Below are 144,179 nucleotides of genomic sequence, written 5' to 3'. Positions count from 1 at the left end.
CTCATTGAGATGTATGAGAGTGGGGTATGCTGCCGTACGGGGGCGGGGGAGGGAAAGTGTTTCCCTGAATGACAATGGATGGTATATACAGAGCTCTGAACATAATTCAGGAAGTGCATGGTGGAGGGAGGAGGAGGCCTGACACAGGCTCATGAGCAGTCAGGCAACCTTGGGGCCCGTGCGCAATGCCTTGTTGAAGTTCGAGTCACCATGTTAGGTGGGAAAAAGCGGGGTTGGGATGGGAGGGTTGGGGACCTGCAAGGCCAAGTTGGGGAGGGTCTGCTGTGGGAGGGGTAGAGGGTCAGGGGACTGTTTATGGAACAATGTTGTGCTTAATGCCTGCTCACACTGCCTATGCTAGCCCTGGGCTTCCTGTTGTCCTACATAGACCAGTTTCATTGATACGATGTCCACAACAATCAGGGGACCCATGAAGGGGGAGAGGGGGACGCTTAAAGCAATGACGTGGAATGTGAGGGGTCTGAACGATCACCGCAAAATTAGGAAGGTTATTAACTACTTACAGCGCCATGATGTGGACCTAGCACTCATCCAAGAAACACGCCTACCGCTCACCAGTAAAATGCTCCACAGCTGGGGGGCTAGAGGGTAACATCACGGTGGCTGGATTCACAACACATTCTAGAGGGGTGCTGACATGGGTAAACCCAAAAGCCAAATTGACATTGTCGTTGTTGAGAGCAGACCCAGATGGCAGATATCAAATATCTAGATGCACGGGGAAGGGATACGATTTCATCGTGGTGAATGTTTATGGTCCTAATTATGATTCCCTGGACTTTTACGACACTCTGTCACAACACTGCCGTGCATACACCGACGCACAGATGCTCTGGGTAGGAGATCTCAACTTAGTACTAAATCCAGAACTGGACAGGTCATCAGGCCCGCCTCGTAGGATTTCGGCCTCAGCACTGAAGTTCAGTCGGAACTCATCACACTAGACCTGGTAGACATACATACCAGAATTGATTACTGGCTTATAACTTCCTCAGTGGCTAGATGCGTTGGCTCCTGCACGGTACTGGCGCGTACTCTCTCGGACCACTCGCCACTTCTCTTGACCCTAGAGACACCAGCGAAAAGAATCCCACCCTTCACATGGTGCTTCCCGCCGTACTCTCTTCTGGACGATCAGTTTAGGGGGGAGATGGCTGAAGAAATAGAGAGGTATTTTGACACCAACATAGGGTCGGTTGATAGCTTCCACACAGTCTGGGAGGCATAGCGATGTCGAAGCATTCGAGTGTACTCAAGTCCATTCGCCAGAGATTAAAAGACTTAGAAGAGCAACTAGCAGAGCTGGAAAGGCAACAGCTGAGCGATGCCTGCGCCAGCGTGGCGGCAGACATTAAGTCTCTCATAGCAGAATACAACGAAGAAGCAGACAGGGAGGTGCGGCACATGGGGAAATATGCCACGGCCCATTCATACGGTGAGGGGCACCGCCCAGGTTCCCTCTTGACCCGGATCTTGAAAAACACCAGACGACCACAGGTGATATCCGAACTGGAATCGGCGGACGGAACACTCCTTACGGAAGAGGCTGAGATAGTTGATGAGTTTAAAACATACTACTCGGGGCTATATACTTCCAAAGCCGGGAATATGGAAGACGATATTGATGATTATCTGAGCCACATACAGCTACCCTTTCTGAAGGATTCCCATCGGGAATTCCTGATGCAACCAATACACAAGGATGAAATTGTGGAGGCGCTGACGAGCATGTGCTCGGGCAGTGCACCAGGGGCTGACAGGCTCACGGTAGGTTTTTATAAAGCATTCAAGGATATTCTCCTTCCACACCTGTCTGAGTTGTTTGCTGAAGTGTGTGTCGAGGGCAATATGCCGCGATCAATGAGAGAAGCACTGATTGTAACTATCCTCAAACCTGGCAAACCTTATTAAATGTGGATGCTAAGATTTACGCCAAATTGTTGACGACAAGATGGCACTACTAGCTCCGGAATTGGTAGCGCCGGAGCAGGCAGGGTTTGTACCTGACAGGAATCTCACCTACAATATTAGGATGGTACTGGGCACTATGCAGCATGTCCGACAGAACACAAAGGCTATAGCCATCTTCCTCGACATGGAAAAGGCCTTCGACTCAGTAGAATGGCCCTTCATGGTACGGGTATTGCAGAGACTAGGACTGGGTGAGCCATTCTTGCAAATGATTGGGGCACTGTACCACCACCCTACGGCTCGACTTTGCATAGGAGATCGTGTGTCTGACTCCTTTTCGATCAGCAGAGGCACCAGACAAGGCTGCCCGCTATCGCCGCTACCATATGCGCTGGTGGCAGAACCACTGGCTTGCGCCTTCAGGGAGTATCACAGTCACGAGGGGATAAGTTTCCCGACGTACAAGATAATCATATCAACGTACGCGGATGATACATTACTATACGTTCGAAACCCGGAGACGAATCTCCCGTCGGTGCTGAGAGAAATGGTGCGCTTCGGGGCCCTCTCAGGTCTCAAGATAAATTGGGCAAAGTCAGTGGCGTTTCCACTGACTCCGAGCACGACACAATTTGACATGGAATACCCATTACATTGGACGACTGAACCAGTCAGATATCTGGGTGTTATGCTCCACACTGACTCGGAAACTCTTATACGCGAAAACTATGGTGTCTTGTACAGCAAGCTGGAAGATGAAGTGGAGGTATGGTGTAAACTGACGTTATCCTTGATGGGTAGAGTAGCCATCATGAAAATGGTGATACTCCCTAGATTGCTATTCCTATTTAACAACCTGTCAATAGTGCTCTCGAAGTCGTTTTTTAACAGCCTAACGCAACTGATGATTAGACTGGCCTGGGGTGGCAAACAGCCCAGGGTGAAGTGGACGACTCTCATGCTCCCTTACGACCTAGGGGGACTTGGCGCCCCAGACATGGAACGATATTACAGAGTGGCTCAGGCCGCGCACCTACACACGTGGATTCATGGGCAAGAGACAATACCTCATGTCAGAATGGAACGATTGTTCGCAGACCCCCTACCGCTACCTGCTGTGATCTTCCAACCGGTGGACCGCAGAGTTGGCATATGGGACTCGATTACAACCACCACTATTGCGGGATCGAGACGGAGCATTGCTGTATTCGCCCCTAATGCCTATTGAGTGGAGAATGTGGCTGTCTCCCATAGCGGAGAAGAGAGTGGTGCGAGCACCCCACGAGATGGGCATACACACTGCTGGCGCCTTGTTTCTTGAGGGCACAGTGAAAACTTGTACCCAAGCAGTGTCGGCCCTGGAAAGGACCTCACTTCTGCTACGCTTCCAATATCACAGAGTCCGCAGTGCTTTGCTGGACCTCTTAGGCCTGGACTTAGCGGAGCCACAGGAGATTCTGGAGCTCACCTATGTTATTAAAATGTCTTCCCCCAGGAGACTGGTGGCGAATCTATATAGTATGGATAGAGTGAAAGGGGAGCAGTCGCTCTCGAAGGCGAGAATGGAATGGCAGAGTGATCTGCAGATCACAATAGATGATGGTATGTGGGCATACTGCTGTTCCAGCACCAGGAAAATATCACTAAACGGCAGACACAGGCTGATCCATTTTAAATATCTACAACGAGTGTATTATACAGCGGAGAGGCTCCATAGATACGGCCTTAGACAGTCGGCTGTTTGCGATAGGTGCCGCGCACCGCTCGCAAACTTTATGCATCTCGTTTGGTGGTGCCCCGGAATCCGCAAGTTTTGGGACGGTGTGTTTGCCGAAATGAGTCTGGTCCTGGCTACTGACTTGTCGCCTGATCCAGCTTTGGCACTACTGGGCCACTCCAGGGGCCTACCGAAGGCCCTGCGTCGCCTGACAGATATGGGCATGCTGATGGCCAAACGCGTAATTGCAATGTGTTGGATGAGAGGGCCAGAGCGTCTTGGGCCTGAAACCCCAGCTTCTGGTTGATATCTAACTCAGGGGGATGACTTTATCATCCCAGGAAGGATGAAGGGCTGAGCGGTCGCGCTGGGATCTGAACCTTGAGCCTCGATGTGAAACACAGAGCTCTGCAGGGGGTGCATTAGTCCACTGAGATACCAGGCGCCCACACCTGTTAGATTCCGAGTAAAGTGCTTTTGAAATGAGGCAGTGGGGGGGGGAGGCTCTTCTGGGTGGAGGTATGCTCAGACGTGAGTCCCAGGCTCTCCACGCCACTGGAGTCAAGCTATCCAGGCTGAATGAAGGCTGATAGCCAGAAACCGGTCCTTGGATGCTTGATTCCGGTCTGGGAAAGACAGGGCTTGGCAGTTCGGACTGGACTGTTCCCATGAGGCACAGGGTCAGAGCTGATTTGCATATAGCCAGTGTCTAACCCAGGGTGGTGTGGAGTGCAAAAAAACGATGGATTTAGGCCCAGATCCTTGTACTGGGGTGAATGTATGACATTGTTCTACATTCTGTACATCAACTGTGTTTTTTGTGCTTGTCTGCCAGCAGCTGCCATCTGCCCAGTGCCAACTGGGATCATGATACCGCCTGTGCACTGTTTCCCGCTCCCTGCCTTCCTATCAGCGGCTCCATAACGGTGTCTTGGGTGGGCGAGTCATCCTGTTAACTATCCCCCCCCCCCCTGGAATGGAGGCAAAGTTCATCAAAGCAGAGAGAGAAAGGAGGACAGACAGACAGAAAGACAGACAGAGAGAACAGCAACATCTGCCCGACGCCTCCAGCGCCTAGACGCCCTGGGCCATTGTTTGCGCTTTACAAATAGTGGATGGAGGGAGGGAGGGATGGATGATATACAATAAATGATAAATTTATATAATAATAATAAATAAAAATAAATAAAATAATAAATCAATGTATATAAAACCGATTTGCTTTTACTAATAAAGATAGAAAGCTGAAACACAAATTAAAAAATCTTAAATAATTATAAGCTAAGTAATTATTACTATAAATGTTTATAAACCCAAAACAAAGGAAACAAATACACGTATTTGAAATAAATCCAATATAATTAGTTTTTTAGCTGACATAACCAGCACATTTTCTAACTCACCAAGCACTTTAAATGCCCACATTATTTCTGAGTGATATTTTTACACGGTGAACCAGTAAGTATAATTTCAGATAAAAGTTTGTTTCTAGATTTTGAACCCAAGGGGGTGAAAGTTTGAAGATTAATAGAACTGACGAGACACCCCCTGGTGGGAGAGGCCGGGTGTCGTCAGAGAGAGCAGAACATTTGCAGAACTTGACATGAACTTGTTGAAAGCCTGCGAGTGATCAATGCTGGATCAATAACCAACACACACCTTGAACCTGCGGGCACCTGGGTTCAGCAACGGATGTATGACGTTACAACGCAGGCTATTACAACGCCTGCCTTTACAACGCGGTTTTTACATTGCAAACCTTTACAACGCATAGCGCTTAGAGGTGCTGGATAGTGATAAGTTTAATTTTCTATTCCAACTCCAGTCCCCGTGGATAGTAGGGGAGGTTATTGGATAGTAAATTAACCTATTCCCTATCCTAGAGCGCCCCCCAGCGCAATGCGTTGTAATGGTTTGCGTTGTAATGACCGCATTGTAATGGTAGTGCGTTGTAAAAGTTTTGTTGTAAAGGTTGTTCACCTTCAGCAACACGGCACCTGCTGCCCTCCCCACGAGCAGCACCGATGAAGAAAGGCCCCGCCCATGTATGCGACCATAAAATGCACACACTAGCATCCGTCACAAGAGCTATCTGCACATTTTTATTGCTGCCTGGAAGCTGGACTCACAAGGAACTCTGCAGCAGGAGCTTTTAAATCTGAAGTTATTGCTAAACAGAGCGCCCCCTCTGCCAGGGTGACCAACTGGCATGGGGGCAAATTCAGACGGTGAGGGTCAAAATTCAGGACAGTGAGTGTCAAAATTCAGGACGGTGAGTGTCAAAATTCAGGACAGTGAGTGCCAAATTCAGGACAGTGAGTGTCAAAATTCAGGACAGTGAGTGTCAAAATTCAGGACAGTGAGTGTCAAAATTCAGGACGGTGAGTGTCAAAATTCAGGACGGTGAGTGTTAAAATTCAGGACAGCGAGTGTCAAAATTCAGGACAGTGAGTGTAAAAATTCAGGACGGTGAGTGTCAAAATTCAGGACGGTGAGTGTCAAAATTCAGGACGGTCAGTGTTAAAATTCAGGACAGTGAGTGTCAAAATTCAGGAAGGTGAGTGTCAAAATTCAGGACGGTGAGGGTCAAAATTCAGGACGGTGAGTGTTAAAATTCAGGACAGCGAGTGTCAAAATTCAGGACGGTGAGTGTCAAAATTCAGGACAGTGAGTGTCAAAATTCAGGACGGTGAATGTCAAAATTCAGGACGGTGAGTGTTAAAATTCAGGACTGTGAGTGTTAAAATTCAGGACGGTGAGTGTCAAAATTCAGGACAGTGAGTGTCAAAATTCAGGACGGTGAGTGTCAAAATTCAGGACGGTGAGTGTTAAAATTCAGGACGGTGAGTGTCAAAATTCAGGACGGTGAGTGTCAAAATTCAGGACGGTGAGTCTTAAAATTCAGGACAGCGAGTGTCAAAATTCAGGACGGTGAGTGTCAAAATTCAGGACGGTGAGTGTCAAAATTCAGGACGGTGAGTGTCAAAATTCAGGACGGTGAGTGTTAAAATTCAGGACAGGGAGTGTCAAAATTCAGGACGGTGAGTGTCAAAATTCAGGACGGTGAGTGTCAAAATTCAGGACGGTGAGTCTTAAAATTCAGGACAGCGAGTGTCAAAATTCAGGACGGTGAGTGTCAAAATTCAGGACGGTGAGTGTTAAAATTCAGGACAGCGAGTGTCAAAATTCAGGACGGTGAGTGTCAAAATTCAGGACGGTGAGTGTTAAAATTCAGGACGGTGAGTGTTAAAATTCAGGACAGCGAGTGTCAAAATTCAGGACGGTGAGTGTTAAAATTCAGGACGGTGAGTGTCAAAATTCAGGACGGTGAGTGTCAAAATTCAGGACGGTGAGTCTTAAAATTCAGGACAGTGAGTGTCAAAATTCAGGACGGTGAGTGTCAAAATTCAGGACGGTGAGTGTCAAAATTCAGGACGGTGAGTGTCAAAATTTAGGACGGTGAGTGTCAAAATTCAGGACAAAGGATTAAAATTCAGGACAAAAATTCAGGACAGGAGGTCAAAATTCAGGACGGTGAGTGTCAAAATTCAGGACAGCGAGTGTCAAAATTCAGGACAGTGAGCGTCAAAATTCAGGACGGTGAGTGTCAAAATTCAGGACGGTGAGTGTCAAAATTCAGGACAAAGGATTAAAATTCAGGACAAAAATTCAGGACAAAAGGTCAAAATTCAGGACAAAAATTCAGGGCAAACATAAGTTTTACAGACACATCAGAGAAGGTTGCGCAATAGTATATAAGTAAGTAAATAGACAACCACTAAACTACAAGTGGAAATAAGTTTGTATGAGGTTGGGACAATTGTGCACTTCATGGTTTGTCAGTATACGTGCAGCTTTAAGCAAATGTGCAGGTATTCTTGTGGTAACAAAACTGCCCCCACCTTTCCAGATCCCCGAGAAAACACCTGATGCCCGGTCCGGCCGGTCTGGCCTCGATACCACCCTCCAATGGCGCCCCTCATCTTCACAGAGACCCTCTCTCATGTGTACTTAATTTCTTCTATAGTGCTACTCATCCCAAGTATGTGGGGCAGAGTGTTGGAGTGCGTTACAACACACACATATCATATAGAGACAATCGCTCATATAAATGTGAAAGTCAATGTACAGGAAATGTTGCTTAAGATAAGGGGGCTTACAATGTGTAATCATACTTTCATCCATCATTCAGTCTTTCACCATTCATTCTGTCCTTCCATCTGTGTGCCCATTTACATCCAAACATATTCAACCATTGGCAAACTTATCCATCATGTATCCTTCCAGCCATCATTTCACTCATCCATCCCTCCAGCCACCCTTTCACCCTATCCATCTGTACACTCATCCATCTGCTCTTCCACCCATTCATCCATCCATTCACTCATCCATCCAGCCATTTACCTATCCAGCCATCCTTTCACTTACTCGTTCATCCATCCAATCACTAATCCTTCTACTCATTCACCTGTTTGGTCATCCATTTACCCATCCCCCTTTCCCTTTCAATTTCCCTTTCACTTAGCCAGCCATCCATCCATCCATCCTTCCATCCACCCACCCATCCATCTACTCATCCATTCATGACTCCATCCGTTGAACCTATCATTCATCCATCCTTTCACTCATCTATCCATCCTTTTGTCCATCTACACCCCTTTCACTCACTCATCCAGCCTTACATCCACCCTTTCATTCATCCGTCCATCCATTCACCCTTTCACTTATCAATTCATCAATTCATCCACCATTTCACTCATCCATCCACCCATTCTCTCGCCTGTCATCCACCCTTTCACTCATCCATCCATCCATCCATCATTTCACTCATCTATCCAGCCATCCACCCATTCATTCACTTACTCACTCACTCACCTTTTCACATTAATTCTGAGACCCATCAGGAACTCCACCCTCGCTTTGTCAATGGTTGTTAATTGCATAGAATAAAAAATCAGCAACCATGGCTGCTATACTATAACTATAATCCCTTCCTTTGAACTTCTTTCACTGCCTTCCTTCGATTAACTGGATCCTCACCTATCAGCAGCATGGGCGTGTTTGCACTTCCATGTGACCGAAAGCCCTGCCCTGGACTGGAGGAGGTCACCACATGCTGTGCCAGCCCAGACCGACCACTTGTCATTCTGCATGTGGCATCAGCCCCACACAGAGTGACAGTGGGCGGGCGGGGCTGCTCTTGTGCTCAGAGGAGTGCGAGGCGGCCCCATCAGGGGCTAAGGCCTCTCACGGGGGAACAGCTCTGTCCCCTGAAATGCCTAAAATTACGGACAAAAGGCGTCCGTAAAAAGGATCCTCACGGACAACGGACGTGAGGTCCAATTTACGGACTGTATGTGAAATTTATGGACGGTTGGTCACCCTACCCTCTGCAGGTCAGCACCCAGTTCGGCCGCACCGGTCGCACCTCCCTTTCGCTAGCTCTGCTCAGACGTGAGAGCTACATGCTCTGTCACTGAGGGCCTGCTGAAGCGGCCTTGTCTGAGGAGCCGGGGGACCCCGGATGCGCACCCCACCTGGGCGCACATGGGTTCAGCAACACGCCATCTGCTGGCCTACTCGCAGGCAGCACTGCTGAAGAAAGGCCCCGCCCATGGATGCGACCATAAAATACACACATAGCGTTCATCACAATCTACGTTATGAGATGAAGGAAAGAAAGAGGACTAGTGAATGGCGAGAATGTGACCGCGCGCCGGTACTTACACTGCAAACTTTAAGTAAAGTTGTAAAATAATTTTCCCCAATGGTCGCATGGACCTTTGGTGGCGTTCTTGAAGGGCTGCGAGGGAGAAGACACCAGGGGTGCATTTCTGACTTGTGAAGCCAATGAGACGCCACAATAAGGACCACGAGTCACTGCATGAGGATAAATGGATTTATTTTATAATACTAATCAATAGAGTATATAAGCAGAACTGACATATGATCAATAAATACAGCAATACAGCTGGTAAGCTGAAATATCTCAGAAGGTGACGCCATAAGAAGATGAGATACAGGATAGTAACAGCCACAACAATAGTAATAGTAACAGTAAATTGATAGTAACAGTAATAGCCACAATTATAGTAATAGTAACAGCCAGAAACAAAGTATAGTAAATAGGTGTTTGTAAGACCTGGGGCCACCAGCTCTCAAGGGGGTAGCATGGCTCGAGCAGGAAGGCAGCCAGGGGCTTGTGTGTAAAGCAGCTACTTGACGCACACATCCAATGAAACACACAGTGGCGCAATAATGGAGACCACACCAGTAGTTGTATTTGAAAGAAATCAAGATCTTTTATATAGGCTTTCAAATAGAGCGATGCATTATTAATTCATTAGCATTTCAGGTAAGCATTTCATTAAGACATTTCATGAATCACGTTCAGGTTACATTTCCTATGAATGGGGGAACATTTCATTAGAATAATAACCAGCTCATCTAGCAGTGAAACACTAGCTAACCCCGCCTGTCGTATCTAACTCTCTGACAGGCAACGGGGGAACTGTATTAACCTGGAGGATCCTACAAGAAGCGACAATAGTAATGCGTTTAAGTAACACATCAAACCTCTCATGGACGCTTTTCCTTAAAGGTAATAAAACATATCAGCAAGTACTTATCAGTCTAACAAGGAACTCCAAAGAACACAGCCTCTAGTCATTAGTGACAAGCCTTTCTTCTTGTAAATACATGTCGGCTTGCGACCTAGATCAGATCATCAGAATACCATGGAAGCCCACCTCTGAAAGAAAATTCAGTACAGTGAAGTGAATCTCCCTCTCATTTCAGGCTTGTAAATATGGTGCACGATGAACATTTCAGGCTTGTAAATATGGTGCACTATGAACATTTCAGGCTGGTACATATGGTGCACTATGAACATTTCAGGCTTGTAAATATGGTGCACTATGAACATTTCAGGCTGGTACATATGGTGCACTATGAACATTTCAGGCTTGTAAATATGGTGCACTATGAACATTTCAGGCTTGTAAATATGGTGCACTATGAACATTTCAGGCTGGTACATATGGTGCACTATGAACATTTCAGGCTGGTACATATGGTGCACTATGAACATTTCAGGCTTGTAAATATGGTGCACTAGGGAAAGTAGTTAATCCTCCAACCTCCAAACTCTTGAGGCACATTAGAAGGGGGCCAACAGGGCCCAGTCTCAGTTAACCCCGGGGGAGGGGCGACCTCGGGCCTCTCCCGGCCTACCGCCCTCCTCCCCAGGGGGTTACCTCACTTCTTCGGCCCTCCGGGGCCCTTGCGTTGATTTCACGGGAGGAGAGGGGGTTCTGACCCTCTCGAGGCCTCACTCGACCCAGCGCGGTGCAGGCGCAGCTTCAGGGCACCGGCGCAGGGGACGAGGCAGGGGCTGCATGCGGCACAGAACGGAGGGGGGCTTCCTGGCTCCACGGCCCCCTCCGCAACGAGATGGGGCTTCCCCGGGTGCCGGGGCTCGGCAAGGAAGGCCCGGGCAGGCAGCTAATGACTGCGCGGCTGTGGCGGGGGCGCGGCCGGTGACGCGGCGGCGCTCCCGTCACGTAACACAGGCCTCAGAGGCTTCAGGCCTAGCGCGGCCTATCGTGCGCGATGCGGCGGCCCTTTTCTGGCATACGAGGGCCGCCGAGGGTGACAAGACAAGGCAGTGCTCCACCCAGGTGCCGGGGCTCCAGGCAGAGGGTGATTTCCGGCCCAGCGCGGCCTATCGCCGAGGGGGGTTCCATGCGACCTCGGAGGAGATTCCTCGACGCCTCAGGAGGGCGCAGATGGCTCCGGGTCGTGGCGGTGAGTCAACCGGGGCAGCGCTCTTGTCTCCCTGAGTGCTACGGGGGCAAACACGCAGACACTGAAGCGTGTGGGACAGCACCGCGCCGAGAGCGCTCGAGGCACTCGATGTGGGGGTTACTCCCCGGGGCACTGCAGGGCTCAGGGCAATAGCGGCTTCCAGTCTGGGCAGTCTCTGAAACAGCGCTGGGCAGGGGGGAGCAGGCTTTAGCGTTTCTCACACATAGTTCAGTCAGGGGGAGACCGATAGGGCCAGAAGAGCCCACTGCAGACAGGGGGGGTGCGCAGGGCAGCACAATCCAGTACCTGGTCGATCCCCCTAGCAGTCCCTGGTCACAGGAAAACAGTTTTCTCGGCGCTTGGATGGTTCTGCGCCCTTAATTGTTGGTTTCTTGAAGTTGAAGAGGGGGGGGGGGGGTTGAGTTGAAGGCTTGATGAGTCTTTTCCTCAGTCACTGCAGATGGACCCTGGGGTTCCCTACCACTGGGCCAGATCAGGGGGCTAGCTTAGGACACCTCACCCAGCTTAAGAGGCAGCACCTAAATCCTGTCACTCCCAGTAGCATAGGTTCCTAACTAGGCCCTCCCGCCTAAAACTCCTGCGTGGGTTCCCCAGGTCAGTGATGCCCCAACTGACTAGAAAGTTTCCCTCCCTTTCTTTATATAGTGTCAGTTGGCAGTTGGCAGTGGCAGTTGGTGTCACCTCCCCTGTTCTGGAAGGTTCCAGGAGCTTCCCTCATTCTAGCTATGGGCAGGCTGGCAGGCTGGTATGGCAACATTATAAGTAACACATAAAACAAATGGGTTTGCTTAGTTTGAACCGCACATCACAAAGTTAAGCCAATTGTAATACGAGCATAAGTAAATGACAAAAAGCAACTATGGCTGGGGTGCTCCTAAGGTATATGACACCTACCCACCAAAGTGTCATTCAGTCCTAGGATTCAAATGAACCCAGGTCAAACATATATATGTACAACACCTGAGCACACCATATCATTATTTCAAATTAAAATAGTATAAGTATTTTTCTACAACAGTCAATGAAGTCTCAGCGTCCTGCATGTTCTAAATCCAAAAAGTCTCAAAGGAAAAATAGAGAGTCCGAACAAATCTTCTTAGGTTGGGATCTGGTTTTAATTTCCACAGTTCACAAGAGGAAAGACAGCAGCCGACGCGCGTTTCGCCCACAGGGCTTTTTCAAGGCTGCAAGCAAGATGTTTGTACATGTCCATCAGATTGTGATTACTGTCAATCTGATTGAAACATTGCAATTGTCAGTTGGGCATGCAAAATCCCTCGTGACTTAAGATAATCAACCTAGTTTTAAACAAAGCACTTTTGAACCAAAATAGAGTGATTATAAGCAGACAGAAACACCCTTGTGGATCAAGTCTCCCAGAGACCATAAGTTTATACTGGTGGAAAGGTGAACAAGGATATTGGCCATCTAAAGACTTAGAGGACCAAGGGAACACACAGCATAGTGCAAGATGCAAATAGTTATGTTTGGGTGACTTTGTCTGAAGTATTTACACCATTTAAGATCATGCCCATCACCAGGTGCAAAGAACATGCACCTGTTAATATAAGGATTCTCACCTCTTTATTCGTTATTCCCAGCGTCTATAGTTTGTCAATATTCTCCTTCTTGGATGGATGGATCGAGTCCCCAAAGATAGTAGCGATAAATGACGCTTAATGTTAAGGTTTGGAGTTCCTATTCTCACTCTGTGAAAATGACATCAATGTTAATAATATTCCTTACCAGGCAAGAAAACGTCATATGCCAGTTAGGAATTCTTATTCCTGATGAACCAGTGCATCATGTAGTCATATACTTGCAACAGGGTATATGACATCTAAGAAAAAAGGGGGCTACAGTAGGCCAATGTCTAATATGCTAAACTGTCTGCTTGATTATCTATCAGGGATTCTGTTTAGGGAGCTTGGAAGGTGTCAGCATAGTATAGACCGCTGTCGAAGTCTAAGGAGAAGGAATACGTGTTTAGCATAAAGGTTCACACTCACAAGAAAAGCAGAGAGGTCTGTTCATCTACGTCGAGAAAGAATCTGAACAACTAACTGTAGGAACACTAATTAAAGCAACAGGGGTTTGAGATACATCCTCACCCTTTCTCACACCGCCAAGGACCACCCAAATCATCGATTGAGAGAAGCGTCCTCTTTTAACATAACACAACATACCATCGGCACCCTCCCTTGGTTCCCATCGCAACAGAACTGAGCCTGTAGACCCCAGCCTTGCACATCCTATCGTCCTGGTACACGATGAACAGGAGGCTTCTTTTAACCATCCTTTCTTCACGGTAACAGCCAAGTTCCCCTTCGGGCCTCACTATCAGCAGTTTAATACAAACAATAAGCCTTTCTCTAGCTATTGCGAAACATGATAACGCACCCGAAAAAGAGAAAAACACACCAGCAAGGCAAAGCACATTTCAACTGAGGTCTGTGGTCAGGCTAAGTTAATTCAGCAGTTAGCATAAACGTTGACTACACAATCATACGTGCGCACGTGCAACTTTCAGGATACATGCAAAAACGTGAATAAATGTAAGCACGATTGCATGTTTATATTGAACGTTCGTGCACTAACGTATAAGTCCTTAATCTTGGCAGTGATTACATTTCATTTGTACACTTAAAAGCTTCACACATGTAAATGAAATCAAACACACAGTGAGTATAATGTCGTATGTGAGCACACGATTATGACGAATAACGAGTGGAGCCGAAATGACGCTGCTCGAATGTCCTTATGCAGTCTTTTGTGGGTGTTTTGTTGTCACTGTCGCACTGTAATGTCGTTTTGTCTACATGTAACAGGACTTTTCTATAATGTGTGCTGTGAACTGAGCCACGTCTATGATTAGGGTATGGATGAGTGTTCACAACACGACTGAGACCTTTGGGACTGAGGCTGAAGGCAGTAAAATTCTCTAAAAACACTACTAAAAACGTGGGGGCATATTACCGAGGGGGGCGGTACGCAATTATTGCCAATTTAGCAGCCGTTTTCGGACGCTAAGCAGCGATATTTCTATCGCCCTATTAGCAAGCTGTCGCTAACAGCAGTTAGCGACAGATTGTAGGCGATAGAGAGCGGTTTGGGGCCCACTTTGCATGTCAGCGATATTTATTGCTAATGACATGCAAAGTGGGCGTACCCAACCTGTTAGCGACTGAAAGCAGTTGCTAACGTCGCTATCGCCTATTAGCAAGGCAGGTGCAACAATGGAAATATTCGTGCTAAGCGCGAATATCTCCAAAAGCTAACACCTGCCCCTGTGCAGTTCTTAGCCATGTTATCCAATGGGAGGTGGATAACATGGCTAAGAGCATTTCGTTGATAATGTGTGAATATCGCTGTATTCTCAGGGATATTCACGCATTTTGCCGCTATCGCAGGAGCATTTATCGCTTTGGAGATAAACGTTGCTAATAGCAAGCTATCTCAGCGATAAATTCCGGCGCTGCTCAGCGATAAAAAAAATCGTCGCTAAGCCTATTTAGCGATAAATATCGCTACTTGTTGGTAATATGCCCCGTGGTAACACGTATTTGTGGTATTTGAAAGGCCCTTCGCAAAGGTTAACTGGATATCTTTCAGGTGCTTATTTGCATATTTGGTTGTTAAAATGGAACTAATGAGGTGAAATCTTTGCCCAGACAGTACCATGTGTACAAATTACAGAAATAATTAATAATACTGTGAAAAGTCTTGCATAATTTATCTTTTCTCGTTGCATAATTTAGTAAACCCTTCTGCATCATTTGGTAATCTACTGCCACATAATTCCAGTGACCCTGATTATTATTCTGTGGGGAAGTGCGTAAAGGAGGTCAACAGCTGTTGAAACATTGCACCACCAAAGGGAAAGAAAACACTGCTTTTGAGGTGTATATGTGGGTTTGTTTGTCTAAGCAAGGAGTGCTTAATTTGTGGTGGTGGTGGAAAAAATTGGGCTGGCTTGTTTTAGGTGTATAAATTCCTTTTTTGCAATTGCTGTATGTTGTGTGATCCTCAGCACATCCTGTGGCCATCTCGACCTGCCCACTGCGGTCACACTCTGGTGTCAAGAGCTGCTTCGGCTTATGCCTAGTTCCCATGGCTACATCCAGTTTCCTGGCGCGTCCGGCTTCCTTGGGCCCACCAGCTCAGCACATGATGCTGGCATCCCACAATCCTCTGAGGAGCTCGTCTTAAGTCTTAGAAGCCAAGGTGTCTTCTACACTTTGCCTGGACTCTACATGTCCTGAGATTTTTTTAGAATGCTATATTTTGCACCATTAATTTAACATACAGAAGCATGCCGACTCACTTTTGGTTGACGGCTCAAACATTTGTTGTACATTTTACAAGGAGTTCTGTGACACAGCATATTTTAAAAGAAAGAGTCTCTTAAATTGTGGCCACCAGTACTAAATTCTATCATTTGTGTCAAAAATCAAGCACCACAAGTTTACCATTTTGATAATGACTTTCATGGGAGTGCCCTGGGGGAACGGCAGAGAACCACTTTAAAAAAATGTTTTAGAGTTTTATATAGCGCAAACTAGACCCGAGACATTGGGTATCAGAGCGCTTTACATGAGCACCAGTTTTGTTACAGATGGACACATTCATTGTTTGATAGAAACGGGGAGATTAAGTGATCTACCCAGAATCACAGGATGTTGAGGGTCGTTGCCGAAACTTGAACCCGGTTCCCCAGCTTCGAGATCGCTATACATCCTTCAGGTTATGTAAGCGATCTATGCATCCTAATGTACCAGGGTTTACTTATTACTCAGCCCCTCATAGACTCTGTTCCCGAATTGATCTAGTATGGGCCACGGATAGAATTATGGAAGGATGTAATATAGAATTGTGCCCTAGGATAACATCTGATCACAACCCTATACTCCTGGAATTTAATATTTATAATACAAAACGAGAGGTGCGACAATTTACATTTCCTAGATCACTGATGTCTGACCAAACATTTATCTTACAGCTTAGAGAACATATAAGGGAATTTATAGACATCAATCTAAATTCAGCCACAATAATAACTGTCTGGGATACTTGCAAAGCAAGTATAAGGGGCTTTTCCCAACAATATGTATTTAAAAGAAATGCAGAGGCTAGGAATGAAATTAAACTTATGACTTCTAATATTTTAGCTCTGGAGCGGAATTTGGCAGCAGCCTTGATGGATGGGAAGTTTAATACTGACAAGTTAAGAATGGACTTGGTGAAACTACAATCAGATACTAAGAAGACTTTGAGGGAGAAAAGCAGTTTTAAACTTCATAAGTATCATTTGACACAGTACGAGAGCGGAGACAGAATTGGAAAGGTCCTTGCCTATAAAGTGGCCTATAAGAAAGCCAGGACTAATATTAAAACAATTAAAGGCAGCGATATGGTCACTTATAACAAACCAGATCAGATACTAGAACAGTTTGTTAACTATTATTGTAAATTGTACACTCCAGAAACCCTTACTACCAAGGATGATATACTACTATATCTCAGCTCTTATATGAAGGTACAACAAGACAAGGATGCTGTTGGACTGCTAAACTCAGAGATTACATCTGATGAGATTAAGACTGCATTTTTATCTCTCCCCCTCGGGCAAGGCAACTGGAGAAGACCTGCTCCCTATGGAGCTATATAAAACATCATTACAGGAATGACTCCCCTTATTTAAAATGGTCGTAGATTCAATTGGCGAAACTGGGAGGGCTCCCTCTTCTTGGAGAACAGCTAAAATAGTATTCTTTTAAAAAAACAAAAGCCTGCAGATGAGTGCGGGTCGTATAGACCGATATCTCTGATAAACGCAGACGCCAAGGCTTTTGCTAAAATACTGGCAAATCGACTCGCACCTCTCATGCCCGAATTGGTCAACACTCAACAACATGGATTTGTCACAGGACGTGATACTAACATGGCTATCACAGCTTTTGATGTAGCATCGATTAATCCCACCTCACTCGGAATGGTCATGTTAGATGCTGAAAAAGCCTTTGATCGAGTGAGGTGGGATTTTTTGTGGGCTGTCCTGGAGGCCTTCGGCATTGGGGGAAGATACCTTGGAGTTTCCAATTGGAAGTGGAACCCGGCAGGGGTGCCCTCTTTCACCCCTGCTGTTCGCATTATCACTGTAACCATTCCTTAATGCATTATTAGCACAGGATGATATTAGTCCATTCCAGCATATGGGGAATAGCTTAAAAATTACAGCATACGCGGACGATCTCGCGATCTTTACTACTGCTGTACTTAAGGCTATACCTGCAGTAATAGAACAGGCAAAACAATTCGGAAATGTATCTGGATACAAATTAAATATAAATAAAACCCAGGTTATTACTAACCGTAATCCATCAGGGCTGGTACCAGGTTTGTGCTTCGATGCAGTGTATCTGGGTGTTAAAATATCTGCAAAGATTGAAGAAATATTAGCCCTTAACTATGATCCACTTTTGAAGGAAGTGGCTAAATCTTTGGCATAAGATACCGTTAAGTCTGGTTGGGCGTATAAACTTAATAAAGATGAAAATAGCACCCAAATGTCTCTATTTATTTAGATCGATTCCGTTACGCCCCAATAACCTTTTTTTTTTAAAAACTCGATGGAGTCAGTGGCAGCTATATATGGGGCTACAAAAAAGCTCGGAGAGCAATAAATCTTTTAAAGCTCCCAATTGAAAAAGGGGGATTAACGTTCCCCGACTTTAGATTATATTTTTTGCTTCTTTTTTTCTTCGAATACGTAGCCTACTGAGAAATGAAACCTTATTTTTTCATCATTTCATGTTAGGGCATGATAGTAAACAATTTTTGGCCCGAACAAATGACCCAAACTATTACAAACGAGTCAAGTTTAAGACTGCTAAGCATATCGTACAAATTTGGAAACAAATTATGATTCTTGATAAGACGTCCTTTTTTAATGCTGAACTAAGGTTATGGGGGAACCCAGGACTTCCTGAAATATTCTCAGGTGGGGAAGGGACAGCTTGGTCTAGCCACGGCATTAAAACTTTGGGAGACCTTTATGGACCTGATGGTTTATTAGGGTTTTCATCACTTAAATTAATATATAATTTGAATGATAGGATGTATTTTAAATACATGCAAATTCAAGACTTTCTAGTTCGGAGAATGAATATTAAAGAAGTCCGACACTCGGATATTCTACAATGCTTATATTCAGATAGGACTAAGTCACTTATCAGTAAAAGCTATTGTTTTTTGAACCAGGCAAAAGGAGATGATTGTGTTAAGTTAGCATCCAAATGGTCCGACCGGCTAGGATTAAGTATCACTCCCAAGCAGATATCTGCTTCCTTTACCCAACTCAACCGAGTAGTACAGTCTTCTAGTATGAGATTGCAGTCTTACAGAACCATTTGCCAACTATATTACATGTCTCAAAGAATCTCAAGTTGGGTACTAGATAATCGTTCAAATGAACGTACAAGTTGCCCCAAATGTAAATTAGAAGCTGCCGATATTGTCCATATGCTTTTCTCATGTCCAGTGTTATCGGAGTTCTGGAAGGGCGTCGTAGGAGTACTAGATAGAAAACATATTATATCACCACCCCTTTCAGCTCATCTGATTTTATTTGATCTGCAGGAATCAAATAGTCCAAACAAAGATTTGAACTCTATCTTATATGCCTGCGCAAGATTAACTATAGCTAGGGCATGGGTATCTCCAGATCCACCGCACGTTATGGAGTGGTGGGCTCTGGTAAATGAAATACACACTATGGAGATAGCACTAGCAAGACTAAGGGGCCCTAACCCTCTGAGGAAAAAAGAGGGAGTATGGGACATTCTATTCGGGGGAGATTAATTTTACAAGATCGTACCTGGCCTTAGATACTAAATTAAGGCTCATTCAGATGTAGATCTGCCATTGCTTATTCTTTCTACCTCTGTGTTTATATTTCTGTTTGTATTTATTATGCTTATGTATATTTTTGTCTTCTTTTGTATAATTACGTTATGAATTGTAAAAGTATTTACTTTACTCTGCCTCTTGTGATATCAATAATAAAAAGGTATTTTAAAAAAAGAGAATATCCCCCAATATTTTAGCTTTAAAACAGTTGGGTATTTTCTGCCAAAAGTAAATAATCGCACTTTGTGACGGAGGTCCTCATCCTCAGCTCCAACCTTTCAGCCTGGAACGACTCCTGGTGGTCGATGGCACTGGGGGCAGACCCGACACCCACCGACCACGCACGCAACCTGAGAATCATCCTCGACTCAACGCTCTCAATGACAAAGCAAGTCAACACCGTCTCCACCTCCTGCTTCAACACCCTCCGCATGCTCCGCAAGATCTACAGATGGATCCCGACAGATACAAGACAGACAGTCACCCAGGCCCTCGTCAGCAGCAGACTCCACTACGGAAACGCCCTCTACACGGGAGCCCGACCAAGCTCATCAAACTACTACAACGCATCCAAAACACCTCGGCACGACTGATCCTCGATGTACCACGACACGGCCACACCACCCCCCACCTGAGAAACCTGCACTGGCTCCCCGTCAACAAGAGGATATCCTTCAAGCTCCTCACCCACGCACACAAGGCACTCCACAAGACCGGCCCAGCCTACCTCAACAGAAGGCTCTCCTTCTACACCCCCAACCGCCAGCTTCGCTCTGCCGACCTCTCACTCGCCACCGTCCCGCGCATCCGAAGAACAACCACAGGTGGGAGATCCTTCTCCCACCTCGCCGCAAAGACATGGAACACCCTCCCACTCAGCATACGACAGGCGCAAGACCTGCTGACCTTCAGGAGGATGCTCAAGACCTGGCTGTTCGATCAGTAGCTGTCCCCCCAGCGCCTTGAGACCCTTGTGGGTATGTGGTGCGCTTTACAAATGATTGATTGATTGAGTGTATATTCCCTTTCATTTCTCAGTGTGGCGTGGACAATGAGTAAAACTTGATTCAAACGTAAAAATGGGAGCTTGGATCAAGAATTCAAAATGAGAACCGGGTGATCTACTCTAAGGAGGGCAAAACATGCATGTGATTGTTGACCATTTAGTACACGTTCTGGTACATACAACACCAAATAAGATTGTGATTGTTCATAATCTTTGAGACATGTCTGTCTTTGACCACTTCACTAGATGAGCTTTTGCTGGAACAATTAACCCATCGTTTGCCTTTTTGGTGCCCTGGAGTCGCCATGGTGAAGTACGGTGCTTTATGACAGTCGTAAATAAATATAGAAACCTGAAATAAGGGCATTCTTCGCTTTAAAAAAATACTAAGACAGCTTCTTTGTCGGTGTTTTTTGGTGGCTCACCTCAATAACCGCATCGCTGCGGCGGCTTTTCCCGCTGTGCGCGGCAGTTTGCAGAATCCCGCTATTCATGACGAGCTCAGCTCGTCATGAGCGCACGGCAGGTAAGCCTCATGACGAGCTGAGCTCGTCATCAGCGCGGATGGGGTTAAAGTGCTGGTCTTGTCAGTCGAGATGTCAGGGAGAATGACCCCTTCATTTGCTCAACAGCGGATGTTTTGTCTATTTTCTGCATTCAACACATTGATAACATTGTCTGCTCTTAGCCAGACCTAATCAACTTCCAAGCAAATCACTTCTGTCGCGACCTGGCCACATATCATAGCTATGCCTGTGATGGCTGAACCTCTTTGAGGGAATGCTGGCTTCGGCTGACAAGTTCAAGCCTGGAGTAGCGTTGCCTTTTGCTTATGGCTTGTTAACCCTCTTTTACTTGGAGTTCTTGAAAACGCCCCCTCCCACTCCAAATATGCATCCTGGTACTTTCCTCCCAGCAGGCATTCCGAGGTGACACCTGCGTCCGCGGGATGCAAGTGTGTGGCCTGGTGTGATTGCGCCTGCCGTTATTATGACTTTGCTTTTCTTCAGTTTTTTTGCCTATTGCCATTGTGTTGAATTGGTGTGCCAGTGAACCCGGCACTCCAGCGACACAATTATTATTATTTATTTATTTATTTATTATTATTTTTTTGCAGAGTTTTATATAGCGCAAACTAGACCCGAACCGAATCGGGTATCAGAGCGCTTTACATATTTTCCAGTTACGTTACATGAGGACACACTTTCATTTTAGGCACGGGGAGATTAAGTGATTTGCCCAGAATCACAGGAGGTTTTGGCGTCGTTACCGAGACTCGAACCCAGATCCCCAGGTCCGAGGTCGAGTGCCCTAGCCCTCATCCCTTATCAGAAATCCTCATTTCTGCAGTCTGCCCGCACTCATCATGGGGTCGGATCTCGGGGCGCCTGCTCAGGCCGTAGCTCCCTTCCCTTACACTGTCACAGGAAGAGTGTGGGGGTCCAAGCAGTATTGTAAACAGAGCAGAAAGGCATCTTTGTGTGGGATAACAAATCCCCGTCAGCCTCTACAGCCACTAGTGGTCAGGCCAGCTCCGGGGTTCAAGTGCATGGTCTGACTTCTAAGCGCTGCCCCAATGATGATAGGGGGTGGCTTCCCCAGCAGCATGGCAGAATCTATCCAGATAATCAGACCTTCAGAATTTATAAAAGGTGGGGCGTTTCACCCCTCAGGGTCTCATTTGAGCATCCTGGCCTCTCCCTGCTAGCTTCAGCTACTCCAGCTCTCCACTCCTCCTTCTGTTCATAGCCCCCACCTTCTGCTGCACATTCAGTCCCATGGATTTGAGCCCCCGTCCACTGTTGCCTTCCCCTCGTCACCAAAGTCTGCTTCAGTCTCTGAACAGAACTGAAATATTGGTGTATACATATCCAGGTACTAATCATCTCAAGACTGGAATATGGCTACTCTACCCTCTCGGGTTTACCCAAGATCTCCCTGGCACCTTTAAAAGCCTGCCTCAAGGCGGCCACCAGGCTACTAACAGGCTCAAGGAAGTTCGACCACATTTCACCACATCTGAAAGCTCTGAACTGTCTTCCTCTACAGGCCAGTATCCAACTCAAAATGGCATGTATCATGCACATGGCATTATACTCAAACTCCCCTGCATATCTTGCCAAGAAACTCGTGATATCCGGAGGAACCAGAAACGTGCGGTCCTCCAGAGACCTCACACTCAGATCTCACACTCCAACCTTCACGTTTTCTGAAAAAGAAAACTTACAATCGGGCTTTCTCTGGGGCTGCACCAAGAATATGGAACTCACTCCCGCCTGCCATCAGTAGAATACTTCTCTGGCTTGCTTCAAGAAGGATGCGAAAACCTTCCTAATGGGCAAATTCCTCACCTAAATTTTGCCGCTATTTCACAGAGACCTTGCTCTATTTCCTTTCTATTGCATCCCCTGGAGTAGACAGACACTATCCTCCCGGCACCTTCGGGCATCCCTACATGGACCTTGGGACCTTCGTTTCTCGTTAAATGTAAATGTAGATTGTATTCTGTCCCTTTTATCCCTTTGTATCCAGTCAGTACCCCCTCCACCCCTCCAAGTCCTTAGTATACTACTGCTGGATTCCTGTAAAGCGCTCTGATACCCTAACGGGTCAAGTTTGCGTTCTATAAGACTCAAAAATACATACCGTATTTTCTTGCGTATAAGACGACTTTTTAACCCTTGAAAATATTTTCAAAAGTTGGGGGTTGTCTTATACGCCGATGTCATTTAATAAGCAAGCGAATATAGCCCAAACCCTATATTTTAAAAGTCAAAGTAGGGGGTCGTCTTATACGCCCAGTCGTCTTATACGCCAGAAAATACGGTATGCAAATATATGCAAATGCCCTAAATGCAAACGTATGCCAGGCCATTCATAATTTACTTTGTCATTTGCTGCTTCATATTGTGTGAAATGTAATTGCACAGCTTAAGTTGTCACCAGTGCTTGTTTATACTTGAAAGTGAGCCGTTTATAAAAGTGACCTTATTTTTTAATTTAACAGTTATAGCCTAACCAAACAAGCATTTGCAATGCAACAGGTCTCGCATTTTGTAAACTTTATCCTATTGGCATTGTAAAATGTAAATGTAAATGTAAATGTAAATGTTGGATACTTGTAAAGCGCACTGTTACTCTACCCGAGTGTCCTGGCGCTGTAGACCGCTGGGGAACCCGTCCTGGTTTTCCCTGTGAGATGGTCCCTTTCTGGGTATCTCCAGGGTGAAACCAGGCATCCCCGGCGTCTGTGGGGGGCCGGTGTAGAGATGAGGCAAGCTTAATGCCCAGAGTTACCGAGTGTGTTCCCTGGTTAGAGTAGGCACTGAGGCGAGAATTATCGAGTCCGTTGACCCTGGTCCAAGACCCTGCCGCGTCGGGAATTGAACCCTGGTCCCGGGCCATTCTCTGCTTACAGGTCTGCTGCCTCTAACCAGTGAGCCACACCTCTCCACCATTTTGTAAAAGACAATAGTTATTATTTATGTGCACTTTGTACTTTTAGTCGTTGCTTGCAGGTTTTAGAAACACATAAATAAAAGATATTTCCATTTACAATACCAATAGCTCAAAATCTCGCAAATGCAAGACCTATTGCATTGCAAATGCTTGTTAAACCTGGTAACACAGTCTGGGCATTAGTTGCACCTCATTAGTACCAGTTTAATACCCAAGTTATTTATTTATTTATTTATGCGATTTTATCTAGCGCGAACTTTACCCGAAGGCGTCAGAGCGCTTTACATAGGACCCAGTTTCAAACATAAGGACTGACGGTACAAAAAGAATTTGCAAATTTTTGACTTGCATAAGAACCAGTTGAAAACGTACGGACTTAGGTTTACATGCGTTACAAAAAGGTACAAACAGAAAAAATTTCAAATGTACAAGAGATAAAGTCACACAAGGAGGAGATACAAATCGATAAACTCTAGGCATATACTAGTGAAATCTCTATCTACTTAGGGAAGGGATACACATGGATATACTCTAAGAGTCACATAGGCATGGTAGAGAGCAAAGTTTAGCGATAAGCATCAGAAAGGTGACCCTTGCAGCTTTGCTGAGGGCCTTACACTGCGCGAAACACGTGTCACAGCACTTTCAGTAACTTTTGAAACGTTTGAGTTAGAAACAAAAACATTTTTGTTACAATCTGCAGATTATGCAGCAGGTGATGGTTTATGTACAAATTTACAATGATGTGAACAAACACCTCATTCCAGTGGCCCTGATATATATATGAATATGATTCCCTGGGATCCACTAATTGATTTAAGAGGTGCAGATACACATTATTAATAAAAAGCGTCAGTGACAGTGGAGAGCCGGAGGGAGGGGACATAGGAAAGGGTTTAGACTGAAAAGGAAGGAAAGGCCACTGCCTGCAGCCTCCCCTGCCATGGGATTCATGTCAAGCAATGCGCCTGCGCGTGTATGGGATAACTATAGCTCTGAGCATGCGCAATGCTAGTAGGACGTGTCTGACTTTTTACGCATGTGCGTTTTACCACTCTGCGCATGCGCAATGATAGAAGGGCGTGTCCAGTGTTTTGCGCATGTGGACTGCATGTTTGACAATCCGACCAGGAAAAGGGGAGATTTAAAAGAGAAATAGTAGCGCTTTTCTTTCATGATTTACTGTATTGAAAGGGAGGCACTTTTTAGCGTGATAACGGCCAAATAAAATATTTGGTTTGGAGAATATGGAGTCTCACGTCTGCCCCGGTGAGTTCTGTTTGACTGTTCAATTGTGGGGAGTAGGCAAGTAGTGTCTCGTTTCCGCGCATGCGCGGCAGACCTCACTGGTCGGAGAGTCCGTGGTGCTGTCTCATGTTATGCGCATGCGCAGGGCACATCAGACTACATGCGCAGGGCACATCAGACTACACTATAAGGAGAGTCGTTGGTCTGTGTCTCATGTTCTGCGCGTGCGCAGTGAACGGCGGGCGTCATGGTTGAAGAGTCGGTGGTCAGTGTCTCATGTTCTGCGCGTGCGCAGTGAACGGCGGACGTCATGGTTGAAGAGTCGGTGGTCGGTGTCTCATGTTCTGCGCATGCGCGGTGCGGCGCAGGGATCCAGCGCCTCCTCCTCTCGGTGCATCCATGGTTTCCAGGCGCTCCTGGTTCTGGCATCACCGGGGACAGAAGCGTCCAGGGGCTGGGAGGAAGGATCCAGAAGGAGCCGAGGCGGTGAGTGCGGCCCGGGGGTGGGGGTATGTTCCTGGGACAGGCCTGACAGCTCAACACACTTTGCTACATGCCGTTTTACCATTTATTATTTTTAATTAAAATTAAATAAATTTAAATTTAAATCACAAATTGTGACCTACCTCATTAATCTTCATGAGCTAGGTCATTTGCGACCACCGAGGTATCGCAGAAAGTGTTCAACACACATGCCGTTTTGCGATTTCCTAATTCCGAATCGTAAGGATTCCTAATTAGGGAATCACAAAATGGTTACTTAATACATCTGGCCCATAGGATGTATCTGGTAGTGCATTTTGGAGCTCACTGTTGGCGATAAAGCAGACAGCAGATTTGCCATTGAAATGGGCACCAAGTATGCACAGACATATTTAGTTTTATTAATAAAACTTAATAGCACACAAATGAGAAAATCTGATTTTAGTGAGTATTTATAATTTGCACATTACCAAGTTAGTGTCTCGATTTGTTTCGAGCCGATTAAAATGTCCGTTTTCATCACTAATCAGAATGACAAATATTGTGCTTCATTTTTGCTTTCCGAACTGCAGATCTAATTCTAAAATATAGGTGCCATTCTATTACAGGTAATAAAAATTGACATCCTAAACCTTTCTCTAAACATTACTGTACCTGAGCAAGATTATTGCATAATTAACTTAAAAAACTTCTTTCACTTTGCAGTTATAGAAAGAAAAATAAATACCATTCCCCATGTTAAAGGAATAAGCAGGAATTTGTCAGAATATATAGCATGACCCTTGACCTCCGTCTGTAAAGCACAGCAAATGTGGTGAGATAAATACAAAATGTAGATGCATCTTTATTTATGGCTCTTTTGCGACCCAACAGATATCAGCTGGCGACCCACATTTTGGATATCACTGGTTTAGTGGGTCATCCACTCGAGGCTGGTCTCTCTGATATTGTTTAATGAAGAACACCCATGACGGGTTTCCATGTCAATCCCTGGATCGCTGATGTGAGTGTAAGATCCTAGCAGTCTGTAGACATTGGGGAGATCCAGCTGATTCCAAAGACACTGTTAAATGGAAGCCCAGTGGAAGCGGCACCCACTTAACAAGCAGAGTAAATGTCTTTTGTCTTCCTTGGCTCAGCCTTGGTATCCCGGTCAAGTAATAGGGTCTAGGGGCCAACGGGTATATAAGACCAACACAACAGTCCATACATTGAGGCAATACCTTCTAGGCTGTAAAACAGCTTTCATCCTGTTTTAAAAACATACAGGTAGAAAATAAATCATTTGAGAAATACGTTAAAGAAGTTCAACCGTCTTGCAAATATGAACTTCAATAGGTCAGATTCAATGATCGATTAGCAGAATAGGATAAAAGGGGAGCATTTTTAAGCTAAAAATGTATTTCTAATGCTATGGAATCAAAGCTCACTATTTTAAGAACCATTTATTTCAGTTGAGTGTGGTCAATAAAAAACCTGTACACTCACTGAACAAAACATCACTTTTACCAACTATTAAGATAAAACACACAAGACTTTTTTAACCCCTTCACTGCTGTGCAAATTCCGCTACGGTGCTGGGGAATTAATGAGTGGGCGTCCTCCGCACACACCCACTGTGCCGTCGGAGGGCCGGGGGCCGGCCGGCGCACCCAACGGGTTAAAGTACTCAATTAAAAAGAGGAAAAATAAAGGGATGAGGTTATGTGTGTGCCAAGGTATGAAATTCGCAAAATAATGCACTAAAGTTGTTAAAAGCACATTAAACCTGAAAAGCTTTACTTACTTCAGCAAATATATGGCAGCGTCTCGGGGCCCGCTGTCTGGGAAGTCTAAAGATGGGGGCGGGACCCTGTTGAGTGGCATGTGCAGAGACTTTGCTTGTTCTTCTGCAACAGTGTCAGACTGGACTCAAGTCCATCCTAATAAATGCTCAAGTTAGATTTTCTAGGCGCCGCCCCAGCCTTCAAAAATGCGCACAAAAGGCAAATAAAAGCCCAAAAACAGGCACCCACCAATTGAGTATTTTCTTGCACCAGTGGGAAAAATATCGCCCACTTGTGTGGGAAATAGCTAATTCTGGCAACACTGCCGGTGCTGAGCACCCGATGCTCCTCGTGCCCGGATATATTGTGGATTGAGCGTCAGGAAGACCATCGCAAGACCCTCACGCTTCAGAGTACAGTCGCTCCCAGAATGCCCTTCACATGACATCATATGCTGGTCAATGACACTACATTTAAGGATAAGAAATTGTTCTTTTTCTCTCTGTGCTTCATTGCGGTTCGGATGAAGCGACAATTTACAACCTAAGGAGGGAACACACCTAAGGTATTTTATTTCTTTTGGGCAGTATTGGTATTCCACAAGGAACTGGTTACGTTCTAGGAGCTGCAAAATCCAGACAATTCTTAGCTTGTCAATGGAATAATTTTTTTTTGTTTTGTTCAGGATTCATTCCATTGATTTAAAGTTACAATGTATGCACAAACATGTTCCCTGACACTGCTCAACCGTTCTTGGTATCTCCCGGTGAACCCCTGATGAAATGGCCCCAGTGTAAAGCTTATTTCCTTAATTACATATCTACAACTGAGGATCATTCTGAGGAGAATTTTCACCTAGAAGAAAAACGAAGATTTTATTACGCACGTTAGGGCCGTAAGAACAAAGAATTTATGATCAGATTTAAAAACAAGGTCTGTGGACGACAATTGTGTGTGTGCTCTACAAGATTTACACAGCTCCTTCAAACCATCTGTGTGTATTTTAGTACACATCCCTTTTTTTTCCAAAGGCATCAGGGTGCTCAGGAATCTTTAGATGACTTTGTAGCAGATTTAAAAAGATTGGCAATTCCCTTAAAATTCTGAAAGTTTCAAGATGAGTTGATAAGGGATCCAATTTTCATGCACGCTAACGAATCCAACGTACAAGAACGTTTGTGAGCCAATCAATCAATCAATCATTTGTAAAGCGCACTACATACCCGTGAGGGTCTCAAGGCACTGGGGGGAGGGGGGTGCGCTACTGATCGAGCAGCCAGGTCTTGAGTATCCTCCTGAAGGTCAGCAGGTCTTGGGTCTGTCGTAGGCTCAGTGGGAGGGTGTTCCATGTCTTGGCGGCGACGTGGGAGAAGGATCTCCCACAGGTGTTTGTTCTTCGGATGCGCGGGACGGTGGCGAGTGAGAAGTCGGCGTAGCGTAGCTGGCGGTTGGGGATGTAGAAGGAGAGCCGTCTGTTGAGGTACGCTGGGCTGGTCTTGTGGAGTGCCTTGTGTGCGTGGGTGAGGAGCTTGAAGGATATCCTCTTGTTGGTGAAACCACCTTGAAGGAAGCTATTGAGATTGCTAAAAAGCAGAGCTATCTAAACGATGTGCCAAAGCAGCACTGAAGAGTACAATGAAAGAGGATTCCGTATGCACTGTTAAGTCACCTTTTGTTTCCTTTAATGATCTCAAGAAAAATACAAGGAAATCTACAGGGAATAGAGAATAAATGGGAGGAGAAAATGTCATCTACTAAGTTGTGTTATAGATGTGTGAGTAAAGACCATCTAGCGTACTTTAACCCCTTGCATGCGGGGCTGATTCCCCTGCTGTGCTGGGGGGAGGGGAAGCGCGCACTGCGCCCCCGTGCTCATGACGAGCTCAGCTCGTCATGAGCCACGGTGGTCGTGTGCTCATGACGAGCTGAGTTCGTCATGACCACACCCGCTCCTGTAGAACGCTCGCACAGCAGGGGAATTAGCCCAGCGTGCGAGCTGAGCTCGTCATGAGCGTCGATGAGGTTAAACATTGTGTGAAATTATTTCTCGGATGTCAGATTTTGTTTATTGATAAATATTTAGACTTTATTGGTCCTTCGCCCACTGCCAGCACATATTTTGTCGATCGGGTGTCTTGCCCTACGACTTCATCAGGGCTAAAGCAAAAACAAAATCCTCTATTTTACATAGGTCAAACATATGTTCTCAGCGTGAAAAGATAATCACTCTGTGATATAATATGCATTCTCCTTATGTCCGGATCAGAATTGAAGCATAGTGGAAACCCAAGCACCAGTGAAATTCAGAGATTAGTAAGCAGGAAATGGTCTACACATACATGGACCCTCAGTCCATAAATTATCTAGAAGAACATGAGACTGTAACACTCCGCAATCAGTTCCCTCGGGGTCAGTTCGCTGCACAATAGATGCCACCTCTCGATAGCCTCGATTCTGATTGCTATCACTGCACTGAAGTTTAAGGAGATGAGGCGAGGGAAGGAGGGGAAGGGAACAGCAGGCAAGGAGACCTGCATTAATAAAAACTTATAACAAAACATGATTATTTATATACATATATTCCCTGTGACCTTGCGTTTACCTGTAACAAAAGCAATCTGTACTTCAAGGGACCAGGATAGACAATGTATTGATTCTGTTTTTTGCATCCATATGCTTCTTTAGCATTTATGCCGTAATAGAAAATGAGTATTAATATATACTCCCGCACTCATTACCACCATATTCCTGATATGAGGAGCATACAAATACCCACTCCACTTAGTATGATTCTGTGACTCCCAGGGGAAAAAACAACTTCAAGGACTCTATGAAGCCCCTGTTAACCGCTTCCGTGCGGCGCCGATTCCGCCCCTGTGCTGGACATTCCAGAACAGGGTGCGGTCGTGACGGAACCATTCCGTCATCAGCACAGCTCAGCCGTGACTGATGACGGAATGGTTCCGTCACAAGCATCGAAGGGGTTAAGAAATGGCAAATAATAGAAACCAAAATGAATATCACCAAAAATTTTTGCATATTCCACTCATAGCACTCCATGTGATATAAATATTTTGTGAGATGTAGATAGCGTTATTGTGAATCATAATCCACTGTTTTGCTTCATGAAATTGTCCCCACTGTTTAGGTCGAGCCTAGCGTTGCAGCGCATGCGCTGCTCGCTGTGCGAGGCATGCAGTATTCAGAATAGTGTGGAAGCTTCATGGAAGGATTTTTTCTTGAGGCGTCTGCAGGTGCGCCTGGCAAGTTGGAGTTCGGTTGTGAACCAGGTGGCCTTCAGGGGGCGTTGTTTGGCAGGGGGGCACATCTGGAGATCCATCGGTGAAGTTCTTTGGCTGCGGAGTTGACGTCGGTCATGGTGGTGGTGATGGGGGGGGTCTAGGAGGAGGGTGGTGTTCAGGTGTACCTCTGTGATTTTGCTCCAGTTAATTCGAGGTGGGCGGGGGTGTGGTTTAATGGACTCAGTGGTGGTTGGTCCAGGGGGCTGGGTGGTGTGGCTGAAGTGAACGTTTGACCCTTCTGCGAAGATGGGGTTGAGGGTGTGTCCAGCTCTGTGCGTGACAGTGTTGACAAGCTGCTTCAGTCTGAGGTTGGAGAGATAGTCGAGGAGGGTGGTAGAGTCTGGGTTGCTGCGGTTGTTGAAGTGGAAGTCCTGAGAACTGAGGTCCTGGACTCTTCTATGGACTTTGCTGGTTTCTTTAACCTCTAGCGCTTGGGAGCGCTCTACCTTCATTTATAGCGCTGGGAGCACTGTATTCCTGTCCTAGCGCTTGGGAGCGCTGGTTCTCGACCTGTAGCGCTTGGGAGCGCTCTATTCCCCCTATAGCGCTGGGAGCGCTGTATTTCCGTCCTAGCGCCTGGGAGCGCTGTTTATCCAAGCCGGTGCCCACCCGGCATTTGCCCTGTTTCACGTAGGTTTTATAACCCCAGCGAGTGCCTACCTCGCTATTGTCCCTTCCTTCTCGAGGGAGCCTGGCCCTCGTCATTTCCTTCGTGTTCGCCGGCCCGGGACCCCTCCGTGAAGCCCTCCTCCGGGCCGCGCTGAGATTGGCTGCCGGCCCGGGCTTGATTGGCCGGCGGCCCGAGGAGTTGGAGAGGAGGCTGGCGAGAGAGACGAGAAGGCAGGGGCGGCGGGAGCCGACTCCGCGCCCCCTGCTCCCCTCAGGAAGATGGCCGCTTCCCCCCCGGGGCTCCCAGGAGCGAGAGGGAGCCCCGGAGAGCGAGGAGAGACCGGCGCGTCAGACCGGTGAGTGCAGCGAAGGGGAGGGGGCGTCGGGGCACATTGCCGGTGCCCGCCCCTCCCCTCCAGAGATCCTTCGGTTGTGTTGCCGAGGCCCGTGGGGCCCCCAGTGATGCCGGGTGCCCCGAGGGGGGACCCCGCCTGCCCACATCTTGTCTCTCGAGCCCCGAGAGGCTCTACTAGTGGTCACTTCATTGCCAGAGCCCGAGAGGCTCCACCGATGCCCTTGTCCTTCCGAGCCGGCGAGGCTCGTCCCCCACATCATTAATCTCGAGCCCTGAGAGGCTCCACCTGGGGACATTGTCCGAGCCTGCAGGGCTCAGCCCCAACACCTTTGTCCTTGAGCCCGAGAAGGCTCCAACGTGGCCGGTTGTTTCTCGAGCCCAGGGAGGCTCCCCCATTTGGCGCGCATTCCTCCCGGGCCTGCGAGGCTCCACCCCTGCCCCTTTGTTCCGAGCCTGCGAGGCTCCAACGGGTTGCCCTCATCAGCTACAGCTGCCCAGCACTTCGTGGGCAGCTGCCACATGTAGGTTTGTCCCTGGCTACCTGCAGCCTGTCCTGACAGTGAGACATTGGGGGGTCCTAGCCCCAGAACGGCCAGCTGACCTGTTGAAAATTATTGGTGAATGTTTATGTGATCCCTGAGAGTATTCTGTGTTGCACCTCTTAACGTGATCCTGATGTGTTATGTGCCTTGTCATTCCTTCCCTCCTAAGTATCCTAGGTCTCACGTATGTGGCTTCTGGTTAGAGGGAGTTCTACTGCTAGTTCTATTAAGCTCCGGGTTGTCATGTGTTCTAATGCTAGCTCCGGGTTGTCATGTGTTCTAGTACTAGTTCGAGGAAGCTCCCAGATGTGATGGGTCCTAGATGCCAGTTCCATCATGTGCATAGTCCTAGCAGTGGTCCCCCGACCCTGCCCTGTATATACTCCCTTGTAAACCCTGCCCGTGCCCCTGGCACCTTGTAAATTGTGTATTTATCCCTAAGTATGTCTTTCAATACAAAGTCTATTTTTCATATATATCTTGTGTGGAGTTCCTTTTGTGGGGGGCCCGGGAGGTTGTTGCTGGGGGTGCGTGCGCAAATGCTTTACACATGACCTCCGAGATAGGCCTGGCTGCTCGTGCCAAGCTACCAAGGGGGTGAGCAGGGGTTGTCTTGACGGGTGACTTCCATACCCTAACTGGAAATGGTGATTTCTGCCTTGCCTTGGCGCAAGCCTTGGCCAGCCAGGGATCCCATTTCTAACAGTAATCTTGGTTTTTTTTCCCACTTAAACTTGTGCTCTCTGGTGTGTCCGTTCACAATTGCGGTCCTTCTCCGTTTTTAAAATAGACCTTTCCAGTTTTGGAGTCTGGCATAGTCCTTACTCCGCAGGTTCAGAAGTTTACTTTGATTTCAGATGGCTTGCCCTCCTCGGTATTAGATAGATGGAGTTGCATTAACATGCCACCTAACCAACTCGATTAGGTTTCTTAAGCCGGTCCACCACTGCCCTCTACTGTTTTGTTGAGGAATTGAAGTATCCCGTTTCTTTGCAGTAGACTCTTCCTTTTCATAATATTTTAGTCAATTTAAAATGTAATATAAACGTATATCCTATTTACGATATACATGCACAGTAATTCCGATGAATTAATCACTAGGCAAAAAGAACACTCGGTCTCAATAACAAACTATCCCAATATCTCACACTTACTAAATAACTCACTCTATCTCACTCACTAGATATATAACTCATCAACTCACTCTCACTAATTAACTTTCTCACCCACTATCACTAACTGTCCCACTCGGTCAAATTCTCTAACTCGAACACTCTCTATCACTTTACTCTTGTGACTGACCTTTCAAAATCTCAGTGGCTATCTTTTTTCCCCTTTTTAGGGCTCGACCTCTGCCAATGCGCCTGCCAACCCACCATACAGCTCCACCGATGCACCCACCACACAGCTCCGCCAATGCACCCACCACACAGCTCCGCCGAGGCACCCACCCCACAGCTCCACCGATGCACCCACCACACAGCTCCACCGATGCTCCAACTAAGCTCCACCAATGCACCCACCACACAGCTCCACCAATGCACCCACTAAGCTCTACCGATGCTCCCACCACACATCTTCACCAATGCACCCACCACACAGCTCCACCGATGCACCCACCACAAGGCTCCACCAATGCATCCACCACACAGCTCCACCGATGCACCCACCACACAGCTCCACCTACACAGCTCCACCGATGCACCCACCACACAGCTCCACCGATGCACCCACCACACAGCTCCACCGAGGAACCCACCACACAGCTCCACCGAGGCACCCACCACACAGCTCCACCGATGCACTCACCACACAGCTCCACCGATGCAGCAACCACACAGCTCCACCAATGCAGCCACCACAAAGCTCTACCGACACAGCTCCACCGATGCACCCACCACACAGCTCCACCGATGCACCCACCACACAGCTCCACCGAGGCACCCACCATACAGCTCCACCGATGCACCCACCACACAGCTCCACCAATGCAGCCACCACACAGCTCCACCGACACAGCTCCACCGATGCACCCACCACACAGCTCCACCGATGCACCCACCACACAGCTCCACCGAGGCACCCACCATACAGATCCACCGATGCACCCACCACACAGTTCCACCGATGCACCCACCACACAGCTCCACAAATGCACCCACCACACAGCTCCACAGATGCACCCACCACACAGCTCCACAGATGCACCCACCACACAGCTCCACAGATGCACCCACCACCCAGCTCCACCGATGCACCCACCACCCAGCTCCACTGATGCACCCACCACACAGCCCCACCGACACAGCTCCACCGATGCACCCACCACCCAGCTCCACTGATGCAACCACCACACAGCTCCACCGACACAGCTCCACCAATGCACCCACCACACAGCTCCACTGATGCACCCACCACAGAGCTCCACCGATGCACCCACCACAGAGCATCACCGATGCACCCACCACAGAGCTCCACCTATGCCCCCACCACAGAGCTCCACCGATGCACCCACCACAGAGCTCCACAGATGCCCCCACCACACAGCTCCACCAATGCACCCACCACACAGCTCCACCGAGGCACCCACCACACAGCTCCACCGAGGCACCCACCACACAGCTCCACCGAGGCACCTACCACACAGCTCCACCGATGCACCCACCACACAGCTCCACCTATGCACCCACCACACAGCTCCACCAAAGCACCCACCACACAGCTCAACAGATGAACCCACCACACAGCTCCACAGAGGCACCCACCACACAGCTCCACAGATGCACCCACCACATAGCTCCACTGAAGCACCCACCACACAGCTCCACTGATACACCCACCACGCAGCTTTACCGATACACCCACCACACAGCTCCACCGAGGCACCCACCACACAGCTCTACCGATGCACCCACCACACAGCTCCACCGATGCACCCACCACACAGCTCAACCGATGCACCCACCACACAGCTCTACCGATGCACCCACCACACAGCTCCACCAACACAGCTCCACCGATGATCCCACCAGACAGCTCCACTGATGCACCCACCACACAGCTCCACCGATGCACCCATCACACAGCTCCACCGATGCTCCAACTAAGCTCCACCAATGCACCCACCACTCAGCTCCACCAATGCACCCACTAAGCTCCACGGATGCACCCACCACACAGCTCCACCAATGCACCCACCACACAGCTCCACCAATGCACCCACCACACAGCTCCACCGATGCACCCACCACACAGCTCCACCTACACAGCTCCACCGATGCACCCACCACACAGCTCCACTGATGCACCCACCACACAGCTCCACCGAGGCACCCACCACACTGCTCCACCGATGCAGCCACCACACAGCTCCACCGACACAGCTCTACCGATGCACCCACCACCCAGCTCCACCGATGCACCCACCACACAGCTCCACCGACACAGCTCCACCGATCCACCCACCACACAGCTCCACCAATGCACCCACCATACAGCTCCACCAAGGCACCCACCACAGAGCTCCACCGATGCACCCACCACACAGCTCCACCGAGGCACCCACCACACATCTCTACCGATGCACCCACCACACAGCTCCACCGATGCACCCACCACACAGCTCCACCGATGCACCCACCACACAGCTCCGCCGAGGCACCCACAACACAGCTCCACAGATGCACCCACCACACAGCTCCACCGATGCACCCACCACACAGCTCTGCCGATGCACCCACCACACAGCTCCGCCGAGGCACCCACCACACAGCTCTACCGATGCCCCCACCACACAGCTCCACCGATGCTCCAACTAAGCTCCACCAATGCACCCACCACACAGCTCCACCAATGCCCCCACTAAGCTCCACCGATGCACACACCACTCAGCGCAACCACAGCACCACTCAGCGCAACCACAGCATCACTCAGCACCACCACAGCATCACTCAGCGCAACCACAGCATCACTCAACGCAACCACTGCATCACTGGTTCAAATATGTTCTTTCAATGTTTCAAGCTGTTTTCAAGCTTTCACGCTTTGGTACAAATCACAAAAAGATGTTAATATTTCACTTCTGTTCTTGGATTTTCGTCACAATAAAAAACACTGAACATAATCTTCACAAAAGTTATTTACAAAAGTTTAAGCTATTGCCATTACAAATTAAATAAATTATTTAAGTATTAATTATTTAAAAAAATTAAAAGCCATTGTTATTTGTAATATCAATACATCTAAGTCACGTAAATACAAAACATGTTGCATTACAAAAAGTTATAACTATTTGCATTGTAAATGACAAAGCTATTAATTTAGCTATTTTAAAAAACAACACATAAATAAAACAAATTCATTTATAAGACCAATAGCTCAAACTTTCCTAATGCGAGCCCTATTGCATTTCCAATGCTTGTTAGTATTCTGCTGCTGTATTATTTTGTTTCCACTGTTGTATTCCTTTTCTTTGTATTCTGTGCTTCTGCCTGTTTCTCGCTCTGTAGCCCTCCAGCACGCCAGCCTTCCTCTCCCCTTCCTGCCGCTGTGTCCCTTGGGGCCCCGCTCGCCCATTCTTCCTGCTCCCTCCTCCCAGCTGCTCTTCCCTCCCACCTCCCCTTCTTATGGCGGCCTCTGCGCTGTGAAAAGAGTGCGACCCTTGACCCTGATCCAGGCAGGTCGCTCCCCACGCTGCACAGCTCTACCTGCCCATGTCCCTGCTCCCTGATCTCGCTGCTGCCGCAGGTTCATGGTCCTCCTCCACCCGCAGGCTCCCTCCTGCGCCTCATCCCTGGTGGCCCAGGGGTGAGCCGTAAGTATCTGTGTGCTCACTCTGTTCCTTTTTGCCTGTTATTTGTCTGCTGTTGTATTACTTTTTGCGGTATTGTTACCCACTGTTGTATTACCTTTTTAGGTCTCGCCTTTTCCATTCCTGCGGAATGGAAAATGGAGAGAATTCTAGTGGTCAAAATACTCGTGAAACCAAGGGTTTTTCGGTGCGGTTTTCTTCGAGTTCACGTGAAATCACGTGACCACAAGCAGGCGCATTTCCCCACCTCAAAGCCATCAGCGTCCCTCCCACAGGCTTACCCAGCGTGCGCTGGCTTCCCTTCTTCCTCCCCCTAATTGCTTGTTTCCACGGCCGCGCTACATCAAAGGGCTCGGCTCCCCGCCCCCTGCTTCACGGACGCTTCTCAGGCCATCTGTTTTTCTCCTCTGAGCAGGCTCGCTCCCCGCCCCCTGCTTCACGGACGGACTTGTTTAAATATATGATGCTTAATGCTCGTATCTTCCTTCTGCCCTCCCTTTCATACCACTTCTCTATTTAACTCACCTCCATTTGCCTCATGTCCGGTGAGCAGGGAATTCCGTGTGTTTTTAAAATATGTCTTACTTTATCTCGGTTCTATCTCCATTATTTCCGCCTTCCTACCCCCACTCGTATCTTCCCTCTGCCCTCACTTTCATACCACCGCTCTATTTAACTCTCCTCCATTTGCCTCACGGTCTCCCGCTCTCTACATCTCCCTCCCTTGCCAGTTTGTTCTGTTATGCTCTGTCCTTTCATCTCGCTATTTTCCCTAATATATTGCATTTATCTTTCTTTTGTCACCTTTACATTGTTTTCTCAGTCTTTTTTTATTTCTCTCTCTATCTCTCCTCTTGTTCTGTTTCTCCGTCTGTGAGCTTCTGCTTTGTTTCCTCTGTTTTCTCCCTCGTCTTTCTTCTATTTCTCTCGCTATCTCCATCTCTCGCCTTATATCCCTTCCTCCTCCTCTCACCCTTTCTCTCTTTCTTTGTCTCATCCCCCACCTCTTTCACTATGCCCACGCCTCGCTCTCTCCCGCACTTACAGTTCCCAGACAAACCTGACTGACTGTCCGCCTCCAAGAGCCCAGGAACCCTCAGGTTCTCGAGAGCTTAGGGGCCAGCTGTAGTTATTTTTTGCAAAGTCTATGCTGAGAATCTGATTGCAGTTTATGGCCCCTGCTAACATTCCAACATAACACTTGGGAGAACGAAAAAGTAATTATCAACTGCAGATGTAACTTACTAATGCGAAAAATCTGCCTTACCAATGGACTATCTGCAGTACTTTGTTAATCTAGGAGTAATTAAAATGCACAGAACAACTGAAAACTCGCTCCTTTAAAGGTTATTCTCATTTTCACAGTATTTAGTTAAAAAAACAAGCATTGGCATAGCCAATAGGTCTCGCCTTTGGGACCTTATAAGTGTTTAGCCAAGCACAAGTTGATGTTGTTGCACCAAGGATATTGTGCTGCATAACTAAACACTTATAAGGTCCCAAAAGCGAGACCTATTGGCTATGCCAATGCTTGTTATATTCTGCTGCTGTATTATTTTGTGCCCACTGTTGTATTCCTTTTCTTTGTATTCTGTGCTTCTGCCCCAGTTTTTCGCTCTGTAGCTCTCCAGCATTTCAGCCTTCCTCTCCCCTTCCCGCCGATGCGTCCCCTGCTTCTCCCTCCCACCTCTCCTTCTAATGGCGACCGTACCGAAAGCACGCCAAATGCAAACCTGCCTGCACTCGTCCGGGCCTGGACCGCACCCAGCGCCAGACCACCTGGCCACCCCGAGCGCCACTACAACGCCAGCACCCTCCACGCACTCAACACCGGCCGATTATACACCTCCTTCTTGGCCACTCCAAAGCGCACCCAAGGATCCTTCTCCTGCCTGAACTGCAGCTTCACCAGCCTCCAAGACGCCACCACCGCAGATGCATACTACTCAACACGCGCTCTGCACGGAAGCACGCCATCAAACTCTGGGACCTACCCGACTCATCCTCTCCGGACGACACCTTCCTGACGGAGACCTGGATGAACCCCTCCCCTGCACCTGACATCGCCATAGCCATCCCAGACGGCTGCAAGATCACCCGCAGGGACCGTACCAACAGAGCAGGAGGAGGAATCACCATAATCCACAGGAACACCCTCAGAATCTCGACCAGCACCGACAACACTCTCAGCGCAGCCGAACACCAGCACTTCCAGATCCACATCGACCTCAATACCACCCTCAGAGGAACCCTCGTCTACAGACCCCCCAGCCACAGTGCAGCGACTCCATCCCTGACTTCGTCAGCACGCACACCCTTGCATCCACGGACTACATCTGCCTCGGAGACCTGAACTTCCACCTCAACAGGAACTCTACCACCCTGGTCGACAACCTCGAACTCAAACAGCTAGTCACGACTCCCACCCACTCTGCCGGCCACATGCTCAACAGCATCTTCTCCGCCAGCAACTATGTCACCTTCAACCACACCAGAAAACTCCACTGGACTGACCACCGCTGCATCCACTTCACCTTCAAGAAACCCACCATGCACCACCGCACACAACGGACCCCCCGTTGGATCTGGAGCAAAAGTCACTAAAGACCAGCTAATCGCCACCTTTGCCCGAAACCCACCAACTGACACCACCGACACCAATACTGACACCGGCAACCTCAGGCAATGGATTGACGACTGTGCCAACACTCTCACCCCGATCAAGAAACCCTCAAAAAGATGCACCAACAGAAAAGCCATCTGGTTCACCGCCGACCTCCAGGCATCTAAGCAGACCTGTGGAAGGCTCGAGATGAAGTGGCACCACGAACAGACACCGGACATCAATGCAGCCCAAAAGAGCGCCATCCGCAGACACCACCAACTCATCCGAACTGCCAAAAGGACTTCCTTCAAGGAACGCTTTACAACAACCCACACAACAGCAAAGAGCTCTTCAACATCATGAAGGAACTCTCCAACTCCAACTCCAACAACATCCTGACAACATCCTGCCATCGCAAGACCTATGCGACTCCCTAGCCACCTTCTTCCACTGTAAGATCGCAGACATCCACAACAGCTTCAACAACCAGGCCCCCCAACAGCCACCGACACCTCAGACTCACCGCCCCCCAGCCACACCAACCAACTGCTCTCCTGTACCCATGTCAACGACGACAACACCATCAAAATCATGAACACCATCCACTCCGGCTTGCCATCATAAACAATTCCTTTGAGATCGCCACTTTCCCGGAGAGCTGGAAGCAGACCGAGATCAACGCCCTACTCAAGAAATCCAACGCGAACCCTAAGGACCTCAAATATTACCGGCCCATCTCCCTACTCCCGTTCCCGACGAAAGTCATCGTGAAGATTGTCAACAGGCAACTGACCCTCTTCCTCGAGGAGAACAACATCCTGGACCCATCCCAATCCGGATTCCGCAGCAACCACAGCATCGAAACTGCCTTCATCGCCGCCACCAATGACATCAGGTACCTGCTGGACAACGGAGAAACCGCGGCACTAATCCTCCTGGACATTTTGGCCGACATCAACACCGTCTGCCACCACACCCTATGCACACGCCTCCACAACGCAGGGATACACGACAAAGCCCTGGACTGTACCACCCCCTCCCTCACTGGCAGAACCCAGAGTGTCCGCCTCCCTCTGTTCCGATCTAAAGCCACCAAGTTCATCTGCGCCTGATGGCCTGCCACATTGGGAGCTTCATCGAATCCCACTGACCATGCACGCAATCTGGGGTCCATCCTGGACTCATCGCTGTCAATGACCCAGCAAGTCAACGCCGTATCCTCCTCCTGCTTCAACACCCTCGCATGCTCCGCAAGATCTACAAATGGATGCCCACCAGAAGGACAGTCACTCAGGCCCTTGTCACCAGCAGGCAGGACTACGCCAACGCTCTCTACGCAGGAACCTCGGCCAAACTCCAGAAATGACTACAACACATACAGAATGCCTCTGCACGCCTCAGCCTCGACATCCCCCGCCACAGCCACATCACATCTCACCTGAGAGACCTGCACTGGCTCCTCGTCAACAAGAGGATCACCTTCAAGCTTCTCACCCACTCATACAAGGCACTCCACAGCACCGGACCAGCGTACCTCAGCAGACGACTCAGCTTCTGCAGATGAAAGACCACAAAAGGTTTCTGTTGACTCGTTTAGATTTGGGATCTTATTTAGGCTGTTGAGTTTTCCTGTAACAAATGATTGGACAAATGGAATTAGTAAATGCCCCTGCGATGACTTGTCCACCCAATCGGATATTCATATTTTATTCTTTTGTAAATTTGATTATTACCAAGGGAAAGGTGGATTATGCCCATATTAAGATATATGAATTTAAGACAATGCCGTCCTGCCTTACTTGCGATCCAGTAACTTGATATTATATTTTTGGTGGCATCTGTCTCTACTTTCCTAAAAAATGTTTTTTACTTACGGAAGGCTATAATTATTATTTTTTTTTTATTAATATTGAGCCTATGTTATAAATTTGTTATGTTATTAATTGTGTTGATTGTATAATGCTGCGATTTTATGAACTTTTATGGTTATTTATGTAATATAATCAAATAAAGTCTTTGAAATGAAATGAAATGACTCTGCTTCTACACCCCGAACCGCCAACTTCGCTCCGCTGACCTCGCCCTCGCCACCGTCCCTGTGTGGGTGAAATACCACCTCCGTCCTCAGACCCCATCCACTGAGTGAGAGACCCCTGTGTGGGCGAAATACCCCCTCCTTCCTCAGACCCCATCCTCTGAGTGAGAGACCCCTGTGTGGGCGAAATACCCCCTCTATCCTCAGACCTCTTCCGCTGAGTCAGAGACCCCTGTGTGGGTAAAATACCCTCTCCGTCCTCAGACCACATCCACTGAGTGAGAGACCCCTGTGTGGTTGAAATACCCCCTCCTTCCTCGGACCCCATCCACTGAGAGAGAGACCCCTGTGTGGGTGAAATACCCCCTCCTTCCTCAGACCCCATTCTCTGAGTGAGAGACCCCTGTGTGGGCGAAATACCCCCTCTATCCTCAGACCTCTTCCGCTGAGTCAGAGACCCCTGTGTGGGTGAAATACCCTCTCCGTCCTCAGACCCCATCCACTGAGTCAGAGACCCCTGTGTGGGTGAAATACCCTCTCCGTCCTCAGACCCCATCCACTGAGTGAGAGACCCCTGTGTGGTTGAAATACCCCCTCCTTCCTCAGACCCCCATCTACTGAGAGAGAGACCCCAATGTGGGTGAAATACCCCCTCCGTCCTCAGACCCCATCCACTGAGTGAGAGACCCCTGTGTGGGTGAAACACCCCCCCATCAGACCCCATCCACTGAGTGAGAGACCCCTGTGTGGGTGAAATACCCCCTCCATCAGACCCCATCCACTGAGTGAGAGACCCCTGTGTGGGTGAAATACCCCCTCCATCAGACCCCATCCACTGAGTGAGAGACCACCGTGTGGGTGAAATACCCTCTCCATCAGACCCATCCACTGAGTGAGAGACCCCTGTTTGGGTGAAATACCCCCTGCATCAGACCCCATCCACTGAGTGAGAGACCCCTGTGTGGTTGAAATACCCCCTCCTTCCTCAGACCCCATCCACTGAGTGAGAGACCCCTGTGTGGGTGAAATACCCCCTCCGTCTTCAGACAACATCCACTGAGTGATAGACCCCGGTGTGGGTGAAATACCCCCTCCATCAGACCCCATCCACTGAGTGAAAGACCCCTGTGTGGTTGAAATACCCCCTCCGTCCTCAGACCCCATCCACTGAGTGAGAGACCCCTGTGTGGGTGAAATACCCCCTCCGTCCATCAGACCCCCTCCAGTGAGTGAGAGACCCCTGTGTGGGTGAAATACCCCCTCCGTCCTCAGACCCCATCCACTGAGTCAGAGACCCCTGTGTGGGTGAAATACCCTCTCCGTCCTCAGACCCCATCCACTGAGTGAGAGACCCCTGTGTGGGTGAAATACCCCCTCCATCAGACCCCATCCACTGAGTGAGAGACCCCTGTGTGGGTGAAATACCCTCTCCGTCCTCAGACCCCATCCACTGAGTCAGAGACCCCTGTGTGAGTGAAATACCCCCTCCATCAGACCCCATCCAATGACTGAGAGACCCCTGTGTGAGTGAAATACCCCCTCCGTCAGACCCCATCCACTGAGTGAGAGACCCCTGTGTGAGTGAAATACCCCCTCCATCAGACCCCATCCACTGAGTGAGAGACCCTTGTATGAGTGAAATACCCCCTCCATCAGACCCCATCCACTGAGTCAGAGACCCCTGTGTGGGTGAAATACCCCCTCCATCAGACCCCATCCACTGAGTGAGAGACCCCTGTGTGTGCGAAATACCCCCTCCATCAGACCACATCCACTGAGAGAGAGACCCCTGTGTGGGTGAAATACCCCCTCCGTCCTCAGACCCCATCCACTGAGTGAGAGACCCCTGTGTGGGTGAAATACCCCCTCCGTCCTCAGACCCCATCCACTGAGTCAGAGACCCCTGTGTGGGTGAAATACCCCCTCCGTCCTCAGACCCCATCCACTGAGTCAGAGACCCCTGTGTGGGTGAAATACCCCCTGCATCAGACCCCATCCACTGAGTGAGAGACCCCTGTGTGGGTGAAATACCCCCTGCATCAGACCCCATCCACTGAGTGAGAGACCCCTGTGTGGGTGAAATACCCCCTCCGTCCTCAGACCCCATCCACTGAGTCAGAGACCCCTGTGTGGGTGAAATACCCCCTGCATCAGACCCCATCCACTGAGTGAGAGACCCCTGTGTGGGTGAAATACCCCCTCCGTCCTCAGACCCCATCCACTGAGTCAGAGACCCCTGTGTGGGTGAAACACCCCCTGCATCAGACCCCATCCACTGAGTGAGAGACCCCTGTGTGGGTGAAATACCCCCTCCATCAGACCCCATCCACTGAGTGAGAGACCCCTGTGTGGGTGAAATACCCCCTCCGTCCTCAGACCCCATCCACTGAGTGAGAGACCCCTGTGTGGGTGAAATACCCCCTGCATCAGACCCCATCCACTGAGTGAGAGACCCCTGTGTGGGTGAAATACCCCCTGCATCAGACCCCATCCACTGAGTGAGAGACCCCTGTGTGGGTGAAATACCCCCTCCATCAGACCCCATCCACTGAGTGAGAGACCCCTGTGTGGGTGAAATACCCCCTCCGTCCTCAGACCCCTGCCACTGAGTGAGAGACTCCTGTGTCGGTGAAATACCCCCTCCATCAGAACCCATCCACTGAGTCAGAGACCCCTGTGTGAGTGAAATACCCCCTCCATCAGACCCCATCCACTGACTGAGAGACCCCTGTGTGAGTGAAATACCCCCTCCATCAGACCCCATCCACTGAGTGAGAGACCCCTGTGTGGTTGAAATACCCCCTCCTTCCTCAGACCCCATCCACTGAGTGAGAGACCCCTGTGTGGGTGAAATACCCCCTCCGTCTTCAGACAACATCCACTGAGTGATAGACCCCGGTGTGGGTGAAATACCCCCTCCATCAGACCCCATCCACTGAGTGAAAGACCCCTGTGTGGTTGAAATACCCCCTCCGTCCTCAGACCCCATCCACTGAGTGAGAGACCCCTGTGTGGGTGAAATACCCCCTCCGTCCATCAGACCCCCTCCAGTGAGTGAGAGACCCCTGTGTGGGTGAAATACCCCCTCCGTCCTCAGACCCCATCCACTGAGTCAGAGACCCCTGTGTGGGTGAAATACCCTCTCCGTCCTCAGACCCCATCCACTGAGTGAGAGACCCCTGTGTGGGTGAAATACCCCCTCCATCAGACCCCATCCACTGAGTGAGAGACCCCTGTGTGGGTGAAATACCCTCTCCGTCCTCAGACCCCATCCACTGAGTCAGAGACCCCTGTGTGAGTGAAATACCCCCTCCATCAGACCCCATCCAATGACTGAGAGACCCCTGTGTGAGTGAAATACCCCCTCCGTCAGACCCCATCCACTGAGTGAGAGACCCCTGTGTGAGTGAAATACCCCCTCCATCAGACCCCATCCACTGAGTGAGAGACCCTTGTATGAGTGAAATACCCCCTCCATCAGACCCCATCCACTGAGTCAGAGACCCCTGTGTGGGTGAAATACCCCCTCCATCAGACCCCATCCACTGAGTGAGAGACCCCTGTGTGGGTGAAATACCCCCTCCATCAGACCCCATCCACTGAGTGAGAGACCCCTGTGTGGGCGAAATACCCCCTCCATCAGACCACATCCACTGAGAGAGAGACCCCTGTGTGGGTGAAATACCCCCTCCGTCCTCAGACCCCATCCACTGAGTGAGAGACCCCTGTGTGGGTGAAATACCCCCTCCGTCCTCAGACCCCATCCACTGAGTCAGAGACCCCTGTGTGGGTGAAATACCCCCTCCGTCCTCAGACCCCATCCACTGAGTCAGAGACCCCTGTGTGGGTGAAATACCCCCTGCATCAGACCCCATCCACTGAGTGAGAGACCCCTGTGTGGGTGAAATACCCCCTCCGTCCTCAGACCCCATCCACTGAGTCAGAGACCCCTGTGTGGGTGAAATACCCCCTGCATCAGACCCCATCCACTGAGTCAGAGACCCCTGTGTGGGTGAAACACCCCCCCCATCAGACCCCCTCCACTGCGAGAGAGACCCCTGTGTGGGTGAAATACCACCTGCATCAGACCCCATCCACTGAGCGAGAGACCCCTGTGGGTGAAATACCCCCTCCATCAGACCCATCCACTGAGAGAGAGACCCCTGTGTGGGTGAAATACCCCCTCCATCAGACCCCATCCACTGAGTGAGAGACCCCTGTGTGGGTGAAATACCCCCTCCGTCCTCAGACCCCATCCACTGAGTGAGAGACCCCTGTGTGGGTGAAATACCCCCTCCGTCCTCAGACCCCATCCACTGAGTGAGAGACCACCGTGTGGGTGAAATACCCTCTCCATCAGACCCCATCCACTGAGTCAGAGACCCCTGTGTGGGTGAAATACCCCCTGCATCAGACCCCATCCACTGAGTGAGAGACCCCTGTGTGGGTGAAATACCCCCTGCATCAGACCCCATCCACTGAGTGAGAGACCCCTGTGTGGGTGAAATACCCCCTCCGTCCTCAGACCCCATCCACTGAGTCAGAGACCCCTGTGTGGGTGAAATACCCCCTGCATCAGACCCCATCCACTGAGTGAGAGACCCCTGTGTGGGTGAAATACCCCCTCCATCAGACCCCATCCACTGAGTGAGAGACCCCTGTGTGGGTGAAATACCCCCTCCGTCCTCAGACCCCATCCACTGAGTCAGAGACCCCTGTGTGGGTGAAATACCCCCTCCATCAGACCCGATCCACTGAGTGAGAGACCCCTGTGTGGGTGAAATACCCTCTCCGTCCTCAGACCCCATCCACTGAGTGAGAGACCCCTGTGTGGGTGAAATACCCCCTCCGTCCTCAGACCCCATCCACTGAGTGAGAGACTCCTGTGTCGGTGAAATACCCCCTCCATCAGAACCCATCCACTGAGTCAGAGACCCCTGTGTGAGTGAAATACCCCCTCCATCAGACCCCATCCACTGACTGAGAGACCCCTGTGTGAGTGAAATACCCCCTCCATCAGACCCCATCCACTGAGAGAGACCGCTGTGTGGGTGAAATACCCCTCCGTCCCCAGACCCCGTCCACTGAGTGAGAGACCCCTGTGTGGGTGAAATACCCCCTCCGTCCTCAGACCCCATCCACTGAGTGAGAGACCCCTGTGTGGGTGAAACACCCCCTCCATCAGACCCCATCCACTGAGTCAGAGACCCCTGTGAGGGTGAAATACCCCCTCCGTCCACAGACCCCATCCACTGAGTGAGAGACCCCTGTGTGGATGAAATACCCCCTCCATCAGACCCCATCCACTGAGTCAGAGACCCCTGTGAGGGTGAAATACCCCCTCCGTCCTCAGACCCATCCACTGAGTGAGAGACCCCTGTGTGGGCGAAATACCCCTCTATCCTCAGACCCCATCCACTGAGTGAGAGACCCCTGTGTGGGTGAAATACCCCCTCCATCAGACCCCATCCACTGAGTAAGAGACCCCTGTGTGGGTAAAATACCCCCTCCATCCTCAGGCCCCATCCACTGAGTGAGAGACCCCTGTGTGGGTGAAATACCCTCTGCATCAGACCCCATCCACTGAGAGAGAGACCCCTGTGTGGGTGAAATACCCTCTCTGTCCTCAGACCCCATCCACTGAGTGAGAGACCCCTGTGTGGGTGAAATACCCCCTCCATCCTCAGGCCCCATCCACTGAGTGAGAGACCCCTGTGTGGGTGAAATACCCCCTCCATCAGACCCCATCCACTGAGTGAGAGACCCCTGTGTGGGTGAAATACCCCCTCCGTCCTCAGACCCCATCCACTGAGTGAGAGACCCCTGTGTGGGTGAAATACCCCCTCCATCAGACCCCATCCACTGAGTGAGAGACCCATGTGTGGGTGAAATACCCCCTCCGTCCTCAGACCTCTTCCGCTGAGTGAGAGACCCCTGTGTGGGTGAAATACCCCCTCCGTCCTCGTAACCCATCCGCTGAGTGAGAGATCCCTGTGTGGGTGAAATAACCCCTCCGTCCTCAGACCCCAGCCACTGAGTGAGAGACCCCTGTGTGGGTGAAATACCCCCTCCATCAGACCCCATCCACTGAGTCAGAGACCCCTGTGTGGGTGAAATACCCCCTCCGTCCTCGTAACCCATCCGCTGAGTGAGAGATCCCTGTGTGGGTGAAATACCCCCTCTGTCATCAGACCCCATCCACTGAGTGAGAGACCCCTGGGTGGGTGAAATACCCCTCTATCCTCAGACCCCATCCACTGAGCGAGAGACCCCTGTGGGTGAAATACCCCCTCCATCAGACCCATCCACTGAGTGAGAGACCCCTGTGTGGGTGAAATACCCCCTGCATCAGACCCCATCCACTGAGAGAGAGACCCCTGTGTGGGTGAAATACCCTCTCTGTCCTCAGACCCCATCCACTGAGTGAGAGACCCCTGTGTGGGTGAAATACCCCCTCCATCCTCAGACCCCCTCCACTGAGTGAGAGACCCCTGTGTGGGCGAAATACCCCTCCATCAGACCCATCCACTGAGTGAGAGACCCCTGTGTGGGTGAAATACCCCCTCCATCAGACCCCATCCACTGAGTGAGAGACCCCTGTGTGGTTGAAATACCCTCTCCGTCCTCAGACTCCCTCCACTGAGTGAGAGACCCCTGTGTGGGCGAAATACCCTCTCTGTCCTCAGACCCCATCCACTGAGTGAGAGACCCCTGTGTGGGTGAAATACCCCCTCCATCAGACCCCATCCACTGAGAGACCCCTGTGTGGGCGAAATACCCCCTCCCCCCTCAGACCCCATCCACTGAGTCAGAGACCCCTGTGTGGGTGAAATACCCCCTCCATCAGACCCCATCCACTGAGTGAGAGACCCCTGAGTGGGTGAAATACCCCCTCCACCAGACCCCATCCACTGAGTGAGAGACCCCTGTGTGGGTGAAATACCCTCTCCATCCTCAGACCCCATCCACTGAGTCAGAGACCCCTGTGTGGGTGAAATACCCCCTCCATCAGACCCAATCCACTGAGTGAGAGACCCCTGTGTGGGTGAAATACCCCCTCCGTCAGACCCCATCCACTGAGAGAGAGACCCCTGTGTGGGTGAAATACCCCCTCCGTCAGACCCCATCCCTGAGTGAAAGACCCCTGTGTGGGTGAAATACCCCCTCCGTCCTCAGACTCCCTCCACTGAGTGAGAGACCCCTGTGTGGGTGAAATACCCCCTCCGTCCTCAGACCCCCTCCACTGAGTGAGAGACCCCTGTGTGGGTGAAATACCCCCTCCGTCCTCAGACCCCCTCCACTGAGTGATAGACCCCTGTGTGGGTGAAATACCCCCTCCGTCAGACCCCATCCACTGAGTGAGAGACCCCTGTGTGAGTAAAATACCCCCTCCATCCTCAGGCCCCATCCACTGAGTGAGAGACCCCTGTGTGGGTGAAATACCCTCTGCATCAGACCCCATCCACTGAGAGAGAGACCCCTGTGTGGGTGAAATACCCTCTCTGTCCTCAGACCCCATCCACTGAGTGAGAGACCCCTGTGTGGGTGAAATACCCCCTCCATCCTCAGGCCCCATCCACTGAGTGAGAGACCCCTGTGTGGGTGAAATACCCCCTCCATCAGACCCCATCCACTGAGTGAGAGACCCCTGTGTGGGTGAAATACCCCCTCCATCAGACCCCATCCACTGAGTGAGAGACCCCTGTGTGGGTGAAATACCCCCTCCGTCTTCAGACCCCCTCCACTGAGAGAGAGACCCCTGTGTGGGTGAAATACCCCCTGCATCAGACCCCATCCACTGAGTGAGAGACCCTTGTGTGAGTGAAATACCCCCTCCACCAGACCCCATCCACTGAGTGAGAGACCCCTGTGTGGGTGAAATACCCTCTCCATCCTCAGACCCCATCCACTGAGTCAGAGACCCCTGTGTGGGTGAAATACCCCCTCCATCAGACCCAATCCACTGAGTGAGAGACCCCTGTGTGGGTGAAATACCCCCTCCGTCTTCAGACCCCATCCACTGAGTCAGAGACCCCTGTGTGGGTGAAATACCCCCTCCATCAGACCCCATCCGCTGAGTGGGAGACCCCTGTGTGGGTGAAATACCCCCTCCATCAGACCCCATCCACTGAGTGAGAGACCCCTGTGTGGGTGAAATACCCCCTCCGTCTTCAGACCCCCTCCACTGAGAGAGAGACCCCTGTGTGGGTGAAATACCCCCTGCATCAGACCCCATCCACTGAGTGAGAGACCCCTGTGTGGGTGAAATACCCCCTCCATCAGACCCCATCCACTGAGTCAGAGACCCCTGTGTGGGTGAAATACCCCCTCCACCAGACCCCATCCACTGAGTGAGAGACCCCTGTGTGGTTGAAATACCCTCTCCATCCTCAGACCCCATCCACTGAGTCAGAGACCCCTGTGTGGGTGAAATACCCCCTCCATCAGACCCAATCCACTGAGTGAGAGACCCCTGTGTGGGTGAAATACCCCCTCCGTCCTCAGACCCCATCCACTGAGTCAGAGACCCCTGTGTGGGTGAAATACCCCCTCCATCAGACCCAATCCACTGAGTGAGAGACCCCTGTGTGGGTGAAATACCCCCTCCGTCTTCAGACCCCATCCACTGAGTCAGAGACCCCTGTGTGGGTGAAATACCCCCTCCATCAGACCCCATCCGCTGAGTGGGAGACCCCTGTGTGGGTGAAATACCCCCTCCATCAGACCCCATCCACTGAGTGAGAGACCCCTGTGTGGGTGAAATACCCCCTCCGTCTTCAGACCCCATCCTGACCTTTGACCAATCCGAGAAAAAAAAAGGTGTTTTTTTCCCTGGGCCCCTCCCCCAAAACGAAAACACATTGACCTGAAGCCTAAGTGTATTCTGAGTCATAAGAAGTTTATTAGATGAAAAAATATTGTACGGGCACTTTTTTGCACAAAAAGTCACTTTTTGGCACTTTTTTGAGACAAATAAAATAGTTCGCAGATTTTTTTTAAATCGACCGAATTAAAAAAAAATGCTCTTGTTGCATGGCTTTGGACATAAGGCCGCATAAACAAAAGGAATTTTTCAAATATCTGTTTTTCTCACTTTTTTATTGCTGTTTGAAATTTCTGACTTGACTTTTTGCATCATTGGTGATGCATGTGTTTAACATTGAGCTTTGGAAAAATGAAAAAAAATAGACTTTGGGGATTGTTTACTAGGGCAAGTGATACATCAAATTAAGACTCATATTAAACTGAACCTCACCCCTGAACCCCTTCGCAAAGGTTAACTGGATATCTTTCAGGTGCTTATTTGCATATTTGGTTGTTAAAATGGAACTAATGAGGTGAAATCTTTGCCCAGACAGTACCATGTGTACAAATTACAGAAATAATTAATAATACTGTGAAAAGTCTTGCATAATTTATCTTTTCTCGTTGCATAATTTAGTAAACCCTTCTGCATAGTTTAGTAATCTACTGCCACATAATTCCAGTGACCCTGATTATTATTCTGTGGGGAAGTGCGTAAAGAAGGTCCACAGCTGTTGAAATATTGCACCACCAAAGGGAAAGAAAACACTGCTGTTGAAGTGTATATGTGGGTTTGTTTGTCTAAGCAAGGAGTGCTTAATTTGTGGTGGTGGTGGAAAAAATTGGGCTGGCTTGTTTTAGGTGTATAAATTCCTTTTTGGCAATTGCTGTATGTTGTGTGATCCTCAGCACATCCTGTGGCCATCTCGACCTGCCCACTGCGGTCACACTCTGGTGTCAAGAGCTGCTTCGGCTTATGCCTAGTTCCCATGGCTACATCCAGTTTCCTGGCGCGTCCGGCTTCCTTGGGCCCACCAGCTCAGCACATGATGCTGGCATCCCACAATCCTCTGAGGAGCTTGTCTTAAGTCTTAGAAGCCAAGGTGTCTTCTACACTTTACCTGGACTCTACATGTCCTGAGTTTTTTTTAGAATGCTTTATCTTGCACCATTCATTTAACACACAGAAGCATGCAGGCTCTCTTCTGGTTGGCGGCTCAAACATTTGTTGTACGTTTTACAAGGAGTTCTGTGTCAACAGCACATTTTAAAATAAAGAGTCTCTTAAATTGTGCCCACCAGTCCTAAATTCTATAATTTGTGTCAAAAATCAAGCACCACAAGTTTACCATTTTGATAATGACTTTCATGGGAGCGCCCTGGGGGAACGGGCAGAGAACCACTTTTTAAAACATTTTTTTTAGAGTATTATATAGCGCGAACTAGACCCGAGACATCGGGTATCAGAGCGATTTACATAAGCACTAGTTTCGTAACAGATGGACACATTCATTTTTAGTTAGGCACGGGTAGATATTGGGGCACATGCGTCATTGGTTTTTGCATTCGCAAACGGTGCGAATCGCAAAATTTGGCCGTTTGCGAATGCAAATCCAATTTTTGCGATGCATCAAGCCGGATAAGACGGAGCTTGTCCTCACGGGTGGCCCCTCTAATCCTTGGTCCCCAACTCACTGGCCCCTTTCCTTCGGTCCCCCCCCCTTACCGGTTTCCTCTGTTCGTACTTTGGGCATCACGGTCAGCAATGACCTCACCATGCATGCCCAAGTTAGTTCCGTTGTATCCTCTTGTTTCCTATCCCTCCGTCTTATCCGGAAAGTATCCCGGTATTTCTCCATGGATGCCCTTAAATCCATAGTCATGGCACTCATCACCTCCCGCCATGACTATGGGAATGGCCTCTACGTGGGCATACCCACCTTCGAAATGCGACGGTTACAGGCCATTCAAAACCAGGCAGCCCCTCTTATTTTCCACCTTCCCAAATTCTCCCACATCACCCCTGTACTTAAGTCTCTCCATTGGCTCCCTGTGCACTTTAGATCTTTCTTTAAGTTCGCCTGCTTAGCTTTTCGGGCTTATACTCACTCCGCCCCCCTTTTTATTGTTTCTTTGATCACTCCCTACACTCCTGCTCGCACTCTCCGCTCTTCATCTCTCTCCCTTCTTCAAATCCCCCGTTTCCGCAAATCCAGAACAGGGGGCACCCGTTTCTCGGTTCTTGCCCCCCAGTTCTGGAACAGTCTTCCTCTCTCTATTCGTTCCATTCCCACCTACCCCACTTTTCGCAAAGCCCTGAAAACGTTTCTTTTTGCCCAGGCCTTCCCTTGTTAGCCCTACGGATGCTCTGTAGAGTCAGGCACCAGTTCTCAGCGCCAGGAAGCCGCTTGGCCACAGTGCGCTTTAGCAAGTTCCTTTTTTCATTTCATTTCATTTCATTTCATCAAGGTTTTTTTTTCGCATTTTTTTTGCGATTTCTTAAATTGCGATTGCATTTAAGAAATCGCAATTTTGCAATTTCTTAAATGCAATGCATCATTTAAAAAAAATTACGAATTCGCTAATTAGAAGTGGTAAATTACCATGAAGTCAACCTTCATGGTAATTTGTGAAAAGTTTCAAAAATACACAAAAGTGCATTTTTGAAACTTTCATTTTACACACACACATGTCCTTGGGGCATGTATGAGTGAAAAATGGACTTTATGTTACATTTCAGGGGTGCAGGGGGAGTCCTCTGGACCCCCCCCTGCACCCTTGAAATTGCATTCTCATTTTGCGATTCCTTAATTGCGAATTCGCAAAATGAGAATGCCTTCCCATTGATTCCTATGGGCCTCTAGGCCCATAGGAATCAATGTAAAGCGATTCCTTATTTGCGATTCACAATTAAGGAATCGCAAATAAGGAAAATTAAGAAATCGCAAAAAAATTGCGAATTTTTAATGCATAGGTATTTGCGATTTTTAAATTGCGATTCCTTAATTTTCGCAATTTAGGAATCGCAAATACCAACAATGATGCATGTGGCCCTAAGTGATCTGCCCAGAATCACAGGATGTTGAGGGTCATTGCTGAAACTTGAACCCGGTTCCCCAGCTTCGAGGTCGACCGCTCTAGCCATAAGGCTACCTCCTCTCCGTCTCAGTTATTTCTGCATGAATTGCTAAACAGTTGCTTTCAGGGCAGTCCAAGATGGAGTCTGCTCTCAACCTTCTGGATTTAGTGAACCTAGGAATTGGAGAGAAATAGGAGTAGACATGGTTAAAAAGAGGAGACAGTAAAGAAAATAAATTTAATTATATTACAGTGAATTAAAAGAAATGTGACAATTTCAAATAACAGACTAAAAGGATAGACTTGCAAGCTCCCAATATATACTTTAGTTCGCTGAGTCCTGGCCTTCACCTCGCCTCTCCAAAGGTTTTAAATAGTCAACTACCCCAAAAACAATTTGCAGCCCCATTAGTAGCAAGGTTACCCAAATCCTGAGTGGAAGCTACAGACGTGAGCGCTTGCATTGACTTGGATACCAGCAAAGGTTCCAAAGACACTAATACACAACAAGATAGAGGGCAGAGGCTAATAGAATCCGCACCAAGCAAATGACAAGTGTCTCAAGTTATAGTTCCAGGTGCCCGAAACCGGGGAGTACTTCCCTCTCTACTCCCCAAACTATAGAACCTAGTTCCATACAATGTATGCAGCACAAATTGGTTCCAGCACTCTCTTAACAGTTAAATCACTAGATTTTTTATATATAATAGGAAATTGTGCTCTCAGTAAGAATCTTTTCGCAAATTACTTGCACATAGGGTAAAGGAAAAGTATCGAGATCCAGTCGTTTTGATTGAAGTATCGATCAGGATATATAGGCTACACCATAGATATGAAGTCCTGAAGAAGTCTCGTATAGAGACGAAACGCGTTGGCTATGTTTGTGATGGAAGAAGTGTTTTGTCAATAATAAAGAGAAACCTTTGTGGAACAAGAATCAAAACGACTAAATCTCGATACTTTTCCTTTACCCTATGTGCAAATAATTTGTGAAAAGAATCTTACTGAGAGCACAATTTGCTATTATAGATAAAAGAAATCTTGTTATTTAACTGTTAAGAGAGTGCTGGAACCATTTTGTGCTGCAAAGGTTCCAAAGACATTTAGGCTTTAGGAAAATCCATAACACAATATACGGAGAAAATCCTGGTCATGAGGTACAGACAAGAACAATAATGGAAAAGAACCCATCTTCCGCAACCTCCACTTCTTTCTCTGTCGGAGCTCGTTAATGAAGGGTGCAATCTGCACCCTCTCAACACTTCTGGTGTTTTGGACTCCTAAACTCCTTACACGGAAGAGGAATGGATTGGTGGTGTAACAAAACCTTAAGGGGTCCCTCTTCAAAGGACTGTGAGGGGCCACTTCTTAAGCATCGCCATACCAACCTCCTATTTCAAGCACCTCAACCTTGCACCTGCCCTAAAATATCAACAGGACTTACCGTGATACGATTAGTGTCAGAATTGGGTTTCTGATTGGCAGAGGTATGCACCCTGTCAAAGCAGAAACCTCAATCCTAGTCAAGGTAAGTCAGTATCACACTTTAAATTAACCTGTGCTCACGCTCTGGTAGCTCGGCACAGAGCAGCCAGGCTTAACGTAAGAGGCAGTTTGTAAAGTATTTGTGCAACACACGCACACAGTAACACAGTGACCAATTTAGAACGATAGCTTATATTGTTATGAGCAAAACAAGACCAAAACAACACAAATCCAATAAGTCGAAGTCAAGATATGAATTTTCACAGAATAAATGTTTTGAAGTGCTTAGAAACAGATAGCCCCAACCAAGGCTGTCTAGTCGTGCTTGACGAGGTCGAATCAAAAGTTCAGGCCGACTGCATCGTAGCGCAAGTTGGATACAGGGACCAGCTTCAGCCTGCTGAACAGTACCTTGAATGTGTCGAAGGCGATGCGGGGAGCAAAGGAGGTGATGCATAGATTCCAAGCAGCGCAGCGTTGAAGATGCGTTGAGAGTCAAGATATCCCATCATTAAGATCATGAATCCCGTAGCCTTGAAACTAAAAATGCCAACATCATGGCGAATCCACCCTGTTTTTCATGTCTCCCTTCTGCGCCCTTGACCACCGTATACAACAGCCTAGCAGACCAGAGCCTGTCGAGGTGGATGGGGAAGTGAAGTCTGAACTAAGGAACATACTGGATTTCAAGAGGATGAGGGGGAGGGTTTACTACCTCATTGATTGCAAAGGTTTCGCTCCCAAAGAGCGTACCTGGGAACCTGTGCACAACCTGCATTGTCCCCACCTCCTTCGACGTTTCCATGTACTTCACCTTTCAAAACCAGGTTGACCGCGGGGACGGCGGTCATTGCAGAGGGGTACTGTCGTGATCCCCTATGGTGCGGCATGTATGCGGGTAGGAATGGTGTGAAAGTGACTACAGGGTCCAGCATGCAACAGTGCCACAGATGTATCTTATCTAGGAGTTTGAGACTGCCTACATAATCCTAACCCCCGGAGAGCTTCAGAGCTTGTCAATTTCGTAATCCGAGCCGTCGGTCCGTGGCTTCGCTGTGGATTATTCAAGTGCGGTTCGCCTTCGCAGAAGTATCGTAGAGGAGAGGTTCACAGGACCCATTTGCCGACATCAGTGATGTCACTGACGATGTCATGAGTGATGTAAAATATGATGTCATCAGCAGTGCATTGAGCGGGCGCGAGTTATAGTTAGCTCAACTAACTAAAGCGGCCCAATTTCTCTGGTTTTGGAAGAGTGAAATGTCCAACTAACTATAATGTCCCTGAAACCTGTTGTTTTTCTGTGAATTTTTAAGGTTTTTTAAATACCAATTTCTAACTATAACGTCCCTGAAACCTATGTTTTTTTCAGTGAATTTCTAAGTTTTTTTTAAATGCTAATTACTAACTATAATGTCCATGAAACCTCTGTTTTTTTCAGTATATTTCTAATATATATATAACCTACTGGGAGGTCACCAGTAGGTAGTTATAGTTACTACCTAGTTTCCATAGGAAAAGCATTTTTTGATTTGCTAATAACTTTCGCGTCGTTTGACGAATCTTTGCGAAATTCTCCTAGGACCCCCAGGGCCAAAAAAAGTATGTTGTATTTTTTTAAAAATAAGAAAAATTCACGCTGGGGTCGCAAATCCGCCCGAATCTTTTTAAAAATGGGAGCACGGGCTCCTGCGCTTCATTTAATTAAGGCCCCCGGGTGGGCCAGGTCACGGGGGCATTACAAAGAAATATATGCAGGGGCCTGCCCACAGCCCCAGGGACTGCCACCCCCGGGGCTTCTTTTTTAATGTATGGGAGGCCTCCAAGGCCCCCCAAGCCCCAGGGACCACCAGCCCCTGTGGCAGTGTAGCTGCAGGCCACCAGCGCTCCTTTAACGTAAAATAACCAGCACTCAGAAGTAATAATAAAAAAAAGATATAGCGCTGTCCAGGCGCTTAGTCCAGAGTAAGCCCTTTAGGATGAAGGGGGGGCAATGGGCTGGGCCCAGGCAGGCCAGCTCACAGGGCCCTCCAGCAGGGAGGCAGTCCCTAGTGGAAGTTCCTCCTGGAGCCCAGCAACAGCAGTAGGCCCCCCTCAAGTCACTGACCATGTCATGAATGATGTAATATGTGACATCATCAGCAGTGCATTGCGGGGGCACAAGTTATAGTTAGCTGAACTAACTATAACGTGCCTGAAACCTATGGTTTTTTCAGTGAATTTCTAGGGTTTTTTAAATGCTAATTTCTTACTATATCATACCAGTTGCGTTTCCAGAGTGGCGGAGAAAGGTGAGCGTGGCCTTCGAAATACCTCTTAGCAATCCCACTTTGTGGGATTTACTGGTGGTAAAAGGAGGAGTAGTTAGCCCCCAACGTCAACCTTGTGGGCCAACAACCCCTTTTATTACCACCAGTAAGTCCCACACCGCATGAGTCCCTGTGGGCCAACTACCTAACCAGGTCCCTCCAGTAAGAGCCACAGATCTGTTTTTCAGAGAGGTTACTAGAGGTACCTGGTGGGCTAGTTGAACCCCAGGGACCCTCAGGATTCAAGGAGAGTTAATCCCCCAACTTGCAACGCACCAGAGGGCCCGTTTGCACAGTGGTGAAGGGAGGGGGTGGGACCTGATGTGACAAGTGTGCAAACGCTCCCCATGGCGTGTTTTAAGTTAGAGGATTAAGTCCCCTTGAATCCCCAGGTACCTCCAGTAAGCGCCAAAGGGCTGCGCTGCAGAGAGGTGTAAAAAGGGGCGTGGCCTCGGACCACCTCTCTGCAACGCAGCCCTGTGGCGCATACTGGAGGTTCCAGGTGGGCTAATTAATTCCCCAACTTAAAAACCGCCACAGGGCGCGTTTGCAGAGTGATGTTGGGAGGGGGCGGGGCCTCCATAACAATGCCGGTCTTTTTATTAATTTCTTTTTTTAGAAGGGGGGCTGTGTGGCCCCCTTCTTTGTGCTTTTTTTGGGACCAGGGGACCCCATGCCCCAGGGCCTGATCTCTTTAAAAAAAAAAAAATCTGAACAGGAAGGGGGCCGCGTGGGCCACATTTTGGGGGGGAGGGGAGCCACTTCTGGCCCTGGGGACCTTATCCCCCGGGGCCAAGCCATCCTTTTTTTATATATTTTTCGAAGGGGCCCGCGTGGCCCCCCTCCTCAGGCCAATTATGGCCCCGGGGTCGGCCTCCCTTTCCATTTTTTTTTAAGGGCAGGGGGGCCATTGCTGGCCCCGGGGACCCCATCCATTGGGGCTGGCCCTATCTGTTGGGGAACTCAATTCCCCCACAGTCCCGCTGGCTCCCCGCCTCCTGCAGGAGCTGGCATTGCTTTTCCACAAGGGGAGCTGCTAACATGCAGCTGCTCTTGTCGAAAAGCAATATGGTTTGGATTTTGTAAGCGCTCTTGCTTACAAAATCCAAACCAGAGTTTGCTATGGCAGGGCGGGAGCCACACGGCTCCCGCCCTGTCATAGCAAAGCGGTACAAAAGGGGGTGGTGATGGACGGAGCATCCGAACCAATCAAACACTCACACCCTGTCAAAAGATCTGGGTTTAATCCATCACCGTTCTTTAGCCCACTCTGCCACCCCAGTTCAGACATGGCTATATGCAAATCAGTCTGACCCTGTGCCTCATGGGAACAGTCCAGCCCGAACTGCCAAGCCATGCCTTCCCTGGACCGGAAACAAGCTTCCTAGGACCGGTTTCTGGCATTACAGCCGTCTTCAGCCCGGCTTGCTTGAATACAGTGGTAAAGTGAGCAAGGGACTCGAGTTTGAGCATACCCTGCCACACTTATGGCAGCCAAAGCAGTACAAAAGGGGGTGGTGATGGACGGAGCATCTGAACCAATCAAACACTCACACCCAGTCAACAGATCTGGGTTTAAACCATCACCGTTCTTTAATCCACTCTGCCACCCCAGTTCAGACATGGCTATATGCAAATCAGTCTGACCCTGTGCCTCATGGGAACAGTCCAGCTCGAACTGCCAATCCATGCCTTCCCTGGACCGGAAACAAGCTTCCTAGGACCGGTTTCTGGCATTACAGCCGTCTTCAGCCAGGCTTGCTTGAATCCAGTGGCAAAGTGAGCAAGGGACTCACGTCTGAGCATACCCTGCCACACTTATGGCGAACAAAGCGGTACAAAAGGGGGTGGTGATGGATAGCTGTCATAGCAAACAGCAGTGTCCCTGGGGTGGGCGCCCCAGGACACTGCAGGAGCCGGCCCTGGGGTGTTGCGGTCCCTAGGGCCATCGAGGCATCCAGGAGGGGGGCCGTGCTGCCCCCTCCCAGCATGTGTGAAGCTCCGAGGAGGTGGTGGTCCCCGGGGCCAGGGGTCTGCTACAGACCCCCATATTTCAATATTAAGTGCCCCGCAGAGGTGGTGGTCCATACGGCAGTGTGAGGAAGCTTGAGACCCCCCAAACAAATTTTTTTTTTTAGCCCCGGGAGGTGGCAGTCCCCGGGGCTCGGGGGGGCCCACGAGGCCCCCCGCCAATTTAGATAAATGCTCTGGGGAGGTGGCGATCCCCAGACCAGCATGGGGGGGTTGGACCCCATCCCCCAGGGCCTGGCCCCTTTAAAAATAAAAAATTTGAACGGGGCCTCGTGGGCCAAATTTTTTGGGGGGCAGGGGGACCCGCATTTCAGCAGCCTTTTGTGCCCATTTTCCTAACAAGCGGGTGCCCACCCCGCACTTATGCATAATTTGCAGTGTGTGCCCACTCCACTGCTCGTGTGTTTCTATGGGTGCCAACCCCGCATTACCGCATCAAGTGGAAGTTGCCGGGCCACTGCCAGCGCGACCCAGAAGTAAGGCGGCTTTGCTTGGTTGTGGGCGGAGTTACGGCCAGTAGTGGACTCGGAGCTCCCTGGTGTGAGCCCCGCAAGCGCCGCAGCTGTCTTGGAGTGAGGCGGAGGGGGCCCGAGGCACATTGTCGGTGACTGACCCTGCCGCATGACAGCCTTGCGCAGTCCACAACAAAGAGAGGAGACCGCGGGTTGCAGAGTCCTGTGACCGGCACCAGAGATTGAGAAGGCGGAGGGAGGACGGGAGCCTACACAGCCTCCCAGGGCATCCTGGTGAGAAGGGAGTCGGTGTCTTCAGACGAGGCCCCCGAGAGCTAGGGAGAGCCCCGTGGTGCCAGCTGAGGAGCCGAGAAGTGCTGCAGTTACTGGCGGGGCTCCTGTGTTGGAGGGAGGAGTCCCGTGTGCCACCTGATCACCTGGAGCCTCGAAGGCTCCACGGAGAAGTCCGCAGACGTCCCCGGAAAATCCCGGTGAGTGTGGGCAGCTGCATTACAGGCATTGGGAGGAGCACCATAAGCGTCCATGGTTGGTGGTTTTCACAGCTGCCCCGTTTTGTCAGTGGGCAGCTGCAACGTGGGGCCGCAGTAATTTAGAAGTCCCGGAGTGGGACTTGGGGTCTTTTCCGTTTAGAAGTCCCGGAGTGGGACTTGGGGCCATTTCAGTTTGGGAGCCCCAGCGGGGATCCCCAGGCACAGTGGTGCCGAGCCAAATTCTCCAGCTGCCCCGCAAGAGAGAGTGGGCAGCTGCAATGGGGGGACAGTTCTCATTTTCAAGTTGCGAGTCCCAGAGCGGGGCTCAGGGGGCACCTCGGTGCCCGTGCTCATTTTCACAGCTGCCCAGCAATTAGTGGGCAGCTGCCACGTTTAGGTTGCGAAATTGCGCACTCTTATTTTGCTGAAGGTGCAGCCAGCCCTTACTTTTGTTGGACATAGGGCCTTTGAGCCCCTGAGAGAGGTCAGTTGGCCTGGGGCCAGTTTCCGTGTGTTGTGCCCCCGATTGGGGCACACTGCGTTCATGCTAATTATTGCCTAAGGTGGTTAGGCTTGCGATGCCCATTGCATCTTGCGATTTTATTCCTACTGTGGTTTATGATTATGAGATTAAAATCTTCAAACCCAATCTACTCAAGCGAAACCCTGAAACACTCATAGCCGACCTCTACCACGACCCCTCCAAAGGCAAGACTGAAACGGACCTTATTTTCTACACCACCCACCAAGCCAAATGGAGAAATAACCTAGCTAACCACCTGCGAGTTACCATAACCACCAACATCCCCCACGGCCGAAGACTAAGTATCTCCAAGTCTCCTCCATTCCCAATTAACACCACCATAACTCTATACAGAAATGGTGAAATGGCAAAGTCATGGTCCAAGTAAACGACTTCAACCTACACCAATTTCAACTCACCTTCCTCTAGCTGCGAAACTCCATCCTGACCCCAGAAAGACCGGACTCTAATCCTACCCCAAGCCCCCAACTACCCAACTCCGTAGACTCACCCCTCCAGGCCAGATTGCCCTCTACCCCCCACTCCCATCCCCCAACCACACCTCCCACCCCAAAATACTGGAAATACTGCCTAGTACCAGTTGGTACAGTGTACATTGTGTGATTATGATCTAATGTGTTTATGACAATACAAAGGCTATTTTTCATATAACCTTGTGTGGAGTTACTTTTGTGGTGTGCCTAGTGTGTTGCTGCTGTGTGGGTGTTGCGCAAACCCTTTACACATTACCTCCGTGGTAAACCTGACTGCTCGTGCCAAGCTACCAAGGGGGTGAGCAGGGGTTATCTTTAGCGTGTAACTCCCTTGCCCTGACTAGAGTGGTGGTGTCTCCCTGGCTTTGGAACAAGCCTTAGCCAACCAGAAATCCCATTTCTAACCATCGGTAGTCAGACAAAATATCGAAATTAAAATATCAATATACAATAATATCGATGTTTTAATATCGATGGTATAGTATATCGATGTGCCATAATATCGACAGACAGAATATCGAGATTAAGGTATGTATGTTAGTAATATCGAAATTTTGTTGTTTAGTGTTATGTATTTTATTTTGTTGTTTATATGTTTAGAAATGTATGTTTGAAAATTAGTAATTTTGTTAACATTTTGCGTTTTAGTATTAGAGCGGGTTGTGGTTTTATAGGGGAATAGGGTGGGAAGTAATTTAATAATATTTAATTAATTAATATATGTTTGTAAATATTTTTAATTAATAATTAATTTGTAATTAATTAATATTAATTAGTTAATTAATTAATATATGTTTTGTAAATAGTTTTAATTAATAATTAATTGGTAATTAATTAATATTAATTAGTTAATTAATTAATATAATTTTGTACATATTTTTTATTAATAATTAATTGGTAATTAATTAATATTAATTAGTTAATTAATTAATATAATTTTGTACATATTTTTAATTAATAATTAATTGGTAATTAAATAATGTTAATTAATTTTGGGTAAAGGAGTATTTTTAGGGTTCAGGGTCAGTTTTCAGTTCTTGGGTAAAGGGGTATTTTTTGGGTTCAGGGTCAGTTTTCAGTTTTTGGGTAAAGGGGTATTTTTAGGGTTCAGGGTCAGTTTTCAGTTTTTGGGTAAAGGGGTATTTTTAGGGTTCAGGGTCAGTTTTCAGTTTTTGGGTAAAGGGGTATTTTTAGGGTCCAGGGTCAGTTTTCAGTTTTTGGGTAAAGGGGTATTTTTTGGGTTCAGGGTCAGTTTTCAGTTCTTGGGTAAAGGGGTATTTTTAGGGTTCAGGGTCAGTTTTCAGTTTTTGGGTAAAGGGTTATTTTTAGGGTTCAGGGTCAGTTTTGGGTTTTTGGGGTACAGGGGTATTTTTAGGGTTCAGGGTCAGTTTTGGGTTTTTGGGGTACAGGCGTACAGGGTAAAAATAAAATAAATTTAAATTTAATTATAATCAATTAAATGCAATTAAAAAAATAAAATTACATTAAATTATTACGTTTTTAATTTATTTTAAATGTATATGTATTAGTTTTAATTTTTTAATTATGTTTTAATGTTTTTATTTAATATTTGTTAAATTATATGTATTTTAAAATTATTTTTACATTATTATTAATACATTGAAAAAAACGATATTTTTAATTTCGATATTTTTGTACTACGATATTAATTTTTCGATATTTTTGTACTTACCTTTATGAAGATATGACTCCGATATTTTTGATTTCGATATTTTTGTGTCGATATTTTTGTATGTAGATATTCTGTCTGTCGATATTATGTCATACATTCCTAACCATCATCATCGTCCGGTGCATCTGGCACTTGGATCCATGGGGCATTGCTGCGTACACATATGTTGTACAACACACAACGTGCAACGATCATCTTGCACACAATCTCTGGGCTATACAGGAGCCTTCCACCTGTGATGTCCAGGCACCTGAAACGTGACTTCAACACGCCAAATGTGCGTTCCACAATGCCCCTGGTGCGTTTGTGGGCCGAGTTGTAGTCCCTCTGGGCCTCTGTGTTTGGGGCTCGGAGGGGTGTCATCATCCATTCGCAGAGTGCATATCCCTGATCACCTGTGACAGTGCAAAGAGACATGAGTCAACACTCCGCAATGCATGATGTTTTGGCAGGCTCACTGGTTCATTTGTGTGTGATATGTGTGACTTAGTCATTTCTGTATGACAAGTACTGCTTGTTGCAAATAAGCGGCATACTGTGTATTACGTAGCCTCACTGTTGCTCCTCCCTCCCACGGAGCCCATTCACTAGTGTGCGCAGCACGGTTGCATCACTTGCACCCCTACGGCACACCATTGTCATGCCTCTCTGCGCATGTCCGCAAGCCTGACAATGACACAGTGATGTTGTGCGCTGAAGCTGGTCGGCCACATGTGTGCAGGTCTACAGTAGGGCAGGGCAAACATTGATGTAGCGTACATGCCTGTCTGAACTCGCCATGCGGTTGAGGGTAGACCTTTGGCTTATGATGCAGTAATAGCACCACACAAAACAGTTGGCATGTCAGAACCCTGACCCCGAGCGGTCTTGTGCTCCCTCAGTTATCCCTTCGTCCGATCCCGCACTCCGGGGGCATGCTACATAGCAACGATGTCCATTGCGGGATGGGTGGCACACTCCGCTCACACTTCCAGGGGGACGTAACAAGCTACATTTCTGCGATCTGCCCCAGTGGCTGAGGTAACATTGTAGCGTCCACTGTGCGCTACACTCTAGACCACAGCAGTATGTGTAAAAAAGGAAATGTCTGTGGTCTGCATATCCAGCACATCCGCGCCACAGTTGGCATTGTGTCCATTCTCATTCATGGGTCACTTGCCTCCTTCACGCATGCCTGGTTCCAACCTCTCCCCATATACTGCTAATGTGTGGCTGAGGTGCCATGCCGTTGATGGCTATGTACATGGCTAGCCCAGGTAACCGGAGTACCATGTGCTGTCGTGTATGGTGGGGGGGCATGTTGTTTGTCATGTTGTATGTGAATTTGTAACGTGTGCATTCCTAGAGTCGAGAGTTGCATGAATGTGGAGTTGAGGTGTGTGGTGTGTTCATTTGGTACTTACCAACGAGCAGTGCATTTCTGTATGTGCCATCCTGGAAGAGCTGGTTGATGATGGACTGTCAGAAGATGTAGGAATCATGCACACTGCCTGGGTAGTTGGCAACAGCGTTGGTGAAGAGTCCCCGGTGGTCCACTATTGCCTGCACATTGTTGAAATCTGTGTACTTCCTGTTGCGGTAATTGTGTGCAGTGGCGGCAGGGGGCTGGGGGCAGGAGGAGTACATGCGTGCAGTCAATTGACCCTAACACGTGCGGGAAGCCAGCTATGGTGTAGAAGCCTTGCTTGGTCTCCAGCTGTTCCTGCGTAGTGTGGGGGAAGTAGAGGTACTGGGCTACCAAGCTGATGATGGCCTCCAGGACAGGTGTGAAGAACTTGGATGTGGCTGGCTGTTAGACTCCTCCGACTCTGGCAGTTGTTGGTTGGAAGGTCCCAGAGGCCAACAGGTGCAACACAGCCAGCAGCTTTGTCTGAGATGGGATGTTGGTTATCCGCTATGTTGGTACCATCAGCCTGTGGGCAATGATGGTCAGGATGCGGAGGATGGTTCTCCTTTTGAGCCTGTAGTGGGCAACAACATTCTCTGGTGTTAGGTCTGTGAGGCTCGTGCGTTTCCTGAAGGTCCGCTATGTTTGTCTGCTCTGCCTCTGTGGTGGTCCGGGAAGGGCAGGGAGGGGTGGTGGGCCTGAGGGTTGTGGTTGTGGGTGTTGTGGCCCTGTTGTTGCACCGAGCTGCATAACCAGTAGCTCCATGGAATCTGTTGTTCTTCAGGTGTGGCTGTGGGCTGGGCTCCCTTTTATGTTGCAGGTTGTCGTCCGACTTTACACCAGGTCAGAGCAGGTGTTAGCATCCTGGTGATAGCGCACCATATCTCCTGTTTTGTGATCTTATCGCCTAACATGCTGGTCGTTGAGAATGTTATGGAGTGGTGTGTTGGCTGCTTTTTGCACGGGAACGCCTTCTGTGCATCTCATTAGAGTTAGTTGCCGGGGTCATCGGTGGCGATGTTTTTTCCGGCTGCTATCGCAGGTAAACTGGTGATACGTGCTGTTTGCACCAGCTTGTGAATGGTGCGATCGTTTTATCGTCACTTTGGCTGCGATAAAGTGCCGTTAACTCAGCGATAAGTCCTTGAGAATATACCCTCCAATATTTTAGCTTTAAAACAGTTGGGTATTTTCTGCCAAAAGTAACCAATCACATTTTGTATATTCCCTTTCATTTCTCAGTGTAGCGCGGACAATGAGTAAAACTTAATTCAAACGTAAAAATGGGAGCTTGGATCAAGAATTCAAAATGAGAAACAGGTGATCTACTCTAAGGAGGGCAAAACATGCATGTGATTGTTGACCATTTTGTACACGTTCTGCTACATACAACACCAACTAAGATTGTGATTGTTCATAATCTTTGAGACATGTCTGTCTTTGACTCATTCACTATATGAGCTTTTGCTGGAACAATTAACCCATTGTTTGCCTTTTTGGTGCTCTGGAGTCGCCATGGAGAAGTACGGTGCTTTATGAAAGTCGTAAATAAATGAAGAAACCTGAAATAAGGGCATTCTTCGCTTTAAAAAAATGCTAAGACAGCTTCTTTGTCCACATTTTTTGGTGGCTCGCCTTAATAAAGTGCTGGTCTTGGCAGTCGGGGCTGTCAGGGAGAATGACCCCTTCATCTGCCCAATACAGCGGATGTTTCGTCTATTTTCTACATTCAACACATTGATAACATTGTCTGCTATTAGCCAGACCTAATCAACTTCCAAACAAATCACTTCTGTCGCGACCTGGCAGCAAATCATAGCTATGCCTGTGATGGCTGAACATCTTTGAGGGGATGCTGGCTCTGGCTGACAAGTTCAAGCCTGAAGTAGTGTTGCCTTTTGCTTATGGCTTGTTTTCCCTCATTTACTTGGAGTTCTTGAAAATGCCCCCTCCCACTTCAAATATGCATTCTGGTGAACAACCTTTACAACGCAACTTTTACCACGCAGTGCCTTTACGACGCAACTTTTACAACGCAAACCATTACAACGCATTGCGCTGGGGGGCGCTCTAGGATAGGGAATAGATTTAATTTACACCTTCCCTACTATCCACGGGGACTGGAGTTGGAATAGTAAATTAAATAATTCACTATCCAACACCCAAAAGCACTATGCGTTGTAATGGTATTCGTTGTAAATACCGCGTTGTAAAGGCATGCGATGTAAAAGTATGCGTTGTAACGTCATACATCCATGCATTCTGGTACTTTCCTCTCAGCAGGCCAATCCGAGGTGACACCTGCGTCTGCGGGATGGGTATGTGTGGCCTGGTGTGATTGCGCCTGCCATTATTATGACTTTGCTTTTCTTCAGTTTTTTTGCCTATTGCCATTGTGTTGAATTGATGTGCCAGTGAACCCGGCACTCCAGCGACACAATTATTATTTTTTTATTTTTTTTGTTGCAGAGTTTTATATAGCGCGAACTAGACCCAAACCGAATCAGGTATCAGAGCGCTTTACATATTTTCCAGTTACGTTACATGAGGACACACTTTCATTTTAGGCACGGGGAAGATTAAGTGATTTGCCCAGAATCACAGGAGGTTTTGGCGTCGTTACCGAGACTCGAACCCAGATCCCCAGGTCCGAGGTCGAGCGCCCTAGCCCTCATCCCTTATCAGAAATCCTCATTCCTGCAGTCCGCCCGCACTCATCATGGGGTCGGATCTCGGGGCGCCTGCTTCAGGCCGTAGCTCCCTCCCCTTACACTGTCACATGAAGAGTGTGGGGGTCCAAGCAGTATTATAAACAGAGCAGGAAGGCATCTTTGGGAGGGATATAGAACCCACGTCAGCCTCTACAGCCCCTAGTGGTCAGGCCAGCTCCGGGGTTCAAGTACTTGGCCTGACTTCTAAGCGCTGCCCCAATGATGTTAGAGGACGGCTTCCCAGCAGCATGGCAGAATCTATCCAGCTAATCAGGCCTTCAGAATTTATAAAAGGTGGGGCGTTTCACCCCTCAGGGTCTCATTTGAGCATCCTGGCCTCTCCCTGCTAGCTTCAGCTACTCCAGCTCTCCACTCCTCCTTCTGTTCATAGCCCCCACCTTCTGCTGCACATTCAGTCCCATGGATTTAAGCCCCGGTCCACTGTTGCCTTCCCCTCGTCACCAAAGTCTGCTTCAGTCTCTGAACAGAACTGAAATATTGGCATATACATATCCAGGCACTAGTCATCTCTACACTGGAATATGGCTGCTCTACCCTCTCGGGTTTACCCAAGATCTCCCTGGCACCTTTAAAAGAGTGCTTCAACGCGGCCGCCAGGCTACTAACAGGCTCAAGGAAGTTCGACCTCCAGAGACCTCTTGCTCCAACCTTCATGTTTTCGGAAAAAGAAAACGTACAATCGGGCTTTCTCTGGGACCGCACCAAAAATATGGAACTCACTCCCGCCTGCCATCAGAAGAATCCCGTCTCTGGCTTACTTTAAGAAGGATGCCAAAACCTGCCTAATGGGCAAATTCCTCGCCTAAATTTTGCTTCTCTTTCACACAGAGACCTTGCTCTATTTCCTTTCTATTGCATCCCCTGGAGTAGACAGACACTATCCTCCCGGCACCTCCGGGCATCCCTACATGGACCTTGGGACCATTGTTTCTTGTTAAATGTAAATGTAAATTGTATTCTGTCCCTTTTATCCCTTTGTATCCAGTCAGTACCCCCCCCCCCCCTCCAAGTCCTTTGTATACTACTGCATGATTCCTGTAAAGCGCTCTGTTACCCTAATGGGTCAAGTTCGCGCTCTATAAAACTCAAAAATACATACGCAAATATATGCAAATGCTCTATAGGCAAACGTATGCCAGGCCATTCATAATTTACTTGTCATTTGCTGCTTCATATTGTGTGAAATGTAATTACACAGCTTAAGTTGTGACCAGTGCTTGTTTATACTTGAAAGTGAGCCGTTTATAAAAGTGACGTTATTTTTTAATTTAACAGTTATAGCCTAACTAAACAAGCATTTGCAATGCAATAGGTCTCGCATTTTCTAAACCTTATCCTACTGGCATTGTAAAAGACAATAGTTGTTATTTATGTGCACTTTGTACTTATAGTCGTTGCTTGCAGGTTTTCAAAACACATAAATAAAAGGCTCAAAATCTCGCAAATGCAAGACCTATTGCATTGCAAATGCTTGTTAAACTTGGTAACACAGTCTGGGCATTGGTTGCACCTCATTAGTGCCAGTTTAATACCAAAGTTTAGCGATAAGCATCAGAAAGGTGACCCGTCCAGCTTTGCTAAGGGTCTTACACTGCGCGAAACACGTGTCGCTGCATTTTTAGTAACTTTGGAAACGTTTGAGTTAGAAACAAAAACATTTTTGTTACAATCTGCAGATTATGCAGCAGGTGATGGCTTATGTGCAAATTTACAATGATGTGAACAAACACCTCTTTCCAGTGGCCCTGATATATATATATATATATATATATATGACAATGATTCCCTGGGATCTACTGATTGATTTAAGAGGTGCAGAAACACATCATTAATAAAAAGCATCAGTGTCAGTGAAGAGCCCGAGGGACGAGAAATAGGAAAAGGTTTAGACTGAAAAGGCAGCAAAGGCCACTGCCTGACAGCCTCCCCTGCCATGGGATCATGTCACGCAATGCGCCTGCGCAGGAATGGGATCACTAAAGCTCTGAGCATGCGCAATGATAGAAGGAAGTGTCTGATGTTCTGCGCATGTGCATTGCATGTTTTAACGCTCTGGGCATGCGCAATGCTAGGATCGTGTCCAGTGTACTGCGCATGTGCACTACATGCTTGCAATTCTGCAACAGAAAAGAGGGAGATGGTAGCTCTTTTCTTTCATGATTAGTTGTATTGAAAGGAGGCCAATTTTTAGTGTGATAGCGGCCAGATAAAACATTTCGTTTGGAGAATATTGAGTCTCACGTCTGACCAGGTGAGTTCTGTTTGACGGTTCAATTGTGAGCAGTGGGTGATTAGTGTCTCGTGTCTGCGCATGCGCAGTGCACAGCAGACGGCAATATTAGAAGAGTCGGTGTTCTATCTCATGTTCTGCGCATGCGCAGTGCACGGCAGACTTCAATGGTAGAAGAGTCGGTGGTTTGTGTCTCTTTTTTGCGCATGCGCAGTGCACAGCATAACTCAATGGTTGGAGAGTCGATGGTTCCTATCTCATGTTCTGCGCATGCGCGGTGCGGCGCTGGGATCCAGCGCCTCCTCCTCTCGGTGCATCCATGGTTTCTAGGCGCTGCTCTCCTCCTGGCTCTGCCTCCAGCCCGGATCTCTGGGCTCACCCGGGACAGAAGCGTCCAGGCGCTGGGGAGGAAGGATCCAGAAGGAGCCGAGGCGGTGAGTGACGCCCGGGGCCGGGTGAAATTAAGCGCCTGTCCCTGTTTTCAGAGAGGGTCTGCTGAAAAGGGCGGGTGCTACCTCTTGCTGTTTTTTGCAAAGCAGGGATACTCAGCTGCTGTTATGATAAAGCAATGTAACTAGCAGCACGCTGGAGGCTTTAAAAATGGCATTTTAAGTATGTTTCACTGTCTCAAGTCATTCTCTGTGCGCTGGGCTGAAGTACAACTGTAGGCTCTATTCTATTTTTGGGAATATCCCGGGTTTTGACTTTCAAACTCTGATCAGCCTAACATGGTAGCTGATGACGTCAGGAAACAATTTAAGCAGAATTCTAATTACTATTTTACTCACTTTGAAGGTCAGTCCCCTCTGTGCCCTTTGAACTGGTGCTTCTGTCCCACAAATCCAATCTTGCACAGTTGAATAAACTGTATATGAGCAAATTATAATCCACCTCAATGAAGTCTAAAGGCCCGGATGAAAAGCACTTTCAGCAATTGTGGTTCCGAAAACTTTACATTAAAATAAGTGTTAAGCATCTAAATCCGGAATCTTTTTGCAAATGTTGTGACGTTTATCTTATATTGCATATAATATATATTTTTAAACTTCAACAGCATATCTTACACTGGGTGCAATAACTTTTTTAATCTGGTGATTTACATATTCATAGCACTTTTGCAGGCTCGGACTTCATGGCGCTATAAATTTACAACACGTCAATCAACCAAGGTTCAAAACAGTGACCCTCCAATTGCACACTAAGATATTGAAAAGGTTCACATTAATGAAGTGAGTTTACCTACCAGATCAACGCATTGCCCCCAGATTAGTTTAACTTGCATAGCTTTTTGATTTTAGATATGTGGATTATATTTTCAACAGCTAAATGTAGATGAAGGGGCAACACTAGTGGAAATATGCTATTCTGTAAGGCTATGTGTCAGACTTCACCCACACTCACTGACCCCACCCTCAGTTTACTCTTGATCATATATTCTCTAATTTTTAATGCATTTTGACTGCTGACTGCCCACCGTCCACTGCTCAGTGACCTTTTGCCCTTCAACTCCCTACATCCATGGTCTCACCTCGCCAATGGGCATACAGAACTGGCTGCGCGCCATGCTGGACTGCGCATGCGCACTGCCGCTTCCGCGCATGCGCACTGCCGCTTCCATGTTTCTGAAGCAAGAGAAGGGGCAGGAGAGCCACCTGAAACGCCATTTGGTATTTGGAAGGGGCGTCTTTAGGGTGTCCCTTCCAGATGCCGAATCATAACAGTATGTATGAATGTTTTGTGACTACGATTGCAAAACATTTGCATTTTACCACCTACTTCAAGTAGGTGGTAGGTGGTAACCCATTCGCAAATGGGAAGGGGTTCCAAATGGACCCCTTCTTCTTTGGGAATGGCAACAAAAACTTGTTTTAAGAGCAGGCAGTGGTCCCACGGACCACTACCGCCGCGTAAAAAATTTAAAGAAATGTTACTTTTCTTTTTAAATGCAACCCGTTTTCCTTTAAGGAAAACGAGCTGCATTAAAAAAAAAACACGTTTGCTTTATTCAAAAGCAGTCATGGACATGGTGGTCAGCTGACCACAGCACCACCATCACCGTGATTTTAGCGATTCCGAAGGGGTCGCAAATTGTGAACTTCCTCATTAATATTCATGAGGTAGGTCATTTGCGACCACCGAGAAATCGCAAAAAGTGTTCAACACACTTTGCTACATGCCATTTCGCAATTTTCTAATTGCGAATCGCAAGGTTTCCTAATTAGGGAATCACAAAAAAATCACAAAATGGTTACTTAATACATCTGGCCCATAGTATGTATCTGGTAGTGCATTTTGGAGCTCACTGTTGGCAATATTATTACTAAAGCACTATGTGGTAGTGCACTGTCATTTCCAGACAGATCATTTGCAATTGAAATGGCTACTAAGTAGGCACAGACATATTTAGTTTTATTAATAAAACTAAATATCACACAAATTAGAAAATCTGGTTTAGTATTTATAATTTGCACATTGCCAAGTTAGTGTCTCGAGTTGTTGTGAGGCTATTAAAATCTTCGTTTTCATCACTATTCAGAATGACAAATATTGTGCTTCATTTTTGCTTTCCGAACTGCTGATATATTCTAAAATATATGTGCAGTTCATTTACAGGTAAATAAAATTGACATCCTAAACCTTTCTCTAAACATTACCGTACCTGAGCAAGATTATTGCATAATTAACTTAAAAAACTTCTTTCACTTTGCAGTCATAGAAAGAAAAATAAATACCATTCCCCATATTAAAGGAATAAGCAGGAATTTGTCAGAAGATATAGCCTGACACTTGACCTCCGTCTGTAAAACACAGCAAATGTGGTGAGATAAATACAAAATGTAAATGCATCTTTATTTATGGCTCTTTTGCGACCCAACAGATATCAGCTGGCGACCCACATTTTGGATATCACTGGTTTAGTGGGTCATCCACTCGAGGCTGGTCTCTCTGATATTGTTTAATGAAGAACACCCATGACGGGTTTCCATGTCAATCCCTGGATCGCTGATGTGAGTGTAAGATCCTAGCAGTCTGTAGACATTGGGGAGATCCAGCTGATTCCAAAGACACTGTTAAATGGAAGCCCAGTGGAAGCGGCACCCACTTAACAAGCAGAGTAAATGTCTTTTGTCTTCCTTGGCTCAGCCTTGGTATCCCGGTCAAGTAATAGGGTCTAGGGGCCAACGGGTATATAAGACCAACACAACAGTCCATACATTGAGGCAATACCTTCTAGGCTGTAAAACAGCTTTCATCCTGTTTTAAAAACATACAGGTAGAAAATAAATCATTTGAGAAATACGTTAAAGAAGTTCAACCGTCTTGCAAATATGAACTTCAATAGGTCAGATTCAATGATCGATTAGCAGAATAGGATAAAAGGGGAGCATTTTTAAGCTAAAAATGTATTTCTAATGCTATGGAATCAAAGCTCACTATTTTAAGAACCATTTATTTCAGTTCAGTGTGGTCAATAAAAAACCTGTACACTCACTGAACAAAACATCACTTTTACCAACTATTAAGATAAAACACACAAGACTTTTTTAACCCCTTCACTGCTGTGCAAATTCCGCTACGGTGCTGGGGAATTAATGAGTGGGCGTCCTCCGCACACACCCACTGTGCCGTCGGAGGGCCGGGGGCCGGCCGGCGCACCCAACGGGTTAAAGTACTCAATTAAAAAGAGGAAAAATAAAGGGATGAGGTTATGTGTGTGCCAAGGTATGAAATTCGCAAAATAATGCACTAAAGTTGTTAAAAGCACATTAAACCTGAAAAGCTTTACTTACTTCAGCAAATATATGGCAGCGTCTAGGGGCCCGCTGTCTGGGAAGTCTAAAGATGGGGGCGGGACCCTGTTGAGTGGCATGTGCAGAGACTTTGCTTGTTCTTCTGCAACAGTGTCAGACTGGACTCAAGTCCATCCTAATAAATGCTCAAGTTAGATTTTCTAGGCGCCGCCCCAGCCTTAAAAAATGCGCACAAAAGGCAAATAAAAGCCCAAAAAACAGGCACCCACCAATTGAGTATTTTCTTGCACCAGTGGGAAAAATATCGCCCACTTGTGTGGGAAATAGCTAATTCTGGCAACACTGCCGGTGCTGAGCACCCGATGCTCCTCGTGCCCGGATATATTGTGGATTGAGCGTGAGGAAGACCATCGCAAGACCCTCGTGCTTCTGCTACCCCGCGCTTAGGACTACAGTCGTCCCCAGAATTCCCTTCACATGACATCATATGCTGGTCACGTGACACTACATTTAAGGTTAAGAAATCGTTCTTTTTCTCTCTGTGCTTCATTGCGGTTCGGATGAAGCGACAATTTACAACCTAAGGAGGGAACACACCTAAGGTATTTTATTTCTTTTGGGCAGTATTGGTATTCCACAAGGAACTGGTTGCGTTCTAGGAGCTGCAACTTCCAGACAATTCTTAGCTTGTCAATGGAATAATTTTTTTTGTTTTGTTCAATATTCATTCCATTGATTTAAAGTTACAATGTATGTGTAAACAATTTCATTGACACTTCCCTACCGTTCTTGGCCCCAGTGTAAAGCTGATTTCCTCAATTACATATCTACAACTGAGGATCATTCTGAGGAAGAATTTTCACCTAGAAGAAAAACGAAGATTTTATTACGCACGTTAGGGCCGTAAGAACAAAGAATTTATGATCAGATGGAAAAACAAGGTCTGTGGACAACAATTATGTGTGTGCTCTACAAGATTTACACAGCTACTTCAAACCATCTGTATGTATTTTGGTACACAACCTTTTTTTTCCAAAGGCATCAGGGTGCTCAGGAATCTTTAGATGACTTTGCAGCAGATTTAAAAAGATTGGCAATTCCCTTAAAATTCTGAACGTTTCAAGATGAGTTGATAAGGGATCCAATTTTCATGCACGCTAACGAATCCAACGTACAAGAACGTTTGTGAGCCAATCAATCAATCATTTGTAAAGCGCACTACATACCCGTGAGGGTCTCAAGGCACTGGGGGGAGGGGGGTGCGCTACTGATCGAGCAGCCAGGTCTTGAGTATCCTCCTGAAGGTCAGCAGGTCTTGGGTCTGTCGTAGGCTCAGTGGGAGGGTGTTCCATGTCTTGGCGGCGACGTGGGAGAAGGATCTCCCACCGGTGGTTGTTCTTCGGATGCGTGGGACGGTGGCGAGTGAGAGGTCGGCGTAGCGTAGCTGGTGGTTGGGGATGTAGAAGAAGAGTCGTATGTTGAGGTAGGCTGGGCCATCTTGTGGAGTGCCTTGTGTGCGTGGGTGAGGAGCTTGTAGGATGTCCTCTTGTTGGTGAAACCACCTTGAAGGTAGCTATTGAGATTGCTAAAAAGCAGAGCTATCTAAACGATGTGCCAAAGCAGCACCAAAGAGTACAATGAAAGAGGATTCCGTATGCACTGTTAAGTCACCTTTTGTTTCCTTTAATGATCCCAAGAAAAATACAAGGAAATCTACAGGGAATAGAGAATAAATGGGAGGAGAAAATGTCGTCTACTAAGTTGTGTTATAGATGTGTGAGTAAAGACCATCTAGCATACTATAACCCCTTGCATGCGGGGCTGATACCCCTGCTGTGCTGGGGGGAGGGGAAGCCCGCACAGCGCCCCCGTGCTCGTCATAACCACACCCGCTCCTGTAGAACGCTCGCACAGCAGGGGAATTAGCCCAGCGGGCGAGCTGAGCTCGTCATGAGCGTCGATGAGGTTAAACATTGTGTGAAATTATTTCTCGGATGTCAGATTTTGTTTATTAATAAATATTTAGTCTTTATTGGTCCTTCGCCCACTGTCAGCACATAATTTGTCGATCGGGTGTCTTGCCCTACGACTTCATCAAGGCTAAAACAAAAACAAAATCCTCAATTTTGCGTAGGTCAAACATATGTTCTCAGCGTGAAAAGATAATCACTCTGTGATATAATATGCATTCTTCTTATGTCCGGATCAGAATTGAAGCATAGTGGAAACCCAAGCACCAGTGAAATTCAGAGATTAGTAAGCAGGAAATGATCTACACATACATGGACCCTTAGTCCATAAATTATCTAGAAGAACATGAGACTGTAACACTCCGCGATCAGTTCCCTCTGGGTCAGTTCGCTGCACGATAGATGCCACCTCTCGATAGCCTCGATTCTGATTGCTGTCACTGCACAGAAGTTTGAGGTGATCAGGCGAGGGAAGGAGGGGAAGGGAACAGCGGGCAAGGAGACCTGCATTAATAAAAACTTATAACAATCACTCTGAATACCTGATTATTTATATTCCCTGTTACCTTGCGTTTACCTGTAACAAAAGCAATCTGTACTTCAAGGGAGCAGGATAGACAATATATTGATTCTGTTTCTTTGCATCCATACGCTTCCTTAGCACTTATGCTGTAATAGAAAGTGAGTATTAACATATATACTCCAGCCCTCATTACCAGCTTATTCCTGATATGAGGAGCATACAAATACCCACTCCACGTAGTACGATTCTGTGACTCACAGGGGAAAAAACATACTGTGAGATTGTGAATCATAATCCACTGTTTTGCTTCAGGAAGTTGTCCCCACTGTTTTTTTTATCACCTTTAATTTTTTTCATGTGGATGGATCTTTTTGACAGCTTCCTTTAACGTCAGTACTGTTAAGTCTTGATATACCCAAAATAAGTAAACAGTGGCGACTCGTTAAGCTTGCTTGGCGCGTAACAGAGACATACAATATTGATCCATTGACTAATACTGCGTGTGGTCATATCATGCATAAATGTAATCAGACAACATTTGCATGGACATACAATGATATCCCCTTGTGTTGCATGTCAATTGTACCTCCATCCCAGAAAAGTCTCTTTGGGTCATATCTAAAGCCCAATTCACACCATCCGCTGGGTTGAAGTAAAATTGTCGTCTCTTCTATTTTTGGGAAATGTCTCGGGTTTTGGCTTTAAAATTCTGGTCACCCTGGCACAGTGTGACTTGGCAGGTATGCTGTGATGTGCACTGATCTGCAGGTGGTGGCGGCTGGAGAGAACGACAGGGACGAGGGCCCTTCTTGTGGCCGGGGTTGTGTTCGGAATAAGCGGGTCTACCTGCTGACATCAGTACGTGTCCTCTGTACACATTTAGCGACAAGCAGTGCGCAGGCCCCAGCCCCTCCACGGGCGCCCCTTCTCCATGTCATCGTGCCCGCTGGCCGGGGCACCTGTCGTGTCCAAGTCTGATGGCTGACAGTCGGTATATATATAAATCTGGCAACACTGGGCACCGACTGTCAGCCATCAGACTTGGACACCACAGTCCTGTCCATATTCAATTAATGTCTACTCACTTTGAAGATCAGTCCCCACTGTGCCCTTTGACCTGGTGCTTCTGTCTCACAAACCCATATCTTGCACAGTTGAATCAACTATATATGAGCAAATTATAATCCACCTCAATGAAGGCTAAAGGCCCGGATGAAGAGCACTTTCAGCAATTGTGATTCTGAAAACTTTACATTAAAATAGGTGTTCAGCATCTAAATCCTGAATCTTTTTGAAAATGTTGTGACATTTATCCCATACTGCATATAATATATATTTTTAGACTTCAACAGCATATCTTACACTGGTTGCACAAACTTTTTTAATTAGGTGATTTACATATTCATAGTACTTTTGCAGGCTCGGACTTCATGGCGCTATAAATTCACTACACGTCAACCAACCAAGGTTCAAATCAGTGGCCCTCCAATCACACAAAGATATTGAAAAGGTTCACATTAATGAAGTGAGTTTACCTACCAGGACCTAGTATTCTGGGTAAAACGGAGTGACGATTAGGACTATGATGGGGACCGCAGTGATAGAGAATCCAAGTACTGGATCCGAGTGCGGGTTGCTTACCAGGGTCCCGAGGTACAATATGCCCAGGGTTGGGATTGTAGCGTAACCAGCGTGGATTCTGTCTGGCAGCGGTAGGCGGGGAGGGATTCCTAAAGAAGAGGAGGTAGTTAGGGTCAAGAGGCTTGGCAGTTCTCGGTGCAAGGGAACAACCAGCAGGGAGAGGACTTGTGGCTCACCTTAGTCATCCAGATGGATCATCCTATGAACGCGACCGGGCGCAATGGCTCGTATCAGCGATGTGTATCAGAGCACGCTTGCAGCTTATATGCGTGTTCAGGGAGCGGCCATCTTGGTAGAGAAGGTCACACAGAAAATGACATAAATGGACTGTTCTGAAAGCATTGAAACTGCCACCCCGTGGAGGAGATATGGGTCTCCTATTGAACAAGGAAGAATTGCGGATGATCATTCTTACGGACAGCATAAAAAGTGGTCTTAACAGAAATGAAGATTGGACTTTTTAGGAATCCTTCCCCGCCTACCGTCACTCCGTTTTACCCAGAATACTAGGTCCTGTTACGGATCCCTTCCGCTCCCTGGAATCCATGACGCCAGGAATCACTCAATCATCAAGATGGTCTTGACCTCCTTAATCGTGCGGCATTTAAGGCATTGGCGCCCCGCAAGCCGCAAACTCCGACCCTTACACTACCCTTCAGGTATTTCAGCCCCACCTGATCATCGTGAAGGACTTGCTTGTCCCCCCTACCACTGTGCTCTAACCATGCTCCTTCTCTACAGGGATACAAGGAGCCCTGCACACCACCCAGACAACAACTCACTAGTTGCCTGCCCCGGTCCCTACCTGACCCTTGCAACTGAAAGGTGAGATCCGCCTCAATAACTTAACAAGCCAACCCTCCAATGCCAATTCCACCAAACCACAGTTACTTGATACAATCACCCCGCACAGCCTTCTCACAGTGTACAATTGTCTGTGCTGGTTGAGTGACATAATACACTATTCACACACGGATGGAAGGTTGTCACATTAAGCATGGTTCATTAAACAGCAAATGCTTCCCTATGCAGGTTCGAACTCTAAAATATTGGTTTTTGTCCCTTGTTCCCTTTATTTTTTTCAACAATCAGGCAATGCATCCTTAGTCCTGATGATGATCCTTTATTATGTACAGGATCGAAACACCGTCGACAGTTTATGTAGTTTCACGCTAGTTTTCCATTGTGTTACCCAACTGTGTTTACTACATGTGGTCAGCTTGGCTAAACTCTAACTCATTACCAGCGTCCCCCTATTTTAGAATTGCCTGCCAATCACCCCTTATGTATTTTTCTTGGTTTGTCCTCCTTGTGTTATATGTACTGGATACAGGATTGTATCCAACTGTATAATTGTTCACCTTATTTTGTCAAATTATTAACATTGATTAAATCATTGTCCTGCTGGACAAGTTTTCTCATAGCACACATTGTTCCTATAATTCATTAATTGCCCCGTATGTATGATGAAGAAGAGTTCTTTGGCGCTGGTTGCGTTGGTGTCAATTTTGTTTTTGATGAAGGTCGTTTGGTGTCCCTTATGAGTTGGTGGTACTCCTTCATGGAGCTCCTGTGGATGTTTAGGTCTTCTGTGTTTTTCCGGCTTAGCCATTTTTTCTCGAGGCGGTTGCAGGTGCGCCTGGCAACTTGTAGTTCGGTGGTGAACCAGTCGGCCTTCGGGGGGGGGGGTGTTTGGCAGGGTGGCAGAGGGGGCGATTTTGTCGGCGCATCTGGGGATCCATCGGTGAAGTTATTTGGCTGCAGAGTTGGCGTCGGCCGTGGTGGTATTGGTGGGGGGTCTAGGAGGAGGGTGGTGTTGTGGTGTTCATCTGTGATTTTGCTCCAGTTCCTTCTTCCCGGGCGGGGGGCCAGTTTGGGTGCGGTGGTGGTGTTGAAGGTGAAATGGACACAGTGGTGGTCGATCCAGGGGGACTGGGTGGTGTGGCTGATGTGAACTTTTGACCCTCCTACAAAGATGGGGTCGAGGGTGTATCCTGGTCTGTGCGTGTAGGTGTTGACAAGCTGCTTCAGTCCGAGGTTGGAGAGGTTGTCAAGGAGGGTGGTGGAGTCGGGGACACTGCGGTTGTTGAGGTGGAAGTTCAGGTCTCCGAGTAGAATGTAGTCCATGAAGGGGATGGCATGGGGTTTGATGAGGTCGGGATAGCTGTAGTGGCCCAGGATCGGGGTCCCGGGGGTCTGTAGGCGAGGGTGCCTCGTAGTGTGGTCCTGGAGGAGGTCTGGATCTGGAAGTGGAGGTGTTCTGTTTTGGAGTGGGGGTCACGCGTGCTGGAGGTGGAGAGTCGGAGGGAGGTCTTGTGTGGGCGGTCCTTCCTCTGGATCGTGTAGATGTCGGGGATTGCAGTGGTGATATCGGGACCGGAGGTGGCGTAGGTCCAGGTTTCTGCGAGGAAGGCTCAGTCGGGCGCGACGGTGTCAATCAGGTCCCAGATCTCTACCATGTGTCTCTATAGGGAGCGCACGTTGAGGAGGATGTAAGTCAGGGCTTCGGTGGCACGGGCGTCCCGTGGTCCTGCGGCGGACATGGGAGCTGCAGATGGTGCAGAAATGTTGGCAGCGTCTGCAGGAGAATGGTCTGTGTGTGGTGTTTGGTGAGGAGGTCTGGCAGTCCGGGTGTCTTCCGGGGTCGAGAGCGCGGATGGTGGTGGTGGCGTTTATACCGGCGGGGCCATGGGGAGCCAGGGTTTCTGGCGCTAGTCGTGGAGAGGTGCAGATGGGCGTGCCTATGGCCTGCTTTTGGCGCACCAGCGGTGCGCCCACGCGATGGTCAGCATTATGCCTGCAGGGCCAGTCGCTCAACACACCGCGCAGCTCCCTCCATGACTGCTGGGACCCTTTACCCCCCCGCTGCTGCCTCGCACAGCCGTGTGCCTGGATTGCCGTTCTGCCAGCTCTTTTGCCTGTCTGTGCCCCGATTTTGTATTTTGTTGTGCCTTACTGTGCCTGTGCCCCTGATATTGTATTTTGCTGTGCCTTACTGTGCCCTTGTATTCTCGCCATCCCAGTGTCCTTTCCCGCCGCTTTTTCCCCCTTCCCCGCTCCCCGCCGCTGCTCCCCTGCGGCCCGCCCCCTTTTTTCTTTGTAACCCGCCCATTGGCCACCCCGCTCCCGCCTCCCAGCTGCTCCTCCCTCCCACTTCGCCATTTATGGAGGTCGCCGCACGGGAGCGCAATGGACGAGCGCAGCGGGCGCGCTGATTGTGCGCCGAAGGCGCCCCAAAGGCAAGCCCGTTTATGCCCGTCCGCGCCTGGACCGCGCCCAGCGCCAGAACCCCTGACCCCCGCAGAGGCCAGCCCACCCGCCGGACTTACGACGCCGCCACACTCAACGCACTCAACACTGGCCGGATCGCCGGCTGCTACCGAGCCACCCCATGACGCACCCACGGACCCTTCACCTGCCAATCCTGCAAATTCTCCTGCATCCGGAGCTGTACCGCGCCCGCCAAGCTGAGCACCAGCAGCAACCACCTGAAGTGCATCCTGCTGAACGCCCGCTCCGTCCACACACACGCCGTGGAACTCTGGAACCTGCTCGACACCACATCTCCAGGCGTCGCCTTCCTCACGGAAACTTGGATGAACGCCTCCTCAGCGCCAGTAATCGCCATCGCCATCCCGGACGGAAACAAGATCACCCGGAGGGACCGCGTCAACCAGACAGGAGGAGGCATCGCCATCGTCCACAAGAACACCATCCGCATCACGACCAACTCCGACGACACCCTCACAGCCGCCGAACATCTTCACTTCCAGATACACACCGACCCCAAGACCACACTCAGAGGCACCCTCATGTAGACCCCCAGGACCTCGCACACAATTCAGCGAAGACATCGCAGACTTCATCAGCCCGCAGGCCCTCGCCTCCTCTGACTACATCCTCCTAGGGGACCTCAACTTCCACCTGGAGAACACCAACGATAACAACACCACCACGCTGCTGGACAACCTAGCCAACCTCGGACTCAAGCAACTGGTTAACACCCCCACCCACTACGCTGGACACACGCTTGACCCAGTCTTCTCCTCCAGCAAGTACATCTCCTTCAGCCACGCCACCGGACTCCATTGGACAGACCACAACTGCGTCCACTTCAGCTTCAGAAGAACCACGACTCACCACCTCCCGCATCAGGCTCCCCGCAGAAGCTGGAACAAGATCACCACAGAACAGCTCACCCCTTCACTGAGCCAGAACGCTCCCGCCAGCCCAACGGACCCCAACCAAGCTGCCAACAAACTCGCACAGTGGATCACCAACTGCGCTGACGACCTCGCACCGCTGAAAAACCATCCCAGCAGGCCCGGCAGCAAGAAAGCCTCCTGGTTCAACGACGACCTCAGGAACTCCAAGAAAAACTGCCGTACCCTCGAGAAAGCCTGGCGCAAAGACCCGACCACAGACAACATGGCCGCCCTCAAGCACGCCACCCACAAACACCACCAGCTAATCCACACCACCAAGAAGACAGCATTCAAGGAACGACTCGACAACAACGCACACAACAGCAAGGAACTCTTCAGCATCGTCAAAGAGCTCTCCAACCCCAGCGCCGGAAACAACGACATCACTCCCTCGCAAGACCTCTGCGACTCACTCGCCTCGTTCTTCCACAGCAAGATCGCCAACATACACAACAGCTTCAGCGCACAGACCACGCACCCAACCACCGAACCGACGCCCCCACCACCACCCTATGCACCTGGACCCCGGTCAGCACCGAAGACACCACCTGCACGATGAACACCATCCACTCCGGATCACCAACCGACCCATGCCCACACCACATCTTCAACAAGGCTGACTCCATCATCGCACCCCAACTCCGGGACATTATCAACTGCTCCTTCAACACCGCCACCTTCTCGGAGAGCTGGAAACATGCCGAACTCAGCGCCCTCCTGAAGAAACCATCAGCAGACCCCGCCGACCTCAAGAACTACCGCCCCATCTCGCTCCTCCCTTTTCCTGCCAAAGTTATCGAGAAGACCGTCAACAGACAGCTTGCCGCCTTCCTCGAGACGAACGGATCCCTTGACCACTCGCAGTCCGGCTTCCGAGCCAACCACAGCACCGAGAACGCCCTCATCGCAGCCACTGACGACATCCGAGCCCTGCTCGACAACGGGGAAACAGCGGCCCTCATCCTCCTGGACCTCTCCGCAGCGTTCGATACTGTCTGCCACCGCACCCTAGTGCAACGCCTCAGCAACGTCGGAATCCAAGACAAGGCACTAGAGTGGATCATCTCGTTCCTCACCCGAAGAACCCAGAGAGTCCGCCTCCCCCATTCAGATCCAAAGCCACCGAAATCATCTGCGGCGTACCACAAGGATCATCACTCAGCCCCACCCTCTTCAACGTCTACATGAGCCCCCTCGCAGCCATCGCACGCCAACACAACTTCAACATCATCTCCTACGCCGACGACACCCAGCTGATCCTCTCCCTCACCAACGACCCAGCCCCCGCCAGAACTAACCTACACGAAGGGATGAAAGACATAGCCGAGTGGATGATGAACAGCCGCCTGAAGCTGAACTCAGACAAGACGGAAGTCCTCATCCTGGGATCATCACCCTCTGCCTGGGATGACTCCTGGTGGCCCCCTGCCCTGGGCAACGCACCCAAGCCAACGGACCACGCACGCAACCTGGGCTTCATCCTGGACTCCTACCTCTCGATGACCACACAAGTCAACGCCGTGTCATCATCATGTTTCAACATCCTACGCATGCTCCGAAAGATCTTCCGATGGATCCCCACCGGAACCAGGAAGACGGTCACCCAGGCACTCGTCACCAGCCGACTGGACTACGGAAACACCCTCTACACCTTAACCACAGCCAAACGTCAGAAAAGAGTCCAACGCATCCAGAACGCCTCCGCACGACTCATCCTGGACATCCCCTGACACACCCACATCACCGGACACCTGAGAGACCTGCACTGGCTCCCCGTCAGCAAGAGAATCACGTTCCGACTCCTCACCAACGCACACAAGGCCCTCCACGACCTGGGCCCCAAGTACCTCAACGACCACCTGACCTTCTACACGCCCACCCGCCAGCTACGATCTACCAGCCATGTCCTCGCCGCCGTTCCACGCATCCAAAAAGCCACCATGGGAGGAAGATCCTTCTCTTCTCCTACCTGGCAGCCAATACTTGGAACTCCCTCCCCATCCACCTCCGACTGACCCAAGACCACCTCTCCTTCAGGAAGCAACTCAAGACCTGGCTGTTCGAGCAGTAGCGGATCCCCCCCACCCAAGCGCCTTGAGACCCTCTGGGTGAGTAGCGCGCTATACAAATTGATTGATTGATTGATATGTAGGGGAGGGGAGGGACGCTCAGCTGGGAGGCGGGAAACAGGCGTGGGCAGGGGGGGAAGTGCCATGAGTCAGCAGCGGCAGGAGCGAGAGGATGAGAGCAGCAAGGGCAGGGAATGCCAATAGTGCAGAGCAGTACAATGGTCAATGAACAAAACACAATTACACCAAAAAACAAAAACAGTAAAAGCATAAGACAATTACAACAAAAGGAGAAAACAGTAACACTTGCAGTAGGACAACAATTACCACATAGCGGCACGCAGGGCAGACAGCAGCCTAGAACACCAGGATGGGAGCTCAGCGGCGATGTCGGAGGTAAAAGAGCTGCCGGGGGGAGTGCAGGCCTGGGACCGGGGTCAAGGTGATTAAGACATTTGCTTATAGAAATCTATACTGGACTGGCCTTGAGCGGTCAGGTCGATGTCCCTAGTATGGGTACCTTCAGGTCTCGCCGTTACGTGGCTCCTGGCGCCATAAGTCGGAACTGGGGGTCATTTCACCTACATCCAGCAGGTGCTGCAGGCCATCCTGTGGGCTTGGCATGTGCCGAATAATTGTGCCAAACGTTGCCTGTTGGATCTGAGCATTAACAACAACGTAACAAGTTTATTACCGTGAAAAGAAGAACGACCACCAGCTGGCACAAAATGAGTAGCACTGGCAAAGCGGTGGAGGCTGTCGCTTGTCAGCTATGACAGTTGACAGAAGAGAGCACATGACTTCCCATATCCTATTCTCAACGGAAGAGAGGTAAGGAAGAGGACCTGCGAATGACATAGGCTTAAGGCTGCTGAAGAAAGAACGAATGCTATAGTGAAAGGCTTTAGTTGACTTCATCGACGTGTAATTTTAATAAATTAATAGAGAACAACAATCTTATTTTTACTCACGTTTGTAAGATATAAAACGCAAGAACAAGAGCATGGAAATTAATGCTAGAAATGGTTTATCGCATCACTATCCATTGCCGCAGTCTGGCTACCTTTACTTTAATATTTTATTGCATTTCGTCACCACTTATGAGAGGTGGTAGATCTGAGCTGTTACTGGAATAGTTTATGCAACGGCTCATTTCCGACCACACTGGACCAAATTAACTCATACTTTATTTTGCTGCACGTACCTTCAATATGGTTGAACAGAATTTTTCATTGAGTCAGGATTGGTGGAATTGTCAATGTGTATTTGTGAGTAAGAAATCCTAACTTCGACGGTGGAATTCCTGCAATGACAACATTAGCTGTAGAGCAAGGTTTGTTGGCATTGCAGGGTGCGTCCACCTGTTGAAGTTGGTGGGTCCACCTGTGGAGGTTGAAGTTGGTGGGTCCACCTGTGGAGGTTGAAGTTGGTGGGTCCACCTGTGGAAGTTGGTGGGTCAACCTGTGGAAGTTGGTGGGTCCACCTGTTGAAGTTGGTGGGTCCACCTGTGTAAGTTGGTGGGTCCACCTGTGGAAGTTGGTGGGTCCATCTGTGGAAGTTGGTGGGTCCACCTGTGGAAGTTGGTGGGTCCACCTGTGGAAGTTGGTGGGTCCACATGTGGAAGTTGGTGGGTCCACCTGTGTAAGTTGGTGCGTCCACCTGTTTTGGTGGGTCCACCTGTGGAAGTTGGTGCGTCCACCTGTTTTGGTGGGCCCACCTGTGTAAGTTGGTGCGTCTACCTGTTTTGGTGGGTCCACCTGTGGAAGTTGGTGGGTCCATCTGTGGAAGTTGGTGGGTCCACCTGTGGAAGTTGGTGGGTCCATCTGTGGAAGTTGGTGGGTCCATCTGTGGAAGTTGGTGGGTCCACCTGTGGAAGTTGGTGGGTCCATCTGTGGAAGTTGGTGGGTCCATCTGTGGAAGTTGGTGGGTCCATCTGTGGAAGTTGGTGGGTCCATCTGTGTAAGTTGGTGGGTCCACCTGTGGAAGTTGGTGGGTCCATCTGTGGAAGTTGGTGGGTCCACCTGTGGAAGTTGAAGGGTCCATCTGTTGAAGTTGGTGGGTCCACCTGTGGAAGTTGAAGGGTCCACCTGTGAGTAAGTAAGTAAATATTTATTGTTTAGTTAATTAAAACCATAACAATTTAAAAGCCTATGTTATACAAAACAGATTAAAAAATAATTGAGCAGTGTGTTCATTTCATCTCTGCTTGACACTCCTAAAATTTCATTGTTAAAATTCAGTAACCATAAGTTTGTCCATTTTTCTTTGCCAGAATTCCGACCCTTTTAACAAAGCATTGTAAACACTTCGAGGAATTTGATCAGTCTACCGTTCAGTTGTGGGTCAGAAGGATTTAGGCACGCAATTATAGAAGCTCTACAGGACCTAATGCCTCTCTCATTAAAACTTTGTTTGAGGAGAATAGCTCGTTCGTTGTACAATTTATTGCATGTGCAAATTACATGAATGAAGTCTTCTTTGTAGAAATCGCACAGCCGGCATGATTTAGGACCTGTATGCACCCAGGCTGGCTGATCCGCCAAAGTTGGTAATTTTCCAAAACGTAATGCCATTAGTTGCTTTTTTACCTCAATTGAGAATGTCAAATTCAAGTATGACGCCGGTGCAAGAGACTTGTAGTTATTTATCACCATCCAAGCGTGCAACCTTAACCTAAAGATATTTTTATCAGTTTGTGCTGAATGGGTTTTAGATGCTTTGTTTATTTTTTGTTTGAAAGACTGGTACGGCAGATTTTTATTCCATAAGTCAATTGTACAGGTTATTGAGAGAGATTTACATAAGTATTGATTAAAAGGAGAGCTTCTGTCCTCGTCTACTTCGGTCCAAAGGGCTTCATTAATTTGTGTTGTGGCTGCATTTTGTTTCAGCCGGTACCAGGTTTTTATTGTAGCATACATTCTCCCTATGTCTTCGTTTATTAAGCCGAATTCAAGACGGACCTGTGCTGGAGAGGCCGACCTTTGTATCTGAAATACCTTTTTATAAATGGAAGCTGTTAGTTGGTTTAAAACCTCTCCGTCTTCACCATGAAAAGCAGTGCTGGCATATGTTATCGTTGGAAGGATTTTCGCCTTCATTACTGCGAGCAGTGGTTTGTATAAAGGACCCTTCAACTTTTTTGCCAGTAGACTGAAGGCAAATATGAGGGCACTGGTTCTCTGAGTCATGTACCTTTTTTGTTCCGTATGGTTTTGTGAGTTGTCAATGTAGAAGCCCAGGTACTTATATTTTTTTACATCCTCTAGTTGGTTGCCGTTAAGCCAGATAGTCTGCTTACATCTCCGCTGACTCCCGATCACCATGGTTTTTGTCTTTGATGTATTTATTTCAAGTTTGTTTTCTGAAATGTAATCTGACATTTCATTTCAAATTCTTTGGAGACCGATCTTTGTTTGACTCATCAGCACCACATCGCCGGCATATGAGAGTTGAGTGAGTACCAGTTTACCAAGTTTCGGCAGATGAGAGTTAGTGCAGTCCAGCCTCTGTGAAAGATCAGACATGAACAAATTAAAAAGATCTGGGGCCAGAACACACCCTTGCTTGAGGCCTCTGGTCGTTATCAGCTTCCTTGATAGTCTGAACCCATCACCTATCTTGATTCTTAACCATGTGTTAGAATAGAATAGCAGTATACCTTTTAGTAGCCTTTCAGGTATGTCCCATGCTCGCGACTTTTTCCACAAGAGGTGACGATCAACACTATCAAATGCTGCCTTTAGGTCTATAAAGCAGAGGTACAGTTGTTGTTTCCTCTGCTTGCACTTGTTAGCTATTAGAGATAGTGCTAAGATGTTCGTTATCGTCCCTATACCTTGCCTGAAGCCTGTTGACTGGGATACGGTTGAGGTTATCGGACCAATCCTTCAGGTCTTCTAGAACGAGTGAGGCATAATATTTGGCTTCGATGTTCAGGAGGGCTATTAACTTATAGTTTGATGGATTAGTTCTCTCTCCTCCTTTAAAAATAGGTGCCAGTATCGAGCCTTGCCAATTCGATGGTATATAATTTAGGAGCTCTATTTCTTGATATAGGTTAGAAAGACGATTGCCCCAGAATGATGTGTCATGTTTGAAAATTGCTTGAGGGATTCCATTAGGGCCGGGAGCACCGTCACTTCTACCTTTCTTAATTATACGCTTAACTCCTTCACTTGACAAGGACGAATGACTTGTCGCTGTTATCGGGGAATGGGTGCCATTTTTCCCCAGCGGCTTCCCTTTTTCCTCCATTTGCTTAGTCCCTGCGTCTTTTTTTTCTTTCTTATGAGGAGTAATGACTTCTCCTTAGTTGTTTGGTTCAATGACCCTTTTGGATTTGTCTTTTCCCTCGGCCTGAGCCTGGATGTTTCCTTCTGGTGTGTCTTGGGTAACGGGATCTATGAACTTTGTAGTTAAAAATTCAGCCCACTCGCATTCTTGGATATTTGATGATAACGCATTCGCTGGTCTATGCAATTTGTTTATGATTACCCATAATTTGTTTGAATTCGTTTTCTTAGAGCTAAAAAGCAGTTCAGCCCAAAATGTATCATTGCTCATTCGTTTTTCTTCCCATAGCTCTTTTTTGTAGATTTTCCTTAACTGCCGTACCCTCTCCCATGCTGCTTGGTCAGGAACTGTTCTTTTTTACCTCCTAATAGCTATTTTGAGTTTGCATTACAAAGGCTCGCAGCCCAGCCATTGTTTTTCTATTCTGTTCTTTTTTTTTACCATGAACTTTTGTCTGGTTTTTTCCAGTCGGCATTAATGTAGATAGATCCGCCGTAAATTTTACCCAAGCTTGAATTTTATTCAGGGCCTCTACTCTACTAGCCGTTATCTTCATTTTTATCTTGGACTGTAGTATATCGATTGTGTCATTTGACCATTTTAGGCGTTTTAGGTCAACTGTGTGTACATTTCCTTCAATTGTTGTGTTTGCCTGATGTTTGGTGATTTTTAACCTGAAGTGTATGTGCTGGCAGGAATGGTCACTCCTGGTTGTGTACTGTATAGTCCAGTCTTGATCTAGTCTTTCCGCCATGACATGTATGTTTCGGTGGGAAATCGTCTATTGTTCTGCCATTCATTACTCTTAGCCCAAGAAACTCTGGAGCATTTACCAGTCCTTGGCCTACGTGATCCACTGTAGGTCTCAATGGCTGATATTGTAGTGGAACATTCCAGAATATATTGTCAGATACTAGCAAGTCATCTTCATCCGGGGTGTGAATTAAGTTGGAGTTAAAGTCCCCTGTAAGTATCAAATCCCATGAGGGATAGGTACTCATTATGTTTGTGATGATTGCAATCAACTGAGCATTGTGGACAGATTTTTTCCTTACTAAGGGATGTGCATATGTATTTATCAGAAGGACGGTTTTTGTTCTAACCACTGGCCCAGATGTTAATTTGATCAGTTGAATATTATTAGGTCCGGCTGGGACCATCTGTTCAGTGTCGATGTTTAGCTCTGTAGATATATAGACTGCCGGTCCCCCTTTGGGCCGTCCGTAAATTTTGGTTTTAATGGCTGGGACTGTATAATGTATATAATTTGTCAGGGGGAGATCTTCCAGTGCCCAGGTCTCCTGCAGTGCTATTATATCATAGTTATCCCAATTATTTGGTTGACACCCATTTTCTAGCCATTTGTTTGCCCCTGCTATGTTCCATGAGAGCATTTGTATGTTTCTTGAATCTTGTGCGGCTGATGTCTTTTCCATTTGTCAGTGGCCTGAGTTTGAACTTAGCGCTCCTGGCAGCCAGCGCCAACTGTCCTGGACCACATCCATTCCGGTTGCCTGATCGTTCTGTATGTCTCTCTTCAGTGCAATTGGAAGGTTGCCACCTTTTGCTCCTTTGAGAACTGTATGGTTGTTCGGCATGATTTCTCTTTGGCTTTGTCCGTAGCTCTTGTTGTTGTTAGAGTTAATGGTTAAAGGGCCAGGATAGCGAGGTGTTGGAAGGGGCGATCCCCGAGGGCCAGGTTATGCTCACCCAGTCACCCCAAGACCCACCTCTCCCACAGAACTTGCCGAGTCTTGATTGTGAGGTCCCCACCGGGGAGGACTTCGAGTCTAGGATCGTACACACTGAGCTCACACCACACTACGGACAGACACCACACCGTTGGGTTGAAGTAACAAGTTCTTTTATATAAGAAAGGAACGAAGGAAACACTCTTATGTACACAGTGGTCGAGGGACCACAAAGTCGTTGAGGAATCGGGAAGGGGGGAAGCGGGACAGTCTTTTAGTCTCTGGGTCAGTACGAGGCGTACCCTACGCACAGCTCTCAATCCTCGAGCCGGGGGGTACGGGATGATGGTCGTACTGGCTGCCTCACCTCTGTCGAATCGGCTCGGTCGTGATGGTGGTCTCGATGGTCCAGCCGGACCAGAGCACTCCCCGAGCCGCGACGAGGTCAGCAGGGCTCAATCTGGAGAAGTTCGTGAGGAGCCGCGACAGCGTCGGCAGGGTTCCGATGGTTCAGTTCAGCTTAAGCCGCGACAGTGTCAGCAGGGCTCCGATGGTGATAGTTCAGCTTGAGCCGCGACAGCGTCAGCAGGGCTCCGATGGTGATAGTTCAGCTTGAGCCGCGACAGCGTCAGCAGGGCTCCGATGGTTCAGTTCAGCTTGAGCCGCGACAGCGTCAGCAGGGCTCCGATGTTCAGGATGAGTCTTCTTAGGGTCAGCCGCGATCAGATCAGCAGGCTTCAGGTCCAAGATACAACTGCCCGCTAGTTGCCGGGCGGGCCCAGTTATAGTCCTTCTGCTCTTTGATCTCCGGACCCTCGCAGGCGGAGGTCTCAGGCCCTGGGGGCTGGTCATTGGCGAGGTCCGGCGGTTGGTTCTTTGATCCCTTTGCAAGAGGGGTCCGGGAATTCCCAGACGCCCAGCGGGTCTGGAGCCAGCCCTCGGGGAGGCCAGAAGGGTGATCGAAATGGGCCCACAGGGGAGGGCCAAAGGTGTGATGGATACCAGGTTCTCAGGGGAGGCCGGAGGTGCTATCGAAACTCCCTGGCTTATCACACTCGGGGAGCCCTTTACCCCCTGGCGGGGGACTGGCGCGCCTTTGGAGTCTGGGTTTCGCTGGGGCCGGGGTCACGCTAGGCCCAGGGAGACAGGGAACTCGGGAAGGGAAGATGGCGTCCGGGCCTTGTGGGGCATGCCAGGTTAGGCGCTCGGAGCCGGGCGAGGAGCGGGAAAGGCAGGCCTGGTCGGGGTTCTCGGGGGATCTAGGCGTACGGGGAGTATGACGACCAGGCTCGGGGTTCAGGCTACACTCACGGGGATGCTGCGCAGAAGTCTCGGGGTGCAGGCCTACGCTCGCAGGGTGTGGAGGGACAGAGGTGCACCACGCCACGAGGCCGGGTCCAACACGAGGTATCGTTGTTTAATTCCCCAAGCTTCAAATTGCGACTTGGAGTTCATAATGTGCTGGACATCTACTTCAGTCTGCCATGTTGTCAATGTTTGATCCTTATTTTATTGACTTCCCTTTGCTATAAATTCTACTGCCAATAAATTCGACGAGGTCAGATAATTTAAAGCTCGAATATTTGCTGTTAATTTCAATATGTTCCCCCTGTTCAGTATATCTTGTGGCCCTTTTGAGTAGTATTCTGGTGTTAACAGTAGTTGCTGTTTCGGAAGCAAATTACAATGATCTATCTGTAACATTGGTTCTTCTTCCTTGTTATCGACTGTAATTTGTTTTTTGTCATCTTTTATTTCAACTTTTAAGTTTACATATTGGGTCTTGTTTCCCAACGTAGTGTTTAGAACCTGTTTGTCGACCGACACAATGTTCTCCTGAAGGCTTCCTACGTTGTAATTAGTTACTAATTCCTGATCTGAATTCCCTCGAATGCTCTCACCTATCTGTTTCAATTGGGGATTCCTTTGAATTTTCACCATTGGATTAGTTTCACCAGGACCAAACACATAGGCCTTAGGGTTATCCATTATCAGTCCTCCTGACATGCTGCCTCCGAGCTTTTGGATCTCTGGGTTTAAGTTATCTTGTTTTTTGTGTTCCGTTTTTAGCTCTCGCCATCCGTCCTCACGAGTTTCCGTGGTATAGTATTCCTTTTTTTCCCCTCTTTGGTTATTTGCAACCTTATTCTCTGTAGTTTTTTGAACAAGGGCATTATGAGCTGTTAGATTGCTAATCGTTGGTCCTGGCTGTTCGTGACTTATCAGATCTTCTTTGTTGGGGTCAGTACCTTGCCAGCTTTTGTTCTGTGGCTCCATAGACTCCTTTGTCTTCATCGTTTGCTTGTTGCCAGTTTTATTCCCGGCGCAAGTAAATTTTTTCTTCGGTCCATGTTTGTTATCTCCTTTCCTTTTCGTCGTCTTCTGTGGATCCCCAGGATTTATACATGGTTCCGAATTTATCTCTCCACCTCTTTCTGTTTTCTGATTAACTTCTGCTGGTGTATCCTTATCTGCCTTTTCTGGCTTATTGCTACTAGACAGGTGTTCACCTGTAACACTAGCCGGGTCTGTTGCTACATTGCTCGTCCTTGCTGGGCAGAAAATTGGGTAAACCTTGGTTGTCAGCTGCGTCGTTAGTGGAGACGTTTTATTCCTAGCTTTCCTGTCGCTTTTTTTTTGTTTCCGTGACAGCTTTAGTTCTTTATTGTTTTTTTTACCCTGATTAGTTGCTTCATTACTTCCGGTTGACTGATAAGTCTGTTTCAGCTTTGTGAGGTAACGGGCTTAAATGGACTTTTATATTTTCTGCGTTAAGTTCAGTTGGTTCATCTTTTTTAATCTCTCACTTCCAAAGTTGATTTATTGATTAATATTATCTGTTCTAAAAGTGTTGGCAATAGACTTAATTTATCAATTATTGGGCTGCAGGTGCACTGAACTGAATATTTTGCTTGAACTCTAGAAATCAAATTATTCATGTTGTCCAGTTTGGTATTAATCCCTGCAATTTATAGTGCTATGATATTCATGAGGTCTATTTGTATGTCTATTTTGTCTGTTCGCATATTAAATGCTGTTATTGGTGTCTGTAATGTTTTTAATAGAGATTTAAAAATCTCCGAAAAAGGACGTTGGTCATTAGCTGTCTCTTTTTGTTGAAGCTGCGATTTTAATTCTAGGTTGAATTTTTGATCTTGATTAAACAGATAACTAATATCATTAGTCACCCTAAAGGGGTTATTATTGATATTTGTATGAGTGGTTTTTAATCCATGTAAGTCCGTGTTATCGTGAGAGTTAACGCAATGCTTTCCTCCATTGGGGCGCCTGTTTCAAAAACAGATGTTTGCATAATGTCTTTAGTTGGTACTGACGTTGTGTCAATCTATCAAGGGTTATTCATGCCTCCTCGGTCGTCTTGGTCCACCTGATGGACCTGTTGTTCTTACGTTGTTGGTTACTGACTTTGGGGTAGAGGACGTGAGGTTTCCTTGAGGTGTTTTAAAGATTGTTGTTGGGGAGTAAGATTTTTCCCTATACCTGAGCACTTTTTGATCGTGATTTGGTGAACCTACTGATTGGTTCTTATGGTCTGATCTTTCTTCATCACTGTAATTTGTGTTGTCCACACTTTTTGTCCTGTCATCTCGAAGCTGTTCATTGCTCAGGCATATATCCTCTTTAAATCTCATGCCTAAACTTTCTTCATTATTCAATTCCGCCGGGGCCGGCTGATTTAAACCAGGCTTATCCATGTTCTTAGTCGGTTTTTGCATGAACCATGGATTGATTGTGCAGTTTAAATTTTGTGTCTTATTTCTTCTATTAGAAGCTGAAGAGGCTGTCTGGGGGGCTGGAGGAGTCGTGAGGCCTGAGATCTCTGCTGTTGTAGAGTAGATAGCTGCTCCAGGGTCTTTAAGTAATGAAAATCTATCACTCAAGGCTGACTTCCTTTTGGTGCCTTCCTCTATGTTTCTGAACATTGTTATTAGTGGAGATATTAATGGTCTTTTTCGCTTGAAACCGCAGCCTTCTGATTTAGTCGATTTCTTTTTTCTTTTACTTAGCTTTTCACTCTTGGCCTTCTGGGTTGGAGTCTGTCTGACTCCTCCTGATCTCATTTCTCCCTCTCTGTTTTCACCACAATTGCCAGAGCCAGGCAGGTTGCTTTAGTAGTTATATTGCAGCTCTGAGGAACCGTGGGCTATGGGCACTGTGGCTTGCAGGGCAAGGGGGCCGGGGCCGGTACCCTGCACTCCTGTGCCCTGAGTCTTGTGGCCACCTGTTGATGCTGTACGTGCCTCCTCCGTACGATTGGCTCAGAAGTGGGGTCAGCCTAGGGAGCACAGGCTTTTTTGAGAATTGCAGCACACCTGGGCACAACACTTCGGGCTGACTCTAACGTCAACCAGTCTCCCACTTTATTGCTTGTTACCACTGCCCTTCAGTGCCTCTCAATGCCAAGTATCACGTTCCACCAGTGCTCAACGGACCCCCGGGCTCCAAACCACTCAATTTCCTAATGCCTGGCTTTGTAGGTCACCGGGGGCAGCTCCTCACCAGCCCCCCTCACCTCACCGTCTGCCTTGGCAACGTTGGGTAGCGGTGATGGCGAATTTGGAAACTGACGTTGAGTGCTTTCCCACTGCTGCTGCAGTTTGCATTAGTCCCTTGTGACCTGCCGTGGCTCAGCGGGGGCTCCCGCGGATCGGCTCGGCTGCAGCCCCCTTCCTTCCTCCGGTGTTGGTTTTCTTTTTTGGCGTGTTTTTGCCCGCGATGCTCTCCCGCGACTCACTCGCAGTCGCAGCTCGTGCCGCTTCCTGGATCTGCGTGATCTGCGCTGCAAAAACCTGGACTGGAATCCTAGGTCCAAGTTCCTCATTCACTCAGGCTCACCTGTGGAAGTTGGTGGGTCCACCTGTTGAAGTTGGTGGGTCCACCTGTGGAAGTGGGTGGGTCCACCTGTGGAAGTGGGTGGGTCCACCTGTGGAAGTTGGTGGGTCCACCTGTCGAAGTTGGTGGGTCCACCTGTTGAAGTTGGTGGGTCCACCTGTGGAAGTTGGCGGGTCCACCTGTTGAAGTTGGTGGGTCCACCTGTGGAAGTTGGTGGGTCCACCTGTTGAAGTTGGTGGGTCCACCTGTCGAAGTTGGTGGGTCCACCTGTTGAAGTTGGTGGGTCCACCTGTGGAAGTGGGTGGGTCCACCTGTTGAAGTTGGTGGGTCCACCTGTGGAAGTTGGTGGGTCCACCTGTGGAAGTGGGTGGGTCCACCTGTGGAAGTGGCTGGGTCCACCTGTTGAAGTTGGTGGGTCCACCTGTTGAAGTTGGCGGGTCCACCTGTTGAAGTTGGCGGGTCCACCTGTTGAAGTTGGCGGGTCCACCTGTTGAAGTTGGTGGGTCCACCTGTTGAAGTTGGTGGGTCCACCTGTGGAAGTTGGTGGGTCCACCTGTTGAAGTTGGTGGGTCCACCTGTGGAAGTTGGTGGGTCCACCTGTGGAAGTTGGTGGGTCCACCTGTGGAAGTTGGTGGGTCCACCTGTGGAAGTGGCTGGGTCCACCTGTTGAAGTTGGTGGGTCCACCTGTGGAAGTTGGTGGGTCCACCTGTTGAAGTTGGTGGGTCCACCTGTGGAAGTTGGTGGGTCCACCTGTGGAAGTGGCTGGGTCCACCTGTTGAAGTTGGTGGGTCCACCTGTGGAAGTTGGTGGGTCCACCTGTACTTAAGTACATGCGTATTCACCAACAATTGTCGGGAATTTCCCTCCAAACCAGGAAACTCTCCCAATACACTTCTGTCCAGGGCAGGCATTAACACGTCTCCTGCTTTGAAGTGGAAATGTCATTGGAGAAGTTAACAGGGATCTCCGGGTATGAAATTAGACTGTAGTAGTAGGAGTCGATTGGGACAAATATTTTTCCTCTGCAGAAACAAAATAAAACAAGCATTTGCAATGCAATAGGTCTCGCGTTTATGCAAGTTTGAGCTATTGACATTGCAAATAACAATGCCTTTTGGATGAAATTGGAAAGATGTTAACACATTCATAGTCAATGAACCTTAGGTTAATACATTCACTTCAAGTGATTATTCCAATCTTTGCTGACATCTTTGTTGTGGTGCAAGGATGCTTAAATTACCACTCTTTCTACCAATCATCAGGTCTGTTTCAAATCCGAGTCACACACAGGAATAAGCTTTCAGATTCCGCTCACAATTTAAAACAAGTGCCTTTTTTTCTTCTTTAAAGGGTCAATCGGAGTTGTCTACGGCGCGGTGCTGCTATTCCGTACACTTGAACAGGAACTGAAAGTGTGACTAAGTAAAATTGATACTGCGCAGTTGCTCCTTGTTAAACTACCAGCACAATTTAGGAGGCCGACTACCTCACAAAACTACAATAAAAGGAGAAGCGTCGCATAGAAAAACATTTTCAAAAGGCTGCATCATCCGCTGCTTGGTACAGCTTGGAAACACCAGCCCGATATCAATATTGCAATATTCTTCCATTCAAATCAAATCAGCAAAATTCAAATTCATGGCAAGCTGACTCGCAAGCGTAAAATATACATTTCCCCTGTGCTTCAAGCCTGTTCTACTCGCTCTGACTAGGATCAGATATTTCAATGGCAAAAGCCTGTGGAGAAAGCAAAGCATCCATTGCCGGCATGGTGACCAGTGCCCATATTCACCAGGCAGTGTCCCATTCTCCATGAGTTGACAACAAATGGGAAAAGTTGCGACAACTCCAAGAAGGTTGCACATTATTGTCTGAACTATCCGCTGTTAATGGTTTTTGTTATATCAATAGCATAGTACGAAAGAGTAGACACAGGACTAATTGGTTGAGCTTAAAAGCGGCAGACATTCAAAGGTAAGTTCAGAATTCACAATTAAAAAGAAGAGTCCTGCAGATATGGCAAAGAAAGTACAAGGACTAGTAGACTCGCTTGAAGGCTACTTACACACTTGGGCGGTTCTTAAGGTTGCAATTGGGTCGATGGACGGGGGCGCCGGCCTTTGTCCCGCTCCCGAAGAGGAAGCGGCGGAAGGAGAGGCGGGTTTAGAGCCTAAATAAAAGAAAAAGAGAGAGGTGGGTAAATGTATGCTTAATGTTACATGTCTTTGGAGAAAGCCTGACTCTGCTTATTTGTGGGTTCCCCTTTTGCTTATCACACTTTAATTTGGAAAAAAAAAAAGAAATGTGTTCTTCCCGCCTAGGGTCACAGGGCCAACTTTAAATAAAAATATGATGCTCCAGCAATCAACTGAAGATTAATTCACTCATGCTAATTTTGTCACCAATTTCCGATGCAAGAAACATACATCAAGGAACAGCTATTCCCCACCAATGGGCCCCGGCCTTTGAAGTGTGGGTAGGGGAGGGCAAGTGCAAGGTCAAACCACAGCCTCGCGCTATTGTGGCCACTTTCCCTCCTTCTTCTCCGTCGCATTAGCTCCCTTTGAAAGTCAGCCATATCTAAACAAGCCATCTTCATCGAGCACACCAGTTCTGCTCGAGAGGGCAGGCCATAATGGGGGGGGTTCTGTCTCAGAGATCCTGTTCCCTTTGATAATCAATGGAGCAATTGTTACTTTCCGATCCATAAAACCTCAGCTACTTCTTTTTGAGGGGGAGGGAGCTCGAGGCTGACACCCCTGAGAAAAGCGAGCACACAAAATCATGCATCGCCCAAAAACAACATCCTTGGTTCGAAATAGGCCATTTTGCGGTTAAAATTAAGAATGATCACAAAATAAAAAAAATATAAAAATTAAAGCAGACTAGTGAAGCCGATCAGACGTGTGGTGCTGGTGAAGTGGGAGCGGTGAGCGGGCACGGTGCTGTTTTTAAACAAGCCCGTCAGAGGTCCGCTGCTTCAGTCTTTTGGCTCTGCAATACCAGCGTGGTCGGCGGCTCGCGCACTCGCTCGCGAAAGTGTGGTAGAGTGTGTGAAGAGACGCGCGCGCTCACAGCCCATGTCTCCGCTCGACCTAACGAGGCCTGTCACGCAAATCGGATTTCCGGCTGGGAAAAAGGAGAGGCGTGACACGCACGAAGGAAGGAAGGGGCGAAGAAACAACGGAGCGGACTGCCGAGTCTGGACACAGGGAGGAACAGGACGAGAGGAGTATAACAGACCCGGTGAGGGGGGGCGTCGGGGTACATTGACGGTGCCCGCCCCCCCCCAGTGATGGAAGCCCTGCGTGTGCCCGGTGAGTGGGGTTGGGAGGGTGTGTGTGTGTGTGATTGTAAGCCCTACGTTTGTGTGTGATTGTAAGGCCTGCATGTGGGGGTGGGTGCGGGGGCGGGGGGCGGGGGGTGAGTGTGTGCGCGTGGCAATGTGTGTGCGCATGCGTGACTTTGCCTGTGTGTGATTGAGAGAGCATGTCAAGGGGAGGCGCACGGCGCCGTGCGCGCCGTCGAGGAGGAATCTGAGACAGCGAGGCTCGTGCCTGAACGCTGTCTCACATTCCCCCGAACACGCCGGCAATAGGTGCTTCGCTGCTTCGCTGCTTCGCGCTTGACCTAAAAATTAAATGCGCGTACAAGTGATACGTTAGTACTCCATGTAAATCACAACTGTCATATTTAATTTCAAGCCATTCATTAGGAATGTAAAAAAGCCACACGTTTGGTTCAACGGCAGGAGTGATCCGACAGGATACAAAAACTTTACTCGCTCAATTTACACCTTGTGTATCGGGGCCAAATATACCTGTGGAAGTTGGTGGGTCCAACTGTGTAAGTTGGTGCGTCCACCTGTTTTGGTGGGTCCACCTATGTAAGTTGGTGGGTGTTAGAAGGGGCAATCTCCGAGGGCCAGGTTGTGCTCACCCAGACACCCCAAGATCCACCTCTCCCACAGAACTTGCCGAGTCTTGATTGCGAGGTCCTCGCCGGGGAGGCCTTTGGGTTTGGGATCGTACACACTGAGCTCACACCACACTACGAACAGACACCACACCGTTGGGTTTTAGGAACAAGTTCTTTATATAAGCAAGTAATGAAGGAAGCACTCTTATATACACAGTGGCAACAGGACCACAAAGTCTCTGAGGATTCGGGAAGGGGGAAGCGGGACAGTCTTTTAGTCTCTGGGTCAGTACGAGGCGTACCCCACGCACAGCTCTCAATCCTCGAGCCGGGGGGTACGGGATGGTGGTCGTACTGGCTGCCTCACCTTCGTCGAGTCGGCCCGGTCGTGATGGTGGTCTCGATGGTCCAGCCAGACCAGAGTACTCCTCGAGCCGCGACGAGGTCAGCAGGGCTCGATCGGGAGAGGTTCGTGAAGAGCCGCGACAGCGTCAGCAGGGCTCGGATGGTCTTAGAGGTCGAGCCGCGACAGCGTCAGCAGGGCTCCGGTGGTCTTTAGAGATCGAGCCGCGACAGCGTCAGCAGGGCTCCGGTGGTTCAGTTCCTTAAGGCGAAGAAGGAGCCGCGACAGCGTCAGCAGGGCTCAGAGGTTCCAGGTGAGTCTTCTTAGGGTCAGCCGCGATCAGATCAGCAGGCTTCAGGTCCAAGATACAACTGCCCGCTAGTTGTCAGGCGGGCCCAGATATAGTCCTTTGGCTCTTTGATCTCCGGACCCTCGCAGGCAGAGGTCTCCGGCCCTGGGGGCTGGTCGTTGGCGAGGTCCGGCGGTTGGCTCTTTGATCCCTTTGACAGACGAGTCCGGGAATTCCCAGACGCCCAGCGGGTCTGGAGCCAGCCCTCGGGGAGGCCAGAGGGGTGATTGAACCTGGCCCACAGGGGAGGGCCAAAGGTGTGACAGAAACCAGCCCCTCAGGGGAGGCCGGAGGTGCCATCGAAACTCCCTGGCTTATCTCACTCGGGAGCTCTTTACCCCCCAGCCGGGACTGGCGCGCCTTTGGAATCTGGGCTTCGCTGGGGCCGGGGTCACGCTAGGCCTAGGGAGACAGGGATGTCGGGAAGGGAAGGTGGCATCCGGGCCTTGTGGGGCAGGCATGGTTAGGCGCTCGGAGCCGGGCGAGGAGCGGGAAAGGCAGGCCTGGTCAAGGTTCTCGGGGGATCTAGGTGTCCATGGGTAGGACGACCAGGCTCGGGTTGCAGGCTACACTAACGGGGTGGCTGCGCAGGGGACTCAGGGTACAGGCCTACGCTCACAGGGTGTGGAGGGACAGAGGTGAACCACGCCACGAGGCCGGGTCCAACACGCGTCCCCCCCAGCTGAAGGCGGGGAGAACTACCCATCCTCTTGGGGGTTCTCTTCGCTGAGGCGGAAGAATCGGGACAGGCCGTCAGCGTTGGCTATAAAAATGAAAGCAGACTAGTGAAGCCGATCAGACGTATGGTGCTGGTGAAGTGGGAGCGGTGAGCGGGCACGGTGCTGTTTTTAAACAAGCCCGTCAGAGGTCCGCTGCTTCAGTCTTTTGGCTCTGCAATACCAGCGTGGTCGGCGGCTCGCGCACTCGCTCGCGAAAGTGTGGTAGAGTGTGTGAAGAGACGCGCGCGCTCACAGCCCATGTCTCCGCTCGACCTAACGAGGCCTGTCACGCAAATCGGATTTCCGGCTGGGAAAAAGGAGAGGCGTGACACGCACGAAGGAAGGAAGGGGCGAAGAAACAACGGAGCGGACTGCCGAGTCTGGACACAGGGAGGAACAGGACGAGAGGAGTATAACAGACCCGGTGAGGGGGGGCGTCGGGGTACATTGACGGTGCCCGCCCCCCCCCAGTGATGGAAGCCCTGCGTGTGCCCGGTGAGTGGGGTTGGGAGGGTGTGTGTGTGTGTGATTGTAAGCCCTACGTTTGTGTGTGATTGTAAGGCCTGCATGTGGGGGTGGGTGCGGGGGCGGGGGGCGGGGGGTGAGTGTGTGCGCGTGGCAATGTGTGTGCGCATGCGTGACTTTGCCTGTGTGTGATTGAGAGAGCATGTCAAGGGGAGGCGCACGGCGCCGTGCGCGCCGTCGAGGAGGAATCTGAGACAGCGAGGCTCGTGCCTGAACGCTGTCTCACATTCCCCCGAACACGCCGGCAATAGGTGCTTCGCTGCTTCGCTGCTTCGCGCTTGACCTAAAAATTAAATGCGCGTACAAGTGATACGTTAGTACTCCATGTAAATCACAACTGTCATATTTAATTTCAAGCCATTCATTAGGAATGTAAAAAAGCCACACGTTTGGTTCAACGGCAGGAGTGATCCGACAGGATACAAAAACTTTACTCGCTCAATTTACACCTTGTGTATCGGGGCCAAATATACCTGTGGAAGTTGGTGGGTCCAACTGTGTAAGTTGGTGCGTCCACCTGTTTTGGTGGGTCCACCTATGTAAGTTGGTGGGTGTTAGAAGGGGCAATCTCCGAGGGCCAGGTTGTGCTCACCCAGACACCCCAAGATCCACCTCTCCCACAGAACTTGCCGAGTCTTGATTGCGAGGTCCTCGCCGGGGAGGCCTTTGGGTTTGGGATCGTACACACTGAGCTCACACCACACTACGAACAGACACCACACCGTTGGGTTTTAGGAACAAGTTCTTTATATAAGCAAGTAATGAAGGAAGCACTCTTATATACACAGTGGCAACAGGACCACAAAGTCTCTGAGGATTCGGGAAGGGGGAAGCGGGACAGTCTTTTAGTCTCTGGGTCAGTACGAGGCGTACCCCACGCACAGCTCTCAATCCTCGAGCCGGGGGGTACGGGATGGTGGTCGTACTGGCTGCCTCACCTTCGTCGAGTCGGCCCGGTCGTGATGGTGGTCTCGATGGTCCAGCCAGACCAGAGTACTCCTCGAGCCGCGACGAGGTCAGCAGGGCTCGATCGGGAGAGGTTCGTGAGAGCCGCGACAGCGTCAGCAGGGCTCGGATGGTCTTAGAGGTCGAGCCGCGACAGCGTCAGCAGGGCTCCGGTGGTCTTTAGAGATCGAGCCGCGACAGCGTCAGCAGGGCTCCGGTGGTTCAGTTCCTTAAGGCGAAGAAGGAGCCGCGACAGCGTCAGCAGGGCTCAGAGGTTCCAGGTGAGTCTTCTTAGGGTCAGCCGCGATCAGATCAGCAGGCTTCAGGTCCAAGATACAACTGCCCGCTAGTTGTCAGGCGGGCCCAGTTATAGTCCTTTGGCTCTTTGATCTCCGGACCCTCGCAGGCAGAGGTCTCCGGCCCTGGGGGCTGGTCGTTGGCGAGGTCCGGCGGTTGGCTCTTTGATCCCTTTGAAAGACGAGTCCGGGAATTCCCAGACGCCCAGCGGGTCTGGAGCCAGCCCTCGGGGAGGCCAGAGGGGTGATTGAACCTGGCCCACAGGGGAGGGCCAAAGGTGTGACAGAAACCAGCCCCTCAGGGGAGGCCGGAGGTGCCATCGAAACTCCCTGGCTTATCTCACTCGGGAGCTCTTTACCCCCCAGCCGGGACTGGCGCGCCTTTGGAATCTGGGCTTCGCTGGGGCCGGGGTCACGCTAGGCCTAGGGAGACAGGGATGTCGGGAAGGGAAGGTGGCATCCGGGCCTTGTGGGGCAGGCATGGTTAGGCGCTCGGAGCCGGGCGAGGAGCGGGAAAGGCAGGCCTGGTCAAGGTTCTCGGGGGATCTAGGTGTCCATGGGTAGGACGACCAGGCTCGGGTTGCAGGCTACACTAACGGGGTGGCTGCGCAGGGGACTCAGGGTACAGGCCTACGCTCACAGGGTGTGGAGGGACAGAGGTGAACCACGCCACGAGGCCGGGTCCAACACGCGTCCCCCCCAGCTGAAGGCGGGGAGAACTACCCATCCTCTTGGGGGTTCTCTTCGCTGAGGCGGAAGAATCGGGACAGGCCGTCAGCGTTGGCGTGGTCCGCGCCCGGCCGGTGTTCGACAGTGAAGTCCATCCCCTGGAGGGAGATGGACCAGCGCAGCAATTTGGGGTTCTCCCCTCTCATCTGCATTAGCCACCGGAGAGGTCGGTGGTCGGTCTGGACCCGGAAGTGAGTACCGAACAGGTAGGGCCTCAGCTTCTTCAGGGCCCAAACTACCGCGAAGGCCTCCCGCTCGATGGTGCTCCACCTTTGTTCTCGAGGGAGTAGCCTCCGGCTAATGAATGCCACTGGGTGGTCTAGGCCGTTCTCATTCACCTGGGACAGGACGGCTCCGATGCCATGCTCGGACGCGTCCGTCTGGACTACAAACTCTCGTGAGTAGTCGGGGGCCTGCAAGATGGGGGCAGTGCACATGGCGTCTTTTAACGTTTCGAACGCCTCTTGGCAGGCGGGGGTCCAGCTGACTTTCTTCGGCTGGTTTTTGGAGGTTAACTCCGTGAGGGGGGCTACGATGCTGCCGTAACTCTTGATGAACCGGCGGTAGTACCCCGTGAGCCCTAGAAACGCCCGCACTTCCGTCTGGGTCGTGGGGGCCTCCCAGGCCACGATGGCATCGATCTTGGGCTGGAGGGGGGCTACGAGGCCGCTTCCGACCTGGTGCCCGAGGTAGATTACGGACCCTTGTCCGATCTGGCACTTGCTTGCCTTAATGGTGAGACCGGCCCTTCTCAGGGTCGTCAGCACCGCCCAGAGGTGCTGGAGGTGCTCGGGCCAGTGGGAACTGTACACTGCGATATCGTCCAGATACGCAGCACTGAACTCCTCCAACCCCGCCAATACCTGGTTCACCAGCCTCTGGAAGGTGGCGGGGGCGTTCTTCATCCCGAAGGGCATCACCCGGAAATGGTAGTGACCATCCGGGGTGGAAAAAGCGGATCTTTCCTTTGCTCCCTCGGTGAGGGCGATCTGCCAGTATCCACTGGTCAGGTCGAACGTGCTAAGGAAGCGAGCAGCCCAGAGGCGATCAATAAGCTTGTCGGCTCGGGGGATGGGATGAGCATCGGTTCTGGTGACTGCGTTGAGCCCGCGGTAGTCAACGCAGAACCTCAGCTCGGGAACAGCACCGGGGGTGGCTGCCTTCGGAACCAGGACCACGGGGCTAGCCCATGGGCTGTCAGAGGCTTCGACCACCCCGAGAGCTAGCATCTTTGATACCTTGGCCTTGATACAGGCCCGGACTCGGTCAGGGACGCGGTAGGCTCGGTGCCGTACCGGTGGGCTGTCCCCGGTGTCCACGTCATGGACGCACCAGTTGGTGACGCCGGGGGTGAGGGAGAAGAGGTCCGAGAACTGTCCCAACAACTGGCGACAGTCCTCGCGCTGCTCGGGAGAGAGGGAGAGAGGGAGGAGGAGAGACTCACTCCCTCTACGGAGCCGTCTTTCTCTCTGGTACACAGGAGATCGGGGAGAGGCCCCGTTTCTTCTTCTTCCCCATCGTCCGTGGTGAGGAGCAAGCTCAACTCGGACCGGGCGAAGTGGGGCTTGAGGCGGTTCACGTGAAGGACCCGCAAGGGGTTCCTGGGGGACTCTACATCGATGAGGTAGGTCACCTGACTCTTGCGCTCTACCACCTTGAAGGGCCCTGTCCACTTGTCTTGCAGGGCACAGGGCTCTACGGGGGCCATAACCCAGACCTGCTGTCCGGGCTGAAACTTGACCAGAGTGGCATTTTGGTCATACCACCATTTCATTTCTTCTTGGCTGGCTTCGAGGTTTGCCTCGGCCAGCTCTCGGAACTTCCTCGTCTGGTTCCGGAGGGCCAAAATGTATCGAAACACATCGGGAGGGGGCTCTGGGGCCGCCGTCTCCCACCCTTCCTTGACCAGGGTGAGGGGTCCCCGGACGGGGTGCCCGTAGAGCAGTTCGAAGGGGCTGAACCCCAGGGATTTCTGGGGAACTTCGCGGTACGCGAAGAGGAGACAGGGAAGGAGGACGTCCCACTTACGCCTCAGGGGCTCTTCGAGTCCCATGATCATTCCCTTGAGGGTCCGGTTGAAGCGTTCCACCAGGCCGTTACCCTGGGGGTGGTATGGGGTGGTGAACTTGTACGTCACCCCACATTGTCGCCCAAGGGACTTCATGTATTTCGAGATGAAGTTGGTCCCTCGGTCACTGACGACCTCTCGAGGGAATCCCACCCAGGAGAAGATGGCCATGAGGGCCCGCCCCACTACGGGAGCGGTCACCGTTCGGAGGGGAACGGCTTCGGGGTATCGGGTGGCATGGTCTACCAGCACCAGGATAAAGCGGTGCCCCAAGGAGGTTCGGGGGTCGAGTGGGCCCACAATGTCGATTCCCACCCTCTCAAAGGGGGTACTGACCACGGGGAAGGGTTGGAGAGGAGCCTTGCGCTTCCCTCCGCTCTTTCCGCTGGACTGACAAGTGGGGCAGGATTTACAGTGGGCCTCCACATCGGAGCGCATGCCCGGCCAGTAGAAGTGGGTGACCAGGCGCTGGTACGTTTTGTCTTGTCCCAGGTGTCCCGCCAGGGGCACGTCATGGGCCAGGTTCAGGAGAAAGCCGCGGAAGCGTAGGGGGACCACCAGCACTCGGCCGGACCCTAGCTCGGCGGACTTTTGCTCGCTGTATAATAGGCCGTTTTACCAATAGATAAAGTGGGAGCCGGACTGGTCACCGGCGGCCTGGGCGGCGGCCTGCTGCCGCGGCCCCACCAGGGATGGGCAGGATGTCTGCTCTAGGCAGAACTCTTCTCGGGACGGTCCCCCTTCCTGGCGCCATTGGGCCAGCTCAGGAAGGTCGTCCAAGCTCGGGGTCGGTTCGACGTCGGGGCCGATGGGCCCTGCGTCGAGGGGGAAGCTCTCCCCGGGGAATAGCTCAGGGGTCTCAAAGGGTTCAGGGACCTCAGGGTCCTCGGGGGTCGCCGGGGCCGCCTCTAAGGTCACCCCTTCGGGGGCGGTCCTTCGGGCGGTCATCGACCGGGTACTCACACAGGCCCACTCGGGTAGGCCCACCATCTCCAAGTGGGTCCTTTTCTCAACCCGCTGCCATGGGGAGCTCTCTAGATCGTTGCCGAGCAGGCAGTCCACCGGCATGTCGGAGCGGACCGCCACTCGTAACTCTCCAGAGACGCCCCCCCACTCGAACGGGACTTGAGCTATCCGGCAGGTGCGGACGGAGTTATCGGCTGCGATCACCCTGCAGGAGATGTGGGGAACAATCTGGGCTTCGGTGACGAGGTGCCGTTTGACGGCGGTGATACTGGCCCCAGTGTCTCGGAGCGCCCCTATGTGATGGCCGTTGATAGTCACCTGCTGCCGGTATTTCTCTGTGTTGTCGGGTAGGGGAGCTCCGGGGACCATCTCCCTATCACCCAAGGAGACTAACATAGCTGCGGGTTCAGCTCCCTCGAACTCTTCCTCCCCCTCCTCTTCTAGGGCTACGGAGGTGATGTGGCGCACTGGGGGCCCTGCAGCGGCAGGCTTCTGGAACAAGGGGCAGCGGGGGTCATTGGCATAGTGCCCGGGTTTCTGGCAATGGTAGCAGGCTTGGCTGACCCGGGGCCCTGGCCTAGCTGGGGGAAACCCTGCGCGCGCTGTGGGAGGCGAGGTACCTGGCTGGTTTCTGGGGGGACTGCGCGGGGACCCTACCTGGGAACCCCTCTGTCTATTCTGACCCCCTCCTCCCCTCGGGCGGGATGGTCCTTGTCCGTTTCGGCCAGTGTCCCCCCCCCGGGCCCCCGGGGTACTCTGGTGCTCACCCAGCGATCGGCCTCGATGGCCAGCTTCCGGGGGTCGCCAACTTGCTGTCCAGGAGGTGCTGTCGGAGTTCCACAAAGCAATTCAGGGACAAGTGCTCATACGCAATGAGGTCGATGAGCCCCTCGAAGGTGGATACTTTGCTGCCCTTGATCCACCCTTCCAGGGCCCGGCTGTAGAAATTGACATATTCTACCCACGTGGTGCCGGGGATCTTCTTGCATTCTCGGAAGCGTTGGCGGTACATTTCTGGAGTGAGCCCGTACCTTGTGAGGAGGGCCTCTTTCATGTGGCTGTAGGAGGTCTGTTCGGCAGACGGTAGGTCGAGTAGGGTGTCTCTCCCCTCACTCAGGAATCGACCCCACAGCCCGGCTCCCCAATCTTTCTGTGGAACTCGGTGTGAGGTCATAGCTACCTCGTAGGCCTTGAACCATTGCTGGATGTCATCGTTTTTATAATATTCTTTGACCACATCCTTGGGGATGTGGACCTTGGGTTCCACTGGGGGACCAGACTCTCGGGTCGCTGCTGTTTGGTTGCCTTCGTTCCGGGCCTTTAGTTCGATTTCCAATATGCTGCGCTCGTGCTCCAGCTGGAGTTTCTTTCCGTCATGTTCTCGCTGGAGCTTCTTCTCCTCCAGTTCTCCTTGCAGCCGCAGCTGCTCGATGGCTAGCTTCTTCTCGGCCAGCTTGAGTTCTCCTTCCATTTTCAAACGGGCTAGTTCTAGCTCGTGGTTTCGGTTGCGTTCTCGGTCGGTCATCTCTTCTCGAGACAGACCTCTCTCGGGGCTGTAAGTCCGCGTCGGGGACTCTGCTCTTTCTTGCTCTGGGGCGTGGGTTTCGATCAGGGGTGCTCCCCCTCCATCGGCTTCCGTCGGTGCTGGAGGTTGGGCTCCGGTCTCCACCCAGGCTGTTAGAGCTTGTTGGAAGTCCTCTTTGGTGTTTAATCCCGTTGACGGGATATGGAGATCTTTGCAGAATTGCTTGAGCTCACGGTGCGAATAGTCTCCCAGAAGCTCCATCTGGAAGGTGGTCTTGTCGGTAGTGACGCTCATGGCTGCTCTTTGTTCGGGTAGTGTGTCAGTACTGTACGATCCCTAGACGTAGGTTCTTATCGCGACGCTGCCACCAATGTTAGAAGGGGCAATCCCTGAGGGCCAGGTTGTGCTCACCCAGACACCCCAAGATCCACCTCTCCCACAGAACTTGCCGAGTCTTGATTGCGAGGTCCTCGCCGGGGAGGCCTTTGGGTTTGGGATCGTACACACTGAGCTCACACCACACTACGAACAGACACCACACCGTTGGGTTTTAGGAACAAGTTCTTTATATAAGCAAGTAATGAAGGAAGCACTCTTATATACACAGTGGCAACAGGACCACAAAGTCTCTGAGGATTCGGGAAGGGGGAAGCGGGACAGTCTTTTAGTCTCTGGGTCAGTACGAGGCGTACCCCACGCACAGCTCTCAATCCTCGAGCCGGGGGGTACGGGATGGTGGTCGTACTGGCTGCCTCACCTCCGTCGAGTCGGCCCGGTCGTGATGGTGGTCTCGATGGTCCAGCCGGACCAGAGTACTCCTCGAGCCGCGACGAGGTCAGCAGGGCTCGATCGGGAGAGGTTCGTGAGAGCCGCGACAGCGTCAGCAGGGCTCGGATGGTCTTAGAGGTCGAGCCGCGACAGCGTCAGCAGGGCTCCGGTGGTCTTTAGAGATCGAGCCGCGACAGCGTCAGCAGGGCTCCGGTGGTTCAGTTCCTTAAGGCGAAGAAGGAGCCGCGACAGCGTCAGCAGGGCTCAGAGGTTCCAGGTGAGTCTTCTTAGGGTCAGCCGCGATCAGATCAGCAGGGCTTCAGGTCCAAGATACAACTGCCCGCTAGTTGTCGGGCGGGCCCAGTTATAGTCCTTCTGCTCTTTGATCTCCGGACCCTCGCAGGCAGAGGCCTCAAGCCCTGGGGGCTGGTCGTTGGCGAGGTCCGGCGGTTGGCTCTTTGATCCCTTTGAAAGACGAGTCCGGGAATTCCCAGACGCCCAGCGGGTCTGGAGCCAGCCCTCGGGGAGGCCAGAGGGGTGATCGAAACTGGCCCACAGGGGAGGGCCAAAGGTGTGACAGAAACCAGCCCCTCAGGGGAGGCCGGAGGTGCCATCGAAACTCCCTGGCTTATCTCACTCGGGGAGCCCTTTACCCCCCAGCCGGGACTGGCGCGCCTTTGGAGTCTGGGCTTTGCTGGGGCCGGGGTCACGCTAGGCCTAGGGAGACAGGGATGTCGGGAAGGGAAGGTGGCGTCCGGGCCTTGTGGGGCAGGCATGGTTAGGCGCTCGGAGCCGGGCGAGGAGCGGGAAAGGCAGGCCTGGTCAAGGTTCTCGGGGGATCTAGGTGTCCCTGGGTAGGACGACCAGGCTCGGGTTGCAGGCTACACTAACGGGGTGGCTGCGCAGGGGACTCAGGGTACAGGCCTACGCTCACAGGGTGTGGAGGGACAGAGGTGAACCACGCCACGAGGCCGGGTCCAACACGCGTCCCCCCCAGCTGAAGGCGGGGAGAACTACCCATCCTCTTGGGGGTTCTCTTCGCTGAGGCGGAAGAATCGGGACAGGCCGTCAGCGTTGGCGTGGTCCGCGCCCGGCCGGTGTTCGACAGTGAAGTCCATCCCCTGGAGGGAGATGGACCAGCGCAGCAATTTGGGATTCTCCCCTCTCATCTGCATTAGCCACCGGAGAGGTCGGTGGTTGGTCTGGACCCGGAAGTGAGTACCGAACAGGTAGGGCCTCAGCTTCTTCAGGGCCCAAACTACCGCGAAGGCCTCCCGCTCGATGGTGCTCCACCTTTGTTCTCGAGGGAGTAGCCTCCGGCTAATGAATGCCACTGGGTGGTCTAGGCCGTTCTCATTCACCTGGGACAGGACGGCTCCGATGCCATGCTCGGACGCGTCCGTCTGGACTTCAAACTCTCGTGAGTAGTCGGGGGCCTGCAAGATAGGGGCAGTGCACATGGCGTCTTTTAACGTTTCGAACGCCTCTTGGCAGGCGGGGGTCCAGCTGACTTTCTTCGGCTGGTTTTTGGAGGTTAACTCCGTGAGGGGGGCTACGATGCTGCCGTAACTCTTGATGAACCGGCGGTAGTACCCCGTGAGCCCTAGAAACGCCCGCACTTCCGTCTGGGTCGTGGGGGCCTCCCAGGCCACGATGGCATCGATCTTGGGCTGGAGGGGGGCTACGAGGCCGCTTCCGACCTGGTGACCGAGGTAGATTACGGACCCTTGTCCGATCTGGCACTTGCTTGCCTTAATGGTGAGACCGGCCCTTCTCAGGGTCGTCAGCACCGCCCAGAGGTGCTGGAGGTGCTCGGGCCAGTGGGAACTGTACACTGCGATATCGTCCAGATACGCAGCGCTGAACTCCTCCAACCCCGCCAATACCTGGTTCACCAGCCTCTGGAAGGTGGCGGGGGCGTTCTTCATCCCGAAGGGCATCACCCGGAAATGGTAGTGACCATCCGGGGTGGAAAAAGCGGATCTTTCCTTTGCTCCCTCGGTGAGGGCGATCTGCCAGTATCCACTGGTCAGGTCGAACGTGCTAAGGAAGCGAGCAGCCCCGAGGCGATCGATAAGCTCGTCGGCTCGGGGGATGGGATGAGCATCGGTTCTGGTGACTGCGTTGAGCCCGCGGTAGTCAACGCAGAACCTCAGCTCGGGAACAGCACCGGGGGTGGCTGCCTTCGGAACCAGGACCACGGGGCTAGCCCATGGGCTGTCAGAGGCTTCGACCACCCCGAGAGCTAGCATCTTTGATACCTCGGCCTTGATACAGGCCCAGACTCGGTCAGGGACGCGGTAGGCTCGGTGCCGTACCGGTGGGCTGTCCCTGGTGTCCACGTCGTGGACGCACCAGTTGGTGACGCCGGGGGTGAGGGAGAAGAGGTCCGAGAACTGTCCCAACAACTGACGACAGTCCTCGCGCTGCTCGGGAGAGAGGGAGAGAGGGAGGAGGAGAGACTCACTCCCTCTACGGAGCCGTCTTTCTCTCTGGTACACAGGAGATCGGGGAGAGGCTCAGTTTCTTCTTCTTCCCCATCGTCCGTGGCGAGGAGCAAGCTCAACTCGGACCGGGCGAAGTGGGGCTTGAGGCGGTTCACGTGAAGGACCCGCAAGGGGTTCCTGGGGGACTCTACATCGATGAGGTAGGTCACCTGACTCTTGCGCTCTACCACCTTGAAGGGCCCTGTCCACTTGTCTTGCAGGGCACAGGGCTCTACAGGGGCCATAACCCAGACCTGCTGTCCGGGCTGAAACTCGACCAGAGTGGCATTTTGGTCATACCACCGTTTCATTTCTTCTTGGCTGGCTTCGAGGTTTGCCTCGGCCAGCTCTCGGAACTTCCTCGTCTGGTTCCGGAGGGCCAAAATGTATCGAAACACATCGGGAGGGGGCTCTGGGGCCGCCGTCTCCCACCCTTCCTTGACCAGGGTGAGGGGTCCCCGGACGGGGTGCCCGTAGAGCAGTTCGAAGGGGCTGAACCCCAGGGATTTCTGGGGAACTTCGCGGTACGCGAAGAGGAGACAGGGAAGGAGGACGTCCCACTTACGCCTCAGGGGCTCTTCGAGTCCCATGATCATTCCCTTGAGGGTCCGGTTGAAGCGTTCCACCAGGCCGTTACCCTGGGGGTGGTATGGGGTGGTGAACTTGTACGTCACCCCTCATTGTCGCCAAAGGGACTTCATGTATTTCGAGATGAAGTTGGTCCCTCGGTCACTGATGACCTCTCGAGGGAATCCCACCCAGGAGAAGATGGCCATGAGGGCCCACCCCACTACGGGGGCGGTCACCGTTCGGAGGGGAACGGCTTCGGGGTATCGGGTGGCATGGTCTACCAGCACCAGGATAAAGCGGTGCCCCAAGGAGGTTCGGGGCTCGAGTGGGCCCACAATGTCGATTCCCACCCTCTCAAAGGGGGTACTGACCACGGGGAAGGGTTGGAGAGGAGCCTTGCGCTTCCCTCCGCTCTTTCCGCTGGACTGACAAGTGGGGCAGGATTTACAGTGGGCCTCCACATCGGAGCGCATGCCCGGCCAGTAGAAGTGGGTGACCAGGCGCTGGTACGTTTTGTCTTGTCCCAGGTGTCCCGCCAGGGGCACGTCATGGGCCAGGTTCAGGAGAAATCCGCGGAAGCGTAGGGGGACCACCAGCACTCGGCCGGACCCTAGCTCGGCGGACTTTTGCTTGCTGTATAATAGGCCGTTTTCCCAATAGATAAAGTGGGAGCCGGACTGGTCACCGGCGGCCTGGGCGGCGGCCTGCTGCCGCGGCCCCACCAGGGATGGGCAGGATGTCTGCTCTAGGCAGAACTCTTCTCGGGACGGTCCCCCTTCCTGGCGCCATTGGGCCAGCTCAGGAAGGTCGTCCAAGCTCGGGGTCGGTTCGACGTCGGGGCCGATGGGCCCTGCGTCGAGGGGGAAGCTCTCCCCGGGGAATAGCTCAGGGGTCTCAAAAGGTTCAGGGACCTCGGGGGTCGCCGGGGCCGCCTCTAAGGTCACCCCTTCGGGGGCGGTCCTTCGGGCGGTCATCGACCGGGTACTCACACAGGCCCACTCGGGTAGGCCCACCATCTCCAAGTGGGTCCTTTTCTCAACCCGCTGCCATGGGGAGCTCTCTAGATCGTTGCCGAGCAGGCAGTCCACCGGCATGTCGGAGCGGACCGCGACTCGTAACTCTCCAGAGACGCCCCCCCACTCGAACGGGACTTGAGCTATCCGGCAGGTGCGGACGGAGTTATCGGCTGCGATCACCCTGCAGGAGATGTGGGGAACAATCTGGGCTTCGGTGACGAGGTGCCGTTTGACGGCGGTGATACTGGCCCCAGTGTCTCGGAGCGCCCCTATGTGATGGCCGTTGATAGTCACCTGCTGCCGGTATTTCTCTGTGTTGTCGGGTAGGGGAGCTCCGGGGACCATCTCCCTATCACCCAAGGAGACTAACATAGCTGTGGGTTCAGCTCCCTCGAACTCTTCCTCCCCCTCCTCTTCTAGGGCTACGGAGGTGATGTGGCGCACTGGGGGCCCTGCAGCGGCAGGCTTCTGGAACAAGGGGCAGCGGGGGTCATTGGCATAGTGCCCGGGTTTCTGGCAATGGTAGCAGGCTTGGCTGACCCGGGGCCCTGGCCTAGCTGGGGGAAACCCTGCGCGCGCTGTGGGAGGCGAGGTACCTGGCTGGTTTCTGGGGGGACTGCGCGGGACCCTACCTGGGAACCCCTCTGTCTATTCTGACCCCCTCCTCCCCTCGGGCGGGATGGTCCTTGTTCGTTTTGGCCAGTGTCCCTCCCGGGCCCCCGGGGTACTCTGGTGCTCACCCAGCGATCGGCCTCGACGGCCAGCTTCCGGGGGTCGGCCAACTTGCTGTCCAGGAGGTGCTGTCGGAGTTCCACAAAGCAATTCAGGGACAAGTGCTCATACGCAATGAGGTCGATGAGCCCCTCGAAGGTGGATACTTTGCTGCCCTTGATCCACCCTTCCAGGGCCCGGCTGTAGAAATTGACATATTCTACCCACGTGGTGCCGGGGATCTTCTTGCATTCTCGGAAGCGTTGGCGGTACATTTCTGGAGTGAGCCCGTACCTTGTGAGGAGGGCCTCTTTCATGTGGCTGTAGGAGGTCTGTTCGGCAGACGGTAGGTCGAGTAGTGTGTCTCTCCCCTCACTCAGGAATCGACCCCACAGCCCGGCTCCCCAATCTTTCTGTGGAACTCGGTGTGAGGTCATAGCTACCTCGTAGGCCTTGAACCATTGCTGGATGTCATCGTTTTTATAATATTCTTTGACCACATCCTTGGGGATGTGGACCTTGGGTTCCACTGGGGGACCAGACTCTCGGGCCGCTGCTGTTTGGTTGCCTTCGTTCCGGGCCTTTAGTTCGATTTCCAATATGCTGCGCTCGTGCTCCAGCTGGAGCTTCTTTCCGTCATGTTCTCGCTGGAGCTTCTTCTCCTCCAGTTCTCCTTGCAGCCGCAGCTGCTCGATGGCTAGCTTCTTCTCGGCCAGCTTGAGTTCTCCTTCCATTTTCAAACGGGCTAGTTCTAGCTAGTGGTTTCGGTTGCGTTCTCGGTCGGTCATCTCTTCTCGAGACAGACCTCTCTCGGGGCTGTAAGTCCGCGTCGGGGACTCTGCTCTTTCTTGCTCTGCGGCGTGGGTTTCGATCAGGGGTGCTCCCCCTCCATCGGCTTCCATCGGTGCTGGAGGTTGGGCTCCGGTCTCCACCCAGGCTGTTAGAGCTTGTTGGAAGTCCTCTTTGGTGTTTAATCCCGTTGACGGGATATGGAGATCTTTGCAGAATTGCTTGAGCTCACGGTGCGAATAGTCTCCCAGAAGCTCCATCTGGAAGGTGGTCTTGTCGGTAGTGACGCTCATGGCTGCTCTTTGTTCGGGTAGTGTGTCAGTACTGTACGATCCCTAGACGTAGGTTCTTATCGCGACGCTGCCACCAATGTTAGAAGGGGCAATCTCCGAGGGCCAGGTTGTGCTCACCCAGACACCCCAAGATCCACCTCTCCCACAGAACTTGCCGAGTCTTGATTGTGAGGTCCTCGCCGGGGAGGCCTTTGGGTTTGGGATCGTACACACTGAGCTCACACCACACTACGAACAGACACCACACCGTTGGGTTTAGGAACAAGTTCTTTATATAAGCAAGTAATGAAGGAAGCACTCTTATATACACAGTGGCAACAGGACCACAAAGTCTCTGAGGATTCGGGAAGGGGGAAGCGGGACAGTCTTTTAGTCTCTGGGTCAGTACGAGGCGTACCCCACGCACAGCTCTCAATCCTCGAGCCGGGGGGTACGGGATGGTGGTCGTACTGGCTGCCTCACCTTCGTCGAGTCGGCCCGGTCGTGATGGTGGTCTCGATGGTCCAGCCGGACCAGAGTACTCCTCGAGCCGCGACGAGGTCAGCAGGGCTCGATCGGGAGAGGTTTGTGAGAGCCGCGACAGCGTCAGCAGGGCTCGGATGGTCTTAGAGGTCGAGCCGCGACAGCGTCAGCAGGGCTCCGGTGGTCTTTAGAGATCGAGCCGCGACAGCGTCAGCAGGGCTCCGGTGGTTCAGTTCCTTAAGGCGAAGAAGGAGCCGTGACAGCGTCAGCAGGGCTCAGAGGTTCCAGGTGAGTCTTCTTAGGGTCAGCCGCGATCAGATCAGCAGGCTTCAGGTCCAAGATACAACTGCCCGCTAGTTGTCAGGCGGGCCCAGTTATAGTCCTTTGGCTCTTTGATCTCCGGACCCTCGCAGGCAGAGGTCGTTGGCGAGGTCCGGCGGTTGGCTCTTTGATCCCTTTGAAAGAAGGGTCCGGGAATTCCCAGACACCCAGCGGGTCTGGAGCCAGCCCTCGGGGAGGCCAGAGGGGTGATCGAAACTGGCCCACAGGGGAGGGCCAAAGGTGTGACAGAAACCAGCCCCTCAGGGGAGGCCGGAGGTGCCATCGAAACTCCCTGGCTTATCTCACTCGGGGAGCCCTTTACCCCCCAGCTGGGACTGGCGCGCCTTTGGAGTCTGGGCTTCGCTGGGGCCGGGGTCACGCTAGGCCTAGGGAGACAGGGATGCCGGGAAGGGAAGGTGGCGTCCGGGCCTTGTGGGGCAGGCATGGTTAGGCGCTCGGAGCCGGGCGAGGAGCGGGAAAGGCAGGCCTGGTCAAGGTTCTCGGGAGATCTAGGTGTCCCTGGGTAGGACGACCAGGCTCGGGTTGCAGGCTACACTAACGGGGTGGCTGCGCAGGGGACTCCGGGTACAGGCCTACGCTCACAGGGTGTGGAGGGACAGAGGTGAACCACGCCACGAGGCCGGGTCCAACAGTGGGTCCACCTGTGGAAGTTGGTGGGTCCACCTGTTTTGGTGGGTCCATCTGTGGAAGTTGGTGGGTCCACCTGTTTTGGTAGGTCCATCTGTGGAAGTTGGTGGGTCCACCTGTGGAAGTTGGTGGGTCCACCTGTGGAAGTTGGTGCGTCCACCTGTTTTGGTGGGTCCACCTGTGTAAGTTGGTGGGTCCACCTGTTTTGGTGGGTCCACCTGTGGAAGTTGGTGGGTCCACCTGTTTTGGTGGGTCCACCTGTGGAAGTTGTTGGGTCCACCTGTGGAAGTTGGTGGGTCCACCTGTTTTGGTGGGTCCACCTGTGGAAGTTGGTGGGTCCACCTGTTTTGGTGGGTCCACCTGTGGAAGTTGGTGGGTCCACCTGTTTTGGTGGGTCCACCTGTGGAAGTTGGTGGGTCCACCTGTTTTGGTGGGTCCATCTGTGGAAGTTGGTGGGTCCACCTGTTTTGGTGGGTCCACCTGTGGAAGTTGGTGGGTCCACCTGTGGAAGTCGGTGGGTCCACCTGTGGAAGTTGGTGGGTCCACCTGTGGAAGTTGGTGGGTCCACCTGTGGAAGTTGGTGGGTCCACCTGTGGAAGTTGGTGGGTCCACCTGTGGAAGTTGGTGGGTCCACCTGTGGAAGTTGGTGGGTCCACCTGTGGAAGTTGGTGGGTCCATCTGTGGAAGTTGGTGGGTCCACCTGTTTTGCTGGACCCACCAACTGCTGACTTGCTGTAAACCAGGTGACTTATCTTGAACATTAACTAATGCCTTTAGGGCTGGTATGTCTTAAGGAAAATAATACAATGTTGAATCTATCTTGTTATTTGCATCTCGTTCACTTACCTCTGTGGAAGATAACATTTCTATTATAGAGAGGGAAATGTTAGCATGTGTGTGGGGCATTGGTAAGTTCAAGCTAGATGTCTGTGGTTACAAAAGCAAAAAGAACAAATGATGGACAAATGCTGAACAATGCAAACCTTCACCCCCAGTATCATTTGTTTGGGAAGAGGTCCATCAAGTATGTTTCAACAGCATTATAAACAACATTTGTAATGCCATTCCTATCCAGGGTTTCGACCCCAATGATGTTACCATCATTTTCACCAGGATCTGGGTTTAATCCATTGTTCTTTTGCTCACTCCGCCATCCCAGTTTGGACCCAGCCATAAGCAAATCAGTCATTACCCTGTTCCTCATGGGAACAGTCCCGCCCGACCTGCCCAGACATGGGCCCCATGCTCTCCATGCCACTGGAATCAAGCTAGCCTGGCTGATATGGGATAAAACCACAAAACAGGTCCCAGGATGCTTGTTTCCAGTCCACGGAGGACCCGGCCTGGCAGTTCGTGCTGGACTGTTCCCATATTTAGCAGTGTCAAGACTGATTTGCATATGGCTGGGTTTAAACTGGAATAGCATGGGGCCCAGATCTCTGTACTGGGGTGAATGTTCGACATCCTGTCCATCAATTGTTCTCTTTGTGTATGTCTGGGGTTCCCAATTTATTGTTAGGACAGACCACTAACCTCTCACTAAGGTACTTACTACCGTCGGCAATAATGTAATGACACCGACATTGGCAAGTATGTCCTTGCATCCGCTTGATTATAATTGTAGAATAGAGTATGGGCCTGGAGTGCTGAATCAGGTTGCTGATTTGTTGAGCCGAGCACCACTGCCGACTGATTCAAATGCATTGGAAGACAGATGGGATGGTTACACTCTAGCGGTAGTGGACAAGGTAGCATGTGAGGGTGAGAAGAGTGGGTGGTAACGTACAACTCAGGTCCTGTTTTGAACAAGGTGTACAATTACATATCAGCGGATTGGCCTCTAAAAAAAGAGTATGGATGAAGGAGGCAGACAAAATTGGGAGATCTGAAGTGATCTATCGTCGGTAATGGCAAAGGTTTTTTAATGAGGGGTGAGAGAGTGGTATCTCCTTCAAATTTGAGGAATACAATTTTACAAATTAATCATGGAGGACATTTGAGGATTGTCAAAAAAAAGAAAAGAATCAAAACTTTGTATTGGTGTTAGGCAAGGATAGAAATAGTTGGAAACGCACTTCTCTTTATCATCCGGAGAGGAATGGTACTGTTGAGCGATTTAATGGAGTCAATATGAGCAGCATTTGCATGGTTATTAGCAACTTCAACCATTGTAGGTCTATCGCAATTCAACCATGTTTATGGGGTACACCCCCTTCAAATTGTTGAGAGGGAGAGATCATTGTACTAAGGATAATCAGGCCTGGATGGAAAATGAAATCCTCAATAGGTGGTCCATGGAAATAGTTAAGAAAAATATCAGTAAGGTTCAAGATTCCAAGCACGTGTGAAGAATGTTAAGTTAAATTCTGGTGATTGGGTTATGGTTACGGAGCCGCGCAAGAAGATCAGGAACAGCAAGAGATGTATGGGCCTGTTTCAAGTTGTTGAATTGTTCTGAAACTCTGCTAAATTGTCTGATGGGAATATGTGGCATTTTAGTAAATTAGCCAGGTGTGGTGAGGAGACAGATGTCAACTCACATCAGGAGGGATCAAATGTTATTTCACATCAGGAGAATGAAAATGGCTGGTCGATGATCCAGACAGATTAATTAATAATGAGGTGCGAGAAACACTAACGATTCCCGTGACCTCTGGAATGCAAGTGACTTAAATGTAGGGGATGCCACTAAGTCTGGTGTCACCCTCTGTTTTCCATTGAACCCTCAAATGATCCTTATGCACCTTAACTTGACCCACCCACCCTCTGTGCAGTTCATTTTGTCAGAGTGCCGAGGCTCTCAAGTGCTCCCACGGCCCTTTCAGAAGTGACTACGTTTCGGGACTTCTCCAAGGCACTCAGAAAGAATCAAAAAATTCAGAAGCGGCTAGAAGCCAGCAGACAGACCCTCGATACCTCTTTGTTAGCTCTTAGATTCCATCAGTTTGAAGGTGAAGAGACCTTCACCCCCTACTTTCTGAGCCCTGCAAGCACCAGGATCCCAGGGGTCTCTGCCAGATTGTTTGCTCTTTCCTGGCATACTTTGTCCGCAGGCGCCAGCACGCACTTTGTGTCTCCTCAGAGCTCCTCATACACCTTGTACAATCCCCCAGAGCTCCTTTCCTAACCTTCAGTACCCATAAGGCTGCCAGCCATCCTGCCTTCTGCTCCCCAGCCTACTGAAACCACAGGCCCATTGTTAGGGCAAGAGTGTCCCCTTCATGCTGAATGTCCCCCTGGCCTGAGTGCCTGAGTGCTTGTGGAACTGGTGTCCTGGCTTTTATTTTGGCCCTGACATCACACTGGTATAGGGTCTGCACAAAAGCCCAGGCTGGCCCCTGACAGTGCAATGATCAGGTCATGTCCGTCCTGTGTCCTGGAGGGGAGTGGGCTCTACGAATGCTCTCATAGCGGACAGAGGACTGCTGGCCCTGTGCGTTGTTTAGCTCATAACGAGGTGGTGGAAACAGAGGGTGGTCTAGGGGTCGTACCGGTGTCCGTGAGAGTGTGGCCCACTGGCCCCTCTTACGTAGAGTTCTACTAATATGTGAAACCCTGTACCATGCCCTGATATCATGTGTGTATGACAATTACATGTACATGTGTAGCATGCGTCTAATACATATCTGATAATAAGACTCCGTGTGTGGTGAAAATGTGAGTACTAAAGCCAGTAGGCTATTGCAGTGGGGAATGGGAAGCGTTAGTCCTTGGCTCATGGTGGCTGGATGCGGTGTTATTGGAAAATTCACTATATCCTCAATAGTGGTCAGTAGCTCACAGGTACTTGGCCCCTTGTCCATAAATGGAGAGGTGTTCTTTCCTCCCTCCAGCTCTTTCAGCTATCCAACATCTCCAGGAACATTGTGTGGATTTTTTCCGAAGTAACCCCATACCTCCGATTTGTTAAATGACCCATAGACGGCGCAAAATGGCGGAGCGCGAATGGAGCCACCATTTTGTTGTTTCTGGTCCTCTCCCTCGGTCCGTCGGACTTCATCCTGCCGACCCTCAGACATTGCCGCAGACTTTGGATGCAGCTTTTACTCGTCTACTGGTTTGTGCCCCCGTCACCCTCCCCCTCTTCTTTCATGCTGTGTCTCTCTCCCTCCCCCTCCTCTTTCTCTCCTTCATTTGCTGTCTACTTCCCCTGCTCCTACCCCATCACCCCTGAATCGCTCCCCTTGCCTTCTTTTTTCCCTTACGCATATGCCCTTATTGTTTTTCTCGACTGAACATGTAACTATGCAAATATGCTCTAATAACTGTGTAACCTTTGTAACGATGTAACCCTCAACAATGGTCTGATACTCATGTAAGGCGCTCTGACACCTCCGGGTCCAGCCAGCGCTATATAAAACCTTAAAAAAAAAAAGGTACTTCCCGTTAAAAACTTTCAAGGCAGATTCCCTGTGTTGGATTGATAGCCTACCTTTAGGTTTCACTCAAGACCGCCGTAGCTGTCTAGGACTTTCCTCATGTTACCAACAACATTTTAATAATAAGAAGCAGAACAGAGAATAGGCTTTGGTTCCGACAATTTAGCATTTGGCGTTCCTGAGTTTTTCATGGTCGACGATTGCTTGTATTTGATGCCTGTCATGGCCATGGCATTTTGGGGATGGGTTATTGATGTATTTATTTATTTATTTTCAGGGCTCGACGAATCCACTCGACCGCTCGCATTTCCGAGGTAAATTTTACGAGGTTGAGCTATTTTCAGGTCCTACTCGCCCTTTCTGGCGAGTAGAAAAATATACTAACTTTTGTCCTCCGTCTTTGAAAACGGAGCTAATGTGACAAGATAACAAGATTTAAAGGCCTTTTTATTGCTCACAAAGCAAATGAGCAATAAAGATGCCTTTAAATCTTTTTATCTTGTGCCATCTGGTCTGCTTTCAGAGACGGAGGTCAAGTAGGTTACTGTTAGGTCGAGGAGATTTTTCAAGGTACTAGACCTGCAGGACTAGTGCCATTTTTCAGATGTGTCGAGCCCTGATTTTGTAGTTTTATATAGTGTGAACCTGACCCTGAGGGGTATAGGAGTGCTTTACATAGTTCGTCATCAGGTGGCTAATCATTAAGTGCTTTAGGAATAGTGACACCGATGAAACTTTACTCTCGAGAGATAGACCTGAGGTAGCATATATTTGAGACGTGCCTTACATCACATTACTATTGTGAGAGATGTTGTTGCAGGAGAAGGATTTTCAGTTCTTTTTTTAAAGGAATGAGTGGAGGCAGTGCTTAATTTGAGCAGGTGCTTTCAGGTGCTCAGCACCTGCACTTCTTTCACAAGGCCGGGGCTACAATTTCTGAACCTGCAGGTAGTGATCTCAATATTAATTGTTCCATTCAAAATAAAAAGAATAACATACATTGCATGGTGACTGGCTGGTAAATGTTCATAGGCAGGCCGGCATATGCCTGTCCAGGCAGGCATGATTGTGTATCAGCACTTTAGTGATGATGTCATCACGCTGATCACAGATACAAGAAGTCATCGACAAACTATGGCGTGCATTCTGTTCCCCTAGTCTGCTGCGACCTGCCACTGCCTGAGCCTAAACCTCCCATGGATGATTGAAGCTGGGGGCCGGCTCATGACGGAGTTCAGGCAAGAAAGCCGCGAGAGCGCATTTGGAACTTGGGAGTGAGGGCTCTTGAGGAAGAATACATAAAAGTAAGTGTGGATTTTCTACTTGTTGCGTAGACAGAGTATCATATCCGGCAGCCCTGAATTGCTGCTATCCTCAACGTGCTCGATGCGGCTGTGGCGCAACACAACTTTTGTGCGCCATGGCGTCGGCGTCACCAGTAGAATCTGTGTGCTGCACCCTAGCATGGTAATTGCTGAGTGTGAGTGAGTCCAGTAGGCACCACAGCCATACTTACCGGCATTGGCAGCATTACTGCTGGGGACAATGCCTGTGCTGTAGCAGGCAGGGTCACAGCAAGCTGAGCAGTGGATGCTGTTGCCGTCGCCATCCCCGGACCTACTAATTACAGGCAGCACTAGCAGTGACACGCCTGTTCCGCAATAAACCCAGACACACCACACTGATTAATATATGCAAAAAAGCATTTTCATTTAGTGTACATTTTGTTTTTGCACTAAGTGCAGGCAAGAAAGTAAAACACGTCATCTTCCGCTTCTTTAGGATGACAACAGGAAAACGCAGAGTTCAAAATAGCAGGGACATGTACAGGCTGACGACAGGGGTCACAGGCAGCAGCCGAGATGAGAGACAGCGAGAGTAAAGAGGAGAAGGAACAACAAGAGAGGAGAGAGATAAAACGGAGCAGAGTAGAAGAAAAGGAGGAGAGCAAATCAGATACAAATAGAAAGCAGCCATGATGTGAAGAAGAGAGCATTAAGAAGAGAGAAGATCGAATGAAAGGATGTGGAGGACAGGACAGGGGAAAAAAAGCAGACAAATGATAAAATGGATACACAGCTAATCACGGCTAGAGAGTGATAGTAAAGAGCCAAGATCAAGGGGAGCAGAGCATGGATAAAAGTGAAGAGACAAAAGGGCAGGGCTAAAATGAATAAAGGGCTACTCAGAAAAATACAGGGTGTGACAAAGGTGATAGAATGCGATTAGAGAGGTGAGGGGATAGACTCTTAGAGCAAAGACTTAGGGGACAGATAACAGATCAAGTTTAGAAGATAGAGACTGAGGCAGTGAGAGTCTTGAAAGTGGGGCTCATCGGAGGAAGAAGTGAGCGGTGGCCTCCTTGGAAACATTTTCAGCATCTGCACTTCTTTTTTTACAAATTAAGCACTGGTGGAGGGGTTGGTACTGATGGAAGGTGAGGTGGCATTCCATATTTTGGGGGGCGAAACCTGAGAATGCTTGTGTCAGAGTTATGGTCTTTTTGGATAGCAGGAATTCCAGACGTAAGGAGTCGGAACTTCAGAGAGATCTGGAGCCTTCTGAGAAGGTAATTTTATTTGCAAGGTACTTTGCTGCGCCTTTGTGTAGAGTTTTGTGGATACAGCAGGTCAGTTTATAGGTGCTCCTTGCTTCAATGAGGAGCCATTCGAGTGAGGCCAGGACAGGGGTGATGTGACGGGATCTTCTAGTGTCAGATGTTAAGCAGGCCGTAGAGTTGTGGACTGCCTTCAGAAGTGTTGGGTAGATTTGGGAAATACTCTTTCGAAGAGAGTTGCCGTAGTCCAGTTTTGAGAGGACCATTGATTAAAATACCTTTTTGACGTCTGCAGCAGGAATTAATAATGTGATCCCTCTGAGTCTGATTTTGAGCACCCTTTACTATGGTATTGAGATAGGTGTGCCGATTAATGTTGGTGTCAAATGTAAAGCCCAGGGATTTTGTCTTATCTGCAAGTAAAGACTTAGTCAAATAGGTTTGAGGGGGCCGTCCAGGTCTCTGCAGGTGGGTTGCAGTGAAGGAACTCTTGTTTTCTGGGTGTTAAGTTTGAGGGGGTGTCACGACATCCACAATTGGAAATCCATGAGAGTTTTTGCGAAGGTGGTTAAATCTCCCGGAGAGGAGACTTTTAGGTCTCGTTGTATGTCATTAGCGTAGAACTGAAAAAAATGTTTTGCACTTTGTTTAGGAGGGAGAGAAGGATTCGATTTAACGATCGACTAGTGTTGGTGATAGGATGGAGCCTGGTAGTATAGCGTGGCACAGATTCACGGCGTCCGAGAGAGAGTTACAAAACTTGACCTGTTGGGATCGATTCGATAGGTAGGACTGGCACCAGTTTAACGCAGTGCCTTTTATTCCTATTCGATCTTCTAGGATTCTTAGGAGGGATGAGTGGTTGATTGTGTCAAATGCTCCAAGAGGCTGAGAAGACAGAAGTCTCTTAATTATTATTATTTGTAGCATTGCAGGACCATTCTAATTTGGAGTTGCTAGGTAGTGTCCTAGAGGAAGAGATTGAGAGGCTTTTGAAATTAGTAGTTTAATTGTATCGATCTCGTCTATGAAGTAGTTGCAGAGTGTGTCAGAAGTTTGTTTGTTGTTTGGGAGATCGAGATGGCGTCGGTGAGATGGTTGATTCTCTAACAATGTCAAAGATTTTCTAGTATTTATTTATGACAATTTTAATTTCCTTTCTGATGAGTTCTGTGTGCCACTTCTATCCTTTACGTTAAGTCAAAGACCTTCTAGGGATTCCCCGTGAGGGATTTGGTCTCCATGGGTGCTCCGTGATTCTGTGAATCTTCCGTCTCCCTAAGAGAATCATTGTGATGAGGAGGCGGTGTTGTGGAGTTTTTGTTTTTGTTTTAGTGGGTGAAGATCATTAGCGCTTTACGTAATAATTGTGTTGTAGTACACTACAGGAGGGCCTCTTCCCCCCACCTCCTCTAGTGCTGGGATCCCACTTCTGCGTGATATCTGGGTGTCCTCCCCTCCCACGCCTTGGGCGTTAACGTAAAACACATGCCTTTGTTTGGTTAACTCTGTTGCTCTTGATTCCACTTGCTGAAAAGGTGGCTTGTTATTGATAGACCATGGAAACATCTGTAGATCCTTACATACATTGTAGAAAGTGGGGAGGCTTAAATAACGCTTGAGATACTATGCGAACATGGTTCTAAGATGTATATGAATACCTGTTTCCTGTTGTCTCTGGCACTGTTGTGCTCTTTGTCCATCATTTCACGGTTATAACTGCAAATAAAGAACTAGTAACAAAAAAATAAAGGAGTTGTAGTTCTCGACTAGGCACGTGTCATTGGCTGGTTGAGAGGACACGAGCTTTATAGGTTTATTGGAGCTTAGAAGGGATTCGTTGCTGTTGTTAAAGTGCCTGATCTATGCCCTGGGTTTCTTGGTTTGTGTTCATGTGCCGTAAATCAAATCGCCCCTCTGACCCACTGGTCTTTTCGAAGACAGAAGCCATCTGCTGAATGATTCAGTGATGAGCTGATAGATCTGAAAAGAATTGTAAGTGTCTTGAATGCCTTTGGTCTAGGGCATATGATCCTGACAGAAAACCAATTACTTGGCTGCACTCAAACAGTATCATGGGCACATGAAGTATGTTCGCCGAGATTACGACTCTAATAAAATTCTCTCAGTGCTAAGTGAAGTGGTTGCTATTGTAAAGACTCTTACAGGTAGATTCATGAAAGAAAATGCGGCTCGCAAAGGGCCAGATTCTGCGAATCTGGCCCTTTGCGAGCGCAATTTTTGCGTTTGGGATTCATCATCCCAAATGCAAAAATCACTATTAGCGAAATCGCATATTTGCGAGGAATTGCATTTAAGGAATCTCTATTTGAGATTCCTTAAATGCAATTCATTAACCATTTTTAAATTGCGAATTTGCAATTTTTGGTCGCTATTTACCACGAAGTCTGACTTCGAGGTAAATAGCGAAAAAATAGAAAAAAGCACTTTAGTGCATTTTTCTCAATTGCATGTTACACACACACATGTCCTTTGGACATGTGTGTGTGCAACACCTGTGTAAATTTGCATTTCAGGGGTGCTACAGGGTGTCCTTTGGACACCCCTGGCACCCTTGAATTCGCATCCTTATTTGCGATTAGCAAATTGCTAATCGCAAATAAGGAGGCTGTAGGAATCGCAATAAATATTGCGATTCCTACATGAATCCCGTTTTGCGAGTCTGTAATAGCGATTCCTTATGAATCGCTATTAAAGACTCGCAAAACGGGTCTTTGATTAATCTAGCTGTTACTTCTTTGTCCCAACCCTCAGCAGCCATCGTACCTTCAGAGGAGGGTTGTAATTACCTCTCCCAGTTTTTCTCAGACAAGGTGACAAATATCTATGACTCGTTTCCAGCAGAGTTTAAAGGATCTGCGTGTCTAAATTCATGGTTCGAACCTACTCAAGATAGCTTAGGGCGGAAGCATTTCAAACCTATTGAATTTGAGGGGATGTCTGCTCTGATTATGTCTGTCAAGTCGGGTTACCCACTCGATCCAGTTTTGCCCTCTATCTTGGAACGAAGAGTGGAAGCTGCGTTGACTTTGGTCCGTGAGCTACTTAATAGTTCCTTGGCAGTGGGCCAGGTCCCGATGAAGTGGAAGCGTGCAATGGTAGACCCTCTTAAAAAGCCACTGTTGAATCTTACTAATCAGAAAACTACCAGCCTGTTTCGCTGCTGTCGCTGTTGGCTAAAGTCACTGAGAAGCTTGTAAATCGACAGCTCTCGATGTTCAAGGTTAACTGTCTTCTTCATAGTGCAGAGTCTGGGTTTTGCCCGTCCTATACTCACAATCTCCTTATTGAGCATATAGCCTTACTGTGGGTTGCCTTCTTTTGCAGAGGGATGCACTTTCCAGTGTGTCAAAAACCACACCACTCTGAAGTGTTTAATCTGCAGCAGGGGGCACCTCAGGGCTCCTTTCTGAGTCCAAACTGTTTTAATATATACATACTCCCTCTGGCTAATCTCAATTGAATGACATGGGTTCACAGTGATCTCATATGCTGATGATACTCAGCTGATCATCACCACCTTCAGTAGACTTCTGGACCTGTGGATACTCTGCCAGGAATAAGTACTGGCATGCTGCTAAGGACTACCACTCTGCTGGTCTCCAGCCTTGGTGTGCTGACCTGCTGCCCTCTTGCCAGGGAATGAGAAGGGCTGGACTTGAATCTCTCTAACCCAGAATGACTCCAGATCAAGAGCCCAAGTCAATTTGCCCTTGAAGTCTCAGGGACATAAATGTCTTCCAACCACCCTGCTTCTGCACCTGGACTCTGCTATCTGTGAGTCTGCCCTGCCAAGTGGTGCCACCCCTGTCCTGGGCCCTTGGAAGTAGGCCTAAGGCGCTTACTACAGCGTAACCGATGCTGCCTCTGCGGCAGAGCCAAACCAACACATCGCTGCTATTGCGCGGAGTAGAACTGGCGTTTCAGCGCTACTGCATGGTTTTTAAACCGAAGCAACTGATTCACATTGCCGCATCATGGCGCCAGTGCATCTCCTTTGGAACTGCAATTGTCTTACTCTGGCACAAGCTCTTCGCATCGCTCGTCGATGGCAGCCTTGAAGGCGACACCCTGTCACCGCCACTGCTTGAATCGGTCCCAATGCATCGTCTCAACTGTGCCGCTCATCCTCGACACCGGTCTTTACATCACCCTGGCTGCATGACGCATCTTTGTTTCAGACCCACGCAATGCTCTGCAACCAGGATTCAAGGTGCTTTGGTTCAGCTGGCCTAAGTGGGTCCCTGTAGCTAGCCCTCTCTCCACCGTGGTCGGCCTCAACGATTTACTTTTCCTGGTTCGGTGCAAACAGATATCCCTGTTTGCTGATTCTTGCTTCTAAGCTCTGTTTTACAGTTTATCCTTTCAAAATTCATAAAACAAGTTCTACTTAATGGATGTTTGTTGTTCTGGTCTTGTTTCATTTATTAAATTAAGTCCTATTTTTCTAACCTGGTGTGGGATCCTTTTTATGTAATGCTCTTTTTGCGTTGTGTTTTCACTGTTTTACTATTTGATGTGTTGGAAAACTCAGCATTAAAAAAAAACTACTTTATTGAAAAAGCACTCACAGACATGGTGGTCTGCTGACCCCAGCAGGCCACCATCCCTGTGAGTGCCAGCCATTCCCAATGGGTTGCAAATTGCGACCTGCTTCATGAATATTGATTAGGCAGGTCATTTGCGACTCCATTAGGAATCGCAAATAGTCTGAGACACGGTTGTACATTCCATTTTGTGAGTCACAAAACATTGTAATTTGCTAAATGGAAAGCTCGTACATCTGGCCCCTAGATCCTTGCACGTGCACGTTCTTTCGATAACTGCTCATGCACCTTAATTACTTGTGCTCTGCCACAGTTTAACCTTTATTCTAGGCACATAGCCCTTTATCCGCTTCACCCATAAACACACGGTTTTATCAATTGTAATATTTGCTTTATGCAAATCCGTATCGCATTGTGGGAGGGGAGAACACCTAGTAAACCGGCAACACTTATTTCCGTCAATCAAGACAATTTTTCTTTAACTCCTTCCATGCTGATGACGGCCCCCAGCCGTCATGGTACACAGTGCTCGTGTGCTGATGACGGCTGGGGGCCGTCATGACCACGCCCGCGGTCAGAATGTCCAGCACAGGAGCGGAATTCCGGCCGCGGGCAAGGTGTTAATTGGCTTGGGGCGACCTACCACAATCCACAGGGTACGAAGTGAGTCCATTTTAAATCTTTCCACAAAACATCCTTACAAATGGGACTGGACTTCTTTTAAGGTGAATGGTGATGGCATTATGTGTCAAGTTTAATGTATTACTTTTTCATAGTTTTAATGTATTTATTGTGTACTGCATTGCAAAGGTTTTATTAAACAACAAAGAATACTTACAGTTAATCAGATCATAAATGTTTTTGCTTCGTTTCAATTGATATTCACTAATATTCTCTGACCTTCATTTACAGGTGACTGAAGCGTCAACACAAATATCAAGATGGCGGCTTCCTAAAACTGCGTCAGATATTAATGCCTTTATGCCTTTAAATGATATATTTGTTTTTAAAAGTGAAGATGCCTCGAAGCTGCAAGAAGCGATCGGTATCCAGGAGTGAGGAGTGGTGACGAGCTCGTAGAGGAGAAAACTACTGAACGTGAAGGTGATTTCCCTAATTGTATTCATTTCATTATGGATCATCAAACACCCACAGTAAAATGATTTGAGATGTTAATCAAGTATTTGTTATTCGGATCAAATAAACTCTCAACTGTGAACAGCAGAGGCCAGAAAACTGAAAGACAAATGTAAAGACCAATTGTAAGAATATGTTTATTTGAGGAGAACATTTAAAGATTTCTAAAGTATTAAAAAATGAAGAAAGCAACGTTAAAAAGCTGCACTTGAAAATTACATCTGTTGATCACTTGGTTTATTGAAAAGCGAGAAGTGCGCTAGTGAAAGAAACCATAAGCAAAAGACAATCTGATTCCACGTGGGAGAAAAAGCTTTATTCTAAAGCTGTATCTGATTCAAGAGGAAAGAACAAGCACCACAAACGAAAGTCATTGTAATAGGTTTTTAACATGTCAGCAACGCACTGGAGCACTATAGCCTGTGTAAAAAAGATGTTAACCACCAACTCGACTTCTTGGGCTTGATCTCAGCTGTTTCAGAACTTTCAGACTTCTAGATTTCCGAATTCTCAATTTCCCTGCTTTTGCCTTATGCACACAGCTGGCAACCATGAACTGGGTGCAGAAACTTTAAAAGAAGCAGATGTTCTGCTACTAATAATGTATAATGTGAAAAAAGCTCTGAAATAAGTTTAGTTCAACATGAGACAACACACATGGAGATATTGGAGAGAGTAACCTTTAAGAAGACATTCTCAAAGATGTCTTCTCAGGGAAAGGTTATAGAAGGACTTAGGCTGCCTTCGGTGGTGACAAGTTATGATCTCCAGACAGAAGCAATAATGAAAGTGCTAAGAACAGCAATTGTGGCGTACTTGAGAAGTTAACACTATATTATCAAAACGTATTCTGACTCTGGAATCGGGTTCAGGTCTTACCATGGAAAGCATGCAAGACAATTCCCAACTTGGAGACATGAACTCAAGAAAGGAATCCTATAAGTGCACTGAATGTGGGAACAGCTTTGCCTTTCATTCCAGACTCATTCAGCACCAGAGAATCCACACTGGAGAAAAACCTTTCGAGTGCTCTGAATGCCAGAAATGCTTCAGGCATAAAGCTGGTCTTACACTACATGAAAGAACGCACACTGGAGAAAAACCATATCAGTGCAATGAATGCCAGAAACGCTTCAGTTGCAAAATCCATCTTACTCAGCATGCGAGAAGCCATACTGGTGAAAAACCTTATCACTGCTCTGAATGCCAGAAAAGCTTCAGTCGTAGATCTTGTCTCACGCTACACGAAAGAACTCATACTGGTGAAAAACCCTATCACTGCTCTGAATGCCAGAAAAGCTTCAGCCGTAGATCCGTTCTCGCACTACATGAGAGAACCCACACTAGGTTAAAATCATATTGGTGCTCTGAATGCCAAGAAAGCTTCAGTGGTAAAAACATTCTCAAGCAACATGAGAAGATTCACATTGGCCAAAGACCTTATCAGTGTTCTGTATGCCAGAGGAGCTTCAGTCGTAAGTTCATTCTCACTCAACATGAGAGAACGCACACTGGGGAAAAACCATTTCAGTGCTCTGAATGCCAAAGACGTTTCATGCAAAGAGCCAATCTCACTGTACACGAGAGAACCCATACTGGGGAAAAACTGTTTCAGTGCTCAGAATGCCAGGAGAGCTTCATTCATCAATCCAATCTTACACTACACGAAAGAACCCACAATGTGCAAACACCCTATCAGTGCTAAAAAATGTTTTAGAGTAGAGGCCAGTTTCACTCCACATACGAGAACCCACAATGGGTAAAAAGAAAAAGATGCATTTTCAGTTCTCTGAATGTCAGAAAAGTTTCCAGCTTAACGCAAGCTTTGTTCGGCATGAGACATCGCATACTAGCCAAAACCCTGTCCCTACGCTGAATGCCCAAAAAGATATATCTAACAAACCAAGTGGTGGGAGATGAGGTCTTTATCTGAATACCGTGAAGTTTGCCATATCCTCTGGGGTTGTGGGTTTGGATGCCCCCAGATGTGAGAACCCCCGTGTGGGAATGATGAAGGAATAGCCCTCATGCTGATTTAGTTAAATATGTTGAAATTAATCAAAACACTTTGCAAACCAAAATAGATCAGGTAAATGAAGAAATCGGTGAGCTTGCAAAACAAGTAACTGTGTCAAAGTTAGGTGAGGAAATGGTTACATGTTTGAAAAAGCATGAAGACATAAAAGCAAGAAAAGCGTACAAATTTCCAAGCAGCAAAGTTGATTTTGAGCAAGGAAAAATATTTACATTTTCCAGGTGATTTGACAATTCAAAGAGGCAAAGGCTAACTGAGGGTAATATGGCATTACAGGTTAATGAAGTAAGACAAATTGGCTCCGAATATAGTTAGGAAATTGAGACCCATTTGGAAGATGGAAGAGTGGCTTCTAGTGGCTCTGGAGCACCTAATAAACCGTCTCTTAATGATGAGCTGTATTTTTAAGATTGGACTGATGCCAAACGCTAAGACTGAGGGTCCCACAATTCAAGCCCAACAAAGGGGGAACAAAAGAAGGAGTGAGCGAAGGAGGTTCAGTAGGAAACACTTAATCAAAAAACCTTGATAGACGAGAAAGTAAGTGACGACACGACCTAGACTGCCATTCATCTTTCTAGCATTTAACTCAATAAAGCTGAACAACAGATCTTATCGATTGGGCTGTCGTATTGCCCTGAAAGTACTATGAATTCCACACAGGTGAGAGGCGATATTTATATATTTGTCCAAAAATTGAATGAAAGTACCATCCTGAGAACGTTATGTAACAAACTGCATGAGGGGTGAAGGGTGTAACTAATCGGGCATGTCTACAAGTTTCGGATATACAATTAATGCAGGAACTCCTAAAATTGGAAAATAAAATCTTGGGCATTTTTTAACCAATCGGAGAGCAACATCTCATTGTCACCATGAATTTGAATGTCTATGCGGAGGCTAACACTCCATTTAAACCAGCTTCGACTTTTGTACCGGTAACCCCAAGAGATTCTATTGATGTACGCAATGAGGGTATAATCGAGTAAGTCAAGGCACTATATAGAACAATTAACAAAGCGAGTAAACAATTGGATCATCAACAAAGATCATATTCCAACTTGATCAAAAACGCCAATCCAAAAAGCAAGTTGTGACCCGCAATTCATACAAATGATGCAACATTGTGCTTTGGCCCCTTCAAATGTATACAACTGAGGCCTATAAGCAATTGGATGATGAGCTGGGCTGCACTAGGAGACTTTGGGAGAGCATGAAAAATGACAAGTCACAATATCACTTGGAACTAATGGAGTGGAGAAATTCAGGCTTGCAGAATCAAGGTGAATATCTTTGTCGGAATGACTTCCCAGAGACACCAGTGACATATATTTTACCCAAGATGCATACGGATCCAGCACAACCACCAAGAAGGCCCATTATCTCAGCCAATTAAAGTTTATTTGAGAATTCTGCAAGATATATGGACTATTTCCTACAGGGGTATGTATGCAATTTAGCCTCTTCTATCAAAGACATTGGTGACTTTCTGAAAAGAATCTATAACTTACCTTGGAGGGAGGATTACCTTCTAATAACTCTTGCTGTGACCTCATTATATCCCAGCGTTAATCACAATGACGGAATTCATGCTCTTGAAGGCTTCCTAAAGGGCAGGCGCTTAAGCTGTACACACATACAATGATGTTATCCGTGATTAGGTGGTGTCTTGAAAAGAACGACTTTTTCTTCAACAAGGAAATCTTTAGGCCGTTACATGGTGCGGCGATGGGCACCTGCTTCACCCCAGCTATGCTTGTTTGCATATGGGCCGGTGGGAGAAGCAGGTGCTCACGAACGAGAATGGTGCTATCTGCGGTGATCATATCATTTGTTGGTTGCGCTTTATTGATGACTTATTTGTTATATGGAGGGACTCACAGCAAACAGCTGAAGTCTTCATAGAGGCAATCACCCAAATAATCTGAACTTACACTTTACAGGTCTCATTAGTGCAACACAAATAGAGTTTCTTGATCTGCAAGTGGTTGTACGCAATGATGGCTGGAAACCAGATTGTTCAGGAAGAAGACTTGCAGGGAATCCCACCCTACATGCACCTTATTTTCTACCCAGGCCATTTAAAATCTAATATCCCATATGGTGAGATGTTGAGATTAAGAAGAAATTGCATTTGCATTGATGATTGGAAGACTGGTAGGGATGAGATGGTGGGTAGATTTGGGCAGCGTCCCATCACCAGAGAATCCCTTGACAAAACAGCAGCAAGGGTTGAACTAAAGAACAAAGATTCCCCAGTCTTCCCTAACAGGCACGACTGAAAAGGCGAATCAATCATTAAGTTGATAGTAACGTACAGCAAGCAAGAAAGCCAACTAAGAGGCATTCTGAGGAAGTTTTGGCACCTAGTTCGAGGGGTCTTGATTTTAGGGACGACCATTCCCAGATCTCCTCCCATTGTTTACCAGAGAGCGTACTCTATAAGGGACCCCCTGGCAAAAAGCAGTCCAGAAGACATATGCTAGAAATTAGGTTACAGCTTTTTTTTTTTTTTTGCAGAGTTTTATATAACGCGAACTAGACCCGAACTAAATCAGGTATCAGAGCGCTTTACATAGCACCAGTTACGTTACATTAGGACGGACACACATTCATTTTGGGCACGGGGAGATTAAGTGATTTGCCCAGAATCACAGGAGGTTTTGGCATCGCTACCGAGACTCGAACCTAGATCCCCAGGTCTGAGGTCGAGCGCCCTAGCCGTTAGGCCAACTCCTCTCCCCCGCTTGCCAAAGGCTTCCATAACTTCCCATTGGGTTAACACCATTAAATACACTGCACCCTTCACGGAGAAACCATTAAAGGTAGTGGGCAAATGTAATTGTAGCATGGAGTTTGCTGCGTATGTACTGCTGTGTGATTGCTGCAACATGTGGGCAGCGCGATGTTGCAGGTCCACAAAATAATCTTGCAGCACTTAAGGACTGTATAAAATGATTGGTCATATCTGTTGGCTAGACATGTGAATAAATGTCACAGAAATTACTTCAGGTGCTTGAAGTACTTTGTGAATGAGGCGGTCCCAAGGCACTCCAGAGGGGGCAATGATGAGCGATTGTTGAGACAGATGGAGAGTAGGTACGTAATCAACTTAGACACCAACTCACCGAATGGCTTGAACACCAAAGAGGAGCTGTTCTCATTTTTAACTAAAGTTATGCTGCTGAAATCACAGATGGTTTTATTTTGAATTAGTGCTCAATTTAAAGTTCTTTTTATATATCATTGAGGAAAGCAAGATCTATGTGGAGGTTTAGACATTAGTGTTTAAGTGGCATGATGATAAATGAATTAAGTTATATTGGTAGTACCTTTGGACTTAGACATATGAGGGCAAAGGCATCTGTTGAAAAAGTTACATTTGCATCCAATCTCATTACAAGGATCATTGGGGTATAATGAATGAATGGATTTATGAGTTCTAATATTGTAATGTATCAATCGAAAGGCTTATACGCCCACTTGGGCTAAATTTTGTCAAATGTGAACGTTTGCATAGTTAATGTGTACTGTTAGATGCATAAGATAATAGGACCTGTCATGATGTAAGGTTTGCACAATGTTGCTTAGTTATTGTTAATTTGAAAACAGTTCATCGCCGCAATATAAAGTGAAGAAAGGATGATATTATCGGATATGTATTTTAAGCACATTATTTCTGTGTGATTTGCATCACAATTTTTTCTCATGCCGCATTCACATTCAGTTTGAATTTCCATTTTATAATTGATTTTGATTTTTCGTTCAAATGTATTATGGAGGGTTTAATAATAGGATTTATGATTTGCAAACTGTGAGTTTGAAAGAAAGGATAAAAAACGAAGTATGTTAGTCTTTCCTCACTTTGATGCTCACACGAGCGCTATAAAGGAGTAACTAAGATGGTGCTGCACACGTGTGAACAAGGTCATTTGTTTGACCGAATTGCTTTATGGCGGACTTTGAAGAGATTGAAAAATAAAAAATAGAGAAAACCTGTGGTCTCTGCCTAATTCTTGCTGGATTATTGGAGTTGCGGGTGGTGGAGATCTATGTGTGTATATATATATATATATATATATATATATATATATATATATATATAATATATATATATTTATATTCACTGAAAAAATCAAAGATTATAGGTATGTTATAGTTACGCTCAGATTAATTCGTACAAAACAGTAGAAATTCAGCAGTTATAGTTACCTGTGCTAACTATAACTTAAGCCTCCGCAGTGCACTGCTTATGACCTCACATATTACATCACTCATGACATTGTCAGTGACATTACTGATGGCATCTCAAATGCCATCACTGATGACATCATCCACAGAACCACTCACACCCCCATACAACCTCGTACACCTACTTAGACAACCAGTCACATACCCGTTCACAGACCCATACATCCACGTACTTCTCCATAGAGCCACTCGCACACCCACCCACTCACTCATTCAGCAACGCACACTGCCAAACACTCACCCATACAGCTACTACACACCCACGTATTCACCTATACAGACTCTCACTTACCGATACAGCTTCTCAACACAGCCACCCACTCACCCATACAACCAATCACACACTCCCACAACCACTTACCCATTCACATATGCAAACAAGTACTCCGACATCCGCACCCGTGGCATAAGTTATAATTTGCTCAAGTAACTATAGCTGCTGAATTTCTATGGTTTTGTACGACTGAAATCTGAGCCGGTAACCTCTTTTTTTCAGTGAATTTCTGGGTTTTAATTCTATTTCCTAACAATAATGTGTAACCTTTGTTTTTTTAAGTGAATTTTGATGGTTTTTTTAACTAGTAGTCTTATTTGTAGAGTGTTGGAGAAAGGGGGCGGGCCTCCGACCAGCTCTCAGGAGTCCCGCCCTGTGGGACTTACTGAAGGTAACAGGAGGGGTTCTTGGCCCCCAAAGTCCCTCAACATCCAAGGGGACTTTATCCTCAAGCAGCAGTGCACAAGGAGGCGCGTTTGCAGAGTAGTGAACAAAGGTGGCGGGCCTCCGAAGACCTCTCAGCAATCCTGCTCTGTGGGACTTGATGGGGGTAACAGGAGGGATTGTTGACCCCCAAGGACCCTCGTAAGCCAAGGGGACTTTGGCCGGAAACAGGAGTAGTTGGAAAGGGGGGTATTTCAGGAGATCACTGGGGTTTGCAGAGGGTTTCTTGAGGAGGGGGCTGTGACCGCTGCGTGTTTCCGTGCATTGGGAAAGGTGACTGTGGTGATGGAAGAGTTGAGGGTGGAGTTCAGCCAATGACTGATCTTGTTGCTTCCAAGGTTGGAGAGTCGGTGAGGGCATGGGTTGGTGGGTGCTCCAGAGTGGGTAGATTTCATTAAGGCAGTAGTGTCCGGTGTGCTGAGTTGTTCCCATAAGGTGAGCGGGTGGTCGCCAATGGTATTCGTGGGAGAGAGGATGCTGACGAGGTCGGTGGGTTGGAAATCAAAGTTCCTGTATACGGTGGCGATCTTGTGTAAGTCGTCCATAACATACACTGCTGACCGCCGTCATCTGCTCTCTACAATCAGTGTCCAATCTATTTGTACTCTCCATCCTCTGCCTGCCCTGTGCGTCTGCTGTCTGCCATATACATCAGATCTCCGTCCTCTACATCAGGCTTCTCCAACCAGCAGCTCGTGAGCTACTGGTAGCGCTCCAGCTACCTATACGTTGCTCTCTTGTGTGCAGCCCAGCCTAGTAAATCAGAAACATTTACTTGGGTCAATTAATTTATGTCCACCAAGATTGAAAACAGTGTATTTGAGGCAAGATGTGTGTATTTCGTATAACTTATAAGATGATGTTAGGTGAAAAATGGATACATTTCCAAAATAAATATCTGCGATTGATTGATCTTTCATTTGGCATTGGGGAGAGTTATTACTAATATTATTACTTTAGTGTCAGGTGCACTGCAGCTATGGCTGTTGTGTAATACTCATGACAAGGCATCCCAAATTGGCAAAGCCTTTTTTACATACCTGCTGGCCATCCTGCCTGTTGCACGGGCATGCTTCTTGCTTGTGAATGAACATTGTGTGGTCACTAATGTAATCTTGTCTGATGTGTTCACTGTACTAAACGTTAGTAGCTCGGAGGATTTCCATTGAGCATAAGTAGCTCTTATTGTTGAAAAGGTTGGAGACCCCTGCTCTACGTCCACTCTACCTTCAACACAAGGGCTTCATATCCTCATTTGTGTCCTCTACAAGCGTTCTCCATTTCTACAGCTATCTACGTAGATCAGCCCTACACATGAGTTCTCCTTATCCAGTCACAACATTCACTTCTGCTCCGCACTCCGTTCTCCACAAACATTGTCTACATCTGCTCCGAACACCACTCTTCATTGATTGATGATTGATTGATTGATTGTGGGTTTCTAAAGCGCTAGAATCGATTCCCGATGGAGTATCTCTGCGCTGTAGACCGCTGGGGAACCCGTCCTGGCTTTTCCTGTGAGATGGTCCCTACTGGGTATCTCCAAGGTGAAACCAGGCATCCCCGGCGTCTGTGGGGGGCCATTGTGGAGATGAGGCAAGCTAATGCCCAGAGTTGCCGAGTGTGATCCCTGGTTAGAGTAGGCACCGAGGCGAGAATTATCGAGTCCGCTGACCCTGGTCCACAACCCTGCCGCGTCAGGAATTGAACCCTGGTCCCGGGCCGTCCTCTGCTTCCGGGTCTGCCGCCTCTAACCAGTGAGCCACACCACTCCAAATTCACAATCTTCAACCTGTCGCTGGAATGCTCCATTATCCACAGCCACTACTTGATGCTGATCTCCACATTGTCTTCACACTCTCCGTAACACACAGTGTTCTATGCTCTCTCGTTCCCCAGTTCACATCCCCTGTTAACATCTACTTTCCCCACTCAACGTCTGCTCTCCTCGTACTCAGATCCGCATGAATGTATGCTCACATATACACTTTCTCAAACTGTACGCTCAAAGTCATCCCCTTGAATTTAAAACCTGATCTTACTAGCAGCTTCACAACACGTATGCCATATATATTCTGCCACTTCGATCACCGATCACTATATACCTCACAAAAGGCCACTTACGTAACACTTTCACTACTTAACACGGCTCGTTCCATCTCCCACAGCAGTTACGCCTTCACAGTGTCCATTTGCCTAGAGCCACTTACACCATATACTTACCACTCGCGTCCCAAATGCCACATAATATACCCGTCGGACCACCATTTGCCCTCAAGCACGTATAATACCACTTAATGACGCCTTCTTCTCACAGACAGCCACCAGGGTTATTCCTTACACCTCTTACTGACCAGAACCATGAGGTACCGTTTACACTTCTCTCCCCCAGTGACACCATCATTTCTCTCAGCCACTCTCACTACTTGCCCTTAACCAAGCATCACAACCCAGTGTCTACTTTGTAAAGTGTCTCTAAACATGACTTATATACCACTCAACACCACTTGGTCACATCCGCAAACTGCACAACTGACTGATGTTGACATCTCACGACAACACTGTGGTGATTCACATCACGACTATCCAGCCACTCGTCCGCAGGTGCTCGGGTCCCTCACTCGCACTACCATTCTATTTACTCCACTGACATCTGTTGCCTACCAGTGTTTTGTTATTACCCCCCACACAACTGCCAGGGAAGGGGTATCATATGTGAGAATAGTGGGCTAAAGGATAGTTCTTTCTGTCCCTCATTTACAGATCTTCAGAAGTGAAAATAATAACGGTGAATCTGCATTTCCACACATTTAATAACATAACATAACATGAGTATTTGTAAAGCGCACGTTCACCACTACGGGCATCTTGGCGCTGAAATAACAGATGTTTGTTGTTACCCAACTCAATGGTACTCATTTTATCGACCTCAGATGGCTGAAAGGCTGAGTGGACCCGCGGGGATTTGAACCTGTGACCCTGAGGTCGAACACAGGCCCCTGCAGTAGACGCATTAGTCCATTGAGCCACCAGACCCGGCTATGGTTGTTTCTGTTTGGCGACGAGTAGTATTACTGCATTAAGAAATGTGGTCATACCACTTCAAGGCGCAGGAGCTTAGTCTTCATGTTTGAAAGGAGAATTACGTGAAAACACCGCTCTCGCGCATTATTCACCGTTTCATTCTAAGCGGAATTACTGGTTACTGGAATTGTGGTATTACAACAGTAGTAGGTTTGGTGGATCTGTGACATACTATAATTGGGGGCCTTTGTGTATTTTCTTAATACCACACTTCAAAGTCTAATGGACAGGAAGGAAACATTATTCTGTGAAAAATTACTTTGGGTAATCAACATTAACTTGTCCTGGAGTTAAAAAAATAATTTTTTTTAAAAAACCCTATCCAGAAGTCCTCGGTTATTGTGAACACCCTGAAGAAGTCATCATAAATTAATATAAACGCATCTTGAAGTAGTGATGTCATCATAACGTAATGCAAAGACATCCTGAAGTAGTCGTGAAGTCATCCTCAGGTAGTCATGGAGTCATCTGCTGTTATCCCTAAGCTGTCATGGAGTCATCCTGTAGTAGTTAAAGATATTCATACATTTCTCAGGGAAGTCATCAGCACACCACCCTAGAGTAGTTTTTGAATTGGCTCTAGAGTCCTCTCACTTCAATATTTCTCTGTATCCACATACTTCAGGATGGCTTGGGATGACTTCCCAGATAATTACAGGAATAGCTCAGCTGAAGTCATCAGATGAATTCAGAATGACTCCAGGCAGACCTTCCTTTTTGCTTGACTTGGGTTGGCACAATATCTCCCACCACCTCACCAATGCAGTCATCGACCAGGTCCCAAAATGTTTCCACATCTGAACACTGCCAGGCCAGAGGAAAAATGTGCATGTCCAGTGGCCCAGCAAATACAGCGTGTTTCATTACACCCATTTTACATAGCTTAGCATGTGTGTAATAAAGTGTGTATAAATGTTTAACATGTATGAACCTCTGTCTATCATTTGTGACAACGCGCCTATCTGGGCACAGCAGTAGCACGAATGCTTAGATTTGTTTGCCACTCAAGCCTCTTTCTAACGTAATAGGAGGGGCTTTATCCTGTACGGTGAAGTACAACCGTGTAATCAGTCATCTGGAAGATGCCAAGCTCAAAATACATTCTAGCACGTGTATTTATTTATTTATTTGGAAGTCTTCTATAGCGCTAGCCAGACCCGAGGGTATCGGAGCGCTTTACAACATGATGAAGAGGAGACAAAATACAGGACAAAGGCGTGGTAGGAAAAATACAGAAAACATTCAAAGGGAAGCTTTATAGTTCTGCTGAGTGTCAGCGGTGAGCCGTTGAGATAGAAAAAGTTCAAAAGAAGCTTTACAGTTCTGCTGAGTGTCAGCGGTGAGCCGTTGAGGTAGAAAAAGTTTAAAAGAAGCTTTACAGTTCTGCTGAGTGTCAGCGGTGAGGCGTTGAAGTAGAAAAAGTTTAAAAGAAGCTTTACAGTTCTGCTGAGTGTCAGCGGTGAGCCGTTTAGGTAGAAAAAGTTCAAAGGAAGCTTTACAGTTCTGCTGAGTGTCAGCGGTGAGCCGTTGAGGTAGAAAAAGTTTAAAAGAAGCTTTACAGTTCTGCTGAGTGTCAGCGGTGAGGCGTTGAGGTAGAAAAAGTTCAAAGGAAGCTTTACAGTTCTGCTGAGTGTCAGAGGTGAGCCGTTGAGGTAGAAAAAGTTCAAAAGAAGCTTTACAGTTCTGCTGAGTGGCAGCGGTGAGCTGTTGAGGTAGAAAAAGTTCAAAAGAAGCTTTACAGTTCTGCTGAGTGTCAGCGGTGAGCCGTTTAGGTAGAAAAAGTTCAAAGGAAGCTTTACAGTTCTGCTGAGTGTCAGCGGTGAGCCGTTGAGGTAGAAAAAGTTCAAAGGGAAGCTTTACAGTTCTGCTGAGTGTCAGCGGTGAGCCGTTGAGGTAGAAAAAGTTCAAAAGAAGCTTTACAGTTCTGCTGAGTGTCAGCGGTGAGCCGTTGAGGTAGAAAAAGTTCAAAGGGAAGCTTTACAGTTCTGCTGAGTGTCAGCGGTGGGCCGTTGAGGTAGAAAAAGTTCAAAAGAAGCTTTACAGTTCTGCTGAGTGTCAGCGGTGAGCCGTTGAGGTAGAAAAAGTTCAAAGGGAAGCTTTACAGTTCTGCTGAGTGTCAGCGGTGAGCCGTTGAGGTAGAAAAAGTTCAAAAGAAGCTTTACAGTTCTGCTGAGTGTCAGCGGTGAGCCGTTGAGGTAGAAAAAGTTCAAAGGGAAGCTTTACAGTTCTGCTGAGTGTCAGCGGTGAGCCGTTGAGGTAGAAAAAGTTCAAAGGGAAGCTTTACAGTTCTGCTGAGTGTCAGCGGTGAGCCGTTGAGGTAGAGAGGCCGAGGGGGCCGAGGCAAGTCCTGTGTACGCCAGGGGTGATAGGAGAACATATCAAGTGATGCGCATTGTTTGTAGCCTCAATGTCCTGAGGAGTGATAAAGTTAACGTCGGGGTACAGATCCGCCATCACTATCAAATCCTTACGCAGGGCACAGGTCAAGAGGTTGGACCTACAGAAATATGCTAAACTTGTCCCCGTGTAATTTTCAGGCACAGGACACTTTTAGCAGTTCCTGCACATTGTCTGCTTTTGCTTTGAGCAGCAGCTTGAAGGTGGGGAGGGGGTTTATCTGATTCCAGCTGCGCCCATAACAAAAGCTGTAGTTAAGGGGCCATCACACCTCCTTTTGCTGGAGTATCCTGGCTGGGAGCTGTCAGGAGCCTCACACCTAAATGCAATGGAGTGGAAACGAAGGCTCACAGCTCATCACTTCACAGGTACTTAAGAGAGGCATGCTTTTGACTCTCTTCAGTCCCTGTATATAAGCGATACGCGTGCACTGTAGGAACGTCAGATGTGTTGGTCTGTCCCGGTAGGTACACAAATAACAATTTTAATACCACTATTTTGGTATATTTCTTATATAGTGCTTTAACACTACTCATCCCAATGCCGGACGTCAGAGCGCTTTACATTAACAATAAATCATATGTGTGTAAACCAGTGTACAGGATATGTTACATACGACCGTGAGGTTTACAATGTGCAGGAGCCACAGGTCCTTCGTCGCTCACTGTGCTATATTAGAAGATATAATTCTACTTCAAGTAACAAAAGGATCTCTGTGTTAAAAGCAGTCACCCACTTACAAAAAAAAAATCTCTCACCTGCCTGTTACATAATGTGCTTTGCAGGAGACATATTAACCCTCTATGCTACTTTGATTTAAATCTGGAACTAGACGAAATACAAATCTCTCCAGCAAATACAATATCCTACAGAATTATCTTACCATTGTTATTATTCCCTGAGATTTAGCTGGCACACAAAGATCTCTGCAGCAGGTGCCTTAGCCGCATAAGATATTTTGAAATACAGACTTTGCAACCAATTGAGCAGAACGGATTTATTGCCACTTTTCTCCTTGTTGCCAATTTCTATGTGACAGTGATTTATAAAATAAATGTATACGTTGAGGACCAGATTTTGCACCACAATTGCTACATTTCTTTGGCACAACCCCAGCGTAAAATCCAATTTATTAATTATTGTCATGCGCTCAAATGTACTCATGATAGACTTGCTAAACATATGTGAGGTCTTAAGATCTGATGTCATTTCCTATTAGGTAATGGGTTTTGATGCCACTTCCTGTGATGCCATGTGCAATATTGCATGCCATGATGTCACTTGCATACTGTCTAACTTGGTTAATCCCCCCCTTCTTTTTTAGGTCGAGGACATAAAGGCTGCGCTTGCGCAGTCGTTGGTCAGAGAATTAATGTTTTTTAGACGGGGTTTGAACCACCCGCCTCTCTCCTCCATCCCTCCTCCATTGGCTGGCTTCCTAAACGGAGGCCAGCCATTGGAGGAGAGGGGCATCACTCCAATCAAGCCCCGTCTCTTTCGGATTAGGGGGCGTGTTTTTGGCGTTCTTTCCACATGTGACGTCATCCGTCACTCAGAACGCCAAAACACGCCCCCGATTCCGAAAATTTCGGAAGCTTGCGGCCGCCATTTTTTTTGGTGCGAGCAACAGAGTGGCAGCACAAAGTGACTGTAGCTGGAATCTGACTACCAAGTTATAAATAGTAATCGTTAGATGGCGCCTGGGGAGCAGTTTGCCCAATCTACAATGACGCGGGGCGCCCGGGGGCAGAGAGGAGCTGCCTGGGCGTCATTCTGTTCATGGCAAGTGTGGGGCGCGCTGCTCGTTGCAGGCCGCCGCCGCCCCCCCCCCGCTCCGCCTCCTCGCTCTCCTCCATTGTACGATGCTGCGCGCAGCCCTGCCCAGAGGCGCCGGGGAGGCTTGAGCGGCAGCCGGCGGGCAGCGGCCTCCGAGTCCCATGGAGCTGGCGTAAGGGGCTGCCCGTCCGTCTGTCCGGCCCCATGCTCTAGCGCTCAGGTGCAGGCTGCATGCGGTAAGTTCGGCTCGCCATCCCTTGCTCTCCCTTTTTTATGACAGAAACTGACATGGAGGGAGGGCTGGGGGGAGATGTCAACATGTTTTATGTCTGTATGCTCCTGTGCTGCTTGTGATTGAGCCGTCTGTCTGTAGGCAGCAGGTATCGCGATCCACCGGGCTGTGGAGATACACCGACCCAGGGAGATAACCCGTTAGATTGCGATAACTCTGTCAAGTCAGAGGGGTTGATCGGTCGGGGTGATGCAGGTTGGATTGGGGACTTTGGCAGAATTGCCCCAACTTGGCCCCCTCTGCTGCAGGACGCTATCAAAGGAGCCGAGTTAGTCCGCTTCTGGGAAACTTCCAGTTTAAAGGGAAATCCTCGGGCGCCAGTGGCTGTGCTTCGCTCTGTCACCATGACTTTTTTCTTTGCCGAATAGCGCGATACAGAAGGTATTGCGGTCTGCTCAGCCCGCAATAAATGAAGTGAGTAGAGAAGCCGTCACGAGTGTCCGAGGTGGAGCGGCTGCTGTGTGTTTTTTTAAATTTTATGTAGCAGGTGTTTATTGTCACTCAGGGCCATGGGGCAGCGTGCAGTGGAAGACTACCCCTCTCAGGCGGCACAATGAGAGCCCCCTGCTTTGGCCACGGTGGCGCCCTGTCTGGTGGGAGGCTGCCTGAGGTAGCATCCTGCCCGTGTCCTTCTCCCAGTAGGTCTCCACACTGGCCGGCTGTCTGGTGCTGAAGGCGTGGACGGGCCCGGCACCGGGGGATTCCCGCTCCTACTCAATTTTCAGGATAGTGTCTAGCGCATACTGTTCTCTGGAGAAACGTGTACAGGGCCGTTCTTAGCTGAGTGCGGAGGCGACAGGCACCGGCGCCAGTCGGTTAAGAAATGGAAGTTGTTTCCTGGTAGAAATTCCAGTTGACTAGTTACATTCGGTTTCTATACGTACCAACTATAGCTCCGTTCTAAGACCTTTGTTTGTGTCTTTGAACCGTGGCTTGTGGTCCTTTCTCTGTGTCCGTTGTAAGTGCTGAGGTGGTCCCGGACGCGGCGTGTTCTCCCTCCGGTGTTGCTGGCCCCCGGACATGCAGCCCCTACCGCCGGGCAGAGGAGGTGAGGCTTCGCAATGGCACCTTCCTGACGCTGCTTCGTCTCTCTGTCTTGGTACACGGCCTTCAGCGGTGGTCCCAAGGGTGAGTACCCAGCTGGCGGAGGGACTAGGTGGCCTAGGGGTGAATGCGGACACAGCGATGAAGACTGAGGATGCGGAGAAAACGGAGTACTGGTGGAATGAGATTAGTGAGGAGAGGATGTCATAAATGTTACTGTACCTGCCCATCATCGCTGTACCAAGAATCTCATGCCCCAGGGTTAGCTCTTAGTGGTTAACTAACTTAACGGGATTCCTGTTTCCTCCCAGGATCCCTGTTACCCCCCAGGACCCCCCTTTCGTTGCACCTTACTTGACCTCCTGTGAGTGTATCTCCTTAGGGAAGTGATATCCTTTATCCATTTCCCCGAGGTGCAGCATTACTGCCTGGTATGTTACCAACCTCCCCTCAAATTGTTTTCGTACCTCGTCTTTCCTATCACCGCACCTCTATACAGTGAACACCAACCCTCTCTGTCCATCTTCCATAAAGTGTGTTCATACTGCCTAAAGTGTTAGTGTCCATACATCAACTCTGTGGTATGTCCTTCCTCCCTAAAGTACTCCGTGGACGTGGGTCTTACTGAAATCTTTCATTGAGTTCACACGTCTCTGTCTCCCTCCCTGGGGAGATCAACATCACTCCTTAGCTGACAAGTTTGGTCCTAGTGTTTTCCTGTTCTTATGGTTCACTTTTTCATTTCATCTGTTCCTATACTCTGTTAAGTTGTGGTCTCCGGCTCTGATCTTTTTAAGTTTGTTTCCCTCTGCTCCACATGTCTGCATGCATCATTTGATCCACCCTGTGTGAACTATTCTGTTCAGGCCTTTCATTCTCTCTTTCTGGCACAGCACCTCTCGTGCCCCATAGGCGGGCGACCAGGGTTACTTGGCAGTGTTCTCTTATTCAACCCTTGCTCTTCGCAAGAATCTTAGTTCCGCCTAATAATCTCTGTTACTCTTATATGGTAACACTGTCCAACATTCATCACATATACATTTAATTCTTTACTCTGCAGAACCCTAAGCAGCTGCCACAACGACCCTTGCCTTTTGCAGTGTTCATTTCTTGGAAGATCGGCGCACCCGTCATTTTTCTAGTGTTTAGTCTTTACTTCTGGTAGCATATAGATATTC

The 144,179-nt window shown here is 49.1% G+C and overlaps 1 protein-coding gene across 2 annotated transcripts; it reads left to right on the top strand.

The window, feature by feature from the left end:
- Nucleotides 1-25,496: 25,496 nt before the first annotated feature.
- Nucleotides 25,497-133,432, top strand: LOC144807713 (uncharacterized). Of its 2 annotated transcripts, none has more exons than XM_078673370.1 (2): nt 25,497-25,583; nt 127,180-133,432. In XM_078673370.1, the coding sequence occupies exon 2, from the start codon at nt 128,285-128,287 to the stop codon at nt 129,107-129,109; it is 825 nt and encodes a 274-aa protein (XP_078529496.1). In that variant the 5' UTR covers nt 25,497-25,583; nt 127,180-128,284; the 3' UTR covers nt 129,110-133,432. The 2 variants fall into 2 exon arrangements, with proteins under 2 accessions (XP_078529496.1, XP_078529495.1); XM_078673369.1 differs by lacking the exon at nt 25,497-25,583 and adding an exon at nt 69,636-69,748.
- The last annotated feature ends 10,747 nt before the right edge of the window (nt 133,433-144,179 follow it).

Source organism: Lissotriton helveticus, chromosome 1_2 (assembly GCF_964261635.1).
Source record: "Lissotriton helveticus chromosome 1_2, aLisHel1.1, whole genome shotgun sequence".
NCBI lineage: Eukaryota > Metazoa > Chordata > Amphibia > Caudata > Salamandridae > Lissotriton > Lissotriton helveticus.
Note: the sequence above shows the minus strand (reverse complement) of the source record. Positions and strands in the feature narration are given on the sequence as shown.

Coding starts and splice junctions, on each gene's coding strand:
- LOC144807713 (XM_078673370.1), top strand. CDS start 128,285: ATGGAAAGCATGCAAGACAATTCCCAACTTGGAGACATGAACTCAAGA.